The sequence below is a fragment of the Prenolepis imparis genome, unplaced genomic scaffold (assembly GCF_030444845.1).
Source record: "Prenolepis imparis isolate NDT839.2.m4 unplaced genomic scaffold, iyPreImpa1.0 SCAF_3, whole genome shotgun sequence".
NCBI lineage: Eukaryota > Metazoa > Arthropoda > Insecta > Hymenoptera > Formicidae > Prenolepis > Prenolepis imparis.
Genome location: NW_028141161.1, coordinates 6,108,871 through 6,252,851, shown reverse-complemented (window position 1 = coordinate 6,252,851; position 143,981 = coordinate 6,108,871). Strand labels below are relative to the sequence as shown.

Sequence of the window (143,981 nt, the reverse complement as noted above, 5' to 3'; positions counted from 1 at the left end):
TCCCTCTCCCTCTCCTTGCTCTTCTTATAATATTATATAATAATAAAATAACGTTTATATTTGATCCCCTTAGGGCTACAAAGGCGCTTTTTTACAAGGAGCATATCTGAGAATCTTTTACAATAACTCTAACTTCTTTTAACCTGGCCATAAGCGACTCTACAACTATAATTCCTTTTTCCTCCTCCCTTTTATTTCCCCCTTTTCCTCATCCTCTTCATCCTCCTTTCCTATCCTTAACCGCCTTCTCCGCCTACCACAATCCTTTTCTAAAAAACCTCTTATGAAGCATATGAGATATTTAGGATTGAACCTGGGACTTTTCGCCTAGCAGTCCGCGACTTTCCACACAAGGCCACATGTCCTCCCTCTCTCGCTTTTCTTTTTTTCTCTCTTTTATTTCCTCTCTCTTCTTCTCATTTCACTCTCTTTACTCTCCCTCTCTCTTCCTTTCGCTCTCTTCTCTCTTCTCTCTTTTTCTCTTCCATTAGCGGCCAATTTTTTCAGAAATTTGTAAACTTTTTTTCTTTTCTTTAGCAAAAGTATCTTATAAGAACAGAAGTTTACGGTCAATTGACGTGTTGGTACAACTGGTGCTTAAATAACAACAGAACTTATCACATTGAATCGGAATGAAAAAGAACTTAAACTTTGTTTTTCTTATTTATCAGCACGTACAAAAAAAAGCTGTTTAAGAATTTTTTATTGATTTTTTATTTTTAATCATAAATTTTTTCGAATTTTGCGATGCAGATACATTACAGCATTATTTCGAAATTCAAAGACTGACTTTTCAATTTTTCACGAAGTTTATACTTTCCTTGAAAAAGGATTTATATGTGGAAATATAATAACAAAACATAATTACTCTTATGCAAGATATCGAATTAAAATAGAAATACTCAAAAGAGCCAGATATAATTCTTCATGAAAAAGTTTCATATCGAGCAGTTTGCAGTAATATCAATCAATTTTCTTCTTTGCGCGTAAAAGAAGAATGTAATACGTAAAAGTAGGAATGTGCAATGAATAACTTTTACATTGGACTTTTATACATACGACAAGCGATTGTTATAAATTATATATGTACAATGTCGATTATAACAATAGATAGATTGAATCCAATAACGTGTTTGGATTCAGAAATATCCGAATCTTTGATACCTTTGTATGATTCTTGATTTCACAGATTTTAATTATATACGTATCCTCTTAACATTTAACGATTCGCGCGCGAATTGTATGAATTAACATTTTAAAAACTTTACAAGTATATATTTTAATACTAATAAATGATGAACACAATCGTAAATTACTGAAGAGCAAAAGGATATTAAGCGGAATGTTAATTTAATTGTTTGTTGAATTTACAGATTCTTACAAAAGTTTCTTCAAGTATTTTCCATATATTTAAAAAAATTTTATCGAAATATGTATATGTATGATTATTAATTCATTAGCGCTTAAAAAAATTTTAATTGTGTTTTCAGTAAATAATGATTTTATATTTTATTTATAAAAAAGATGATACCCGCATAGATATAAAAATAAAAAGAAGTAAACATGTATATTAATAGAAATAATGGTGGAAATTAAGGGATTAATAGTACTTTATATACAAGTACTATTTATTTATACATAATCGTTGAGGAAATGTGTGAGATTATTATTTCTGTCAAATAAATTTAATTTTAAGAAGATACATCAGTCAGAATTCTAAGGGCGGTGCCTGACCGAGATTAAACATATACTTGCAATGCGATATAAATAATCAACTATATTACAGTATAGATAATCCCCAATTGATCGATTGCATTATACAGTCATTATGCAATCAGTAATGAAATTTTAAAATAAAACTTCAACCTTATGTGCTACTATGCACAATATACGAATATAACCATTTTTGTTAATTATATGTATATATATGTATGTACATATATATACATACATATACACATATAAGTATATACATATATATAATTATTCTTTTTTTATCTCATCAAATGAGCATAATTTGACGTGTCATCAATTTAAAGATCTTTGCAGTCTTACCAGCGGATTCAAAGCATGTGCGCGAATATCTGGGTGCATATTTAAGAGACTATAAGCTGTATTATGTGTATAAATGTTAATAATTAATTAATAGAAATGTGTGGAATATCGAGACGTGTCGCGCGATCTACGTAGGACGGGATCCATCAATTTCCAAGCTATTATGATTCTAGAAATCAAGTCTAGAACCGATTTCTCGATATATACTTATCTAGGTAGATTGCTCGGTATATATCTAGATCAGCACAAGGCTGTGTACATATAATCTTTTTTCTGCATTAGAAGTTATTAAGATTATTAGTTTATAATGTTGAACTCTCTTTTTCTTCCTCTTACTCTCTCCCTTTCTCTTCTTTATATATATATAATTATATATAGTTATATATATGTATATAATTATATATAATTATCTTTATTAGTATTATTATCATCATTGTTATTATTATTATTATTATTATTATTATTATTATTATTATTATTATATGAATAATATAATGTTACTGTCTTAATCAAGCCGATAGTATCATCATGTCTCATGTATATCATATTAAACAAACATATTAATACTCGCGTGTTCGTACTGTATCCGAAATATTCAGTCCTTTCACGATCCATGCACTCTTCGCGCTTATTATTGTTAAATCGGACTTGTCAAAGATGAATTATTTGAAAGAGATTTACATATTCCTTCAAAGGAATATTTCTTACGAAAGAAATAAAAAACATTACAATACGATAAAACTAAATATTTTATCAATTTTTTTCTTGTATATCATTAAATCTTGTTATTGTGTTTTATAGATTTCACATTTCGATAATAGAATTTTATTTTATTGCCTGATGTGGACGAGTCGTTAAAACTACTAATCCTATATTGAATTATGACATCAGAAATAAGAAATCTTTCGTGAGTTTTTTATTTTTGCGAAATATTTTGAAATAAATAAGTTTTTTTAAATGATCTCTATCTCTCTCTCTCTCTCTCTCTCTCTCACTCATGCTCGATAATATAATAAATTAGTAAAACACGCTGAAAACTCTCTTTTTCATTTGTGAATTAATAAGTAGTTGTAAATCTTGATCAATCATTGTAAGGTCTATTTTCGTTGAAAATGTAGGACACATGCAGATGAATGCATGCATTTATTAATGTGGGATAAGAAAGGAATTTTCTCATACTTTACTAATCCATATTATTGAACATGAGTGATTGCATTAAAAAAAACTTATTTATTTTGATATATTTCGCAAGAATAAAACTCATACATGATTTCTCACTTCTAACATCATATTTAAATATGGTTGCAGTGAGAACACAGGAACCTTATTAATGCAATGCGATTTACATATTATAAATTTAAATTTTACATTTACACATTACGATTTACATTTACGAATTACATAAAATTATATAAACCCAGTATCAAGAATCGATTGTAAAAAAATCGTTTGTGGCATCTATTACATTAATTGATGAGAAAAGTGCGCAATATCAGTAATGATTTAATCATCATATCGATATTATCGTTAAGGCTGGATCTACAATGGTCTATCAAGCCGTGACGGATGTCGGAACGTAAGCGATGGTCCAATGAGAAAATTTCGAGAAATTTCCTCATTGGACCATCGCTTACGTTCCGACATCCGTCACGGCTTGATAGACCATTGTAGATCCAGCCTAAACGATGCTAAGTTATCTGCGCTTTGTCATTCAATTGCTAACAATTTGCAACAACGACGCAATGTTCGAAAATATGAGTGCTTTCCAGTAACAGAACACAATCATACACTGTATGACATAGACTCTGTATCATACAGTGTCGATTTGTGGCTGGAACGCTGCTTAGCTTTTTTACTTCATTATCAGAGTACAGGGCAGTCACTTTACACAACTTTTTCAAAGTTTTAAGTTCTTTTTAGTTTTTTAAAAATTTATTTCCTACCCAGACAGCACCAAAATCAAAACGTGTCCAAAATTGGGACATAAGACGTCTTTAAGATGTCTAAGGTATCTTTTAGATATCATATCATAAGATGTCTTAAAGATGTCTTAAAAATTTCTTCTTCTTCTTCAATGGTTAAATAGCCTTTGCTAATCACTAAAGGTCTATGCTTGCCGGTTAGAAATACTTTATTTGTCAGGTATCAAAAACCTGACCTGATCTCAAAAATAGGCTTCAAATAGAAAAATCATGCAAAAACTCTTAAAGACTTCTTAAAGATGTCTTATGTCCCAATTTTGGACTTAGTGCTCTGTCTGGGTACTTTTTACTTACCTTCGGAATATCACTCCAAAAAATCATACTAAATGTAAAAATGTATCCATGGAGTGACACAAAACGACGACACAGTCAAACACAGTATTTTTAACTGTGTTACACACTTACACAGTGTCGCCTGATGTGTACATTGCTAGAGAAACACCCTATATGTTTAACATATTGCTGATTATTATCATCATCATCATAATATTATTATTATTTGCGTGGACTTCAATATTGATCGAATTACTTTCTCATTATTGATTATCGATATCAAGAAACGCGATAGTATCTCGCATTAAGTATATCAATACAGCATTATATATTTAATTTTTAATAGAATGCATCAGATCGAAAATATAATTCAAATTTGTGCGGTGAATTTTAATCGGGCATTTTCTTTCTCTCTTTCTCTTTCTCTCTCCTTCCTTTCCCTTTATCAAACCTGGCGATATAAAGCCAGGCCGATAAAACGTTGAGTCCACAGTTTGCATAAATGCATATGCAGAAAGTAGGGCCATTCTGAATACTTGTTGCAAACGCATGCATATGCGATCAGCATACAGCATGCACCTATGTAATCTGCATATACCCATTGATAGTGCAAGATGACGAGTGAAAAAAATGGGACAAACGGATCTCCGAGCGTGCCACGCGCGGCGATGTATATTCATTAAAAGTTGTGCAGCCACAGAACTCGACTTCTCGGTCTTCCACGACTGACCCGAATTCGCGTCCGCCATGAAAAGATTGATATATACGCTGGAGAATCGTCAAAATTGCATGACAATGCGATTGCACCGCAACACGAATGTCAGGCAAAAGAGGGTTATAGAGGGCAACAAACGCACGTTTCTTTTTCCTCGTAGTATAAAAAAAAACAAATATTTCGTGCTAGTGTCGCGTTTTTTAATTTTTGCCATCTATAATCTATAACATGCGCGGTAAATAATTGAAACAATATTTAGAGCGATTCAATTTTCAGTTGTTTTTTCTTCTATGAAGAATTTGCAAGAAGAATTTGCAAATAAAACCATCGAATAATCTCAAGTGTTTCTTTTGCATTATATATGTATTATAACATGTATCTATATACATATCCCTGTCATTTCTTTTTTTCTAGTTTGATATAATTAATATTTTCTGTATAGTTTCTTATAGTTTGATATAATATTTTCTATAGCTACTTCATTCTATTTTGAGAAAAAAGATCGAAAACAGCTTTTACTCTAAAGGAGTAGAGCCTGTTTAATAGAATTTGAATGTTCAAACATACATATATAAAATTCAATTTGAGTTCTCGAGAAGCGAGCGACTCTCTCGATTTTAAAATACGATGGCAAACGGCGCGCAAACGAATAAACCCGCTTCGGGGCAACTCGACTCGGTTCGTGCTATTGGCCGGCTATACTGGCTACCGACCGGCCGGTCACAGAAATTCACAGTCTTCCGCTCTATACTCCTTTCTCCCGGTCATCTACACTTACACCGGCAATGAGCGGAGCAGCGAGCGAGCGAGATGGACGACGTTTCCTATGGGAAACCGACCGTTTATTCGGACTGGCCATCAGTTTGTCAGCGGTGCCGCTCTTGCGCGCATATGATCACTCATCGCGCCTTTTCTCTGTTTCGTGTGAATGCTATTTAACGCTGTTAGGTATCGCTATAGCGCTATAAACACACGGATATGTCGTATCCGTCCTTTTCGTAAAAGCCGGGTGGTCGGTGATGCTGAGAAAGCAGAGTGTGGAGGCAGCCAGAACGGAGCTAGAAGAGCCAAATCTGATTTGGTCGTGGTTTGAGTAACCACGACGCCGTTATTCGCGCGAGTGGTGCGCGTCCGACAATCAATTCGGAGAATAGGTATGTATATGCAACTTATGTGTACAGTCGCGGACTAAAAGGTTGTCCGATGAAATATGAATTTTAGCAATTTTATTATCATTTTATTTAATATATTAATATATTTGACACCTTATACATCTTGTACGTCTGCTCCGCTAAAATATGCCGTATACATTCGCGCTCATATACTTAAATAAGATCCATATTCCGAAACTTATCGTAGCAAAAGCAACCTTTTAGTCCGCGACTGTACAGTGCATTGCGTGTGCCTGGATCATTTTCGCCGAAAATAATAATGGTGAACGCTAATCGGAGTAGTGGTACCTTATTTGCTCCACATTTTGGTATTTCTTCAATATCTCACGTTTGTGTCACTTGTACACTTGCTTGAGTTTTCGAGAAAAAAAAACAAGTGAATATTATATGCATATTGAAAACAGAAAATACGAAATTGTATACTCTTCGAATGTATAATATTTCTGTATTTTTCTTATTAATATGAAGCAGGAAAAGCAGAGAAGAATAGAATTATATATGAATAGAATAGAAGAATAGAATTGAGAAGAATTAGATAGAATTAGATGTACTGATGATGAAGAACAGGACAAATCTTACAATAAAATGGAAAAAAGAAAAAAGAAGAATAAAATTAACGCGTATATTATAAAATTGTCTTTCTCGAATAAAATAAGCCATATATTTTGAGTGGTTTTATTATGATGTAAAAAATTATATACGTTTCTTTTTCATATCAAATATCCATGACTCTTCAAACTATTTTTATTATTCGTATATACGCACATTTGTGCCGCGCCGATTATTAAATACTGATTTTTGCATTGCGTAACCAATTGTCGCGAGCAAAGGAAATTCTTTTGTTATGCGGTGTTATTGCGCGAAAAGAATTACTGCTGATTTGTTTACGCAAGGATCGACGAGCAGGATACACATATATATTCAGGCCCTGCATCGGCGCCCGCTGGAATGTGTGCGATAACAGAACTTAAACAACAGAATTACATTGGTCAGCGCAATAAATTCAAATTAGATAATAAAGCTTTTTTTGTGAGAAATTATAAGAGTGATAATAAAGCACACACGTGCATATATACATACATACTATGCAGGGTGTCCCAAAATTAAACCGACAAACTTTAGGTGGTTATAAAGGATATCAAAACAAACCAATTTTGCCAATTAGCCCATATGTTGTCTAAGTTCTGTCCGCAAATGAACCATTTTGGCACTAAAGTGTTTTTGAAGTGAAGTATATTTTCTTTTCTTCCATTATATATACATCTAGCTTCCCCATAAATTAGATGCATATCGGTCATCAGTTCTTCATAAGAAAACTTATCCATTTCGAACATGAATTTCGATTAAATAATAATGAATACTAAGTGTAACGTTGAATGAATACTCAATGCTGTGATACTAAGCTTAGTCAATAATGTCTTATTTAAACACAATATATGTTAAACAATGTCAAACGCGTCTTATTCAATGTCAAACAATATCAAGCAATGTCTTATTGTCAGTCAAACAATGTTCTACATATATCAAACAATGTTTTAGTTTCTGATTTTCTAGTGCCATATAAATGTATATACGACATGTGCAAGAAGAGATCGCGCCAAAGTTCAAAATTAGATCAGCTAATAAGCGAAACAAGACATTGAAAGGAAAATTCAAATTGAATAGAAATAGCTTACAGTTGTCGGATTCGGACATAAAGACCAGAATATGAATATAGGGACAGGGGGATAGACGGTCTCTTATTCTATTTTCGAACTGGGTGATGAAAGTATATGGTTCGTGTTTTCTATATATATGTAGATAGATATGGACTGGGATTCTCATACATTATACAACTTTTTCCGTCGTATGCACGCTTGTCCGCGGTTGTTACTTATGTTAGCCCCGGAACAATCGTGATTGATGAAGCGGCCTGTTTCGGTTCATTCCGAAACAGCATAATAACCTAGTCATAATAATTAGAGACGCGTATCTTCTGTTTCTGTCGATGATCCTAGAGATAAGATTTCAAAGTATTTAAAATACAAAATGGCCTAGAGGAGTGGAAACTTTTATTACTTTAACTTTTATTAATTTTATGTACTTTATATGCATGGCACTTCATGCATTTTTCTGCACTCTGTGTACTTTGTACATTTAACATGCATTATAAAGATTTACTTATTATAAAGATTTATAACGTTAGTTCTTAAATTGATGTAAAGTCCTTTTACTTATAGCACAAGCTTTTGCAAAATAAAAACTTTAAGCAAATCGTCTTTTAAAAATTATTGATGTCAAATACAGCTTGTGTTTCGCTTTCGATATAATAGATTCATAAATTCAGAATATCAATTCACAAGCATAACCGAAGCTTATTCCGTCAGGAACGATTGATTCGATAAAAAATGCACGCGTACCACGTTATTTATTTACTGCCTGATGATTTAATCAAATTTTTTAAACACAATCCACAGTTTAATTTCAATTGTTTCATCGAAATGTATCGCAAAATATCTTATATTGTTATCTAACCCTCTTATCTAACAAGGTCATTACTTTTAGTTTTTTTTTAAATATCAGCAAATCTCTTTGAAATATTAATTTTAAAATAATATCTGAATAATAATATCTTTTTTAAAGAGAGATAATATTTGAACAATTGTTTGAGATAATTGTCCATAAAGAAGATCTATGAAATCCAAGATATACTTTGCGACTACATTTTAGACTACATTAGAGTTTACATAAATAAACGTGTCTCATATTATATAAATTTCAAGATCAGCAAAATATAATATAATCTATTCAAAATATAATATAATTTATATAAAATTTCATAATATAGATTCTTTGAAATCAGAGTTTTACATTGTGCTCAAAAGTTTCTATCTTGTTTAAAACAAAAGAAAGATTATTATTATAATTATTATCTTAGGTAGAGACTTTTTTGTAACCAAGTCTTATAAAATTGATTATCGTTTTTTAAACTCCTTATAATGATTGGCTTCTTTTAGAAAATTATTAGCAAGCTCTTAATATGTGGAATTCTTAATGTGAAACATCTGTACCGGTGCACGATTCTGTTTTATTTACGATGAAAAATGATTTATTACATTTGTTCACATTATTATCCCCCAATTCTGATCATGCGATACAAGGGACAAAGGAAATGAATATACATATTATACGACGAAGAATGTAGTATTTAATTTTGATATAATTCATATCTTTATTGAGGCGAACAAATTCCTTAAAGCTCATCGTCGTAATCTTGATAACTCGAAAATCTTCTAGCGCAGCTCGTGAAGAAAAGAGCTCCAGAAAAAGCTCCATTTTTTTCAAAAATTCTTCCTATCATCCCTGTTATTTCTCATTTAATCATCCCTTACGGAAAATATCGCGCAGCGATTATCAAAGAAAGACAGTTCGCGGCTTCGATTATCAGGTTATCGAAGTCACGAGACAATCTCGCATTCAATGAGCTTAATCGCACACGCGACGTCTCGTGACGATGAATCATCGTCGTGGCGTGCATTGAGCACCACGGAGGGACACCACGTCCTCGTTCCCCATACGGGATTTCGGCCGCTGATCAAATTGCATAATTTCGAAAGCGAAATAAAAGACTACGTAGTATTTAAAAGGAGTAACAATATTTTTAGACATATACTTTTTCGAAAAGATTTAAAAGATTAACTTTTTTCAGTAAAGAAGAAAAACTCATTTCTTTATTTTCTTTTGTTATATAGTTATAGATAATTATAGATAGTTCATAAAGTTTTGAGAGAATCAGTTGCGATCAATAATAAAACGGCAAATACGCGCATATAATACTCTTGGTGTCACGAATGCTTTCACACTTGAAGATAGCTGCATTAGACTTGAACGCTATTGTGTTCACTACATCATATTCGTACATCGTAACTATTGGTTCAATAATTTTGTAACGATTAGTTTGATTGACAGCTGTTCGATTTGTTAAATATAAGATTAACAGAATGTAATATAATTTCTTTCAGCTTCTATTTGGTGATAACATCGCTGATGCGTTCTAAATATGTTCGATCCGAAAGTACAGCTATTTTCAAACGTGAAGGCGTTTATGATGCCGAGTGTGTGCGTCAGAAATACTTTATTATATAAATTTGACCGCATATTGGGGCATATTTAGCACGCGTGCTTTGTCGCTATATATTTGTGTATGATGACTATTGGTTACTCGAGAAATGGTAATGCTATTTCAAGTTATTTTATTTTTAAAGAAATTCTTTAAACTCTTCATTCTTTTATTATTAATTTTTTATTAATAATTATTATTATAATATATTATATTTTGCTATGCCCCTTTAAGGGATCGAAGGATTTATTAAAAATAAAAAAAAGTTTAAATTGAAATTTATTTAATTACTTGATATTACATCAAGAAAAATATGTATCCTCTGCATAACGATTCAGTTTGAAAGAAAAATTAATGTTCTGTGAAACTGACGCACTACCCATCCGCGTCTGGATGTTACTAAGCCCAGGAAATTGAAATTTATGTTTCACCCGAGAGCCTTAATTAATAACGTTTATTTGATTCCCTTGGGGTTACAAATAAGGCGCTTTTTTGCAAGAAATGTTCCCGAACCTTTTACAATATCACTTCTTATAATCTGGCCATAAGCGATTTTAAAACTATAATCTCTTTTTCTTCCTCTCTCATCTCCTCCTTCTTCCTCTTTATCATCCCCTTTCGTCATCTTAATTGTTTCCTCCGTCTCTCTCTCTTTCTCTCTTCTTCTCCTTCCACAAATTCTTTTCTAAAAACCTCTTTATGAGCATATGGGGTGTTTAGGATCGAATCGGGTTCGAACCTGAGACCTTTCGCCTAGCAATCCGCGACTTTCCACGCGAGGCCACATGTTACCTCCTGAGAGTCTTAATTAATTTCATAATAAAATTATTACTCATTTTTTTAATAGCCAACAGTCCTTATGTGCGAATATTTAGAGACGAATCATGTACATCGAACATTCTCTGATATGCGTACAAATTACGTGTTAAGACATTACTGTGTGTTACATGTGTACATATTACATTATACATACTTATACATATATATACTTAACACCAAGAATGCCTTTTCCTGGTATGAGATTAGGCACATTTTTGGAACGCGAATCAAGTGCATTTTGTTTCCATGCCTAATTTTACACAAAAATTCTTAATTCTCAAAGTAATTGGTTGCATTAAAGTTGACGTTCCATTACACATGGCGGCTTCATCATTTATCATAACGTTTCAACGAGTGATTTATTATGCGCGACTTCCACGAAAGTCCATAAAGACTTATCGATTTACTTTACCACCATCATTATTGTTATCATCAATGAACTTAACGTATTTAATTTTATTATCTGCGTAATTTAACTTCTGCCAAGCAACAATCTCTTCCACAGAAATTCTGAGAGAGAGAGAGAGAGAGAGAGAGAGAGAGAGAGAGAGAGAGAGAGTATATATGTATAAATAACGTTATTCGATAAATTAACATTTAAAGGGATTTAAAGGAATATTTAAAGGAATTAACATATACATATAATCAAATGGTTTATGAGTGAAAAGTTAATTATATATAATATATTGCATACCTTCACTACAATTGATACTTTTTACAACCTTACAATATAATATTGTAATAAACATATTTGAGGATATATAAAAATACAATAGAGTAGCTTTTGTTTTTTTAACTTTTATTACATTCAAATAAACTTTTCTTTCTTGTATCAAAAAAACTGCACACATGTCATTCGTAGCTTTATTTAAAATTCCGTATATTGCACATTCGTCACACCTATTACATGCCTGGAATACAAAAGTAGTATTGACAAATAATAAAGTGCGAATGATAAAGAGTGTAAGTTTACCACTATGTTTATTACAATCAACATTCAAAAATTTTTTTTATTTTTTTATGTGTGGGTGTGAGTGAATTTTCTTAAATTTTATATATAAAAAAGAAAGTGTCTTTCATCTTCTGCTCTCTTCTTAGATTCGAATTATTCCCTTATTATTCTATACATGGAAACAAACAAAATGTGTAGCAAGAAATAAAAAAATAATTTATTTTCCTTAGATTTTAGATATAGGCGTAGTTAAACAACTCATTTCTATGGGTCACGCTTCTATTAATGGGCTTCACCGTACACATTCGTATATGTGCATATGAAGTGAGATATATACATATACCAGGAATGTAAAACCAGGTCGAAAACCTTCGCGATAGTCCCTCTCATTTATATAACCTTGTCCCACAAAAGTGACACCAAAACGTAAACACTCCTTTCTCTCACAAGAAGTCGTCTCGTCATTTTTGCAGGATCTCGAAAGATCTGACATCCATCCTGTCCATTTACCGACCTCAATTATAGGAGATATTCCTCGAATATCAAAGCGAATAGAGGAAGAAAAACAAAATAATCTCTTTTCTCTACATTATTAATTTTAAACATAACGCAAAAGTCAGTTAACATAAGAAAATATAGTATCTTATTCAGAATTGTCGAGTAAAATAAAAATTAATTCAATGGGCTTGTAATGGGCTTCACTTACTTGCTCTATTATTTTGCATTCTGGGACTCGCACTAAGTAAGCCGAGCCCCATATATTTGTTTAATAAAAAATTTGATCGATCGCTAAACGACCTCCGGACATATTATTCTTGCATTCGCTCGATAACTATAATAATTTAATGTCAATGTCGCTGAAAATTTGATAAAGCATATCTGCCAGGAATGTCGCGCATTTATATTTTGCATTATGTTGCGAGCTCATATAATAGCTCCGGTAAAGCTTGCGAAGACAGTGCAAAGTAAGAACATTATTCGACCTTGTGTATATATCGAATATATTTTTATGTTAGTGAAGAATATTAACATCTCTCTCATTGAAGATGACCAATTTTATTCACACGATTCGCTGCTCATATATTGAGCTCTTGTACGAGTGATGAGTAAAACTTAACGGGACACATAAACGGGAGTGTAAAAACAGGCGCCTCAAAAGAAGAAAACTTGACGTAACGTCGTAGCAGATGTTGCATTTACAAAGGATCCAGCTTTTCGTCGAACAAACAACAAACGACGACGAATAAAGCATCAGCCGGTTTTTCGCGTTACCAGATCTTCTTATTATGACATTGCAATAGAGGTTAGATTTAAGGTGCTTTCACGTCGAGTTATACGGAAGTATCGTCGGATATAAATATCATTCCTTTGAAGATTTTACACAGAAATATGAAGTCAAGTAAAACTAATACACTTATAAAGTCTAGTTTCATACATATAATATAATTAATCTTTCATTAATAAAAAATTACGAATGTAATATTGCATCGTTGTGAAAACATCTTTAGATCCATATATCTATATATTCGCACGTATATCTATGCAGTCTGTTGTGTAAATGAAACTGATCATCAAGTTTCTTGGATCATTGTTACACTATTCTTGTAGGAATACAGTAGAAGATATCCCGAAATTTTTCTATGCGAGGATGTGAAAGTGAAGCAAAAGGTAATATATGTTACAATACAAAGTGTATTTGCAAAAATGTCTGAAGACATGACGGAATGAAAGTGTCAAAGCTAAACGAAATAAGTATATACCATATAATGATTTGTAGATACAATATATATATATATGTCATGCAACAAAGAAGACAAATTTTGTATACCGAACGTTGATGTAATCGTCGTTATGCAATTATACGGCGGAACAAAAGATGGAAAATTACGTGTCAAGCCACACGACAGACTAAATTATGTTGATTGTCGATACGAACACATGTTTCAAGAAATGGAGAGAAAAATGTATGTGTGTGTGTGTGTCGTTACAGCGCATAATCGAAGACGAGCAAGAGAAGACTGATTGCACATTGACTCTATTCGCGATTGTCACCGCGTCGCGATAAATAATAATAATTAGTAAAAGATAATGAGGTAAGCGCTAACGAAACATATACAATGAATATTCGTTCACGGCACAATCTTTGGACTTAATTTTTAGAAAATATTTATATGTAACTTTGATTTCGATTTCAAAAACAACTACAACAAAATCAAAATAGAGATACCTTAGACATTTAGATTGCACTAAAGTATCAATGTGTTGACATTGGCCTTGTGCCCAAGGTATTTCTAACAATACGTAATGGCGGGAGAGAGTCATCAGTCACTTCCGATGAGGTATATCTCATTCTGAATGCTGGCCCGTATAGTTTGAGTTGCGATTTGGTTCGCGAACAAGTGTGTTCACGAGATCCCTATTATCAATATTATTTCTTCAAAAGGGTTCGTATCATCTTCTTTCTTCCTCGAAAAAACCCTGTCGTTTGATTTCTTCGCGTTTCTTCTTCGTTCATTCAATTATATTCGAAATGAATGACTTTGATCTCTTAATATTCTACAGTATTTCAGTTGTTAAAAATATTAAAAAATACCAAAATACACCGAGATGATTAGAATTGATTAGGACATATACGTGTAAAAGCATCAGTTCATCAGAGTCTGTCTAAACGGATCATTTCGTTGAATTTTTCTGGTAACTCACAACTTATAAGTGATTTTGTTTTGCTAAACGAACACATACAGATACTTCGCATGAGTGAATCTTGGAATGCATATCCCTAACAGCACACATGTTCGAAAGACGATGTTAACGAGGATGTTTAACATCCTCTGGATGTCCTCTGAATGTCTTTCGAACATATGTGCTGTTAGGGATATATCTTGTGTGTTAATCTTCTAAATAAATATAACTGATTTTATTTGTAAAGAGTGATAATGTACATATAGGGCAATGATAGAGTGGCTGCCTACTGAAAGAAAGAGATCCTAGAATTGAATCCCCAATAGGACCCCGATATTTTTTTTTAAAAAAAGCTACATATTCTTATTATAGAGCCATTCCATTCTCCAGAATTAATTGCAAGTGTCATTTGTGTTTCAGTAGCCGGCAGAACGGAGCTGTCATCACAGCGACTACTCCACATGTGGACATCGCCATCCCAACTTAGGATCGGCCGGGCACCCAGGAAAAAGACACAGCCTTAAGCTGATAGCTACGTCATCAGCTGCTGCGGCCGATGAAGGATGGAGAATACCGATGGATCTAGGAGAAAGCTCTCTTTCCTCGGCTTCGGCAAACGGGTAAATATAGTGTGACTTAACGCGATAACAATTAATATTAATACTAATAATTAATTAATATCCCAAAGATAAATCGAACGAGAAACATTCATGCTTGTTGCACGTTTAAGAGAATCATCGATTGGTGTCGGATGATTTAATAAAAAGCAATATGTCGATAAATGATATTCCATATCGGGATCGGTATGCGTTTGAATGCATACTGCAAATGTAATATCATGTTACTTGACTGCAATGATATAGTATCTCGTACATATAAGTATCATAGCTATCACGTTTTTTTTTTGTTTTAACAATAATACATACAGATGTAACTCTTCGATTTTAATGTTTGGATACGTTGTAGAGAGAACATTTTAAAATAAAAGACACTTATTTTTTATAAGATTACTCTTATACACACACAAACATTCATACACGTTTAAAAATTGAAAATTTTCTCGAAGATAATTCATAATATATATATATATGATTTTGAACGAATATTATTGAAACTATAAGATGTATAAAAAATATTTGAGATAAAAGTTTCATGGCTTTTAATGTACTCTTTACAAGTGTGGATTTCGATTTTTTGAAAATGTAATATTTTTAAAAATATATCTATCTCACATTTTAATAATTTAACAAATTTTGAATTTTATTTAAACATAAAGTTTAAAAGCACATCAACGTGTTACGTCATTTTAGGTATTTTTGCATATAGTGTGTAGTTGGAAATAGAATAACATTAGAAGATTTATAGCTGTGTCTTCTTTCTCTTCTAATTAGCATCTAATCAATAAATTTCTTTGTAATAACATTAAAAATCAATCATTACAAAATCATCGAGCAATTGTAAAAGATTTTATCCGATCGTTCCGATACTTTCTATCAGTTCTTGCCAAGAAGATAGCAGTTTTCTCTAGTATATATAGGTATGCTATTTGGTTTACCTATAAAAGGAGAAAGGAAAAAACCGAAAAAAGAATGCAAGCGTATAGTCTTCATTCATTTTTGTCGATTAAATAAACAAATTTAATCGCACACGTGCTATCGTTCGAATTGAACGTAAGCATATGAGGTAATTAGGTTCCGTAAATGTGAATCATAATGATCTTCATGTCACACATTTGTGCATGCAGAACGACTTGTATACACGAGGGAACGGAGATCTCCGTGTTAGGAAATGGCGTGTGGATTATCATTTTATCGCGATTGTCTCCTAACTCTGACATAGATTCGTAAAAGCGGGACGACCTCGAGTGGGACTGATTAACCTGATTGTTGACGGTCGCAGGTCAATAACCATTTGGTATCGTGTATATGCGCGCGATACAGGCAAAGACGCGAAAGTCGCGCGCAGGCGAGGCCGGGGCACGTGATTTCGATCGGAAGAAAAGCTGCCAGGATTACATGCCATGTAATTGCATACTTCCACATTGTTCATGCTATATTTGCTATACTATAGTTTCTTATAACGCACGTGAAGAGCGTGGAAGCTATATCCTGTCAATATTGCTGTAGTGAAGACATACACCTTTAAAACAGTTCTGTATAATCAAGTAGAAGCGTTTCAACTCTGATTATATATGTACAGGGGATATTTTGAATTGTCTACAATATTATTTCTGCAATCTTTTGATGCTGTATGAGATACTAGATATATACAATATATTCTACCTACACCTACCTACTTTAAAAAATACGTTCCCTGTTCGAAACAGGTCCAATAATCCTTAAAATGAACATTTTTCGACTGTCCAGAAAAGTAACACTCGACATTTTTAAAATGTCTTAAAAATGTCTAAGACTCTAATCTGAATGTTTTAAATACGTACAAAACGTCCAATATGTATATTTTTAATACGTTTTTAAAATTATTGTGCTGTCCGGGTAAGAGATTTGAGACAGTAATTACTTGTATTAAATCATGATATCAGCTTGGAAGGTAACATTATGCAAAAAATTATGAAGAACATATAATTATTTTAAAAAAGAAGTATTTTTGAAGGCTTTTTAGGCTTTAAAGCGATTAGGTTAGGTTAGATTAGGTTAGATTATAGTCTCATTTCTTCACTACAACGGGACACATTCAAAGCTTGTTTAGAAAAATTATTTCTATTGAATAAATCAATCTACTATATCAATTTCATTATTTTCTTTCTTATCTCTTACCGTACTCCGAGAACAAATAAAGGGACAAATTCCAGGAATATATATCCATCTTAATTCATAGTCTACTGTTACATTCTCATCATAGCATGAGTTTAAGGTGTTAACAAGTTTGCCGACGTTCAATTCAGTCAGGGTAGCACTTACGCAAGGTCGGAAGCCGCAAATTCGATTATCAAGAATGGCGTCAATCGTATCCGCACTATCGTATATGTCGATTGTCGCCGGCGTTGCCAGTGTATAGATGGGCCGCTTATCTTAGAGCATGTTGCTCCGCGTTGATCCGCGCGAGAAAAATCACTTCTATGTTTGCGACAATCTTAAAGGTAGGATTATCTATTCTATGAATGAGATTATATTCGTTATCGTAGGGTGCGCTGCCTGTTGACAAAAATTATTCGTTTACACAATGATTACGTATACAAAGTATATTTATTTATCGATTCGCTTTAAGAATTGAATAATAGCGAAGCTCTAAATTTAAGCTCTAAAAAGCGTCTAAATATAATTTATCGGAACATATATTTTTGCATTGAGATGATTTTTTGACTAATAAATTTTGAAACTTTTCGCTATATATATACATCACACATATGATTTACAATAGTTTGAATATCAAAAAATTATTTAGTTGCAAATATGGATGCAGTTTGTTGCTCTTCTATTTTTACATTGTAATTGCTAGTTTAATAATAATGGTGAAGAGAATAATAAAATATAGAAACATTTTTCAGGGAAAAGAAAAACTCATGTTGAATAATTTAAGATCTATACTTTACCTCCATCTTTTTTTTTATTTAATCATCTCTCTCTCTCTCTTTTTCTTTCCTTTTTTCCTTACTCATCTTCTAATTAAATTTAAGATCGGATATTTATGTAACTCTCTCATGCTGCCAAGCAAAATCGTGTGCTGAAATTAAATTAAATTAAATTAAATTAAAAGAAATCGATCGCGTTTAAGGTATGAGTTCAAAACTCTTTCGTGAAATCTAAACATCCTCTTTCTATATATTCTTCTGTTATTTTTTTAAGAATATTAAGTAAAAATATCGATAAAAATATTGTTACAAGAATGTCGAATATTGTCTCAATTACTCTTTTTTGCGTTGAGATGTAATCGCAAGATTCTTGGGTCACTTAATCGCGTGTACATTGGCTATTTGCGGAAATAATCCGCGAGAAACGATTATCAACAGGAAACGAAGCTTATCCTGGGTGGACTTCCGAATACGACCCACGCCCGATTGCTATGAATTTTTGTAGAAACATTGTAAATGATGTCAAATGAATGTCCTTAAGTGGATTTTCACCGATACAAACATTTAATGCTAAAAATATTAAAATAATGTTTTGTATAAATTATTGTCTATTTATGATTTACGAATTACGAAAGACAATATGGCTGATCATTTGTGTGAGTTTCTGTGGAGGCAAGATGTAAAAAAACATAAATTAGATCCATTTAAAAAATTAATTGAAGACATTAAAGATGTATATTCTGGCTAAAAAAAGAATAATATAAATTGTTTCTTGTTGACGTTTTCGTTCTGATATTCTATTTTTGTATTTCTTAGGATTCTTTATATATGTATATTGTATATCTTAGGACGCTTTATATATATTTGGTATTAAATGTGTTATGTTATTTGAATATATCTTTCTTGATTGTCTATTGGAATTCACTGTGTTTAGGCATATACTTTACAACGTGAAGCGAGGTCCACCCAGGCTACCGGCGAGGAGGGTGCGGGAGGGGGGCCGAAGGCCCCCTTGCACCCCCCCGTGTGTGTATGTGTGTGTACCCATGTGAAAAGGCCCTATTCTATATAATTACCGACAATAATTTATATAGAAAGTTATTTTAATATTTTTAGCATTAAATGTTTGTATCGGTGAAAATCCGCTTAAGGACAATCATTTGACATCATTTACAGTGTTTCTACAAAAATTTATGGCAATCGGGCGTGGGTCGTATTCGGAAGTTTATCCCTTATCCTTTGTCATTGGCTGACAAATTACTCTCTAAACGCTTCATCAATTTTTCTGTCGAAAGAAAAGGTTACCAACGATGTATTGGGGAATAAATCGGGAAGGCTGCGATTCAAGGTCGATTAGAGCAGAGAGCGACAAGCACATGTCGAGCGGGAAAACTTGGTCGATGATGAAACAGCTCGTTGTCGCTCTCTTCCTCTCGTACGATCATAGGTAATAGGTGTTGTTGCTAATAGAAATGAAAAGATTAGCAATCTGTCTCGCAGATTGATGAAACTGCTGATAAAGATCAAGGACAATGAACATCTATCATCTATAATATAGATAGCGAGTATTAAATGTGCAAGAAAAGCATTTCATATAAATCCTTAGATCTCTCTAAAAACCGTGAAATTTTTTTAGAGCAAATAGCCCTAGATTGTGTGGCTTTTGTTATCTAGAATCTAGAATCTAGGCAGAAGTATGAGATACACATTTGACAAAAAGTATGTTTACGAAATACTTGGACTTTCTCTAGGGCGTATTTCTCATCTCAAAATAAAGAAAATTTAATGTACTCAAGTAAAAAATAAATGGTTATGAAATTATAATAAAACAAAGTTTACAATGTCACACAATGTCTTATTGTTAATCTCAAACGATGTGCTACATATATCAAACAATATTTTTCTGATTCTCTAATACCAAAACGGCTTTATTAACAAAACTGGTTTGTTTTGATGTTCTTTATTATCACTTGAAAAGTTTGTCGGTCTAATTTTGGGATGGATACCCTGTATATAAGATATTTGATTGGAAAACAGTTTCTTATATATTATTCATTTTTTTCCACGTGCACACTTTTTTTTCCTTCAATGATCAATAATATCTCTATTACTTAAGCTGAAGTTGATCTAGTCAATGGGATTCTTGTCCCTTTATTGCTCCTACCACTTACCGCCCACTATTCAGCACCGTCAGCTTTCCCACCTGCGGTTGTAGAGATTACTCTCTCTACCACTAGCTTTCTCTTCCTTTGAGCTCTTTTACTCGAGTGTTTTTATTCCGGATTTCACGGCTGATTGACACTTGTTGCGCTTGCCAGTCTCCGCCAATCACTTGCCTGCGCATAATTCCTCGCTGACATATTATTTCAAATGCGCCAAGAGACTGGTAGTTATAATTTATCTTTTTAAAGAAAGATCACAGATCATAGATTTTGGCTACATATGAGAATGTATCAACCATTCATCAGTTTCAACTTTATACTCAATTCCAATTTCAAATCTCAATCTAACTAATCAATTGAGTTGCAGTGATATACATATAGAATCAGTGGCATATATGTATAATTAGCAAAATATCTGAGAAATTGCATTTCTTTTTTTTTTTATTTATTTCTCTTTCTCTCAGTCCGCCTTTAAAATAAAAGATTTGTAAAAAATCTGATAGAAAAACAAATCTTCTCCATTCATCTTCCACATTTTCCATTCATTTTATTTAAATATATTTTCTTCTTGTTAACCTAGTATTTAGAAGAATCTTCATTCATTTCTTTTACTTCTTCATATAAATGTCTATTCTTTTTAAGATGTAGCAAATCGGATAATCTTTTCTTCCTTTATATAAATGGATATCTGTTCACTTTTTTTTTTTTTTTTTTTTAATAAACAGCAACAGTATTTTCGAAAAAATTATCATTGTTCCAAATAAAAATGCACTACTTCTGCACAACGTTGTTCAATTCAAGCGATCGGATGAGAAGCGGTACACTCATAGTGTTACACGGTCGTTGGCCAGGAAATTGCCTTACGGGAAATTGAAAATTCCGAATGGGAATCCCGATATCGCCAGTGGCAGGCAAGAGGTGGAAAAATGAAAAGAACGAAGGGGTTACTCTTTGGATTGAGCATATGGGGTTAATATCGATCCGCGTGCGCGCGCCATCTCTTCCTCAGGACTGTTCATGCGTTTTCCCCACCACTCTTATTCCCTCTCTTTCTCCATTCTCCCGGTCCGGCAGCACCACCCTCCACCCTTATTTCGAGTCCTATCCTCCAGTTCTGAGCGTCAACCGGCCGGGTTGTCACTCTCCCCGGGATGCCATGCCCGAGGCTGCCGCCGGTTCCTCCAGGAAGTCATTTCTGGAGAGGGCGCGGGGCAAACTTCTCCGCTGGCTGCGACGCTCTCTGCGGACGACTCACCAGGTGAATAAACCCGGGCCATTTCGTCCCACGAAATGTTGTCCTTATCCTAATTGTCATTATCCTAATCGCAACTCGCGCGATTGAGTAGACAATTTTTCAGAGAAACAAGGGCTCTCCTTTTGTAGCTCTTGTTCTTACAATATTCTGTTTATTTGAGTTATTTAACGAAGTCGTTGTGTTATGTCATGCGAACTGCAAAAGGTCAGTGGAAGCTGCAATTCGTAGACTCAAAACATGAGATTTGAAATCTGTAAGATTTGATTTGAAATTTTCCTTGCTAGAAACACTCAGATCTTTAGAAATTATATAGAAGAATCAATGAGAGAGAAATATTTGAAACGTTAAAATTTCGCAGATTTTGAAATATTTCTCGTAATTTTATCTTTGAAGAGAGAGAGAGAGAGAGAGAGAGAGAGAGAGAGAGAGAAAGAAAGAGAAAAATTGTCATTATATATATACACTACCGTCAGAAAGTTTAAGACCAAAAAAATTTGTAAATTTAATTTATTATTTCTTCCCAAAAAATAATGCAAACTATTTTTACTTTTATGGTGTTATAACATGATCTTCTAGCTATTAATAAAAAAAAGAAGCAATCAGCGGAATGTCATATTTTAACGTGTAAAAATAAATTATTCTTTCGAGGATTTTTATTTATTACTTTGGTCTTAAACTTTCTGACGGTAGTGTATATATATATTCCTATAACATTCTTACAAACGAAATATAGTGGCAAATTATTCATTTATCCAAAATATACTGTCATGTAATGCACAAAAGATATAATCTCCAACATTATTTTATTTCTTTTTTATTTATAATTGTTCACAAGACCGTTAGATCTAATGTAAATTTAATTTTTTTAGTTATTAATTAAACAATTATATTTGACTTAATATTATACTTTCTTCTTTTTTATTGTAAAAAAGTGGATATTTTATATTGCTATATGCTGAAATTATATTGAAAGAAAATCTGCTTATAAATTTCCAATGTAATCTTGCCGCAAAATTAGAGAGAGAGAGAGAGAGCATTAGTTGATGAAACCGCGTGATGAAACGCGGCTATATTCTTAGTTTAGTTTTACCTTAGCTAGTTTAATTTTATCAAGTTCTTGGGCGCTGACAATTCGCAAGGGAGAACTTGGCCAAATGACGTTCGTTTTGATAGTCGTGCCGGATGACGGGCCAAATTAGTTCGATACTGTTTCGAGACTTGTTGGTGCAACAGAGAGAAGATTTGTTACATATATTTTTATTTTTTGCTTCTACTGTAATATTAAAACTGGATTGGATAAGTATTTTTTATTCAAACTTCAAATTTGTATCGAGAGAGAGAGAGAGAGAGAGAGAGAGAGAGCACATTGGCTTAATTTTTTTATTGTAAAATAATTCTATAATTCGGAGTCTTTTGTCGGAAAAAGCAAATATGTATATCTTTGTTGATCTGTCAAAGCCAGTTTTCTGATAACATCTAACGAAGTGCGAGATCGATTCTTTCACAATAGCTCTTTGGCTATTGTGAATAAACGTTATAACCCGGGCAAATAGAGAGACCGGCAATGTATTTTTAAACTTGCAGGAGAAAGAGTGAAACACACACACACACACGTCGAATGAAAAAAATGAATTTCAAAGTGAATTTCCGTTTTGGAACGAAATTGATAATAAAATTGCGTGATTAGCGTACAGTAAATTAATTACACGAGATGAACCGAAGTCTTTCTTTGGATTATCGAAGATAGAACAATATAATTTATAGACACGGATTTTTTAAATATAACGCAAACGAATAAATTGACATTTTATAACTGCGTTATGAAATGTTACTTGTAATTTTAACTCTTGAAATACCCTGAAACGTCTATTTCTCGCTCATAACACTTGTGGAAAAGTCAGAATGCATAACGTACTTAAAACATTACACTATGGTTTTTGATTCATTGTCTACAGATCTTCTAGAATAAGTAATGCATTTGTCTAAAAAAAAGTTGAACGATTATTTGCAAAGATAGCTATATCAATTCTTCCTAAATTTTATAGATGAAGTAAATGCTCTTAATTGCCTCTCTGTAAGATGTCCCGCAATTAGAATCCCTCCTCTTAAAAAGGAACATTTCAAAATCCGACAAAGAAAAAAGAATGGAGAGAGAACAATTTCTTTTCGTATAAACTTATATCTTTCTACAAACTTTTTTAGTGAAAATGCAATGCTTTTTGATAACGTTATCTAAAATTTAATAAGTTTTATATTATGTCAAAGGACGTTATACATCAGATGACTTTATGTAATAATAACTAGCAAATCACGTATAGAACACAAGACATAAAACTCTTCGTTCATATAGAGTTTGCTCATGCAATATTAATCCCGAAGAAACATTAGAAACTTTGTGGAATGAGTGAATGCGCTATAAATATTTTTTCCTTTTATAGAACGCGATTTTATTATAGTAGGAGTATAACATGTGCGAAAAAAATATTTTTATTCGAAAATCTCTTCTACAAAAAGGATTAACATTATTATTGAAGACATGATATTGAAGATATTGTTCTTTAAAACAAGTTGACTTTCTGTCAATGCATAATTTTTCATCTTTCCATCAATGTATGGGTACCCTAGTATCCAACTTCGTGATTTCGACATATTACGATTTTTTTATAGCAACTGTGGACGTCGAACATTCTTTCCTGTTATATTTTAGGAGGTTTCCGAATACAAAGTTCTTTATATTTTGTTTTAAGCAGAGAGAAGTTCCGACACATTTTTAGCATTTAAAGTTGCTTTGGATACCAGGGTACGCAAAGCTATTTATGGGTATTCGTTCACCCGTTAACAAAAGAATTAAGAATACATTTGCGACAAATGTCAATGTTTTACATCAGATATTAATTTATATATATATATATATATATATATATACAGGGTGTCCGGTGGTTCGCGTTTCACCTGTCGTGGGCAGATTCCTGGGATCATTTGGAGACGATTTTTCCTCAGCGAAAATGTCGAGGCATCAATAATTTTCGAGTTATAAGCGATTGAAAATAAAGGGTTTTTCACAAACTAAGCCTTGTGGAAATAAAATATTAACAAAATCACATTCTTCAGTTAATTTCAGATAGAGTTTACTTTAATAGAATTTTAATTTAAGGCTTAGTTACAAAGATACATGATGACAAAAATTGGGAACATGCAAAAAATGATGACCTCCCTCGACATTTTCGCTGAGGAAAAATCGTCTCTAAATGATCCCAGGAATCTGCCTACGACAGGTGAAACGCGAACCACCGAACACCCTGTATATATATATATATATATATAATTTTTATTAGTGATCCCGCAGGGGTTACACGGTGCTTTTTTCGGAAGAGCATACCCGAACCTCTTACAATACTCCACAGACTTCTATATAACCTAGACTGCTAACACCTGTACAAAATGACTCGAAAAAGTGATGCGAGGTGCAAATAGTGGTGGGGATGGCAGCCATATTTCGGGTGGGCAAATTATACTGGGTGTTCAGTTCTCATTAAACAAAATACGTATGTAAAAAACATTATAGACACAAAATACATTATAGACACCCTATATAATATGCCCATCCGAAATATGGCGTCGCGTGCACACCTGTGCATCATGTCCGCCTATATCTGTTAGCAGTCTAGGTTATATAGAAGTCTGTGCAATACTCTTATCCACCTCCTGAACTTTTTGTGACCTTACATATTTTATAACTCTATTTCCCCCCTTCCCCCCTTCTTCCCATCTCCTTTTCTTTATTCCTATACTTTTTCCTCTTCTCTTATTTTCCTCTCTTTTCTCCTCTTCACACTATCTTTCATCCACCTTTGCCTCTCTTTCTTTCTTTTTCCTCCTTTAACTAATCCTGCTTCCTTTCTTCTCCCATTCAAATCTTCCAAACCATTCTTTTCTTCCATCATCCTTTTCCAAGCAGGCGTATGGGGTGTTGGTTCGAACCGGATTCGAACCTGGGACTTTTCGCATCCTAGTTTAAAACTCTGCATGCGCGGCTACATGTCATCCCAAATGTCAATGTTTATATCTTTATTTGATATCATCAGGCCGATGGGCATGGCGCGGAGATGGGACCGGAGCTCGACGAGGAGATGGAAAAAGTCTTCGCGATGGACACCGCAGAAAAGTTCGATGTAGCCCGGCTCGGCTCACCCTCGGAATCAACTGGATCCGATCGTGATCGCGATCGCGGCCTACCGCGATATGGTGATCGCGATTTCAATCGTAAATTGCCTTCTATTTTTGACAATCTCTGGAGTCGTCTTCCATCTGGAATCGAGAACGACAAAACCAATTTTTTTTTTTCAGAACACAGGAAAAGAAGTTACCCTCATCCGCACATGCCCTTGAAAAGCTTGCATTCCAGGTCTATGCGACGACATTTTTCACCGTAAGTTACTATGTTGCGAATAAAAACGGACAAGACCCTATTCCTTTTCGAGACTATGAAATATCTTCCGACGTCGATGATAAAATTCTTGTGACGCTCTTTTCTAATAAACTTTAATATGATTTTATTACTATATCCTCGAGTTTAGCGACCAAAGTTCAATTGAATGCTCGCAAGAATTTTTTTGGTTGAATATTGACCTCAAAGTAAATAGATCTTATGTTTCCTCAATTGTCCTTAGTGAAGGATCAGCAGCGGAAATATCCGAAAAGGAGCACAGCAATGTCCAGACGGGGACTAATAATGAGACCCAGGAAGTCGATGGGACGAATCAAAACGGATTGCAATCAGTCGTCGCAGCCGAAACCGAAGTCGAGATCAATGAAGAAACAGCGAAGGAAACTGAACACATAAACAGTAGCGAGAATGAGGCACCGATCTCAGAGAGGGCAGCTTCCGGTTTTAGCGACAGCTCTACCGTCGGTAGTCCTAGAGTGCAGTTCGAGAATATCAAGGAAGAAGATGGACCGAGCGTACAAACAGATGCGGAAGTACCGACAGATGTTGCTTCAAGCGGCCTCCACGAAGAAGACCGGAAGTGCCGACGGCATCAGAAACACGAACATAAGTAAGTTGATTCGATGTGATATGGCTTGTGAAGTGCCAGAAAACGGAAGAAAAAATAAAGAAATAATCGCGTGATCTTGAATTAGCGTACTTAACGTCAAATAAGAGAAGATAGTATCTTGCTATTTAATAATAATGGAATAATAACTTGAAAAAGTGTGACAAAGTACACAGGTAAAAATAACTCCAGTTTAAATATTATTTGAATATCTGCAGATATTACATGCGCAAAAAATCGGATATCGTCTTCGATATTTAAGTGAAAATTAATATCCGACAATCGCATTTCAAGTCACAAATGGACTCATATATTTTTATACTGTATAAACCGCGCAATTATGAACACGAAACGGTCGACCCTTTTTTCGTATCATCCTGAGCAACGAGCTAGATTCGTGGCGCAACAACATTCCGGTACAAAGCAGTACCAAGCGGATATAGTTGATTAACGATTCACAGGGTGTATGTCCTAAAAAAATGTATATTAGTCATTGTTTAATTTAGATTGGACCAGGAACTCTTTCAGTGATTCTTTTTACTGATAAAAAAAAATCTTTCCGCGCAAATGAGAACTCTATAATTTACCTGTGGCACGAAACAAATTAAAGTTACACATTACAAAGAAATAAGGAACCAATCAAAAGCTTCTACATCATAATATATAAATGCATCTCTATCATTATTCTTATCTCAACAGGATCGATAAATCTTACCAATATTTGACAAATGCTTTCTTCTCTTTACTTAAATAAAATACTTCTTCTACAAAAATCGATTGATCAAACCTAACTTTTCCAGACGTCATCATCATAAGTCTCGCAAGTATTCCCTGCAGGAAGATCCGCAATGGCGGAAACGATCGGGGGCCGGTCTATCGGACATCTCGAGTCTATTGACTCGACGCGTCAGCGTACAACCGGAGGAGGCCAGCACCTTGCAAGAGCTTGATATCGACGACTTGGAATCTCATCGTAGCGATGATCCGCGCGGTATGCGTCGACATAAGGCCTTTACGGTTCAGATTGGCCGACGAAAGGAGGGCGGCATCCCTCACGATACCTTCAAGAAGATGTACGATCACTCGCCGCACGAGGTGTTCGTTCAGCTGGACGAGTTGCACGGTTTGGGCGAGGAACGCGAGTGGCGAGAGACCGCCAGGTGGATCAAATACGAGGAAGACGTCGAGGAGGGTGCCGACAGATGGGGCAGACCCCACGTGGCCTCTCTCAGCTTTCACTCGCTGCTGAATCTGCGCCGTTGCCTAGAGACTGGCGTGGTCCTCCTCGACCTGGAGGAAAAGGACTTGCCCGGATTGGTCTACAGAGTAGTGGAACAGATGGTCGTCGAGGAACTGATTCTGCCCGAGGACAGACCAGTCGTGATGAGGGCACTGTTGCTCAGGCACAGACATGTGCATGAACATGAACGCGGCTTCCGATTCGGCGGCAAAAGGAGTTACTCCAGTTACACCAGTCTTCAGGTAATTCAGCCGTAGGCGCCAATGTCTCATTTACCATGCGTGTGAAAGCGATTCCGATTAATCTTGATTAATCGTAAGATTCGCTTCGAAGTTACTTGGGTCAGAAAAGGGTAAATAAGTATATTGAGTATAAAAAGCGATGGGAAAGCGTGATGATCAATTACTCAACCAGGTAATAACCGTATTTACAGGCTTTAGGGTTGCAAATATAAGATTAGATTCGACGAGAGAGTTCCAGAATTCAATTTTCACTCAATTCCAGACTGATGCGGTGATCTTGGGTTTGCATGTCTCTAATTCCGTAAATCGAAAAAAAAATTCGGCAAATAATCGCGACGACCGTAATGAATGCCGATACATTTTGCGCGTTGAAATTTAGAGAGAAAAATGAATTTTATATATGTTTATTTCGCGGTCTACGAAAAATGTCGAAGACTACCTATGAGGACGATGTTATTGCACGGTCAGTAGTGAGTAGTCATAGCGGGCGGTAACCGTAGATAGGCTTGACTGATAGAGTGCTAATGTTATTTCCACAGTCCATCTGGCTGGAGGAAGAAGATGCTGCGCGGGAAGCCGCTGAGAACCATGTAACCCAACATGTAAATCTCTCGTTTCCCAAGAATCACACACAAACGCAGTCTTTTTTTTACATATATATTCTTATTATTCTATAGTTCTTTATCCTATTTGTTCGCTCTTTTCATACAAATATTTGTTAATGATTTACATTAGGACCGATCTCACAGATTTCAATGACCTTAATTTATATTATCAAAGACACGGCTCTGAGCGACTTTCAAAAGGTTTTAGCCATCGTCTTGATATATATACGGAATGATCCATTTTAATCTAAAAGTCAATATATCTTCCAAATAATTTTGAACTAAAAAAATTGACATATAGATGTTGAACAAGATTGAAGATTCTACTTTTATAACTTTTTATGCAGAATATTGCAAAGGATCAATTTATATATAAAAAAAATAATAAATATATTATATATATATATATATATATATAAATTATAATTCCATTTTTAAAAAATTAAGATAATCTTGAAATTTCCAAGACTCCTCCACCTATCGAGTTTTTTTTTGCGATATTCTAACGACCCCTCAATCTCGTTCAACATCTATGTGTGTTCAATTTTTTAAATTTATTAAAATTATTTGGAAGATATCGGCCCTAATGTAAATACCAAATATTTTTCTATTTAAAGTAAACTCTTCAATATATGTGTTTTCGGGGCAAATCGAATGTGTTACACTTATAGATTTCTTGCAATTCTTTTCTAAAAGCATAATTGCACAATGCAAAACAACAATTTGTTTGGATCAATATTTTTTTTTAATACTTTTAATTTTTTTTATTTGATTTAGTGCGTCTTCTGTGTGTTTTATGTACCAAATATCGACAATGTTAAAGCACAAAGTTTACATATCATCAATTTGTTAGCTCTAATAGACAAATAGATATATAACAACATAAAAAAACATTGATCAGGATGATAGTCATTGGCAATGTTATAATACTTAATGTATATGTATATATATACATATATATACACATATATAAAATTCATTTTAGTCACATAACCTTTTTTGCACAAATTTGTGTGCGATTAAAACTGACAAAAAAATTACTTATATCGATTCAAATTTTTTATTTCTTTAATTATTTTGATAATAAATGCCACGATTTTATTTTGTGGCGAAAAACAAGCCAATGAGTGATCGCAGCTCATTCTTACAGCTTACAGTTTTTCCATTGTTGCGTCTTCGTGAATGCCTTTTTATAGTGGCTTATTTAGTATCTGGATCCTAAAACCTGGATTCTAGAAATTTTTGTGTAGTGTGCTCTCGTCGATCAGTAGCGATCAACTTAAAATGCTTATAATCATGTTATGTACCCCGCTTCTCTTCTCATTAGGCTTTAAAAATTTTATATAATTCATTTATATTCTCTTTTCTACCTAATTTTCCGTATTGAAGCAAATCACGAAGATATGACATGTATATTTCTCTCCGTCATATATATATTAAATAGTTTGTACGAACTATTATTATCTTATACATCATGATCTCGGAGATCAATTTCTCAAAAAAAATTGAACGTATCTTCCTGTGTATTACTTTATTTTTCGTGTATATATATATAATTTATACTCATGAGTACGCTATGAGAGTTTTTCAGTTTTTAATTTCAAATCAATATTTCTCTCTAAAAGCGTGTTTTCTTATTGTGAAATATTTTGTCTACTTCTATACATCATGAAATGTTAGAAAGCAATCATGTTCTTTTTATTCTAGTATATTTTTATTCTTTTTGAATCTAAATTATTAAAAAATTCAATCTCAGCTTGTTCCTTCTTGTGAGAAATTTATCATTATTATTATTATTATTATTGTTATTGAACATTTTATTTTTCATAAATTATTAAACAATATCATGAAATTAGATATATTATTCTATAGTCTTAAAAAATTTCTACACTTTATACTTTAAAAAAAAAACGAGTCATATTTTTGTTAAGTAAAAGAGTTATTACTTCTCGATTTATTAATAGAGAAGATCTCTAGTAAATATTTATAAAAGATAACATCTCAAACATTTTACCTTCATTTTATAATATGTTTTGAAATTCTGGAATTCTGAGTGACTTGTACTTTGAATCACATGAGGAATCTGTTTGCTGGAATATATTACTTTTAATTACTTTTCTACCTTTTGCACTTAATTTGAAATAAGATTAAAGAATTTTTAAATGAATAAAATGATAATCATATAACATGTCAGTACAAAAATAAGAGTATATTATTTCTTTATTTTTTTATTAAATAAAAGCGAGTAATGCTTTTCCATAATATCAAAAAATGTTAAAAGCTGCTTCAAAACTGATTAAAATAGATCACATTTGTTATTGGCAATTAAAAACATTCTTTAAAAAACATAAATAAAATTAAAAAATAAATAAATTTTTTGGTTAAAATATAACTCAAAATATTCAAGAAATTATCTACTTTTTTAAGTGTAAAATATTTGGTGTTTTAGTCATTTTTAAGTCTATTAACATCTCTATCTATCTTTTTATACACAATAAATATGCAGATAGAGGAAAGATTCCATCCCTCTATTAAACTTTCTAATCCAATCTAATTTTATTTTAAATTATGTTTGAGTTTAATCTAAAGTTGCAATTAGATTGAGTTAAAAAATTTTTAGAATGTGAGGATACACAGATCGGAGTCTCTATATATTCACTTCTTACCTTTGATAAGTATTTTTAGTGTTACTCATGCGGTTTAAAATATAAATCACTCAAGATTCTATCCCGCAAAACATATCTCAAATGAGTTAGTAAGATATTACTTTTTATGAATATTTACTGATTTTTATATTAATTAATTAACAGAGATAATTTAAACTTATCGCTTTTATTCTTTTATTGATACCAAACTACTTAATGATATAGGTGTTACTCTAGTTTCAAGATATTAAAGCAATCGATATAGAATTCTCTTGCTGAGAAATCTATATAATTTCTTCGACAGAATCAAAGAGTTCTCAGACAGCTCTCTAAATAAAAATTTCGAAATACCCGACAGAATCTGCACGACACGAAGCCGAAGATTATAGCATCGAATCTGGCGCTCGACAATAATCACACCACGATCGACATAAAGGAGGAATTAACGTACACGAGCAGTAACGAGGACCTGAAAAAGAGTACCCACAATGATTACATTCTGAAGAGGATCCCGGCTGGTGCCGAGGCGACGGTTGTCCTGGTTGGCGCCGTCGATTTTCTGGACCAGCCGACAATAGCCTTCGTGCGATTGGCCGAGGGTGTGCTGATACCATCCATTACGGAGGTCACAATACCGGTCAGATTTATGTTTACTCTGCTGGGGCCAAGAAACGCGGATCTGGATTATCACGAGATCGGTCGATCGATCTCCACCCTGATGGCGAACACATCGTTTCACAAAATTGCTTATAAAGCGAACGAGAAACGAGAGCTATTATCGGCCATCAACGAGTTCTTGGATGATTCGATCGTATTGCCGCCCGGTGACTGGGAGAGACAGGCCTTATTACCGTTTAACGAGCTCAAGGCGAAAAGTGAAGCTATCAGAAAGAGGAAGGCGAAAGCGCTCGAGGAGAAGGGCAAGCCGGAACAAAGCGAGGCGACTGTGAAGAAAGGTAATTTCTCCAAGGACCAATTGTTTAAATTCTTTAAATATATTATATCTTCTCTCCTACGTTCTACACGCAACTAATCTCGTCAATGAATAGCTCTTTTAGCTGGCGAAGAGGAAAAAAAGCTTCCGGAAGATGACGATCCGTTGCGACGCACTAGACGACCATTCGGTGGCCTCATCAACGATATCAAGCGTCGCTATCCTCATTATCTGTCCGACTTTACAGACGGGTTGAGCTCTTCCTGCCTCGCAGCGGCCATCTTCATGTATTTCGCCGCGTTGTGCACCGCTATTACATTCGGCGGTTTAATGAGCGATAAGACGCAGAATGTGATCGGCATTTCTGAAACCTTAGTTTCCGGCTCATGGACGGGGATATTGATGGCTTTGTTTGCAACTCAACCATTAGTGATCATCGGCACGACCGGTCCGTTGTTGCTCTTCGATGAAAGCCTGTATAACTTTTGCTTGGCAAACGACCTCGAATTCCTTACCGTGCGGGTATACGTTGGCGCCTGGATGGGTATCATCGCCGTGGCAATCGCCTGCGTCGAAGGTTCGGTCCTTGTGCGACTCTTCACACGTTTTACCGAAGAGATTTTCACCGGCCTGATCTCCATTCTTTATATCGTTGAGACGTTCATCAAGCTCTACAATTACTTCGTGCGTAATCCACTCCTCTACGAGTACAGCTTCGGACCAGACGCCAATAACACCATCTATCCGCTCTATGTCGTCGGAATGCGGGTAACCAATTCACCTTGGAACGAGACCGAGGAGAGCCTACACTTGGAGAATCCCCGCGAACTGATACCGAGTCGTGACATCGCCGGATTATCGATTAATCAACCTAACACTGCTCTGATGTGTACTATTCTTTGCCTCGGTACCTTTCTGGGTGCCTACTACTTAAGAATCTTCCGCAACAGTCATTACTTGGGTCGTAGTGCTCGACGAGCCTTCGGAGACTTTGGCGTGCCCATAAGCATCATTGTCTTCGTTCTAATTGATTATCTGGCTATGGTAAAGACAGAGAAGTTGCTAGTTCCCGAAGGTCTCTCTCCGACTATACCTGGTAGAAATTGGTTCGTGTCTCCAGTCAGCTTTGAGAAACCTATTCCGCTCTGGATGGCTCTTGCTTGCATGGTGCCAGCTTTGCTAGTTTATATCCTGGTGTTTATGGAGACTCAAATATCAGAGTAAGTAAATTTAATTCATATGAGCGCAGTTATCAACTGTGTGTGTATCTGCTTTTGACTAATTACACATCATATTCGCAGATTAATCATCGATAAGAAAGAACGCAAGCTACGTAAGGGCAACGGCTACCACATGGATATTGTAGTGGTCTGTTTGATGAATGTGGGATGCGGTTTGATGGGTGCGCCCTGGTGCTGCGCCGCGTCAGTACGCTCCCTCACTCATGTATCCGCCGTGACCGTGATGTCACGCACCCACGCGCCCGGCGACAAGCCGCATATCGTCGAGGTGAAGGAACAGCGAGTGAGCGCCCTTCTGGTCGCAATACTGATAGGCGTAAGCGTGCTGATGGCGCCTCTATTACGCCGGGTGCCGATGTCCGTCCTGTTGGGTGTATTCCTGTACATGGGCATCTCGTCAACGAACGGCGTGCAGCTGTTCGATCGCATCAAGCTGTTTTTCATGCCGGTCAAGCACCACGGCACAGCAAATTACGTGCGGCGCGTGCAAACATACAAGATGCATGTCTTCACCCTTATACAGATCCTGTGCCTGATCGTACTGTGGATCGTCAAGAGTACAAGGGCAGCCCTGGCTCTACCCTTCTTCCTCATCCTGATGATGCCGTTGCGCGCTCAGATGAGCCACTTCTTCACCGCAGCGGAGCTACGCGCCCTTGACGGCAAAGGACCCGAGCACGAGGTCGAAGACGAGCTCGATTTTTACGAGGAGGCTCCGTTACCTGGTTAGACTGTGCCTTAATCGACATGTCTTTCTCTCTCTTTCTCATACTCTCTTCTAAACTCATTCTCTAAACTCTTTCGTCTATCTTTTCAAAACTATTTACTGGTATACCTGCCTCATATATCAGGGTCTCCTAAAACGTTTAGCATTAGTCAGAGAGTACAGAGTTCTATTTTCATCAGATTAAGATATATAATGTTCTAATGTTGGGTTTATGATATGAAGTGATGTCCAATATATTTTAGATAAATGATAGCGTAAAGAATATTGACAATTGATATCAGATATTGTCGGATTTTATTTGTGGATTCTCGCACAAATCTTTGATTCCGCAAATTCTTGTTTCTATTTCTTTGTTCTTGGAGATGCTTGCTTTTGCAGATTTTTAATTTCTCATATACATATATCTCCTTAATTATATATATTATATATATAAAACTAACATTCTATATGGGCTTCTAATGAATTCTTGTTTGCGTACATATAGCATCGTGAATCTTCAAACACTTATCAAATCCTTATATTTTATAGATTTCAATTCCAGAAAATACAGTATTTTTATTCCACAAATTTTCAAATTAGATTAGATAGCACGAATATTCAATTGTATTCTTTGATAACTGCTTTGAGTCTGGCTACATTTATTGCAATTGCTTTTTATCGTAAAGCTGCGTAAATAATTTCATTACTTTATAGTATACTTTAAAGTTTAAAGCGATTAAATTATTCGCGCATATACCAGATAATGGATATGCGGACAGACTGTATTTGCGTTTTCGAAATTAAATGGAAAGTGCCTCAAGTTTGATCACTCGACGATACAATGCTCAGGAAAAGTTAATGTAATGGCACATAGAAATAGTGCCAAAATCGAAATGCGTTACGAGAATATAACAGTTTGATTAGATGGTGTAATCGCCGAAAGATAATCATAATTCTTATAAATCTTTTCTTCCTCTTTCCCTTTTATAGATATGTTTCTTAAATCATTGAATTCTACAACAATTTACTTCTTCTTTTAATATCTCTAATTTTTAGAAGTTCCAATACATTTCTCAAGTTTTCCAGGGTTTCTTCTTCTTCACAATTACTTCGCAATGCATACGTCCTTCATTTATTGAATCGTGGATATTACGCATAGCCATTGAAAAACTTTCAATTCTATTATTAATCCTTGATTTTACAAAGATACGAGATTACATCTTCATTATTATTCATATTAAGATCTTAGATCTTCATAATCCGATTAATGCCATTGTTCCTGCAAATTTTTCCATTTGCATTCTTAAATCCACACATTTCGATTTCTGATTCCTATTTACATATATATATATATATATATATATGTACGCTATCTTTAAATTCACAAGTACTTACACATGTACCTGCATATTATTATGCATGCGCGTACACGAATATTTATACACTGTGGCGTATTTAGGATTTTGTTTTGGGAGATGCAAGGGGGAAAAAAGGGGACGAGTGATTCTTATAACATATATCAAAAAGAAGGAAAATTGAATACCGAGCCTGTGTCCAAAATCTGTACGAGAGAGAAAGATAGTGACTATCAATTGTCTACAATGCACATGCGCTGATATCCTTGTTGCCATGGTTTTTTCATGATCATCATTAGGGAAGGGTTGTTACTATACGTTCAGCAAAATAACTGCTGAGTTGTCATATCAATATCTACGTTGATTTATCTAAGGTATCTTGATTTATCTAAGGTCTATTTTACAATACGTCGCAAATGTCCTGTCGCCAATCGCAACTATACTAATTGTAAAGTATTATTTTCAGTTGATGTTTGGCAGTTGCAATTGCCAAGAGTTAAGTTAACTTTGAACTTTTTGAGCAATTATCATTGCCAAGCGCAATTGAAAATAGTAGTTATTAACTTAATTAATACTATAGTAGTTGCCATCTTTTGCAAGTGGGGCAAACCTTTGCGAACTCCTGCCTGATGTGAGATGTATAACCATCGATTATCATTGTAGAATGGCTTGCTGATGGCAGTGGAAGGAAAGTCGTACGAGTAAAGTGAGAGGCAGATAATATGAGATCATTTCCGTCTCTTTCTAATAAAGCCTGGCAAAAAAAATCGATATATTGCCAACCAATCAGGCTTTATTAGGAAGATCGATACTATTATGTAAAAGCATCTTTATCCTTCTTTTCTCTTGTCAAGTTAATATAGTATAGATAACCATGGCAACGATATCAGCGCATGCGCATTACAGGCGATTGGGAGTCATTACCTTTCTCTCTCACACCAATGTTGAACACACGCTCGGTCCACGAGAGGTATATGAGCAATTGCTCTCTCATGTATGTACTAAAAAGAGCGATTACATTAAACCAAATTCATACTTAACATGAACTGTACTTTAATTTACTTAATAAAACATAAGTGCTTTAAAGTGCGAAAATGCTAACAACTTATTGTTAGTCGGATTTCGATGGGTTGAAACCTCCGGTAACTCCCCTTCATGAAAAATATGCCACTGTATTGTATACATAAATATTGGGCATGTTCCGATATACACTGCCAGTACTGAAAATCTATATATAATATACATATCGTAAACTATAGATTTTCAGTACTGGCAACACGCAACTGATATATCTCATTGATTTGCACAGGTACTTATTTTTTTGCGGGAGAATACTTAAAGATAGATAATTTTTTACATATATACATATATATACATATATATTTTATTTCTATATATCTACACACGCATTTACACGTTCAGATTTTTAACTCCGTAAATCTTTGCACGAATGGCTCTGATCTTCCATTGAAATATCACTTACAAATTTATCAATGATTATTCGAATCCTGCAAATTGGTCAAAATTACAATGTTTTATTCTTTTATTTGACGTAATTTAGTATTAACGTGTTGCACACGAATCCTACCAAATATATGAAAATTCATAAAATACATAATTTATATATATTCATATTGCTTTAATCCAGTTTTACATGTTTGAAAATCCAAAAGAAGCATATGCGCTTCCAGCAACACTATAAGCAATCGATGATGCTACAATTGAGCGATTCGGAGCCTATAATAAAGAATAAGGCTGGTGAGAAAAGTAGAAGAAGGCTATATAGTTAATTGAATAAACTATTTTCAACTAAAATATATATATATATAAATGATATATTGTATTTTCATTCTCTTTTTAGAGTACGTTACTAAATCTATAAAGTCGCTTATATTACGGGATATATTGATTGTTAATTAATTAGTGTAGAATAGAGAGTTCCAAAGAGAAGGAAACAGGAATGATACTCTCTTAATCATTGTGATAGCAAGCAGAATTTGCTCTAAAACCAAGATGATATCTAGACGAACAGTTTAATGTTAATAACAGACAAATTTGTAATGCAGGTTTTAATTAATGACATTTAATTGGTCATCGTAAATATCTGCATAAGTTATTACATGATATTATGTTATAATGGCAAATTGTTGCAGAGCGATAGAACAATTGTAAATAATCTAATTAATGTACAATGTACAGTATTAAAAAAAAAAGAAGAAAGAAAATAAATAATAATTAGCAATAGGCTCTCAGTAGCTGATTTACCTCTTAAATTTTAGCGACTGAAGAAATAAAATCTATTTTAATTGCACTCTGTTGTTTGATGTTTTATTCCAATTTCCCATTATTACTTTTTAATAGAATTTTTTGAAAGGAGAATACAAATATTTCAAAATAATATAAATAATATAAATTCAAAATTATTCTTTTGCGCGCTATAGAGAGTATATCTAGACTATCTATATAATAATAAAGATGTTTTACTTATGTATATCGTCCTTCAACTCTGTATTTGCATACAGAGAGCAGAATCTTAACGGAGAAATCCTGTTTTTCCACATGAGTGTATTACGATGGAAAGTTAACAGTTTTCTATGCAGGAAGTATTTAAAAAATTCAATATATATTTTTCATTTCTATATTTTATGTATAGAAATTATTATGCACACAATAAAAATCAAAGATAAATAATGGCTTCGCCGCGAAGATTAGTATCCACGCTGAAACATCTGTCACCTCGGCCATTCGAAAATGTATCAAATATTAGGTGAGACTGAACATCTTTATTATTACCGAGCTAAATAATCATAAGTATAATAATTTAGTAGAACATCAAGTCCAAAAACTCCCAACGTTCTAAAAGTTGTGAAGAATGAAGAGCCGTCGTCGCCGTTCAATCTTGATACCCCTAATAGAATCAGATTATTAAAGAATGGTTTACCGAAGAAACATCGTCCTGTGTTAGGCACAGGTGCTTTCGGTACCGTCTACAAGGCGCTTTATAAAGGTATTTTAGAAAAAAGAAGAAAGAGCGCAATAACTTATATATTATAAAAGGTGTCCCAGAATTAGCGGATCACCTGTTAATGGCAGATTCCTGGGATTTGGAGATGATTTTTCCTCAACAAAAATGTCGAAACACCAATCATTTTCGAATTATAAGCGATTGAAAATAAAGGGTTTTTCGCAAACTAAATCTTTTGTGGAAATAAAATATTAACAAAACCACATTCTTCAATTAATTTCAAGTAGAGTTTATTTTAATAGAATTTTAATTTAAGGCTTAATAAAAAATAGTTACAAAGATACACGATGACAAAAATTGGGAACATGCAAAAAATGATGGCTTTCCTCTCTCGACATTTTTACTAAGGAAAAATCCATTTCCAAATGATCCCAGAGGAATCTGTTATTTACAGGTGATCCGCTCTGTGACATTCTGTATATTTTTCTTTATCTCTTTCTTTCTCTCTCTTAGGGGATCAAGTAGCAGCCAAGATAATTGAACGCAAACGAAACGACGACGAAATAATAAATTCAGAGAAACACGCAGCTACTCTGCGACATGCTAATATCGTGAAGATATTGAAGATAGAACAAGGCAGCAGCTTATCACTGATAACGATGGAATTGTGCGGCACGTCGTTGCAAGACAGACTGCAAGAATCGGTCCTCGAAAAAGAGAAGCGTGTTTCCATCTGGCGAGACATCGCCCGAGCGCTCCAATTTTGTCACAATTCCTCGGTGATACACGCAGATGTCAGCGCGACTAATATCCTAATGACTGCCAATGATCGAGCCAAACTTACCGATTTCGGTAGTTCTATCCTAATCGGCGAATCGCACGTTTCGATTAAACCACGAGTATGCGTGTACATTATTATTATATTATATTATATTTATTTTTAAAAAATTTGCTAACAGATTTGTAGTTGTGTGAAGATGAGAAAATCAACATTTTTTCTATAATTGTAAAGATATAGTGTCCCATTTAAAAAAATTAATATCTTAAATAATTAAGATACGTAGCGGTTTTTATAACAAAATTTATCAGGCAAAAGTTGCAGAGTTTCAAAGGGAATACAATATGATGGAATCATTGTAATTTTTTTATAAATCAATTTCCTCGCAATATTCGGCATAAAAAGTTATAAGGGTAGGATGGCCAAAAAGTGAACAGTTTAATTTTACGAGATATTTTATATTTTAATATACTTTTACATAAACTATGAAATATCTCTGTATTCATTTTACGATAATCTTACCTTAATACTTTTTATGCGTAAAATAATGAGAGGTATAAATTGGTGTAAAGGAAATATATACATATATGTATAGTTGTTTTTAAGGCTCCCCCACCCCGGGTCCTCGCCGCGGCCATGTTAGATTATGACGTCAGAGGCGAGAAAGTACACGCTGAAAATTCTTAATAAATGCCATTTTTTAATGAAAAGATATTTCGATGAAACACTACTTTAGATAGCTTTAGCACACTTTTAAAATACCTCTCGAAAACTATTCTTTTCCTTTGACAATCAATCAACAACCGTAAAATAATTGTAATATCAGACTTTGTCATGCGGAATGACTGCACATATACCAAGACCAGACGAACTGGGCCTCATATTACAATCATTTTACAACTGATGATTGATTATAAAAGGAAAAGAATAATTTTCGATGTAATTTAAGAGCGTGCTAAAGCCATCTGAAGTGCTGTTTCATCGAAATATCTTTTTATTTCGAAGAAAGAACATCTTGCATCTAAACATTTTTAGCGTGTTTTCTCACCTCTAACGTCACAATTCTAACATGGTTGGCGAGGAGCCAGGAATTAGCCTTAAGAAAAAATATGCAGCTGCTAGTTGCAAATTATATGCTTCTTCTCACTTTGAAAAACGCTATAAAAGGGTAATTTTATGTCACCATATTATGTTCCCTTCGAAACTCTACAACTTTTATCTGATACATTTTTTCTAAAACGCGATGTTTCTTAATATACCCTGTATATTTAGTAAAAAGATACATTTATTAAAAAAAGAAAAACTTGTATCTCTCCATCAGGGTACACCAGGTTACATGGCACCAGAAGTGCTCAGAGGAGATGTACCTACATTTGCCGCTGATATTTATTCGCTAGGAATCGTGGCTTGGCAAATGCTATCTCGAGAAGTACCCTTCCACGGACTGCATACTCACACTATTATATATATCTCTGTAAAAGGCACGCGTCCTGAAAGTGAAGCGCTCGACGATGAGTTTGGTGGAAGATACAAGGAAATGTTCAAAGCGGCATGGTCGCAGAATATCGCTGACAGACCAGAACTAAATGAAATAATCAGTAAACTCGATCTCTTAATAATCAATTGTTAATATTTATTCACCTATGGAAACAAGCTGTTAAGCATACAAAAGATCTTATTTGTGATACGTAGCTAAAAAAAATTACCATTTGTATCCTCTAATATAAATATATTAAAATAGAAATAAATCCTGAGAGAATGATACGCTTGGTATGACGTGTTAAAAATCAATTTTACGTATCTGGCATTTCACCACCAGGTACCAACTGAAATAAAAGAAATAAATAAATTATAAAAATCCTTGCCTTAATTTCTGTTTTGCCTCATGTGTCAGAAATATAATCTACTCTAAAAATCTTAATTCTTTTAAAATTTAATGAAATATTAGATAATAAAAAATTACCATAGTAATGTTGCTGCCATTGAGAAGAATTTGATCCAACTTCGTAACTCTACGACCTTCCGGAGTTGCCTCGCTTTCTGTTACATCCTCCAACAACATGTTGACGAAATCGTCGAAACCTTGCAAAGTTCCTACAATCTCCTTGTCGTTTTTCATAATGATATGTATTCGAGAACCAATACACTTATCGACTAGCTCTGCAAATAATAATGATCAATGGTGTGAATCAGCTGTTCATACGCACGCTTGAGAAAGATACATTAGGAGAAATACTATATAAATTTTAAAAAAGAAAATTTTAAAAAAAAAAGCGTGTTTACATATAAAATGATTATTTTACCTAACGGCAACAACGTAGATGGATTCGTGCTCACCGAAGTAGCCATGGTTGTATACCGGTATTATACTTGTATACCGGTAGACTAGAAATGTTTTGCTGTCTAGCATGAAGAATAGAGATAAGGAGGTCGAACTCATGGTATAAACACAGTATATACAGTAGCGCAACTCTCTCAATTTCTTGATACATAAAATGGAGTACGCATGCGCGAAATCAGCAAGTATATTCAGTTCCGCCATCTGAACTTTTCTCTCACTCTTTCTTTTGGTTTTCTCTCTCTGATTCATACTGAGGGATCGAGTAGCTGAGGTATGGTTAGGTGAGAGATTTGAAAGAGAAAAAATAATAATAAATAATTTGCGATATAAGTACATATGTATAATTTATTGTACATTATAGTACATTATAATTTCTTAAGATAAAATAAAACATAAATTATAATTACGCACTTTATAATTTTCCTATAAAATATTTGTTATAAAATATATATATAATATAGAATTATTTATTAATAAATATATTTAATAAATATCTTGGTTTTTTTATTCATTTATTTACTTTAATATATGGATTTTAATTAAACGCATATATTATCACATGTTATAAAAATTTTTTAAATATTTCTTTTAATTTTAAGCTTTCAATTGTGTTAAATATATATGTGTGCACATTAATATGTAAATATATGAATATTTGATGTGATTCTTTTGTTATCTGTTATGTCAAGTATAAATTATTATTTATTTTAATATTTAAATTATGTTATATAATATTTTATATTTTTTTATGTATTTATTTGTCTTATATATATTAGACATTATATTATTAACAATGTGTGATCTCTTATATACATAATTTTTATTAAAATTAATTTATTTTACATGTAGTAATGTGCTAAAAAGAGAGCGAAAATAAAGAGAAAATGAGATAAAAGTTTAGATGGCAGTACTGGTTATACTCGCTGATTTCACGCATGCGCGTTCCATTTTATGTTACACAAACATCAAAGGTCCCGACAGAGAGTTGCGCTACTGTATATACTGTGGTTATACCTTTTTGAATTCAAACCGTCAGTGCAAAAGTGGCGTCAGGGACTTGATTCTTGAATTCATTCGCAAGAGAAACGTATACGCAAATTCGGCTCTTACAGAAAAGTTGCAAGTTGATTGGTTAAAAGCCATGCGATAGCCAATCAACTTGCAACTTTTCTGTAAGAGCCGAATTTGCGTATACGTTTCTCTTGCGAATGAATTCAAGAATCGAGTCCCAGAAGCTGACACATCATCGATAAAAGAATATATAGATTGTAAACGCCACTCGTTTGACTGACCAATCAAGAAATAGAGATTTTTACTCTGACTGGTCAATTGGAGAAAAGAACTAGTGAGGATTAATGGAGAGAAAATGGCGAGACCAATCACAAGTCGCCGTTTTATGACTAAAGATCTCTAGTTTTTAGCCTAGAGAATGACTTGAGACTTGAACAGCTGACTTGAAATAGAAGGAAATGTAGAATAGAGAATATGATTGTATCCATGAAGAATAGAGATAAGGAGGCCGAACTAGCATTGAGGAATTATCGAAATGTGCGACCAAATGTCGAGTCTAATTGTAGTTTATTAATGCTCCGCAAGGTTGCGCTTTTGCCTCACGGGACTCACACGTACACGGTGGACTTTTGTGTTAGTCATTCTCTATCCTTCTTGCTCTACATCCTGCAATCTCTCCTCTTTCTCAAACTAACGAGCATCTTGTGATTGCAATGCCATCTATAGGTACCTATAGGTATTACTATCGGGCCTCGGTTTTGGTCGCACATCCCAAACACATAGTTCGGCCACAGTATAACTACATACAGTAGTGACAGTGCTAGAAAATCAGCGAGTAAATTTTTTTTACGCATGCGTTAGCTGTAAGGCTAAGAACATGGCGGACCGTCACGTGATCGACTCACGGCTACATCAAAGGAGCCGACAGCTACTGTCACTACTGTATGTATCACGTTTTATATACTGTTTTATAATTTTATTAATACATTTTTAAAATATACTAACATTAAAAACAGAAAATAATTTGCATTATTATCTTTATCTCATTAAAAAAGACTTTGCGTAAGACGTTATTGCGATTCTTAATGTTCAAATGAAGCGCCCGTAAGGCTTACAACATGGCTGACCGTCACGTAATCGACTCACGGCTACATCAAAGGAGCCGACAGCTACTGTCACTACTGTATGTAGTTATACTGTGGTTCGGCCTCCTTATCTCTATTCTTCCTGATTGTATCAGAGAGAAACCTGAGAGCAGCCACCGCGGTTCGGTGGACGCGTGTACTGATGCGCCCCCTGAGAAAGTGGACATGAACTACGTCGTTACGCTCGGTAAAAAACGTAGAAATGGTTCGAATCCGTGATATGGTTCATATCCGAACTACTCGGATAAGAACCGAGTTGAGAACTAAACAGATGAGAGCCAGTTTCACCAACATCGGTTAACTTTAATCAGATTATAAGTTAAATAAAAATTATATCCAGTTTCCTGAGTACATTAAAAAAATTGTTTTCTGAAAGTGCATATTAAAAAAAATTATTGAATTAATTTTGTTTTACATGAATAAATATTCTAATTTGCATAAATAATTAAAAAAAAGTGCGAGTGACGGGAATCGAACCCGACTCACAATCAGTAACGTGATAACCACGGACTTAAGTGTACGTACTACGAGTCGGGTTTAATTCCCGTCACTCGCACTTTTTTTTTATTATTTATGCAAATTAGAATATTTATTCATGTAAAACAAATTTAATTCAACAATTTTTTTAATTTGCGCTTTCAAAAAACAATTTTTTTAATTTACTCAGGAAACTGGATATAATTTTTATTCAACTTATAACCTAATTTTACACGTTATATTTAATATAAAATGAAACAAATAATAAAACGCTTTATTAAAAGTGTAAATTAAAAAAATTGTCGAATTAATTTTGTTTTGACGAATAAATATTCTAATTTGCATAAATAATAAAAAAAAAGTGCGAGTGACGGGAATTGAACCCGACTCGTAGTACGTACACTTAAGTCCGTGGTTATCACCTTACTGATTGTGAGACGGGTTCGATTCCCGTCACTCGCACTTTTTTTTTATTATTTATGCAAATTAGAATATTTTCGGGAATTAATTAGAAAATTAATTCAACAATTTTTTTTAATATGCACTTTCAGAAAACAATTTTTTTAATGTACTCAGGAAACTGGATGTAATTTTTATTTAACTTATAATCTGATTTTACACCTTATATTTAATATATTTAATTTTTTATATATTGCCCAAAGTTTAACGTCATAAAATTTTGTCCTTCTCGAATTACGTGGAACGCTACGCGCGAAAGGCGAAATCTCGTGCCTGCCGCCGCACGAGTCCACGAGACGCTCATCGTTGGTGAGACAAAGCCAGAGCGATGGATTGTTGGTCCTTGTCTGACTCATCTGTTTAGTTCTCAACTCGGTTCTTATCCGAATAATTCGGATATGAACCATATCACGGATTCGAACCATTTCTACGTTTTTTACCGAGCGTAACGACGTAGTTCATGTCCACTTTCTCAGGGGGCGCATCAGTACACGCGTCCACCATGGACATAGGAATAAAGGGACAGAGCAATAACTGCGGGGGGCGAAGCCGTCTCCGGGGAGCGGGGAACTACGGTCACGTGGTACTTTGGTGCCGCATTGGCGATTGGTTGTGATCGCGCAAGCGCAATCTTTCATCGAGAGTCAGAAGTGTCATGGAAGTGTCAGAACAGTTTTATTGAGTTATAATTCAAAGAAAAAATATACTGTTTTTACAATGCCACAGTGCATTGTAAAAAATTGTAAAAACCGTACAAGAAGTCGTCTCGTTTTGGGACAAATAAAAGAAAAAAATATAAATAATGTCTCATATCACCGGTAAGAAAAATCATATTTTATTAGCATATATGAAAATGATATTGTATTATCAAAATAAGAGAAATGATATAATATAAAGTAACACATTTATTTTTTAATAGATTTCCAAAGAATGAAAAAGCAAAATTGCTTTGGTTGAATATACTAGAGCTAAATGCGGAATTAGTTCCTATTGGAGCAAGAATTTGTTCCGCACATTTTGCAGAAGATGCCTTTAATTTTTTATATGGTACAAAGAGACTTCGACCAAATGCACTACCGTATATAGGTATCAAATAGTATTATTATTATCAGGATTGAGAAATAATACGTTATTTGTAATGCCATTATTATTATAATTTTTTTCTGTTTACAAGTTAGTAGTGGCATTATTTTTATCAAATAACTTTCCCAACTGTCTGATTTATTGTATGGCACAAGATTATGCAGTTTTATTTATATATTGCTTTGTATCTTATGTTTACTTGCTAGAACGTGTGATTGAGAATGCTCCAAATGATGGTATTATTGCATCAAGTTCTGTATGTAATACTTTAAAAATTGATAGAGCCACATCTCCTATCCCTGGATGCAGTCATTGTAAGAAATATTTCATCTTATTTAATATAATATGTGTAACAATTTTCTAAAAAATTAAAATTTGTTATACATTATATTTTTTAAATTTTTTAGTTGCGGATCAGTCAACAAATACATCACCAAAGAGAGACCATAACGCTCTTGAAAAGGAATACCTCCACAAAAAATTGCAAGACACAAAAACCTCTTTTTCAAAAAAGTTTAAACTTTTGCAACAGAAGGTTCGACGAAAGGAATCACGAATAATCTCTTTGGAGGCAATTCTTAATTCACTCAAGAAAAACAATATGTTAGGGACTGAAGAATTGCAGATATTACAAGACATAGGTGGGTCAAATTCTAAAATATTAGAAAGACAATTGCTTAAAAATAGAGGAAAACCTGTAAACAAACAATTTGATAGTCGACTTAGATCATTTGCTCTAACTTTACATTATTATTCGCCAATGAGTATGCGACATGTATTTAATAAGCTAATTTTATTTAAAGGTCAATAAATGTAATAAAATTGATAAAAAATAATTTTGTTATTAATAATACCATCCTAATCCCTTTATGCAATAAATATTGACAGTTGTACAATTTATTAAAGAATGAATTATTTATCAATATTTAGGTATTTACATTAACATTTTATAATAAAATTTTTAATATTTTATTATAAAACTGTAACCAATACTTACTTCCATGGGCAAGTTATATGCTGTTGCAAAATCCGTTAAATCACATTGTTAAATGCAGAAAAGTGAAAAATAATTTTCTAATCTTAAAAATCTTAATAATCATAAATATTCTTCTAGTTATTTCTATTTATAAATAGTTTTATTTTACTGAATTCATTGCAATTAATTGCAAAATTAAATACTAAAACAAAAACAATAAAGATTTTTCATATCTATAGATTCTAACTTTTTTTATCATTTAATTCTGACATCTCGATGACATGCATTAACACCATTAACATTTCAATATGCTGATTTATAAATAAAACACTTTATTTCTCTATTTTACTCAAAATATTCTATCACACATTTATAATTGTAAACAAACTAAATGTCTCATTTTCAAATTTCGCGCATTTATGCTAGAACCAATTACCAATGAGGCACCAAAGTACCACGTGACCGTGTTCCCCGCTCCCCGGAAGCGGCTTCACGTCCACTCACAAAAGTAGAGGTTTATACTCCGTCCCTTTATTCCTATGTCCATGGCGTCCACCGAACCGCGGTGGCCCATGGACGTAAGAATACCTGGGGCTCGATTCTTGAATTCATTCGCAAGAGAAACGTATGCGCAAATTCGGCTCTTACAGAAAAGTTGCAAGTTGATTGGCTAAAAGCCATGCGATAGCCAATCAACTTGCAACTTTTCTGTAAGAGCCGAATTTGCGTATACGTTTCTCTTGCGAATGAATTCAAGAATCGAGCCCCTGTGTGTTCGGGCTATGCGACCCAAACCGAGGTCCGGCAATAGTACCTGTAGATACCTAGATGGCATTGCAATCACAAGATGCTCGTTAGTTTGAGAAAGAGGAGAGATTGCAGGATGGGGAGCAAGAAGGATAGAGAATGACTAACACAAAAGTCCACCGTGTACGTGTGAGTCCCGTGAGGCAAAAGCGCAACCTTGCGGAGCATTAATAAACTACATTTAGGCTTGCCATTCTGTCGCACTTTTCGAAAATTCCTCCATGCTAGTTCGGCCTCCTTATCTCTATTCTTCATGCGTGTGCCGTAGGCTTTACTCGCAATTTCCGGCTTCACTCGCTGCCACAGCAAATGTATAGGAAAATGTTTAGATAACCAAAAAAAAGTGTAGAAAACAAAAAAAGTTAAAAAAAGCCGATAAGAAAATGTAATTTTTTAACTTTTTGGGTTTTTTTTACATAAAATTATAACGTCCGCATTTTGTCATTATACTTTAATTGTGGAAAAGGATTTTTCAATCTGTATTGGGGGTTTAAAAATTCGCGACACTAGTGGTGGTCGCGTGAACTATCATTAATGGCCGCCGCGAATGTACATCTAACATAAGAGTTATTTATCTGATATTTACTCTGAAAAAATTAATTCTAACGTCAAGACACTTGTTTGTAGACATAAGAAACATAAATGGAAATATTATATAAAATAAGCTTTTTTAAATTAAATAGTGCGCATAAATTTAAGATCCTCAGTATTTCCTTCGTTTTATTATGTCTGGTCGCCAATCAATGGGATGTGTCTTTTCAGTCTGAAAATAGATAATAGATAATATGATATACAATGTTAAAAAAGAATAATTAGATATCACCATAGATGATTATTAGATCGCAAGTGTACAATATAATTAATTATAAAGAAAATTCACACCGCAGTATCGTCTTCCTTATATACTTTTATAGTCTTATCAGCCTCCGTTGTAATCATGCGAGTGCTCGACATGTCAAACGTAATGCTGAATATTCCAGCCTCGCTGTCCATCGAGCCAGGTTGAACCGGTGCTTGGAGTCGCTGGAAATTGTATCCGGTTCTCCAGTCCCAAAGATGCATGGTGCCATTATCGGCGCCGGATACCAAGACCCCATCGGCATTTACAGCCAGACAATTGACTATAGCGTTGTGACCGGATAAGTTTCGAATGAACTTCCCCTCCGGACATTTCCACTGTTTGATATTGTCCGGTGATGCCGAGGCGAACATGTACAAAGACGGATGAAATGCCAGAGCTCGAACGCTCTTCTTGTGATTCGTCAGGGTCGCCCTGGACTTTCCGGCTGCCAAGTCCCATAAACGTATCGTACAGTCGTGGCTGCCGGTGACGATTTGCGGTTCAGCGGTTTGGCAGATCACACTGGCCACTGTGTTGGTATGCCCGACCAGCGTATGGACGTTCGCCTTCGTACGCATATCCCATACTCTTCCCGTAGAATCTTGTCCAGCTGTTACGAGAACGTCCACGGTGGGATGCAACGCCATGGAATATACGGCCGATAAATGCCCGTGATAATGTCTGATCGCTTTGTTGTACTCGAGATCCCAGCATTTAACTTGACGGTCCTCGCCGCACGAGAATAAGTAAGGATGCCTTACTTACTTAGAGAAGGCATCCTTATTTATTCTCTTGCGGCGAAGACCGCGTACACTGCTTATGTGACCGGTTAAGGAAACCTTCAGTTTTCCACTTGCAAGGTCCCATATCTAAAAAAAAAAGAAAAAAATTATTATTCTTGCAAATGTTCTATGTTCTGAGAAATGTAAATAAATTAGAATAAAATCAAAATAAAGTAAAAAATGGCCAGGCGCAGCAATTAAGGCGCGAAAATTTTATTGTAATTCTAAAATTATTGCAAATATAAAATTATCAATATGAATAATGTACCTTTTTTGAGCAATCTTGAATGCAATTAAAAATTAACAAATAATTTAATACAAGTAATCAAAAATTTAACAAATTAGAATAAATATTTTACCCACTTTGATTACTCTGTCAGCTGAACCAGTGGCAAAACATTCGTTTCCAGGTTCGATAGCGCAACTTCTCACCCATCCGAGATGACCGCTAATAACTCTGTACAATTTCCAAGGTGCGTGCCACTTGGGTTTGGCCATCGAAGGTGTTTTCTTTTGGGGCGCTGTTAGTGCACTGCTACCTGTATTACCTGATCCACCTGTTGCTGCCGCAACAATTGCTGTGTTTCCTTGCATTATATTATAAGGAACAACCGCCGAAGTTATGCTAGCTTCAAAAGTTTCATCTAAAAGTATATTTTTAAAAATGAGTATATAATCACATATATGTAATAAAAACATTTTTTTCGATTCTCCATTAAATCTATATTACCTCCTGGTGGTGGAGGATCTGCAGTGTTATTTTGTTGCTGCGCTTTGACTATATTATTTTGCTTAACACGTTCCAACACTGGGCCATAACTGTCTTTCACTTTTATAGCCTTCTTTATTTGTTGTCTGGAAAAAAATAATGCTTAATGTAAGCGGATTAATTAAACAATTTAAGAAATAATTTGTAGCAATTATGAAGTAACTTACAAAACAGGATCCACTGGTGGTAAAGTTCCTTGATTTAATAGAAACATATCATGAGTCCTTTTTAAAGAACGAAACACTAATGTATGTACAGAATGTCTCTGGACGTCCTGGAATAGAATAATAAATCAATATACGAAATTCATACAAACCTCTATTATATATATTTACATATGCACAATGTTTATATATATATTTATATGTAATATTTAAAATAATATTAAATATAATTCAATATACTTATTACCATCTTTTAACATCGGCTGAATATATGTGATCACAGAGAAAAATATTTGCTTATACAATCAGAGAGAAACCTGAGAGCGGCCACCGCATGGACATGGAAGAATACCTGGACGGAACGCAATACTGCGGGAGTGAAGCACAAAGGGTGAAGGGAACGAAATGTCTATTGACACGGATATGAGACATCTGAGATGGCGGCGGCGGATAATTTCACGGAATGTTATCGTTGGGAATGTACATAATGTCTCAACACAGATGTCTATACAAATCTGTGTGTCTCGATTAACGTCGTGCGACGTGAAAATAGACGCTAAATCTGAGGCATCTAAAATGGACGCAACCGTAGACCTCTCACCCCTCAAAAACTACTCCCCGCGTCTAAAAGGGTACTTTACGTTCCGTCCAGGGACTTGATTCTTGAATTCATTCGCAAGAGAAACGTATACGCAAATTCGGCTCTTACAGAAAAGTTGCAAGTTGATTGGCTATCGCATGGCTTTTAGCCAATCAACTTGCAACTTTTCTGTAAGAGCCGAATTTGCGCATACGTTTCTCTTGCGAATGAATTCAAGAATCGAGCCCCAGGTATTCTTAAGCCTAGTCTACAATAGAGTCGTAAGGTCGTAAACGTAAGAAATTGACCAATCACAGTCGATTATTCTCCTCGAATTCAACTGTGATTGGTCAATTTCTTACGTTTACGACCTTACGACTCTATTGTAGACCAGGCTTAACGCTGGGTCCACAATAGGTGATTTAACGCCCTTACGGGAGTCGGTCTTGAGCAAGCAAACTGAGTGCCACGGACAGATGATCAATTAGTATTATTTTTGACGAAGATTACTATTATAATCTCGATTTTTATGAATGAAGTTGTGCGTCCTTTGATGGAGTCTATTGTTCTTGGCGACGCGAGCTGAATTAGCTGTTTAGTGTGAATTAAAATTACATCGATAAAAGAGGATATTATATTGCCACGTGTTAAAATTTCGTGAGAGTGTCGGCCATTTTGCTTCGGTGTTCGTCGTGACTTGCATTTTTGGGGCCGATGCTGATTTCTTTTCCTTTTGTTTTCTTTTCTTTTCCTGTTTCTTTCTTTGCCATCTCTTTTCCTCTTTTTTACGATTTCTTTCCTTTATTATAAATTTTGTTTTTAATGATGAATAGGACTAGTGATAATAGTTGTATGACTAATTCTGATAATTTTCAGATGCGTAATGAATGCATGGACATTGACTCTGAACCTCAAGAGGTTTTAGATGCATTAAATTCTCTTTCTCAAGAAGCTGGAGGACCGATCTGTGTTGTACCTTTGAATGAGGCTGGTAAGGAGAGCTCTCTGGGGATCACATCATCTCGGCTTATTAAGACGAGGGGTTTAAAAAGAAATTTGATTGCGGGAAGGTCTGCTGAAACTCCTTCCATATCTAAGAAGGTGGCGTCGAACGAAGCTGGTAAGCTAGATTTATTGCAATCTTCTTCTAGTAGTCATGTTACTGGCTCCGTAATATCTTTGTCAAGTGAGATTTTGTCTGGTCGATATTCGATCAATAATCAGGGACCATTTTGTGTTCACATTCAGAGGATTTCAAATCCTAGATCTCTTTTGCATCCTATTTCTGTAGGAAAAGTAATCTTTAATTTTATGAAAGAGAGTATTTTGGAGGTTAAAAGGATTGGATTTTCTAAGGTTGCCGTTTTTTTGAAGGATAGGGAGGCGGCTAACAAATTAATTGAAAATCAGTATTTAAAGGATAAAGATCTCATTGCCTTTATTCCTCCTTTTTATGTCTCTCGTAAGGGTATTATAAGGGACGTTCCTTTTGATTTGTCAGAAGAAGATGTTATACAGGGCTCAGAAAGTCCTTTTAAAATAGTAGCTGTGAAGAGATTTTTTAGAAGGAATTCACTTGTAAATAGGGATAATAGCGATAAGAATAATAATGATAAGTCTAATATTGATGTTGGCAAGAAAGCTGAATTTATTCCTACTTTGACAATGGCAATAACTTTTGAAGGTCAGCGTCTTCCTAAATACATAACACTTTTTCATGTTTCTTATCCGATCTATCCATATGTTTCTAGAGTGTCTCAATGTTATTCTTGTTTTAGATTTGGACACGTGAGTGCGACATGTAAGGGGAAATCTCGATGTGTTTCGTGTGGTGATGAGAGACATGAGGAGGGGACTGTTTGTCCTCGCTCGGAACCTTTGTGTATAAACTGTAAGGGAAGCCATCCGGCGAATTCTCGTGAATGCCCGGAATTGATTTTGCAGAGGGAAATTCGTATGATTTCAGCATATAGAAATATTACTTTATCGGATGCGAGGGATATCGTGAAGGGTCTTTCTGGGTCTGAGGTGCCCTCTAATTCCTTGGAGGAGTTTCCTCTTATTAATGGTTCCCATTTGAATGGGAGGCGCTTGGATAATTCTCGCGATGCTTCTTATGCGGGAGTGGTTGCCGGTATGTCCTCTCCGCCTTCGTCGGCTCAGGCATTGTATATTCCTTCTTCTTCGTCCTCGTCGTCTTCGGCTTTGTCGGGGGGGGTTTGGATACCAAGAGTTAAGGCTTGGAGAAAGAGGAATAGCAAAAATAGAGCTCCGCCTAGTGTTTCTTTTTCTTCAGAAGAGTCTTTTAGTAAGAAAGATAGCAAAAATAGAGCTTCGCTTAGTGTGTCTTTTTCTTCAGAAGAGCCTTTTATTACTAATGATAAAGATAGTTTGTCTAATCGTAATGAAATTTATAAGGGTTTAGAGATCCAGAAGAGTAAAAATAATATTGCTATTATTAATTCAGATATTAATTCTAATTTAGCTGATACTGATAATGGGGAAATACTGAAGAAAATTTTATTTCATTATAACTCGCTAACTTTGCAGATCTCTAATTTACTGCAGAAGATGAATGTTTCTGCTGATGGATCCTCGCTTGCTGTGGCTACGGATGTGAATAATGGTTTGGCTGTGTCGGCCTTGCCTTCTTCTTTACTCTAATTATGAATCAGGACAGGACTATTGGACAGTTGAGGATTTTACAATGGAATTGCCATTCATTTTTGAACAAGAGGGACTCAATTGGTGACTTATTTGATGATTATGATGTTTTGGCCTTTTGTGAGACATGGTTGGATGATAGGCATACCATTTATCTTAAGAACTTTAATACTACTCGTGTTGATGGACCTTCTTCTAGATCGGGGGGTTTGATGATAGCTATCAAAAATTATATTCCCTTTTCATTAGTTGAGAATATTTTTGCATTGGAAAATCAACTAGAAACTTTGGCTATTAGAATTCCTATCTCTACGGGTTCTTTGATTATTGTCTCCATTTATAGACATCCGGGGGCTTTTCCTTCCGACGGCTGGGATAAGCTTATGTATTCTTGTAAAGACTATTCATCCTTATTGATTCTGGGGGACTTTAATGCTCATCATCCGGGGTGGGGGTCTTCCGTCACTGATTCATCGGGTTGCTCTCTTCATCGAGCTATGCTTCATAATTGTATGATCCCCCTAAATGATGGTTCACCTACGTTTATTTCTCGTCCTAATCAGTTAAATTCTGTTATAGATCTTGCTTTTGTCTCTGTCTCGTTGTACCCGGTTTGCGGTTGGAATCTGTTGGAGGATTCGTACGGTAGTGATCATTTGCCTATTGGCATTACTATTAATTCCACATGTAATATTATAAGTTTTTATTCACATAAATGTAATTATAAGAAAATGAATTGGAAGGAATTTATGCGTTCGTTATGTGTTTCTTTTTCTGAGCTAGAGGATAAACTTGGGGATCCACAGAGCACCTTTACTTCAAAATATAATATCTTTTTTGATCATTTGAGGGAAGTTATTCGGTCGGGTCTCCCTCCCGAGAGGGCTATTAATTTTCGTGCTAAGGGGGTTAGACGTGCTCCTCCTCCTTCACCTTGGTGGAATGGGGAGTGTTCTGAGGCGGTGGAGCATAGGAAGCGTGCTCTTAAGAACTATCGTAGACTTATGAATTATCCAAACTATCTTGAGTATAAGAGGCGGGAAGCTATGGCTAAAAAAGTTTTCAGAAAGGCTAAGCGCGAATCCTGGAGGGCTTATTGTGGGTCTCTTAATTTTAGGACTTCTATGACCTCAGTTTGGAATATGGTGAAGAGATTTAAGCATCGTTATCTTGGGTTGTCTGCTTCTTCGATTGCCTCTAATGTTGTTGTTCCTGATAAGTTATGTAATCAGATAGATGCTCTGTGCCCTCCTTATGTGGCTCCTGAGCCTTATAGTGCTTGTCGTATGTCGTCATCTGTTGTTCGATGTGATTTGTTTGACTCATTTTTTACAATGGAAGAATTTGATAGGATTTTTAGTATTCTTAAGCCTAGGAAGTCCCCGGGGCCTGATCAGATCGATCATTTGATCCTTCTCAAGCTTCCGTTGAAATATAGATCTGTTCTATTGAGGATTCTGAATGGTCTGTTTTTTGAGGGAGAGTTTCCTTCTGTATGGCACGAGTCTATTGTATATATGATACCCAAGGCATCTCCTGGGAAATATAGACCGATATCACTCACTTCCTCCGTTCTTAAATTACTTGAAAGGCTTGTCTATTTGAGGTTAAATTGGTGGCTGGAGTCCAACGGGTTTCTTCCTAATTCACAATATGGATTTCGTAATTTTAGGTCGTGCATTGATAATTTAGCCATTCTTACTTCTCAGATTAATATTAGCTTTGTAAGAGGGCATTGTACTGCTTGTTTGTTTTTGGATTTAACCAGTGCTTTTGATAATGTTTTGCCCCACATTCTTTTGTCTGATTTAGAAGCATTGGGTCTTCCATTTCATCTATGTAAATTCATATACAACATAGTACATTTTAGGAAACTTCAGATAGTATTTAATGGTAGGATTATCGATGCACGCCATACCTATAAAGGGGTCCCGCAGGGATCCATATTGGCTCCGCTTCTTTTCAATGTCTATTTAGCTGGGTTGAGGAATTGCATTCTTCCTGATTGCGAGATTCTTCAATTTGCGGATGATATTGTGTTGTTCTCCAGCTCTCAATCCTCGGATAAGGCGATAAAGTCCTTGGAAAAATCGGCTAATCGGTGTATTAGTTATTTGGATTCCAGAGGCCTTTCCACTTCTATTACTAAATCTGCATTTATGATTTTTTCAAGGAAAAGGATTTCTCCTACTTCTTATTCTGTTAAGCTAAATAATTGTGTAATCAATTCAGTTCATTCTCATAGATTCTTGGGTGTCATATTGGATTCTCGTTTGCGCGGCGAGGAGCATGTTAATTATGTCTCTGATAAGTGTAGGAAACTCAACAATGTTATTAGAGTCCTGAGAGGTACTTGGTGGGGGGCGGATCCTCGTACTTTGCTTCAAATTTATAGGGCTTTGATTAGGGGAACTATATATTATGGATGTTTTATCTATCCATTTAATAATGGTTCGATCTTTAAGAAGCTTGAGTTAGTTGTTTTTCAGTCTCTGCGTCTGTGCTTGGGTTTGCGACGGACTACTCCTACAAATGTTATTTTGGCGGAGTCGGGGGAAGGCTCTTTGTATCATAGGTTGCTTTATTTGACTTCTAAATACGTTTTGAAAGTGTTTTCTCAGGAGGATCATCCATTAATCGATAAGTTATTTTTGCTGCGTCATTTTTCTCGTTTTTCTCGTAAGGTTTGTCCTTCATTTTACTTTCTTTTGTTTAAGGCATTTGATAGTCTTTCTCGCTATAAATCAAAAATTGCGTCGTTTGATATTTTTCCTCTTTTCCGTACTAATTATTGGGCAATTGTAAATTCTCCTACGACAATAGTTACTTCAACTAATGCTGTGGAATCTATTAAGAGTGCTTCAATTCCGCAAGTTATTTTTATGGATTTATATAAGGATTTAATTAATAATTCAACTCTATTTTATACGGATGCTTCTAAGAAAAGTACTTCTGATTTTGTGGGTTTTGCTTTGTATTCTCCTTCTATTAATTTACAAATATTATATAGACTATCGTTTTCGTCTGTTTATACGGCCGAGGCCTTTGCTATTTTATATGCTCTTGAATTAATTTTACAAAAGTCTATCAATATTTCAGTTATATTTACAGATTCTCGTAGTGTTGTGGAAGCGATTTCTTCTCCTAATAGATTTAAATCTTCTAATTTTGTAATTTTGTCTATTCTCCAAGCTCTGTATAATATTAAGATGAAGGGATTTATTTGTACTATAGTTTGGATTCCCGCTCATTCGGGAATTTTGGGTAACGAGACAGCTGACTTTCTTGCTAATAGGGCGACTTCTCAGGGTAAACTAGTACCTGAGTATTTGCCGCATTCGGATTTTTATGAATTGGCCTTTCATAGATTCATTAGTGGATCTCAGAGAGCTCTCCTCGCGCAGGCCAATTTCAAAGGTAAGAATTACTTTAGTTTGCATGATTCTTTTGGCATTAAAACTTGGTTTCATAAAATTAATCTTAAAAGGAACTTTGTTACATCCTTGACGAGAATTAGAGTTAATCACTATGCTTTGAATGAGAGTCTTTTTAGATGTAATTTGGTTTCTAGTCCTGCTTGTCATTGTGGTTCTCCTTCCCAGTCCGTGGATCATTTGTTTTGGTCCTGTCCTGCTTTCTCCCTGCAGAGACGTGACTTGATTGATTCCCTTAAGAGACTTAAGTTTTTTCCTCCTTATGAAATTTCTTTGCTTTTGAAGGATCCTAAACCTAAAATTGTTAATCTAATTTGCTCTTTCCTTAAAGACTGTGCTGTGAACCTTTGATCCTGCCCCTTGAATTGGTGTCTCCCCTGTGATTGTAAGTCATGGACTGATGGACTGGAACTTCTGTGAAGACTTCTTTATTTTGGTTGTTGTGCCATTGGACTTATATATTTCTACCAGTTTATGGCTTGATGGGTGGATCATTTTGCCATCCTGTTGCCAATAATTTTTAAGAAGAAGAAGAAGAACGCCCTTACGCTGATCGATACGGGAATCGAACCCGACTCACAATCAGTAACGTGATAACCACAGACTTAAGTGTACGTACTACGAGTCGGGTTCGATTCCCGTCACTCGCACTTTTTTTTTATTATTTATGCAAATTAGAATATTTATTCATGTAAAACAAATTTAATTCAACAATTTTTTTAATTTGCGCTTTCAAAAAACAATTTTTTTAATTTACTCAGGAAACTGGATATAATTTTTATTTAACTTATAATCTGATTAAAGTTAACCGATGTTGGTGAAACTGGCTCTCATCTGTTTAGTTCTCAACTCGGTTCTTATCCGAGTAGTTCGGATATGAACCATATCACGGATTCGAACCATTTCTACGTTTTTTACCGAGCGTAACGACGTAGTTCATGTCCACTTTCTCAGGGGGCGCATCAGTACACGCGTCCACCGAACCGCGGTGGCCGCTCTCAGGTTTCTCTCTGATACAATCATATTCTCTATTCTACATTTCCTTCTATTTCAAGTCAGCTGTTCAAGTCTCAAGTCATTCTCTAGGCTAAAAACTAGAGATCTTTAGTCATAAAACGGCGACTTGTGATTGGTCTCGCCATTTTCTCTCCATTAATCCTCACTAGTTCTTTTCTCCAATTGACCAGTCAGAGTAAAAATCTCTATTTCTTGATTGGTCAGTCAAACGAGTGGCGTTTACAATCTATATATTCTTTTATCGATGATGCGTCAGCTTCTGACGCCACTTTTGCACTGACGGTTTGAATTCAAAAAGGTATAACCACAGTATATACAGTAGCGCAACTCTCTGTCGGCACCTTTGATGTTTGTGTAACATAAAATGGAACGCGCATGCGTGAAATCAGCGAGTATAACCAATACTGCCATCTAAACTTTTATCTCATTTTCTCTTTATTTTCGCTCTCTTTTTAGCACATTACTACATGTAAAATAAATTAATTTTAATAAAAATTATGTATATAAGAGATCACACATTGTTAATAATATAATGTCTAATATATATAAGACAAATAAATACATAAAAAAATATAAAATATTATATAACATAATTTAAATATTAAAATAAATAATAATTTATACTTGACATAACAGATAACAAAAGAATCACATCAAATATTCATATATTTACATATTAATGTGCACACATATATATTTAACACAATTAAAAGCTTAAAATTAAAAGAAATATTTAAAAAATTTTTATAACATATGATAATATATGCGTTTAATTAAAATCCATATATTAAAGTAAATAAATGAATAAAAAAACCAAGATATTTATTAAATATATTTATTAATAAATAATTCTATATTATATATATATTTTATAATAAATATTTTATAGGAAAATTATAAAGTGCGTAATTATAATTTATGTTTTATTTTATCTTAAGAAATTATAATGTACTATAATGTACAATAAATTATACATATGTACTTATATCGCAAATTATTTATTATTATTTTTTCTCTTTCAAATCTCTCACCTAACCATACCTCGGCTACTCGATCCCTCAGTATGAATCAGAGAGAGAAAACCAAAAGAAAGAGTGAGAGAAAAGTTCAGATGGCGGTACTGAATATACTCGCTGATTTCGCGCATGCGTACTCCATTTTATGTATCAAGAAATTGAGAGAGTTGCGCTACTGTATATACTGTGATATTACTCAGAGGGCGCTAGTACACAGCGCTCTGTGGCGACTTCTGCCACTCGACTCTAAGTCCCTAGCGTGCGAACCAATCGGCAAGCGATTGCCGATATTTGCGCGCGTCTCTCTATAACTCGTCGGCGCTTGCGCGCGTATATAACTCTCTCGCGGGTTTTCGCGTGCGGATCGTTTCCGCCTTCCAAGAGATTAGGTGTGCTTTGTCTCCCGCGTGCGAACCATTGTACTGGTCGGAAGTCTTAATAAGTTTTGTAAGTGCGTGCTTAGTCTCGGCTTAATTATTACATCCATGTGAACTGTTTCTGTCGTTAATACCGAGTTGCAGTCAGGACGGCGGTGCGATCGGTTGTGGTGAAAATTGACATCATTGCGCGATAGCTTCGTACGGGATTTCGTGTCCGGGTTTAGTGGTGGAGTCGGAGTGCGATTGTTCTTCCTTGATATTGTTCAATTTTATATAAACATTTCTTTAATTATATAATTATTCTTCTATTGACCACGGTTTACTCTACCGTTATGCATTGTTTGACCTATCGTGCTTTCGCCACGTAGCTTGCCACGTGTCGCAGTTGCCTTTTCGGCCATATTACTTTTCCCTTTGTTCTCTATCCTGTCCTTTGTTCTTTTCTGTGATAATTGACTGTGATCTAGATAGCAATATGGATTGTGAGCCTGTTCCTAATAAAAATAATTCTTCTACCATTTCGGAACAACCTAGATCTAATAATCCAACAAATTCTAATTCGCAGGCTTCAGTGGAGGAGGGAGTAAGACGTATCATCTACGGGAAAAAGAGACTTTCTGAGGTATCTCATTAGGAGACAATTGGTAAAAGGATATCTACGGATCCCCTGGATGCACCTGATTCGCGTCTTATAAATAAGTATTCTCTGGAGTCCAAGCCTCCTTTCCTCGTTCATATGGAACAGCTTCCTATCCGTGCTATATATCAGGTTAAGGCGCCTGATAAAGACTCTGCTATAGAAGGTAACGATAAGAATAATAATAATAATACTTTGAATAATCAGAAATCTAAGTCCGGATCTTATGGAATAATAGCTCTGGGTAAGAGAATATCAAAAAATATAAATTATTTTAACTCTGCTTTCGATTTGAAAACTATTGGTAGAAACAAATTTTCAGTTTCATTTAGTGATAGCAATTCTGCAAATAAATTTGTCGAGTATTTTAATAACATTGCTGCGCAAATTTTTCCGGGAGAAAGATGGATAGCTTATGTCCCTAATTTCAAGGTTATTAGGCAGTATATTATTCGCGGTATTGATGATGACGATACTCCACAGGAAATTATTGATAATCTTCGACCTCCTCCTGAGTGGAGTATTATGTGGACTCCTCCTTTTGAGGTCACGAGACTAAAAAGACCTATTCGTCAAAAACATAATGATAATTCTATTACTATTAATTATATTAACTCTGACTCATACATAGTACGCTTTAGATCTTCTGTAGTCCCCCCTAGTGTTATTTATATGGGGAAGAGATTAGTATTGCGTCCTTTTATACAGAGAGTTAAACGTTGTGACAAATGTCAACGATATGGTCACATTTCAAGGTTCTGTCGCGCTTCTGATAACAACGCTGTCTGTGCAAGATGTGGAAAAAATCCTTCGACTCATGGTGAAGGGTCGAAATGTTTAGCCGATAAGCCTTCGTGCATTAATTGTAGTAGACATAAGCTTAGTGATACTGAGCACGAAGCTTCTTCTAGCAAGTGTCCAGTTTTTATTCAGCAAAAGGAAATTAAAAAAATTATGGCATTTCAAAATGTTTCGCAATTCGAGGCTGAGGTTTTGATACGCAATAAGGAGAATAATATTGTAAAACCACCTAGTGTGGATTACGGAGTTCCACTCCCTACTTTTTACGATTTTCTTCCATCTAATTTAACTACTCCTTATAGATCGTCATCATCATCTGGTTTCAATACTTCGATGAGATCATTTTCTGATGTGACTAAGCCTAACCGGGCTGAGAACTCTTGCAGTCAGTCTCCAAAGGATGTTCCTTCGTCTAAAACGAAGTCTCCTCCCTCTACTTATAGAAGGGAAAAAAGAGACAATCATGGAATTGTTACCTCCATTAATAAAGGTATCCTCTCTAATCAGTCAATATCATCTAATACTACTTCTAATTTGACAAATTTAAATAAAAATAATAATAGTCTATCCTTTTCTCAGAATCTACCTAGTATATATTCTTCTCCATATTCTGCTATGCAAGTTTCGAGTCCATTAAATTCTAAGTTAAATATTGATTTTTGGAATAAATGGATAGCGGATTATCAGAATAAGCATCAAGCGTTGCAAAAGGTAGATAGGGATATTTTGACTGGAATGAGCCAGGCTCTTCTCAGTGGTATCCTTTTTACTTAAATTTCTATATATATTATATTTCTGTTTGTTTTGTTATGGCTTGTTTTTCTGTTAATGTTTTGCAGTGGAATTGTCGATCTTTGTTGAGAAGGATTCCTGATCTATTGTATATATTGGAAAAATATAAAATTGGTATAGCTGCTCTTTGTGAAACGAGATTGAGTGATGAGATTTCTCCTCCTTCTTTCGCGAACTATGAAGTTTTTTCACGTAATCGTAACAGACAGGGTGGTGGAGTGGCTATCCTGATCGATAGAAAATTTAGATTTTCATTGGTGAATGATGCGCGTTTGAATGATGTGTCTTCTAGAAATAAGATTGAGATCATTCTTGGTAGAGTGTGGCTTGGTACGGATAGGCACATCTTTATTTGCTCAGTTTATAGTCCTCCTCGTGGAAACAAGTACCCTTATACTAATTCGGGTGCTTGGCTTGAGATCTTTCAAATTTGTGAGGGTTATTCTCCTATTATTTTATGTGGTGACGTGAATGGTAAGAGTGCTCTTTGGTCCGATCAAGTTCTGGGGCCGGATACTGAGGGTGGGAAATTGGAGGCCGCAATCAATAGTGTGGACCTCTTTTGCCACAACAGGGGTGGTTCTACATGGGCCTCTGCCGATCTTTCGGTGACATCTGCTCTTGACATAACGTTGACTTCCAATTGTATTGCGCATGCTTGTGAGTGGAAGGTTTTGTCTTCCGGTTATGGTAGTGATCATTTTCCTATTATTACTTGGATCAATGACTTCATTTCCGGCTCTGATGTTGATTTTGGTAGGCCTTCCTTTTCTACTGTCGGTATCGATTGGCATGTATTCCAGGGAGAATGTATTAATTTCACTCAGACTTTTGTAATTAACCCTAGGGATCTCAATAGTACTTATAATAAATTGATTTCTGATCTATATCAAGCTTTATCTAAAGCTGGTGCTGTTCGTCATAACATCAACAATATACGGAAAAAAGCTCCTGCTCCATGGTGGGACGATGAATGTAAAGATATAATACACAATAAAAATCGAATCTTTAGAGAATTCAAGAGATGTCCATCTTTTTCGAATTTTCAAAAATACTCTGATATTTGTAAGGCGTCATCTAAAGCTTTTTCTAGGAAAAAGAGGGAATCTTTTAGGAATTTTTGTTCTTCTATTAACATTAATACACCTATTTCTAAAGTATGGTCATACATTAGGGCTTTCTCTAATAGGAAAAGCGGTAGGTCCAGTAGTATTGCGGTATCGGAGGTGGAGTTTGTGGCTGCATTTGATAGGTTGGTTCCTCCATTGAATCAACCCTTCTCACAGATGGATGAAGACACGCTTATTGACTTGCCTTTTAATGGCACAAGATCCAATGCATCTTTTATGTTGGTTCCCTTTTCTATCGTGGAATATGAAGAAGCTGTTTCTTCTCTAAAGGCTAAGTCATCACCAGGTCCAGATCTTATATCGAATAAGATTATAAAAAAGCTACCTTCGGATACTCATTTATTGATTTTGAAAATCTTCAACATGTTTTATAATAAAGGTATATACCCTAGGCAATGGAGTGAGTATTACACTATATTCATTCCTAAACCTGGGAATAAGGGTGCTCTAAGACCGATATCACTTGCTAATAATCTTCATAAATTATTTGAAAAACTTATTCATAAAAGACTTGAATGGTGGGCTGAGAATAACCACATAATACAGGAGTTTCAGTACGGATTCAGAAGAGGTCTGTCCTGTATGGATAACATATCAATTCTTATTACTGATATTCATCAGGCCAATCAACGAAAGGAACTTACAGGTGTAGTTTTTGTTGATTTGATTGGGGCTTTTGATAATGTTATTCCTGACGCTTTGTTCATCTTATTGAGGAAATTTGGTCTTCCTTGTAAGGTTCTGAAGTTTATTAAGGATACCATCTCTTGTCGTCATCTTATTGGATTTGCTAACGGTGTTGCATTACAGAGAAGACTGACATCGAGGGGTCTCCCTCAAGGATCTATTCTTAGCCCTATTCTATTTAATATGTACATATCTATTATTAATTCATGCTTGCCCAATTCAGTTAAAATTCTTTCTTATGCCGATGACATAGCTATTTATTGCTCGAATTCTGTGGTGGAAAACATTAGAGATCAACTGAATCTCGCTCTGGATAAACTGAATCCTCTTCTGAAAATGCTTGGACTGAGTGTGTCTCCTGCCAAATCTTGTTGTACGGTCTTTTCTACATTGAAATCTAGAAACACTCGTCTGTTGATCGGGCATGGTCGGTTTGACATCAGGATTGGGGGTGAGGTTGTTCCTTTTTCATGGGCTGTGCGATATTTGGGGGTTTATTTGGATCCTGAACTAAATTGGAGGGCTCACATTAGCCAATTGAGAAGTAGGGTTATTCCCAGAATTAACATCTTGTAAGCTATTTCTGGAATTAGATGGGGGGCTCATCCTGGTACTCTCCTTAATGTTTATAAGGGATTCATTCGTCCGGTCCTAGACTGGGGATGTCAGGCTTTTCATCCTATTGACTCGATAATATACACTAGAGCCTGTAGACTTCAATATGCCGCTTTAAGGGTTGTTTTGAGTATGATGTGTACTACTCCAACTAATGTTTTGCTGGACATTAATGGTGAGCACCCATTATCTTCAAGATGGCAATTTCTTACGAGAAAGCTTCTTTGCAAGATTATGGCTCGTGCATCTCACCCTTTAAAAAGAACCATAGAACGGATCTCTAATCTGCCTGAGGTTGACGGAGCTGTTTTTGGTCCTTTGGTGAGGACTTATCTCGAAAATATTCAGCTCTATTCTCAGATGGAGGAGTTCCATCTTCCGGGATATTTGAGTTTTTCTTACGATATTTGTCATTTTAAACCTAGCATTGATACTGAGCTCGGCTTTGAGCTTCACAGGGAATCAAGCATCCCGGACTCTTTTGAGAATTATTTGATGGGTAGTATGGGTGGAGTTTCCTTCTATACCGATGGTTCGAGAGAGGACTCTGTGAGTAGGGTTGGCTATGCTATCTTCTCCCCGGATATCGGATTGGAATGTAAAACCCGCATAAATGATTTCTGTTCTATATTCGAGGCGGAGGCTTATGCCATCCTTCATGCTATTAACATCATTATGGAACCAGATCATTGCATTGCTAAAGCAACAATTTTCTCGGATTCTTTAAGCGTTCTCTCTAGTTTGCGGAACCCTAGATTGGCGGGTAATACTCATACGATTATTATGAAAGTTAGAGATTTGTTATATAAATGTAAAGTAGATAACATTGATGTCAATATAATCTGGATACCCAGTCATAGGGGTATTGTTGGTAATGAACGGGCAGATCTGCTGGCTAAAGAGTCTTTGCACCTTCCTGATCCTCTCCTTATCTGTAGATGTCATTATACTAATTTGTACTCTAGATTCAAGTTTTTGGCTAAGGAGGATGCTGTTAGTGTTCTTTTGTCCCAAAGTCAATATAAAGGCGCTAGATATTTTAATTTAATCAAGTCGGTGCTTTCTCCTCCATGGTATAATTGTCTCAGTACTGATCTCATGCGCTCGACTATTGTTCTGATTTCCAGACTCAGATCACATCATGTTGCTATTAATGGTCATTTGTGGGAAAAGAATATTGTTGCCTCTCCTGAATGTCCTTGTGGACACCCTTTTCAAGATTTGAATCACGTCTTTTTTGACTGCCCTAATTATATTGAATTTTCCAACAGACTCATCTCCTCAATACGTCTTATAGAACCAATCATTGACCTGGATATTCCTGACTTGGCTTTTTCCAATAATCCAAGAATCTATAAAAGACTGCACTGGTTTGTCAAACAATCGAAGATCATTATATAAAGTACTACTGACTTCATATACTTTCTAATTGAATACCATGTCTTAAAATGGTGTATGAGCATAAATAGCTCAAGCAGCCAATACAGAAGAAGAAGAAGAAGAAGTGTCATTAATACCATTCACTCATGTCGTCAATTAACCTGCTCATGTCGTATCGAGCTTCTAGTAGTTCCTACAAACATTGTATCTCGGAAATTTGATATATTTGTGATTAATAATAAATTCTGTTATACGTTAACCAGTGTGACTCAATTTATTGCGCGTGGTCGTAAGAATAACCTTCGGTGTTGGCATTCTATTCTTCTTAGAATCGCTACATCGAAAATTGGTGACCCCGACGTGATATTAATCGCACGACCAGCGTGATAATTGCGCGACATCGTAATTACGGGCGTTAATTGACGTACATTTTTTTTTAACATTTTTCTTTCGCGGGTGATGAACATTCTCAAATGTCGGCGAGCCACGAAATTCTTGCGCGTGATCACGTGATCACAACCCTGTGTGACCGCTGAGTCAGCTGATCGTCACGTGTTTTGATCGTGCTGTGCCGCGGGAAAACACTCTTTTGCACAAGGACATCGGTATAAACAGACATCCGTTGCGAATTTGAACAGAATTATATTGTGTCGCTAGACTTTTCGCGAACGTTTCGTGACGCGTGAATATATCGGGTGATCTGAGTGTCGTGATAGAGAGTTATATACGCGCGCAAGCGCCGACGAGTTATAGAGAGACGCGCGCAAATATCGGCAATCGCTTGCCGATTGGTTCGCACGCTAGGGACTTAGAGTCGAGTGGCAGAAGTCGCCACAGCTCTTTTTCCAGTCACACTAACTCCCGTAAGACCACCGGTCTTTAATAGTACCTCGTCATTGACTATAGCGATACGGCACGGTTCACCGCATAACTTCGCCGGTTGTTCCTTATAATATAATGCAAGGAAACACAGCAATAGTTGCGGCAGCAACAGGTGGATCAGGTAATACAGGTAGCAGTGCACTAACAGTGCCCCAAAAGAAAACACCTTCGATGGCCAAACCCAAGTGGCACGCACCTTGGAAATTGTACAGAGTTATTAGCGGTCATCTCGGATGGGTGAGAAGTTGCGCTATCGAACCTGGAAACGAATGGTTTGCCACTGGTTCAGCTGACAGAGTAATCAAAGTGGGTAAAATATTTATTCTAATTTGTTAAATTTTTGATTACTTGTATTAAATTATTTGTTAATTTTTAATTGCATTCAAGATGGCTCAAAAAAGGTACATTATTCATATTGATAATTTTATATTTGCAATAATTTTAGAATTACAATAAAATTTTCGCGCCTTAATTGCTGCGCCTGGCCATTTTTTACTTTATTTTGATTTTATTCTAATTTATTTACATTTCTCAGAACATAGAACATTTGCAAGAATAATAATTTTTTTTTTTTTTTTTTTTTAGATATGGGACCTTGCAAGTGGAAAACTGAAGGTTTCCTTAACCGGTCACATAAGCAGTGTACGCGGTCTTCGCCGCAAGAGAACAAGTAAGGATGTCTTCTCTAAGTAAGTAAGGCATCCTTACTTGTTCTCCTGCGGCGAGGAGCGTCAAGTTAAATGCTGGGATCTCGAGTACAACAAAGTGATCAGACATTATCACGGGCATTTGTCGGCCGTATTCCATGGCGTTGCATCCCACCGTGGACGTTCTCGTAACAGCTGGACGAGATTCTACGGGAAGAGTATGGGATATGCGTACGAAGGCGAACGTCCATACGCTGGTGGGGCATACCAACACAGTGGCCAGTGTGATCTGCCAATCGTCATACGACGAAAATATCACATTTAAACAGATAAAAATATATTTTTCATGGAATGTGTAAAAGTACGAGTGTAAATGTACTAAGAGTCTACTAACCAATGTATAAGATAGTAGCTCTTCTTTTTGGTTGATTTGGAACAGATACTTCGCAGCGATCTCCAATTTTACATAAACTGGCTAAACGTTCCTCCGCTTCTTCTTCCTGTTTCTTTTCCTCTATTTTCTTCTTCATTTCTTCCTCATTATATTTCCCTAACTTATTCTTCTCCAGAAACGCCTTAACAGTATCTGTATTACATATTCAAGTATAAATAGGAGCTTATCATTTGTCACAATTTTGTATACAAAATAAGTTGCAAAAGTTTGTACCTGTCTTAGCATATTCTTCTTCAGATATCTCAAACTTCATTACATTATTCAAGTCTTTTGTAGTGGACGAGAAGTTATCGATGTGACCTGCAATATTATTATTCTTTGTAACTTTTTATTATTAAAAAAGTGCTTGAAGAACAAGATACTTTTTAAGAGAGACACAAACTCTCTTGTGTTATATCTTGCAAAATATCTGCAAGCTTACATGTATTCTCATGCCATTGTCAATTGGATAAGATCCCAAAAGACGGTGCCCTCCCTCCAACTTGCAAACCAACTTGTCATTCTTGTCGTAGACTTCGATAATCATTGTAGCTGGGCTGCCGCCCGTAAGAAGCTCCAATTTACCCTGTAATTTGTAAATTTTGTAAATCTATAACATTTTTCGTAACACATATATACATAAGAAAAAAGAAATCTCACCTTAAATTCATCGATAGTTATACTCTTCTGAAATCGACGCTCCACGACGCAACGGGATTCTTGCCCGGAATTTGTGATAGATACATTCACAAAATCAGACATGATTACGCTGTACGAACTCATTGTTTTACTTTACGTTGACGTATCAAATATAGGTTAGGAAATAGAGACTTCTCAAGGATTTACGAATTCCATTCGATGATGGCGAATTACGATTATACCGAATAATAAACGTGCGATTCTATAAAATAAACTCACATTCGTTTATGTATTTTAATATTAATTACAGAATATACATCGGCAAAATAAATTCCAACGCTTTGACAGAACTCTCAAAAGGTGCGTTCCGTTTCACACATTGCGCGCATTTTCTATAGTAAACGTAACGTGTACTATAGGTAAATGCGCGTATTGCGTGAAACGGAACGTACCCAAAGTGTCATCTGTCATGTCGCTATATGTCAAACGCGTGTGCGTGTATATCAGCTGAGAATGAGCGCATTTAGATTTATTCCCACTATAACTATTGTCAATTTACATGTACATCAATAAAAAAATATAAAATATAAAAAATTAAAAAAAAAATATTTTATATATAAAATAAAAAAATAAAAATATTTTAAATTACTTATTTTATTATTAGGTAAAACTGAATTTAAAGAAGGCTGGTGGATTGGCATTAAATATGATGAACCTCTGGGCAAGAATGATGGAAGGTAAATGTATAATTGAATACCACTCTCTTCATTGTGATATCAAAATAATAATTTTCTTATTGTGTCTTGCTTTTTATATTCTCGACAGTGTTGGTGGTAAAAGATATTTCGAATGTCCACCAAAATATGGAGGATTCGTGAAGCCGACGCACGTGAAGGTCGGAGATTTTCCCGAAGAAGATTTCGACTTGAATGAAGAGCTTTAAAACACCCAGCATTAATCCACTGAATATCTTTTGAATTCTCAAAATGGAAACAATTTTATATAAAATAAGCTTTTTTAAATTAAATAGTGCGCATAAATTTAAGATCCTCAGTATTTCCTTCGTTTTATTATGTCTGGTCGCCAATCAATGGGATGTGTCCTTTCAGTCTGAAAATAGATAATAGATAATATGATATACAATGTTAAAAAAGAATAATTAGATATCACCATAGATGATTATTAGATCGCAAGTGTACAATATAATTATTTATAAAGAAAATTCACACTTACCGCAGTATCGTCTTCCTTATATACTTTTATAGTCTTATCAGCCTCCGTTGTAATCATCCGAGTGCTCGACATGTCAAACGTAATGCTGAATATTCCAGCCTCGCTGTCCATCGAGCCAGGTTGAACCGGTGCTTGGAGTCGCTGGAAATTGTATCCGGTTCTCCAGTCCCAAAGATGCATGGTGCCATTATCGGCGCCGGATACCAAGACCCCATCGGCATTTACAGCCAGACAATTGACTATAGCGTTGTGACCGGATAAGTTTTGAATGAACTTCCCCTCCGGACATTTCCACTGTTTGATATTGTCCGGTGATGCCGAGGCGAACATGTACAAAGACGGATGAAATGCCAGAGCTCGAACGCTCTTCTTGTGATTCGTCAGGGTCGCCCTGGACTTTCCGGCCGCCAAGTCCCATAAACGTATCGTACAGTCGTGGCTGCCGGTGACGATTTGCGGTTCAGCGGTTTGGCAGATCACACTGGCCACTGTGTTGGTATGCCCGACCAGCGTATGGACGTTCGCCTTCGTACGCATATCCCATACTCTTCCCGTAGAATCTCGTCCAGCTGTTACGAGAACGTCCACGGTGGGATGCAACGCCATGGAATATACGGCCGACAAATGCCCGTGATAATGTCTGATCACTTTGTTGTACTCGAGATCCCAGCATTTAACTTGACGGTCCTCGCCGCACGAGAATAAATAAGGATGCCTTTGAGAGAAGGCAAGACCGCGTACACTGCTTATGTGACCGGTTAAGGAAACCTTCAGTTTTCCACTTGCAAGGTCCCATATCTAAAAAAAAAAAGAAAAAAATTATTATTCTTGCAAATGTTCTATGTTCTGAGAAATGTAAATAAATTAGAATAAAATCAAAATAAAGTAAAAAATGGCCAGGCGCAGCAATTAAGGCGTGAAAATTTTATTGTAATTCTAAAATTATTGCAAATATAAAATTATCAATATGAATAATGTACCTTTTTTGAGCCATCTTGAATGCAATTAAAAATTAACAAATAATTTAATACAAGTAATCAAAAATTTAACAAATTAGAATAAATATTTTACCCACTTTGATTACTCTGTCAGCTGAACCAGTGGCAAACCATTCGTTTCCAGGTTCGATAGCGCAACTTCTCACCCATCCGAGATGACCGCTAATAACTCTGTACAATTTCCAAGGTGCGTGCCACTTGGGTTTGGCCATCGAAGGTGTTTTCTTTTGGGGCGCTGTTAGTGCACTGCTACCTGTATTACCTGATCCACCTGTTGCTGCCGCAACAATTGCTGTGTTTCCTTGCATTATATTATAAGGAACAACCGCCGAAGTTATGCTAGCTTCAAAAGTTTCATCTAAAAGTATATTTTTAAAAATGAGTATATAATCACATATATGTAATAAAAACATTTTTTTCGATTCTCCATTAAATCTATATTACCTCCTGGTGGTGGAGGATCTGCAGTGTTATTTTGTTGCTGCGCTTTGACTATATTATTTTGCTTAACACGTTCCAACACTGGGCCATAACTGTCTTTCACTTTTATAGCCTTCTTTATTTGTTGTCTGGAAAAAAATAATGCTTAATGTAAGCGGATTAATTAAACAATTTAAGAAATAATTTGTAGCAATTATGAAGTAACTTACAAAACAGGATCCACTGGTGGTAAAGTTCCTTGATTTAATAGAAACATATCATGAGTCCTTTTTAAAGAACGAAACACTAATGTATGTACAGAATGTCTCTGGACGTCCTGGAATAGAATAATAAATCAATATACGAAATTCATACAAACCTCTATTATATATATTTACATATGCACAATGTTTATATATATATTTATATGTAATATTTAAAATAATATTAAATATAATTCAATATACTTATTACCATCTTTTAACATCGGCTGAATATATGTGATCACAGAGAAAAATATTTGCTTATACAATCAGAGAGAAACCTGAGAGCGGCCACCGCATGGACATGGAAGAATACCTGGACGGAACGCAATACTGCGGGAGTGAAGCACAAAGGGTGAAGGGAACGAAATGTCTATTGACACGGATATGAGACATCTGAGATGGCGGCGGCGGATAATTTCACGGAATGTTATCGTTGGGAATGTACATAATGTCTCAACACAGATGTCTATACAAATCTGTGTGTCTCGATTAACGTCGTGCGACGTGAAAATAGACGCTAAATCTGAGGCATCTAAAATGGACGCAACCGTAGACCTCTCACCCCTCAAAAACTACTCCCCGCGTCTAAAAGGGTACTTTACGTTCCGTCCAGGGACTTGATTCTTGAATTCATTCGCAAGAGAAACGTATACGCAAATTCGGCTCTTACAGAAAAGTTGCAAGTTGATTGGCTATCGCATGGCTTTTAGCCAATCAACTTGCAACTTTTCTGTAAGAGCCGAATTTGCGCATACGTTTCTCTTGCGAATGAATTCAAGAATCGAGCCCCAGGTATTCTTAAGCCTAGTCTACAATAGAGTCGTAAGGTCGTAAACGTAAGAAATTGACCAATCACAGTCGATTATTCTCCTCGAATTCAACTGTGATTGGTCAATTTCTTACGTTTACGACCTTACGACTCTATTGTAGACCAGGCTTAACGCTGGGTCCACAATAGGTGATTTAACGCCCTTACGCTGATCGATACGGGAATCGAACCCGACTCACAATCAGTAACGTGATAACCACAGACTTAAGTGTACGTACTACGAGTCGGGTTCGATTCCCGTCACTCGCACTTTTTTTTTATTATTTATGCAAATTAGAATATTTATTCATGTAAAACAAATTTAATTCAACAATTTTTTTAATTTGCGCTTTCAAAAAACAATTTTTTTAATTTACTCAGGAAACTGGATATAATTTTTATTTAACTTATAATCTGATTAAAGTTAACCGATGTTGGTGAAACTGGCTCTCATCTGTTTAGTTCTCAACTCGGTTCTTATCCGAGTAGTTCGGATATGAACCATATCACGGATTCGAACCATTTCTACGTTTTTTACCGAGCGTAACGACGTAGTTCATGTCCACTTTCTCAGGGGGCGCATCAGTACACGCGTCCACCGAACCGCGGTGGCCGCTCTCAGGTTTCTCTCTGATACAATCATATTCTCTATTCTACATTTCCTTCTATTTCAAGTCAGCTGTTCAAGTCTCAAGTCATTCTCTAGGCTAAAAACTAGAGATCTTTAGTCATAAAACGGCGACTTGTGATTGGTCTCGCCATTTTCTCTCCATTAATCCTCACTAGTTCTTTTCTCCAATTGACCAGTCAGAGTAAAAATCTCTATTTCTTGATTGGTCAGTCAAACGAGTGGCGTTTACAATCTATATATTCTTTTATCGATGATGCGTCAGCTTCTGACGCCACTTTTGCACTGACGGTTTGAATTCAAAAAGGTATAACCACAGTATATACAGTAGCGCAACTCTCTGTCGGCACCTTTGATGTTTGTGTAACATAAAATGGAACGCGCATGCGTGAAATCAGCGAGTATAACCAATACTGCCATCTAAACTTTTATCTCATTTTCTCTTTATTTTCGCTCTCTTTTTAGCACATTACTACATGTAAAATAAATTAATTTTAATAAAAATTATGTATATAAGAGATCACACATTGTTAATAATATAATGTCTAATATATATAAGACAAATAAATACATAAAAAAATATAAAATATTATATAACATAATTTAAATATTAAAATAAATAATAATTTATACTTGACATAACAGATAACAAAAGAATCACATCAAATATTCATATATTTACATATTAATGTGCACACATATATATTTAACACAATTAAAAGCTTAAAATTAAAAGAAATATTTAAAAAATTTTTATAACATATGATAATATATGCGTTTAATTAAAATCCATATATTAAAGTAAATAAATGAATAAAAAAACCAAGATATTTATTAAATATATTTATTAATAAATAATTCTATATTATATATATATTTTATAATAAATATTTTATAGGAAAATTATAAAGTGCGTAATTATAATTTATGTTTTATTTTATCTTAAGAAATTATAATGTACTATAATGTACAATAAATTATACATATGTACTTATATCGCAAATTATTTATTATTATTTTTTCTCTTTCAAATCTCTCACCTAACCATACCTCGGCTACTCGATCCCTCAGTATGAATCAGAGAGAGAAAACCAAAAGAAAGAGTGAGAGAAAAGTTCAGATGGCGGTACTGAATATACTCGCTGATTTCGCGCATGCGTACTCCATTTTATGTATCAAGAAATTGAGAGAGTTGCGCTACTGTATATACTGAAAAAATAATAATAAATAATTTGCGATATAAGTACATATGTATAATTTATTGTACATTATAGTACATTATAATTTCTTAAGATAAAATAAAACATAAATTATAATTACGCACTTTATAATTTTCCTATAAAATATTTGTTATAAAATATATATATAATATAGAATTATTTATTAATAAATATATTTAATAAATATTTTGGTTTTTTTATTCATTTATTTACTTTAATATACGGATTTTAATTAAACGCATATATTATCATGTTATAAAAATTTTTTAAATATTTCTTTTAATTTTAAGCTTTTAATTGTGTTAAATATATATGTGTGCACATTAATATGTAAATATATGAATATTTGATGTGATTCTTTTGTTATCTGTTATGTCAAGTATAAATTATTATTTATTTTAATATTTAAATTATGTTATATAATATTTTATATTTTTTTATGTATTTATTTGTCTTATATATATTAGACATTATATTATTAACAATGTGTGATCTCTTATATACATAATTTTTATTAAAATTAATTTATTTTACATGTAGTAATGTGCTAAAAAGAGAGCGAAAATAAAGAGAAAATGAGATAAAAGTTTAGATGGCAGTACTGGTTATACTCGCTGATTTCACGCATGCGCGTTCCATTTTATGTTACACAAACATCAAAGATGCCGACCAGTGAACTATAACCATACTGGAAGTACAACTGCCTTACCCCCTCCATGGGTACTAGCGGTCAGAGAGAGATAGTTAAACGGCGACCGTCTGTCTCCTTTTAACATGAACTATCTTAGCTGAAAACATTCGTCTCGATTCGTGTCATGCAAACATACAGTGCAAGTACATATACCTACAAGTAATGTGCAATTTTGGAAAAGAAGAATGGGAAGAAAGTGTTAATAAATGAAAAAAGGATGCGTGTGCGTGTACTTGAACCTTGGTACTTGGTATATAGAAAATGCATAAATATTTTTAGAGTGGATAGTATAGCGAGTCACGTGGTACGTGCAGTTAGTTAGACAAGAACAGACGGTCGCCATTCAACTATCTCTCTCTGACCGCTCGAGAACAAAGGAGTTGTACTTCCAGTATGGTTACGCTGGGTCCACAATAGGTGATTTAAGCCCTAAGCCTTAAGAAATTGATCAATCGCAGTCAAGTATGAGGAGAAAACTCGACTGTGATTGGTCAATTTCTTAAGGCTTAGGGCTTAAATCACCTATTGTGGACCCAGCGTTATAGTTCACTGGTGCCGACAGAGAGTTGCGCTACTGTATATAATGTGGTATAAATACAAGGATATGCTCTTGCGCACACTACCAATCAGAATTGTCAAAGTGTGACGTCACAGATAAGCGGTAAATTTAAAACTGTTGTTTCCAAATAGCTTATGTTAGCAGCATTCTCGTCAGATATATTATTTTGATTTCAAGTTTGCAGAAAAAAATTTGTTGTGAAGTAATAGTTTATGAATTAATAAATATAAATAAATAACATTAAAAACTCAATAAATATAGAAAAGTTTAAAAAACGAATATATAAAAATGTTAATATCGATCGTAAAATTTTTCGGAAACGAAAAATATTTTATACTGTTTCCCATCAAGCAATTTTGTCTTTCGATAATAATTGCCACAACCTTTCACAGAACAGGACATTGTAATATTCACAATCTTTCACAATCACGTTTCTCCGGATACAAACAGCACCGGGGGGCCGCCATGTTTAATTATAGTCCAATCAGAGTTACCCGAGTGTGACGTCACACTTTGACTGCGCATTGGGTGAACACGGAATGAGCATAACCTTGTACTTACAGTGGGTCCACAATAGGTGATTTAAGCCTTAAGAAATTGATCAATCGCAGTCAAGTATGACGAGAAAACTCGACTGTGATTGGTCAATTTCTTAAGGCTTAGGGCTTAAATCACCTATTGTGGACCCAGCGTTATACCATGGTCGAACTGTGTGTTCAGGCTATGCGACCCAAACCGAGGCCCGGCAATAGTACCTATAGATACCTATAGATGGCATTGCAATCACAAGATGCTCGTTAGTTTGAGAAAGAGGAGAGATTGCATCTTCTTCTTCTTCTTCTTTTATGGCTGCTTGAGCTTTAAGCCCCTTGCACAATGCTAAGCGATAGGAATAGCGATAACGATAGAAAAATATCTATTCTCTGTTCTTATTGGTGGAATAAAAAATATTTACCAATAGGAACAGAGGTTAGATATTATTCTATCGCTATCGCTATTCCTATCGCTATCGCTTAGCATTGTGCAAGGGGCTTTAGCCAAGAAGACTCTAGTCTTCTTTAACACCGACGAGATACTATTAAAGACCAATGGTCTTACGGGAGTTTGTGTCGCCCGAAAAAAATTGCTGCGCGCTAGCGCCATCTCACTAATATTGCGGTCGCAGTGAGAAACAGTAATTGAAAATAAGAGATTATATGATAACACGCGAAATGCAATTATTCGAAAAAAATATATTATATCGAGTACATACCACAGTATATTTACATAGTAGGGACAGTCCTTTGTTCTCAAATCAGCCGCGCAGATTTGCTTGCGCATCGTAAGCGACCATTTTTATAAGTCATGCCAATCCCGTTCAACATAAAGAACCCAATAACTCCATTACTGTGATTACATTTATAGTAAAATATAATCTGTAAAACTACAATACTATCATTTTGATTTCGCGTTTTATGCAATATTAAATTTTTATTCAGAAAAAATGACTATAAAATAATATATCGAAAATATTTCGCGCAAAATTGTTTTAATAGTAATGTACAACAAAAGGTATGTTACAACAAAAATGTAAGGTACAACATGTAAGGTACAACAAAAATATTGATACGGTGCTGCAACCTAAAGACATGGCGGACTGCTGAAAGGTCAGCTGAAAAAGATCAAAGGTTCCGACGCTGTGTGTCCCTACTGTATATAAGTATACTGTGGTACATACGAGATATTAATAATATATATATATATATATATATATATATATATATATATATATATAGGTATATACACATGTATGTGTATATACAATATATCTTTTTTTTTTTTAAACTACTACTTTGAATAAAAATATTATACATAAAAAATAAAGAATGCTTTTTTTTCAATTTTTGAAGAATTCTAGTATAATATTTCAAGAGTCCTCCGTTATAATATTTGGCAAATTTCGAAACATCGAGCAGTGTGTATAATTTCTCTCTCTCTTTCTCTCTTTCTCTCCTCTCTCCTTCTCTTTTCCTTTCTTCTTTTATCTCTTGTATGCAAGCATTGAATCTCTCTCGAGGCTTATTATTTTTTATTTTACTTTTCTAACTTGTTTTATTTATGTGACAAATGCGGCTTTTTCGCATTTTTTTATTTTTATTTTATATTTTTGAATGTAATTTTATTAGATTAATGAGATTTTTTACGATTAAAATGACACAAATCACAACATAAATCAGATAATTTTTTATTAGACAAGTAATTAAAATTGCATATTTTAACTAAAAATTATCCGATTTATGTCGTGTTTGCGGTGTCATTTTAATCGCTAAAATTTCATTAATCCATTAAAATTATTTTCAAACCGATAAAATGCAAATTAAAAGTTTTAGTTTTTATGTATAAGATGTTTACAATCGTGATTATTGTAGATAAGGAAAGATTCCCGATGTCGTCGAAGCGAGAGCGAGAACGAATAAAGAACAAGCGAGATGACGTATCATCAAAGATTTCCGAAGTCTCTCTCGCGAGGTTCCCTTTAAATATAATCTTTCATATCATATGTCATGTTACTATAGAAAATACAATTTTTGTATTTCGCATTTTATCGAGTTGAAAATTATTTTAATGAATTAATGAGGTTTTTGCGATTAAAATGACACCAAACACGACATAAATCGGATAATTTTTCATTAGTTAATAATTAAAATTTTAATTACATTTTTAATAAAATTCATCCAATTTATGTCATGTTTGGTGTCATTCTAATTAGAAAAATCTCATCAATTCATTAAAATTATTTTCGAACCAATAAAATGTAAAATAAAAGTTATAGTTTTTATTTCATAAGATGTTTATCTTCTCGACGTGCTAGAACAGCTCAGAAAGATAAACTGATTCGAAAATCGCGTCTTCCTGCGAAAGCAAGAGCGAGACCGTCAACGAAGAGCGAGCGCGAGAAGACCTATCATATATCAAAGAGTTCCGAAGTCGCTTACAATCGGCTTTCCCCATCTATAGCAATTCATGAATATAAACAGCTTATAAATAAAAACTTAAAACTTTTATTTTACATTATATCAGTTTAAAAGTAATTTTAATAAATTAATGAAATTTTTACGATTAAAATGATATCAAACACGACATAAATCGGGTAATTTTTAATTAAATATGTAATTTTAATTACTTGTTCAGTGAAGAATTATCCAATTTATGTTGTAATTGATGACATTTTAATCGCAAAAATCTCATTAATTTAATAAAATTATAGTATATTTAAAAATATGTAATATAAAATATAAAAAGTTTAGTGCAAGAAAACCATTTATTGTCACATAAATAAAACAAATAGAAAAATAAATAAAATAAAAAATAATGATAATAATGAGAGAGAGAGAGAGAGAGGGAGGGAGTGAGAGGGAGGGAGAGAGAGGGAGGGAGAGAAAAAGAGAGAGAAATATATTCTAAATAATATATATATATTATATAAATTTAAAAAAATATATATTAATAATAATAATCTCTAAACAATGTTTTAAAGAGATTACAATATTCAAAATATTCAAATACGATAATTATATATATATATATATGTATTTTTTAAATTTGTATAATATTTTAAATTTAATTTTTTAAATTTAATTTATTTATTAATAATTATTAATATTATTATTGTTTTATTATAATTATATTATTTTTATATATTATTTTTTTTATTTATATTAGTGTCATTATATAGTTTATATTCAACATAATTATAATAATTATATATTCATATATAAATAATGAGATAGGAATTTGGTAAAGGTAAAGTCAGTAAAATGTTCTTGTTAGTTATCCTCCGTACAGGTTAGAGAGAATAACTAATATAATCATTACCGACCGTATGACGGGCCCACCGAGCCCATTTGGTAGAGACAGAAATTTACCCAGGGCTGACCGTCTTTACTAGTACCTAGTCGGTGGCTTTAGGGATTACTCATACGCCATTAATTGACTATAACACAGTATAACTACATACAGTAGTGACAGTGCTAGAAAATCAGCGAGTAAATTTTCTTTTACGCATGCGTTAGCTGTAAGGCTAAGAACATGGCGGACCGGCACGTGATCGACTCACGGCTACATCAAAGGAGCCGACAGCTACTGTCACTACTGTATGTATCACGTTTTATAATTTTATTAATACATTTTTAAAATATACTAACATTAAAAACAGAAAATAATTTGCATTATTATCTTTATCTCATTAAAAAAGACTTTGCGTAAGACGTTATCGCGATTCTTAGGGTGCCGGCACATGCAGCGTAACTTGCGTAAGCGTAACCTGCGTATTCTAGTAATTTTACACTTCGGCGTAAAATATTACTAGGATACGCAGACTACGCTGTTTTATTACGCCGATTCAAGAAACTGACGGAAGTGTATCGTGGTGCAGAGAGAGAGTGCATTTATTCCACTAACAGTACCTCGTCAGTGATTATTCGCACAAAAAATTTGCAAATAAAAATGAATGAGAATCAAATCAGGGTAAGTTAAAAAGTAGCTTTATAGTCTGATTATACTTTATGTTCTTATTATTACAAAATAAAATAATACAAAACAATTGATTTTAGGAAATTACATGTTAGCTGGCTAAAAAATAAGCCAGAACGGATGCAAAAGTTTATCGTAATAGAGGGAGAGCCATTAATTCGTAATAATCTCTTTGCAATATTAACGTTATATAATTTTAGATTATCCATAGACATACTTTTAATTATTAATTATTTTATTTTAGCTTTTGTAAAGCAATGCTTATGTCAGAATACAGAAGAAGTATGCATCATTGAAAATGAAAATCATAAAAAAATTTCTGTCATCTACCACATTGATAAACAAATATATCTGTGTCTAATTTTACAACAGTTTGATACAAAATATGCAGGGATACTTGTAAACCAGGCAAGTAATTTTGTTCGCTATAATGTATATATTTTAATATATATTTTAATACTAAAGAATATGTATGTACATTTTTTACAGATATCTGACTTATTATTAAACACAGAGAGCACAATTTCAATAGTGTGCCGTCATGTATCACAGTTTCAGAGTACAAATATTCCAGAAACACCATCATTTTTAAGAATATTGACTACCAAAAATGCAAATGTTTCCAAGTATAAAATTGAACGATTAGAACAACCAAATATTGTATTTGGAGTTGGCGCAGGAGGTTGGTATTTATGTTAATACTTAAAATATTTCATGAGAATTAATGAAACTTATCTATTTGTTTCAGTTTTGTCTTATGCTGAACTTACAGGCATATCAGCCAAATTATACATGTTATATATTGACAATTTTGTACTGGATTCCGTGTATCGTGGTGCAGAGAGAGTGCATTATTCCACTAACCTCGTCAGTGATTATTCGCACAAAAAATTTGCAAATAAAAATGAATAAGAATCAAATCAGGGTAAGTTAAAAAGTAGCTTTATATCAAATTTATTTTATAATACATAGTTGTAATGATTCTGTTATATCTGATGTACTGCTCAAGAAATGTTGATGCAAAATTGTAAGGTTAAATAATTGTATATCTATATACATAATTGCTTGAATTTTTTACATGTAAAATCTTTGTTTTCTCTTTCTCCATTTCCTTCACTAGGTTGTCACTGGCGCCTTGTAATAATCTTTGTCTTTCTCTGAATATAGGACGCACCCACATACGACGAACTTCTTTCTTTTCAGATAGTATTTTCCAGATTGCAAACAGTTTTAATAAGTGATTTTTTCTAATTTTCCACTGTTGAACTGTTTGCTTCTTCTTCCATCTCTGCCACCGTTTCCAAATAATAAGTAATAATAAATCAGAATTTATGTATTCTGATCCCACAATCACCTATTAATATAAAAGATTCGTATTAGAATTTTAACTTTATATATTATTAATTATAACGTAATCAATATAAATATAAATTAGTTTTACCTTTTGTAATGACGAGTCTACCATGGTATCACCGATAATCTTTTTACATAGCCTCAAAAACACACGAGGTGTACTAAGTGCAGATATACTACAAATATTACGCTTCACACATGTCCGGGCTTCACATGACGCGTACCTTTTCAGATGCGTAAGTTACGAAAACCAATCACAAATTTGTTTTGCATTTCTGTTAGAATGTCTAACAGAAACTCTAATCTGTGATTGATTAAATTAGTTACGCTTTTTTCACATTTACGTAAAATACGCCCTATGTGAATCTCCCAAAATGGCGTAACTTCTGTTAAAATTACTAGAATACGCAGGTTACGCTTACGCAAGTTACGCTGCATGTGCCGGCACCCTTAATGTTCAAATGAAGCGCCCGTAAGGCTTACAACATGGCTGATCGTCACGTGATCGACTCACGGCTACATCAAAGGAGCCGACAGCTACTGTCACTACTGTATGTAGTTATACTGTGACTATAATGATTCAAACTGCTCTCAGATCGCAGATCTGAGGGTGAAAACCCATGGACTGATATTTTCCGCGTAACGCGTATCGCGTAACCAATCAGAACATTCAATTGCGCGTAAAGGAAACGTGGAACGGCTCTGATTGGTTACGCGGTACGCGTTACGCGGAAAATATCAGTCCATGGGTTTTCACCCTAAATACTTTCCAAAAAATATACTTTAAGGTGCCTTTTCATGCTGACGCTCGACGCTCATTTTTAGCGTCAAAAGACGTCACGTGACCAAAAATAAAGATACCAATTCGTTAATTTTGGTCACGTGACGTCTTTTACCGCTAAAAATGAGCGTCGAGCGTCAGCATGAAAAGGCACCTTTATGCGTAAAAACGCGACAAAACACGTCCGCACATGTCGAACGACGCCAACGGACCCAGGAGAGATTGCAGGATGGGGGGAGCAAGAAGGATAGAATAGAAAGAATGACTAAAGCTGAAAGCACATAAAATTGCAGAAACCATGGGCAGAAGCCATAGCGCATGCGCTATGGTCGCCGGTGATTCTGCCCATGGCTTCTGAATTTCCAATCTACATACATAATGCATAAGTCACAGGCATAAAGTTTTACTGTAAAAAGTTATAAAAAAAGTTATAAAATATTATAATATAAAACAAAATGTCTATGCAACTAAATACATACAGATTTGCTTACAATAGGCTTGTTTTCTATTCCTCTGCACTGATGAACTAATGCAATAAGTTAGAATGAGACAATAAAGTATATTTTGTCTTACTCTAACTTATTGCACCAGTGTGCACAGTTCAGCCAGTGCAGGAATAGAAAACAAGCCTCATATAGTATAACACAATATATTTATTCTATCATACATACAATATGTATAATATACATATGTATATATATATTTTTTTAAATCGGTATAATCACCGACGAGATACTATAATAGTATCTTTTTATTGATTATACCACAGACGAGATACTATAATAGTATCTCGTCTGTGGTATAATCAATAAAAAGATTAGTTGTCGAATCCAACTTCTCATTTTATCGGTAAAATAAAAAATGGCTTTAGGATCTCCTTAAGATTTCGAATTAGCAAAAAAAAAGATAGTGCCAACAGTACATGGTGTTCCCAAGCGGTCACCCATCTAAGTACTGACCATGCCCAATGTTGCTTAACTTCAGTGATCGGACGAGAACTGGTGCGTTACAACGTGGTATGACCGTTGACAATGGTAATACCTTTAATTGCTGAAAAAATAATAACTTGAAAATTCTAAGACGATTGTAAAAAAGTTTTTTTATCGTCATTAATTTTCCTATACATTTGAAACAAAAAATATATATCATTAATGACAATGGGTGCTTTCCAGCTACGGAACACAGTGTGACACTGTGTTACACAGTGTTACACAGTGTTACACAGTGTTACACAGTGTCGCCTTGTAGCTGGAATGCTATTTAGCTATTTCATTTCACCACCAGAGTACTTTACAATATTTGTCACTAAATTTACCGATGTATATGTACAATTATGTTTAACAATTTGTAATAATTAAAAATCGCAGTAGATATTTTCGCTGTAAAAATATTTTGTAACAACATTTTTTTATGAATAAATTTATTTATCAGATATATAGAAGAGACTAAAAAAACTGATAAAATTATGTAAATTAAATTGTTATAAAAAATTAATAAAATTAAGTTTTTTTCTATAATTATTCAAATTACATAATTAGTTTCGTGCAAAGAGCGATTAAAAGAAAAAAACGCGCGTAAGCATCCACTCAATTTAAGAATTTTTAACTAATATCTTCTAACTATATAGTCTATATTAATTTTCATTAATTATAAATAAAATAATTATTTCTTAAATTATATATAACATGAGACTATATTCTTAAACTTGCTTAAACAATTTTTCAACGATTGCAATATTAATTTTTTTTTAAATTATGCCTTCTAACTATGCTTAATTATTTTTTATTAATTATAAATAAAATAATTATTTTTTAAACTATAAGACTATATTCCTAAACTTGCCTAAATAAGTTTTTAATGATTGCAATATTAAAAGTTTGTTAATTATGTCTGCTAATTATACGCTTAATTAATTTTCTTAATTATAAATAAAATAATTTCTTAAACTATGAGACTATTACTACGTTTACGCGAGTGTTACTTCTGTAGTAACTTACTCAAATGTACAAGTTACGATAATTTTTGAGTAAGTTACTACAGAAGTAACACTCGCGTAAACGTAGTATATATTCCTAAACTTGCCCAAATAAATTTTCAACAATTGCAATATTAAAATTTTTAAAATTATATTTGCTAACTATACGCTCAATTAATTTAAATTAATTATAAATAAAATAATTAATAATTATTTCTTAAACTATATGAGACTATATTCCTAAACTTGCCCAAACAATTTTTTAACGATTGCATAATAAATAAAAATAAGAAATATTAAATTTGTCTGCTAAGTATATATACAGAGATCACCTACGGATCACCTACCAATCCATAGAAAATAAAATAATGATAACAAATGTAAAAATGTTGGTAACTATGGAGCGACGACACAGTCGTATACAGCATATTAGAGCTCCGTGAACTTGGCCCCCCAATTTTGACTTTTTGAGTTTTTTTTTTTTTATCGTTTGTAAGTCGTTTGTAGGTGATTGTTAGATTAATTAGAACGTTTGTTAGATTAGCCTCGCGCTGCAAAATAAAAAATAAAATTGACCGTGAAGTTAGTCCCCGGTTTTTTATTTTGATCCTAAAGGGGTAATACCACTGTAAATTTTTTCAAAAATCGAAAATTTTTTTTTTGGCTTAAAAAATACTTTAGACCCTCTAAAATGTGGGGCAAAAAGTCTCATACCGGAAAACATTTTTTTTCCTCGAAATTTCGACCTATTTTCCGAGCGCGTCGGGCTACTCCGAAACGACTATCTAAGTCGGATACATACTTGCTGGGAAGGTACAGCCTTATGCTTTACCTTTTGATTTCTAACTTCTCCCTAATAGATGTCGTTAGAAGGTGTTTGGGTTCAATCAGAAGCATTTCCAAACAAAAGTACGTTAGTATAGCATCAGTATCTGTAGAATCGTTGGTTTTTTTCTCGCTTGACATCAAAGTTTTTGTGTTTCGCACTAATTATTTCTACTAGTACTAGTTATTTTGTATTTCTGAGTGCTCTCGAAATAACAATGAGTAATAAAAGAGTGTATTTGGGCAAGAAAGGTACGAAAAAATCGTATCCAACGAGGCGTCGGAGTAATGTATCATCGAGACGACCGTTGAATAGATACGAGGCTGAGGGTAACACGGAAGGAGTCAGTGCCTCAGCGGAGAAATTAAAAGTGTCTTCCAACGATGTTGATGTGAATTATGGATTCGGTTATAGAATTATAAACTTTATTGCTGTTTTTTCAACAATTGCTCAACATGTAAAGTGCAAAACATATGATTCGAACATCTCGTTTCAAGAGAGAAGTCCTCGGGGCTTAGGCTTCAAAATAGTTATTGCTTGCCCGAATTGTCCAGATGTTGAAATTCCAAGTAGTAAATTCATACGAAATGCATATGAAATAAACCGTCGAATCGTGTTGGCAATGCGACTACTTGGAATAGTGCTAAATGGAATTATGAAATTTTGTGCGTTTATGGAATTGCCACGACCGATATTCCAATCTTTTTATGATAAAATAGTGAATATGATTTCGATCGCAACAAGGTCTGTACGAAACGCTAGCATAAAAAGAGCAGCACAAGAAGAAAAAAAGAAAAGTGAAGAAAATGGACAGTCTGAAGGGATAACTGTTTCCGGTGATGGTTCGTGGAGGAAACGTGGATTTTCGTCACTTTTCGGTATCACATCTTTGATTGGATGGTTCACAGGAAAGATCGTCGATGTTGAAGTTAAATCAAGGTATTGTAAGTCTTGCGAGCACTGGAAAAGTAAATCTGGAACATCTGAGTATGAGGAATGGCGCAGTAAACACGTCGATGAATGTCAGGCGAACCACGACGGTTCATCTGGTAAAATGGAAGTAAACGCTGTCATCGAGATGTTCTCACGCTCTGAAACTTTGCACGGCCTGAAATACGCAAATTACATCGGTGATGGTGATAGCAAAACCTTCAAAGGAATAAAAGATACTAATCCTTATGAAAATTTTGAAGTACAAAAGAAAGAATGTATCGATCACGTACAAAAAAGAATGGGTACTCGTCTAAGAAATCTGAAGAAAACAGTGAAAGGCCTCGGAGGAAAAGATAAATTAACGGCCAAATTAATCGATCAATTGACGATTTATTATGGATTGGCAATACGTCGGAATGCAAACTCCTTGGAGAATATGAAAAATGAAATCTGGGCAACCTTATTTCATAAATTATCAACCGACGAAAATCCGCAGCACCAGAAATGCTCAGACTCTTGGTGTAACTGGAAGAAGGCAGAGGCAGCCGATACCTTGGACACCTACCATCATAAGCCGGCACTTTCTAAAGTAGTTTTTGATGCCATCAAACCAATTTATGAGGATTTGAGTCGAGATGAGTTGTTAAATCGTTGCTTGGGAGGCTACACGCAGAATAGCAACGAAAGCTTCAATGCTACCGTTTGGAAACTGGCTCCAAAATCTTATTCGAGTGGCAAAACAATTTTGGATCTAGCAACGGATTTGGCTTTATGCAATTTTAATGATGGACTTACCAGTATTTTACAAATTATGAAGATTTTGGAAATGGATATCGGCATCCAGTCTTACAATTTCTGCTTGGAAGCCGATGCCAAGAGAATACAGCACGCCGAGCAGTCTTTGACGGACGAGGCAAAAGAGGCACTCTCTAGCATCAAATCCTCAAGGAAAGAAAACGAGGATGAATATTTGAATTTAGAAGGACAACTTTATGGTCCTGGGATTGCAAACTGATGGTAAAAAATTTTTATTGATAGAATTTTCCATATTTTCACGTCTAAAACTCATTTGTAAACTTTGAAAGCGTTTTTCTCGAAACACGATTTTTCAAAACGGCACGCAGCATAACTTAAACAATTTTCATCCTTTTCATTTCAAATTTTAACTACATCTTTAAAATTACATTTTAAAGAAAAGTACGTAGGGGATTTTCGATAAGTTTATTTAAACATTATTTATAAACAAATGAATGCCATTTTTTTCGCCGAAAAATGAACGACTTCATTCAAACACTCGCCAATCGCTCAAAAATCAATATTTCTAAAATCCCCTACGTAGTTCTCTAGCTATTATCATGAAGATTAAGTGGAATTTTTTTTTGTTCCAGGTTGAAATCTGCACAAGCTACACTGCGTGCCGCAGAGCGCCTCAAATTCAACGTGCCTCGGGCGAATGGCTCTAGTGTCGCCATTTTTATTCATATTTATATCATAATTTTTCTTTTTGTACTTAAATATAATGTTAATAACTCCACCAAATATTATTATTCTACTACCTTCCCTTCCTTGTCAAAAAAATTACCAAAAAACCCCTTTTTTCGGGCGTCTACAGTGGTGTTATCCCAGTTTTGCAGAGGCTCAATCGATGCGGAATCGTTTGTTGGAGCCGTAATAGAAAACGCGGAACGACTCTGGCCGGTATAGTCGGTTCTTATATTTAAGAATGTCTTAAGTACAATCTTAAGATGTGATTAACCAATCACAGAGTCGTATTTGCATCTTAAGACATTACTTATTAAGACGGTCTTGAAATAAGAACGGACTATGAATACCGGCCTCTGATTGGTTACGCGGTACGCGTTATGGCTCCGGCAGACCAGCGCGATTAGCGACACGCGAAATATCGTTTTTTGCTTTTATTTAAGAAACGACGATCTAACAAACGTTCTAATTAGCATATTCATGACCAACAAACGATTCCGCATCGATTGAGCCTCTGCAAAACTTAAATAATCTAAATTAAAAGCCGAGGGCTAACTTCATGGTTATTTCCCTAGAAAATTATCAAATATCGTTTTTTGCTTTTATTTAAGAAACGACGATCTAACAAACGTTCTAATTAGCAGATTCGTGACCAACAAACGATTCCGCATCGATTGAGCCTCTGCAAAACTTAAATAATCTAAATTAAAAGCCGAGGGCTAACTTCACGGTTATTATTTCCCTAGAAAATTATCAAATATCGTTTTTTGCTTTTATTTAAGAAACGACGATCTAACAAACGTTCTAATTAGCATATTCGTCCCCGATAAAAAAAATCGATAGAAAACAACAGAAAACGATTACATCGTTTTTAATCGTAGTTATGAATCGAAAGTTAAAGAAATAATATCGTAAATGTACGATTGATTCTCTAGCGTTTCCTTTCGTAAGTATCCTATTAATATGTTATCGTTTCTTATCATTTCTTTTCGCTAACCCATACAGCATTGAATGATTGTAGAAACATATTGCATAGATCTAACATTATAATATTGCATGTGAGTTGTGAAATATTCCTGCAATATTACTGCAAGAATGTGGCAACAGTAAAATTTCCGCTTTTAAAAAAATTACAATGTAATGCTATGGTATTATTACGGTGCAATATATTAAAAATAATATTAAATAAAACTTTTTATTTCGATATATACGCGCTTTCATCATTATGTTTACTTATAGTAATTTAATGTAGTAAAATATATATATTTCTATAATTATTAACTTTAAATTAAGTAAATTCTAGTTTATGCTGATGTTATAAAACATTATTAATGTTATAACATCAAGCGTTAAATCTAGCATTTACTCGACATTTTAAAGTTAAGAGACAATTGTACCTTTAGTCTTAGAGCTAATTTCATCAACTTTATATAATTCTCCTGACTAAAACTTAAGTACGAGATAGATAGTGAATCGCGCGTCGCATAGCGGTAAATGAAGGAACTAACGATTTGACTGAATACTATTTTTTTATAATATTTTTGGAATGTTGCTGTAAGATTTTTCATAAAATATTACAGTTATATGTTTCTATAATGTCCCTACAGTATTACAATGCAACTTGCAAGATTGTAATATTACTGCAATGTAATTGCAATGTACTGTTTTTGCAAATCGTATCGGTTCCTATTGTATTCTATCGATTTTTTATCGGGGATGTTTTCTGTTGTAACTTTACGATAATACATTTATAAAATACGTTTTCAATTGTTTATGGTTGATGCATGATTAAAAATTATAGGATTTTTTGTAATTGTATGTTAAAAAACTTAAAACTTTTTTTATTGTAAATATACAATTGATTACGAATAGATTTTCAATCATTTTTTCTTGATAAATTCCAATAAAACAATAAAAAACAATATATCACAATAAGAATTTTATCGTATTCTAACGACTGAATCCGCTTTTAACAGAGAATGAAAGAAAACGATAAAAAACGATAACATTTCTTTCGAAATCTAAAAGATAAAACAATAAGATACGATAAGAAACGATAAGATTTTCTACAGATCGTATCGGTTCCTATTGTTTTCTATCGATTTTTTTTATCAGGGGTGACCAACAAACGATTCTGCATCGATTGAGCCTCTGCAAAACTTAAATAATCTAAATTAAAACCCGAGGGCTAACTTCACGGTTATTTCCCTAGAAAATTATCAAATATCGTTTTTTGCTTTTATTTAAGAAACGACGATCTAACAAACGTTCTAATTAGCATATTCGTGACCATCATACAGCACCGAAAGGTTGCAGATATATTGCAGAATAATTTCATTGAAACTTTGCAATATTGCAAATTGGTTGCGAAATATTACTGCACCATTGCTGCAAGATTGCGGCAACGGCTAGATGTCCGCTTTTTGTTATATTGCAATGTAACGTTACAGCAACATTGCAATGTAATATATTTTGAAGAATGCAACGTTACTGCAACCATCCACTAATGTTACTTGTTTATTTATTTTGCTAGCAAAAATTCCGCTTTTGTAAATTTTCTTAAATATAAATTTATTTAGGTATAAATAAATATACAAACAATAAGAAATCATATTCTATCTACCAAAAGATTGTTTACAATTCGACTTTAACATTATAATTCCCTGTATTGGAATTGTATCAGAAAAATTAAACTTAATAAGAAATATTTATGACATCTTCAATCTTGATAGCCGCTTTCTGCAAGCTACATATAATTCTCATGACTGAAACTTAAATACGAGATAGATAGCGCATCGCGCGGCGCATAGCGGTAAATAAAAGAACTAGCGACTATTTAATGCTATTATATAAATTTTGGCATAAAAAAAACTCTTTAGCTTAGTAATAACATTTTCTTAATTATATTTTAGAATTTAATAAACATTTTAATAAAAATTTGAATTGTATATAAATTAAAAATATAGAATATATATCATACATCCACCATAAATGTCTAATGGACATCTATGATGGATTTATTTACTGTGGAGATAATATGGATTTCTGTTAGAGATCTATTCGACATCCACCATGGAGATAGATGTCATATGGAGCTATGGAGATTATATGGTCCAATGGTTCGATAACTTGCGTTCAGCAGAATAATTAATATATTAACTTGCCGTCTTATTCATCGATGATGATGCGTTAGATCCATAGACATAGAAATATAGATATTATATATAATTTATAAATAAATATATTTTATATATTTATAAATAAATTATTTTATAATAAATATATATAATATATATATATATATATATATATATATTATGTATAAAAATATATTTCCTATATATCTATGGTTGGATCTAAGATTCGTCATACGGTATAAATAAACAAATTTAGCGACTATAAATCAAAATTGAATATATATATATATATATATTGCTTTTGTAATGTTCTGGAATGTTGCTGTAACATTCTCATGAAATATTACAATTGTATGTTTCTGTAATGTCTCTACAACGTTACATTGCAACTTGCAAGATTGTAACATTGCCGCAATGTAACTGCAATGTTCTGTGCTGTATGGGCGCAACAAACGATTCCGGGGATCAAAATAAAAAACTGGGGGCTAACTTCACGGTCAATTTTATTTTTTATTTTGCAGCGCGAGGCTAATCTAACAAACGTTTTAATTAATCTAACAATCACCTACAAACGACTTACAAACGATTAAAAAAAAAAAAACTCAAAAAGTCAAAATTGGGGGGCCAAGTTCACGGAGCTGCATTTTAGCTGTGTACGCTTGTGTCGACTTGTGTCGTAGTTGGAAAGCACCGAGTCGTACACTGTGTTACACAGTGTCGCCTGTGTACATAGCTGGAAAGCACCCTATGTTTCCACTGAGGGTTCGAATCGGGAGTGGAATTACGTGCACAATCGAGTTGAATCGAATTCGATCAGTCGACTTCACAGACTTCTATATATACTAGACTGCTAACACCTGTACAAAATGACTCGAAAAAGTGATGCGAGGTCACGGTCTTGTATACAGGTCTGGGCACTTCGGCGAAAATATGTGAGCAGAAGTAACGCCAATATGGCGTCTACAGTTGGCCGATTACCAAGAGCGTAGACACGTTTTCGGCACTATGTTGTCTGACAAAACATGCCAACTGCGCTTGCGCGTCGGCCTATTATAGTCGCCATATTGGCGTCACTTCGCTCACACCGGTTTATATGAAAATAGTATAGGAGTGCCCAGACCTGTATACAAGACCGTATGCGAGGTGCAAATAGTGGTGGGGATGGCAGCCATATTTCGAGTGGGCAAATTATACTGGGTGTTCAGTTCTCATTAAACAAAATACGTACGTATATTGTCAAATGTCAATAGACGTGATAGCCTCAAAATACGTTGCATAAATAAATCTGTGATTGTGATAAATTTGTATACATATCATGCCTATGACATGTTGTGTACGCGAATGTCGAAACAGAGCTAGTAAAAAAGACAATATTCAATATTTTAAGTAAGTATATACTTTTTTATATGAATGTAGATTTATTTAAAAAAAAATATTATTTAAGACTATTTTGTTATATTTTAGATAAAATCAAAAAATAAATGCATTTATTGTTATATATATATAGTTTATATAAAATCTCTCAAAATATAATGCATTTCTTTTATAATGGTTTCAACTTTCCATTCAAAGATGAACGACGATTGATAGCATGGATAAATGCAATAAATAGACCACAGTGGACACCCAAAAAAAATAGTAGAATTTGTAGCCAACATTTTACTAAAAATGATTATTTAGATCGTCCAGGAGGATATGTAAAACATTTAAAACATAATGCTATACCATCTAATATTTATGTCATCATATGAGCTTCAGCAAGAAAAATTAAAGAAAAAAGAGACACAAGATATAAATAAAGAAAATGTGGACTCAAATATGGATATTGATCAAACTGTAGAAAGGGACAATATACAGATGAACATAAGCAACACAGACTGTTCATATACAGAATTATGTTCAGAAAAAAGTGTGACATCTCCAGAACCTTCATACATTGCATTTCCAGCTCAGGAATTCATTGATAATAATAATAACATAGATTCTGATAATAGTTCGGATGATAATGCAAGAATAAGTATTTCAAGCTCACATAAAGAATTTATGTTACGTCACAAAGTACGCATATTGCAGCAACAAGTTCGCAGAAAAAATAAAACGATTGATTCCTTGAAACAATTATTAGCAGATTTAAAAGCACAGGTACAGCTAAATTACATATATATGTACCTATATATTGTTTAGTTTTATATTTTTCCACTTATCTTTTATATCTATCTTATCTATACATATATAGAAAACTATGCTAAATCGTACCTCTTAACGTAAATATTAAAATTGCAATAAAACTATCAAAGAAATAAAAAAATTTTTTTATTTATTTATTTAAAATATAGTTTTTTGTCAACAATCACTAAACATTAACACAAAATCAATGTTTTATATTGTAAATTAAAAATTAAAATGTGGTATTTGGTACGATTTTACATCGGTTTGCTAATTGTATTTCTCCATTTAAGAAATACAGTAAAGGTACGATTTAATAAACGGTATGATTTAGCATATTTCCCCCCCCCCCCACACACACACACACACACACACATACACACAGACTTACTTTTAATTTATGCATGTTTATTGGTATATATAATGTAGGGGAAAATAGAAGACGATGTTTTGCATTTAGTCTCTAATGAATTTGATGGTGTGCCCTTCGAAATGTTTAAGAATCAATTAATAAACTGCAAGAAAACATCTTCTAAAGCTTATAGATATACAGATGCTATTAAACAATTTGCATTAACTTTGCATTTTCATTCTCCAAAAGCTTATCAGTATTGCCGGTTTGTCATAAATATATTATTTACTTATATTAAAACTTATTAATGTATATATTTTATTAATATTAACATATATGTTTATTATTTTTGTATATTTTTAATATATATATTATTATTTATATATGTATATCTATATACAATATTTACAACATTCACATATCTCCATTTATTTTAGAAATATAGGATTGTGTCTGCCTAATCCGTCGTCGTTGAGAAATTGGACAATGTCTGTTAATGCAGAACCCGGCTTTCAACGAGATGTGTTTTCTGCATTAAAACAGTTAAATGATGAAGACCGTGACTGCAATTTAGTGTTTGACTCTATGGCTATTCGTAAACAAGTAATGTGGGACAAGCAATGTCAAAAATATATTGGTTATTGCAATTATGGCAACGAACTGCATTTAGAAGAAAGTGACACTGTTGCAACTGAGGCTTTAGTTTTCATGCTTGTTGGGATAAATGGAAAATGGAAATGGCCGATTGGATATTTTTTTATCGACAAAATAAAAGCAGTAATACAAGCTGAACTAATAAAAATAGCTCTTATTCTAGCAGGCGATGCAGGTGTAAGAGTATGCGGTATTACTTGTGATGGTGCTGTTACAAACATTCGAACGTTAGAAATACTTGGCTGTAATATATATTCAACGCAAATTCATTTACAGATTACAGACACGAGTCAACTCGTGCGTCGGGCGCGTCCGCGTACGGTCGTGTGAACGTGCGATGGATGAGTGTGTGAGTAAGAGTGAGCCGCCTTTCGGAAATTCCTCACTATACTCGTCATTATAGTCCACTTTTGAGTACCTCATGACATATTATGTCACTTTGTCTATCTAATGGGATATCGATAAGGGGGGGCTCACGGCTTTTGTGCTACGTGCGGTAGTATGTAGATTCCCCATTATTATTTATTGTATTAAATTTACTGAAGAAGGTCCAAAGAAAGGACCGAAACGTTTAGATTCAATAAATTTGTTTTTCCAACAAGTTTGTTTTTAATATTTGCGTACCTACACCCTACGCGTGGCTCCATATAGCCTCCTTTTGAATTTGTAATTTATCAATGCAGGGAGCCTACATTGTTACTTAAAATTTTAATTAAAAATGCAATATCAACCTCAAGTGCAGCAAATTGTATTGCTCTTGACACGGATTTTATTGGATCACTTTTTGAATATAAATGGACGCGTAGAACCAATAAATTAATGGAAAATAGTGATACTTATCACACAGATATAAATATTGATTATTTACATGACATGTCAGCTCCACTTGACTCAAACATAAATGAATTAAAGAATAATATATATTATATTACATAGCCGGCTATATAGTGAAGAAATTATTAAAGTTATTAAAATGTGTTTCTTGTGCAAATAGTTTAATACAAATTATACAGAACATAAATATTGTCGTCAATCTATCTATTCAAAATTATTACAATTTAACAACAACGGTGGTTTAACTATTCCATCAATGTCTGTAACAATTGTAGCAGAAACAGAAAAACAAATATTAATTTGCACCAATAATTTAACCCAGACAGCACAGTGACGTTTTAAAAACGTATTAAAAATGTACATATTGGACGTTTTGTACGTATTTATAACATCCATATTAGAGCCTTCGACATCTTTAGGACATTTTAGAAATGTCCAGTGTTACTTTTCTGGACAACCGAAACATGTCCATTTTAAGGATTAAACGAACTAAAATTGGACCTGCTTCGAACATTGAACGTATATTTTATAGTAGATAGGTGTAGATATATATGTAAATTTATATGTTTAGAGTTTAGAGTACTGAATATACCTATTTTAGCATCAAAAAATTGCAGAAATCTTGTAAACATCCAAAAGAAACAAGAAAAAAAATTGTTGAAACTGTGCAAGTTCATTTTGTTTATCCGTAATACTTAGATATTCGCGTATTATATAATCTTAATATTCAATATTTGCAAGCTTTATATATAATTCTCATAACAAATCTTAAATACGGGAAAGATAGCGCCTCGTGCGTCACATAGCGGTAAATAAAAGAACTAATGATTAATGAATACTGTTTTTATAATATTTTTGGAATGTTACAGTAATATTTCGTTTAAAATATTACAGTTACATGTTCTTATAATGTCTCTCCAATATTACGTTGCAACTTGTAAGATTATAATATTGCTGCAATGTAAATGAAATGTTCTGTGCTGTACGTAAAATGAATGTTTTTAAAACGTCTAAATATAATATACTTTGAACGTCTAATAATGGATATTCTTAAAACATTCATATTATATCCATGGACATTTGGACTAAATAAAAACCAAAACTGGACGTCCATTGGATATTCTGTGCTGTCTGGGAAGCAATTTAACAGCGCATAATTTAGGAAGAACTATCATTTTAAATGTAAAACGTAGATTTGCATTAGATATAATCACATATTTTCTGAGATGAACTGTGAAAATTTAAATTATTTGGAGCGGCCACACAAATTAATTTTAATAAATATAAGATTATTTTCTCATAGAAATTTTGTAACAAGAGAAATATTATTACCTTGGAGAAAAGACATCAATTAACGAAACAAATTTTATTTGTGCTCGAGAATAAAGTATAATATAATAAACTTTTATCTAAATCTTTTTGATTGTTTTTTGTGAGTGTATAATATATATAATATAATCCTCTTACAATCATAAAATAACATTATAGGCCGGTATTCATAGTCCGATCTTATATTTAAGATCATCTTAAGTCTGGTCAGAGGTTGACTTAAGATCCCATTCAACCAATCAAATGGCTGCGTAGCATCTCAAGCTCGGACTTAAGACGATCTTAAATATAAGATCGGACTATGAATACCGGCCATAGACACCCTATATAATATGCCCACCCGAAATATGGCGTCGCGAGCACACCTGTGCATCATGTCCGCCTATATCTGTTAGCAGTCTAGCATATATAGAAGTCTGTGGTCGACTTCTAATTTATTAAACCGTAACCGAAACCGAACCCTAATTTTGTTTCGGTCTGGATGTATGATAGTAATAAATATATTGGATTTTTGACAAGAAAAATCCTATGATAAATAAGCATGAACTAAGAAAACTGTAGAGCAGAAACGCATTAGAAGTCGACTGATCGAATTCGATTCAACTCGATTGTGCACGTAATTCCAATCCCGATTCGAACCCTCGGTGGAAACATAGTCATTAATGATATATATTTTTTGTTTCAAATGTATAGGAAAATTATAATGACGATAAAAAAACTTTTTTACAATCGTCTTAGAATTTTCAAGTTATTATTTTTTCATCAATTAAAGGTATTACCATTGTCAACGGTCATACCACGTTGTAACGCACCAGTTCTCGTCCGATCACTGAAGTTAAGCAACATTGGGCATGGTCAGTACTTAGATGGGTGACCGCTTGGGAACACCATGTACTGTTGGCACCATCTTTTTTTTGCTAATTCAAAATCTTAAGGGGATCCTAAAGCCGTTTTTTATTTTACCGATAAAACGAGAAGTTGGATTCGACAACTAATCTTTTTATTGATTATACCGATTAAAAAATCCTTTTCCACAATTAAAGTACTAAAAAGGCCATCGCACACGAATTTCCGTAACCGTAAGCATAAGACGTAACGTAAGAATTATTTTATGTCTAAAATATGTGTATATATTTATATATATTACATAGGCCGGTATTCATAGTCCATTCTTATTTCAAGACCGTCTTAAGTAATGTCTTAAGATGCAAATACGGCTCTGTGATTGGTTAATCACATCTTAAGATTGTACTTAAGACATTCTTAAATATAAGAACCGACTATGAATACCGGCCATATTAATATTCTTTAAAATTATTAAATATCAAATCATACATAAATCAGATATATGTATACATATGTCTTCTTCTTATCTATATGGCTGGTTAGGCTTCCTAGGGAATTTGCCCATACGCCAAGTATACATATGGAGAAGCCTTCATTTGCGCACAGTACAATTGCACACGTTGCAATTGCACACCGTGCTATTAGACACATAAAGTTGCGCACAGTTCTTTTGCCCACAGTTCTTTTGCGCACAGGGGCTCGATTCTTGAATTCATTCGCAAGAGAAACGTATGCGCAAATTCGACTCTTACAGAAAAGTTGCAAGTTGATTGGCTAAAAGCCATGCGATAGCCAATCAACTTGCAACTTTTCTGTAAGAGTCGAATTTGCGCATACGTTTCTCTTGCGAATGAATTCAAGAATCGAGTCCCAGTTCTTTTGCGCACCGTTCGTTTGCACACCGTGCAATTGGACACGAAAATGCGCGATACATGCTCTATTCACACACTCACACACACGGGGGGTTGCAAGGGGGGCCTTCGGCCCCCCCTCCCGCACCCACCCACCGGTAGGGGTGCCTACCAGCACGGTGCGCAAAAGAACAGTGGGCAAAAGAACTGTGCGCAACTTTATGTGTCTAATAGCACGGTGTGCAATTGTACTGTGCGCAAGTGAGCTTCTCCCTAAACTTTTTCCGTAACCGTAAATTTAAGGATTCAACCAATCGCGTTGCTTGATTCGACAACGTGATTGGTTGAATCCTTAAATTTACGGTGACGGAAAAAGTTTACGGCCTCTATAAACCAGCCTAAAGGAGACCCTAGTGAGTTTTGCAAGCGACCCAATGGTTCGTGTCGGTTTTCGCGCTATCTATTATGAAAGATTGACTAGTAATACAAAAACACGTGTCCGTTGGGTTGGTGAATCCGGAGCATCGGTAGTCGCCGATTATATTATAGGTTAATCCGGAATCGCACGGAACGCATCAACCGAGCCGGAGCAAAGTCGCGGCGTTTGGTGGTGCTGGTGGTGAAAGAGACGAAAGAGACCATCGCCTTCGAAGGATATTCTCACGGACGCTTACGCGCGCCCGCGTTCGAAAGGAAAGCAAGTCGCGAGCGGCGCGGAGCGGGGCGGCCATTTTATGTGAGTATGACGTAGAGGCTGGGTGTAACTTGGCGCTTCTTATCGTTGTGCGCGAGAGAGGAAGATAATCGGTCCTCGCTGCGAGAAGCGACCGATGCTGTAGACTGACGGCGCGAAGTTGGCCGCGAGCGCATGTGGCACCGTGACGGTGACGTAAATCAGCTGGGTGATTGTGTTCTTCTTCGATAATCTCGTAATTCTCGGACCCCGCGGAAGTTAGCAGCGCTCGTGGACACAGGGGCCTCGGCGTGGTACGAAGAGGGGAGAAGAAAGTGTGCAAACGAGATAAACGAACGAACGACTCTCGACTATAACAGATCCTCAACTATACAATCCCACTATATAGTTCCCATTTTATAGTCCCCACTATATAATCTAGCTGGCAGAAAGTGTGTTCGCCACTACGGCAGCGTCCGTAGCAGCACGCGAAGTATGAGTGAGGAAAGTAATCCACGTACGTTGTACGTGGGCAACCTGGACGCTTCGGTGTCCGAGGACCTTCTGTGCGCACTCTTCTCCCAGATCGGAGCGGTCAAGGGATGCAAGATTATCCGGGAGCCCGGGAACGACCCGTACGCCTTCGTCGAGTTCACGAATCATCAGAGTGCGGCCACCGCACTGGCAGCCATGAACAAGCGCTCGTTTCTTGACAAGGAGATGAAGGTTAACTGGGCGACCAGTCCGGGCAATCAGCCCAAACTCGATACCAGCAATCATCATCACATATTTGTCGGCGACCTCTCGCCGGAGATCGAGACGCAGACGCTGAAGGAGGCGTTCGCGCCCTTCGGCGAAATCAGCAATTGCAGGATCGTGCGCGACCCGCAGACGCTGAAGAGCAAGGGCTACGCATTCGTCTCGTTTGTGAAGAAATCCGAGGCCGAGGCGGCGATTAACGCGATGAACGGTCAGTGGCTGGGCTCGCGCAGTATCAGGACGAATTGGTCCACCAGGAAGCCACCACCACCGAGATCAGAGCGACCGAGACACTCGAATAATAGTAAACCCAACTATGAGGAGGTATATTGCAGCGTGCTTTTCCAACGCAGTCATGTGACGCTGTGTGACGCAGTGTTACTTGCAGCTGAAACGTTGCTTAGTTTTTAGTTGCAGAGTGCAGGACAGTTACTTTACATAGCTTTTTCAAAGTTTACTTTTACCGGAATAGCACTCTGTTAAAAAGAAATGATACTAATGTAAAAATACTGGTGTTCATGAAGTAACACAAATGATGACACAGTCAAACAGCATTTCAGCCGTATAGTACAATTGTGTCAATTTATAATTAAAAAGCATTGAATCATACACTGCGTTACACGGTGTTGACAGTGTGTACATTGCTGCAAATCATTCTGAATGCTTTCTAGCGACACAACACAATTGTACACTATGTAACACAGTATTACACAGTGTCGACTTGTAATTGAAACCCTGCTTAGCTTTTTTTATTTCATTGAAGAAACTCTACAGAGTGCAGGGCAGTTGTTTTACATAGTTTTATGCACTTTTTCAAAGTTGCAATTATTTCTTTAAGATTTCTTAAAAGTTTATCTCCTACCAAAATACCATTCTGTAAAAAAAGAAATTATACTAATGCAAAAATATTGGTAAAGCACTAGATCACTGTGTCAACTTGTGGCTAAAAAGTGCTTAATTTTTTTACTTCACTACCAGAGCCCAGGGCAATATTGTTTCACTTTTTCAAAATTTTAAGTTTTTTTTTTAAATTTATCTCCATAGAAAAAAGAGACACTAATATAAAAATGTTAATATCCGTGCAGTGACAAACAATGACTGTGTTTGATTTGTACTAGATCGTACACTGCGTTACACAATATTACATGTGTATGTTGCTGGAAAGCACTCACAGCTAATCAGACAATTGTTCCTGGTTACAACTGTAGTTACAGTAGCTTCAATTAATATTTATAGTAAAATTTGCGAATATGTAGAGAATCTTTACAATTACTTGCAGTAATTTATTTACAATTTCTTCGCTTATAAATATAAAAAGCTCACACATAAAGACATATTTAAAAATCTAGCTGTTTTGGTTTGATAATTTTTATATTTATAATTAAAAAATTCAATTATAATGAAATTTGCAAATATATGATACATAGAATCTTTACAATTACTTGCATTGATTAACTAACAATTTCTTTGTTTATAGAAATAGCTTATATATAAAAACATTTAAAAATCTATCGTGTTTTAATAATTTTTATACTTATAATTAAAAAATGGGTTTTTATCATAGACTTGGAATAGATAGCTTCAATTTTGAGAAGAGAAGAAAATTAGATTTATTTGGTTGATCTTAATATTGATGCTAAGCGCTTTACACTGTTTAAACATTGATTGTTATTTTTGACAGGTATATAATCAAAGTAGTCCTACCAATTGCACTGTATATTGTGGTGGTTTCACGAATGGCATCACAGACGAGTTGATAAAGAAAACCTTTACCCCCTTCGGCACCATCCAAGACATAAGAGTATTCAAAGACAAGGGATACGCTTTTATTAAATTTACAACTAAGGAAGCCGCGACGCACGCCATTGAATCGACACATAATACAGAAATCAATGGTAGCATTGTGAAATGCTTTTGGGGAAAGGAAAACGGAGATCCAAACAGCGTCGGTCCAAATGCCAATCACCAAACTCAACAGGTTATTGTTTACATATCTATGATTTAGAAGTCGTTTCATCGGTCCGGTCATTATATACACCATGTACATTTATATGTATTTATTTCAGATTTATTAGCAAGCATATTGAGAGCATTCGCACCCCTCTTAGGCATATGTAAATTACTTTATTTATCTTTTGTATCCCGTATTAGCTAAAAATTTACATATATTATATAAATATATAAATATATATATATATGTTTTACATTTTTTATAATACACAATCGAATTGCACATGTAGCAAAAATAATCACGAACAATTTTCTTCTTTTCAACAACAGGTGACAGCCGGAGTAGGGCAGTACGCGTATGGTTACGGTCAGCAGATGGGTTATTGGTATCCGCAGGGCTATCCGCAGATGCAGGGACAGTTCCTGCAGCCTGCCCAATATTACGGTCAATATTACGGGCAACAGGCACAGTATATGAACAGCATGAGGATGCCTGCACCAAGCGCGGGTGCCTGGCAGCCTACACAAGCCACCGCCGCACCCCCGACAGCGAGTGCGCCCTTGCCACCAGGTCAGCAGCCCACCATGGTAACATATACCATGCCACACCAGTACCCCACACAATGAAATTCATCATTGACCAGCTAATTGTTACGTATGATATATATAGTTGCCTCGGGGCTACTGTGAAAACCGTTCTGTCATATACCTAGAGCAACATTTATATTTCAGTTTTTGGTTCTGCGACTAAAATAGATATATCTGATCCCAAGTAGCAAACTGATGTCATTTTGACGTCTAATGACGTCATTATGCTGTCTAATGACGTCATTTTGACGATTAATGCCGGCATTTTGACATTTAATGCCGTCATTCGCCGTCTAATGACGTCATTTTGACGTCTAATGACGTCATCGATATCAAGATGACGTACGCTTGCTACCCGAGATTTTCAAATCGCGAAAATTCCATTCGCAAAAAAAAAAGAAAAAACATGATATGATAGAAGAAAAAACGCTTATTTTCTTTTCTACGTTCCCTCCACGTCATAGAAAAAATGTGTGTAATATTGATTACATTACGAGATGTGTAACATTGTCGACGGCACACTTCTCGTAAGAATGTGTAATAATGAGGATTTAATAAGTTTCACGATTTTTTGTCGATGCCCCAATGTTGACCAGGTATATCTCCGAACTCTCTTCCTTTTTGCGGGCCCCTGAAAACTCAAATCTGAGCCCCGCACTCGTTTACGCCGCGCAGAGCGCTGACGTGCGGCAGTTTTGCGTTAATTTATTTATTTTTTTTCTTTCTTCATTTTGCCAACCGCGAGACGAGAAGAGACAGAGATTCTCCTTTGGAATTTTCCTTATTTTCAATTTTTCGGATCATCGACGACAGAAATATTCATTTGACAGTGAAAATAATGCGGATACAGTATCACAATGACTACCGAACATAGTTGATAAGATAGAGAAAAGCGTGGATTTAGCTAGACACGATGCCTGTGATGATGTTTATAGCTAGACTTGCGCGATAAGCTGGAGCGTGTGCGGGGCTTCTTATAACAAATAAATGAAACTGTGCTAGCGGGAGTCTACTAACGAGTTACAACTTGTCTCGTTATGTGATATTTATCGTCGGTGGTTGATGTATAAAACTTTGCTATAAGCGAACGAACGAACGAGAAAGCGAGCGAAAGAGAGAGAGAGAGAGAAAGAGATGATTTTGCTATAAACATTAGTGAATTGAGATTTCCTTGTGCGAATGCGAATTTAAGCACATTAATCGCTACAACGATGTGCATTAAATGGCGAGTGTCGACCAAAACGTATCTCTTTGTATGCCGCGTTGTTGCTTGCCTGTTTCTTTTTCCTGGACATTATTATGTTATCTGTTCATGTGGGGATGTTCGTAATTTATATGTTGTGCTTATTATATTTTTTATGAAAAAATACCTTGCCACGATTTTAAAAAGGAGAGAAAACAAATATATATAGATCCCTTTCAGGAGTGTATAACAGGAAGTAGACGAAGAGATTGGTCGGATATCGCCATCAAAACATATTCTATCATAGAATAAGTAATTTAGCGACTCCTCACCACGTTTATATAAACGACCTAGCCGATCGAAAAAAATAATAAAGATAAATGTAATTTAAGTAAGTTTAATGATAATAATAATGATAAACACACGCATACTTCCATCGGAAAAATATAATTCTCAGTCAGGGACGAGTCACACATTGATATCTTGGTCTCCGAATTACGATACGAAGAGCATTAAAAATTAAAAAGAAAAAAAACGTGTGTATGTATATGTGTACACTACCATGAACACATATGTGTGTGTGTGTGTGTGTGTGTGTATATTTCATGATAGTTAAGTATACAGATGTCGATAATTGATTTTTACACGGTGAAACGACTCTATTCTTTTTTTTGATTTGACAATCAGCCGTGAAATATGAAAACATCTACAAGTTTTCTTCAGAATTATCATAATCTGTATATGGCACGATTCGTGTCTTCCAAATTCACAACATCAATATCGTAACGAAAATTCACAGCGCAATTGTAAGTCGGTTTTATTTTCTTATTTCAATATCTTTATCAAAAAAAGTTCCTGTAATCCTTACTGCAGCTATATTGAATTATGGAATTGCGCCAGAAGAAGCGAGAAATCATGTAAATTTTTCTATCACAAAAAAAAAAGTAATTTTTTTTATACCACCACACTCTTGTATTCGATACTATGGAGTAAAATCCATCAACCAAATACTGTCTTTTTGATCAAATCCTATATATTAATATACAACTATATTTGCATGTATATCTTATATCTTCAGCGAAAGTAGAATCCCAGGTAGCAAGTGTATGTCATTTTGACATCGAATGACGTCATTAGACGTCGAATGACGTTAGACGTCAAATGACGTTAGACGTCAAATGACGTTAGACGTCAAATGACGTTAGACGTCAAATGACGTTAGACGTCAAATGACGTTAGACGTCAAAATGACGTCATTTTGACGTTTAGTGATGTCAGTTTGTTATTTGGGATCTTACGACAGATTTACAAGCTTATACAGTTATTTATCAATCAAATGAAAAATTTTCTGTATATTTTATCAATTTATATTACCAAATGTGATAATAATAGTATACAAAAAAGTTACAAGAGAAAATTTCATAAAGGAATTTCTCTGATATAATTCAATATGACATCAGTGGGAGACCAGGAGCTTTAAATTGGCTCAATTGGTTGGACTTTTTCAATATATAATTAAGAAAAATTTCACATATGATATGCATCGAGAGACTTATTGTGAAAAAACAATAATACCATCTTGCGAATGGACATGCACGCGTTTATTATTGCTCATTCATTTCGCGTTTGCTCGGAATTGTTCTTAAAGCGTGAAAGGACCCCGCACAATCCTTATGGAAATTGGATTTCAATGGAATTAGCTGGTTTTTTCATATGTTATAGCTTATGATCTGCTGAACAAAAAAACGGAATAGGTTCAAAGCTAAATAAAGTGTTGTGACTGGCTGCAACTCAGTAACTGTTCATTATTTATGGGTCTATTCTGTAAAAATGCTCTATAACGCTGTATCTCTATAAGCTATAAGCTATGTAGCACTGCATAAAACAAAAAAGAAAGAGTTACAGAGCTACAGAGCTTATAGAGCGAGAATTTTTTTACAGAATATGCCACTTATTAGCTTTGAAGCTATTACATCTTTTGTTCAGCAAGTCACAAGCTATAATATGAAAAAACCAGCTAATTCCACCAAAATCCAGTTTCCATAAGGATTGTGCAGAGTCCTTTTCAAGTATCCTGGTATAATTATAGTCTAAAATTATAAGATTATAATTATATTATTATATGATTGATGATTGATGATTATTATTACTGTACAATAATCTCTATCGGCTATCGGTGTCCCTCTTATATTATGTAGACACATGCGAATCCTGTTGATTGCATACAAATTGTTTTTCATGAAGCAATTTTTATCGGATCTCGATTTGTGTGTGTTTGCATTATTCTGAATACAGTTCAGGTATTTATTATTAGGGATTCGAGTTCTTTGAGGGAATGTGAAATAGATATCCCATTTGAAGGATGACAAAGCGCCATTTTTCATTTTGTATCATCAGAAAAGAGTATGTATACATAAATTAAAGGCATTATTTTCTTCTAACAAAACCGATCTCGAGGAAATTTTGCATAGATTTGTAAGACTATAAAGATTAAGAACAGCATGAAAATTCCACATTATTATTGATATGCAGTTCTTATTATATTCAATCTTATATTACTTCTTTGCCAAGTTTCAAGATCTTTTTTTTCTAAAGAAAATTAATGCCTCTTTTGCATACTCTTTTCTGAAAAAGAAAAAACAAGCGAATTAATTCCAACGATGTTTGACATGAGATAAACATTAGCATCTTAGTTCACCACCGACGGTAAAATGCCATGAAACTTTCAAAAACAATTTGTATAAAGTCAGTATATAAGCGAGCCGAGAAATAAAAATAAAAACGAGGGGAAAATCGAATAAAAGGTTAGCATATAGTAACGATTCGATTGCGATAAGTGATATCGGAAGGCTAATTTGAGGAGGAAAGAAAAGCGGACTCGTCTGCGGCGTAAAAAATCAGCGAGAAAGAAAAAAAAGATGTTATATAAAAAGTAATTTAGGTATGGCAGGACATGGAGCTCTCAAAGATGCTTAGGATAACGTTATAATAAAAAAACAAATTATCCTTTGAATGAAAAAAAGGAATAAATATTTAAAATACACAGTATCTTACATTATTTTCGCGAATCCTTCCCAACAAACTTCTTTCCCATTTATTTATTTTTTATCTATTCTTTTTTTTATAGCAGCTACAGCAAATGAGATTTATTATTAATCTTTCTCCTTATATATATAAGAATATGCCTTTATGAATGTTAATAAATTTAACGACAAATATATGGAAGGATTATTAACACAAAAATAATTAGTATTCTATATACTAATTCTATGCTATTTATAATGCAAAAAATATATACCAACAATTTCACAGAGAGAAATACAGAGGATATCGTATACAAAGTACCAAGAAATATTTGCGCTAAGGATTTATATTATTAAAAATTTAACATGTAATTTTCACAAAACATAGCTTACTGAAAATATTTTAAAACTACACTGTTTGTACATACATGCGCACGTACACATATATCTATATTCATAAAATCATACACCGTCTGTTTATAATTTAATTAAAATTTACAAATGAATGTATGTGTTAATTGTAACCAAAATTAATTATTTCTGTTACGAATAAAAGTGAATAATTTGTAAAGTATACCATAAAAGAGGGTATACAATAATAATTAATGTCATGGATTTTTTTAATCGTTAATACAAATCGCTGATAAAATTGTTGAAGATGATCAACACAACCACAGATGATAATGTTTCAAAAACGAAATTTCTTACAAATATTTTAACTTGCAACTCATGTGTTTATCATAAACAACATCAAGTATTCATCGTTCAACATAAAAAAAAACGATTACACTTAATTATCATCTTAATGAATTTATCATTAACGTTAATTATAAAAATAGCAAAGTAACTTAATTAAAGCTCTCAGAATATTTTACAATGAAAGGCCCCAACGAATCCTTGAATCCTGACTGGACTTCAAAACGATATTTGTTGTGCAAAATCACCAATAAAATCCCATTTAACGCAATTAATACATAATTCAATACTTTGCAATATTATAAAAACAGCATATACATATAACTCGACATATGCGTGTATTAGGCAGTGCAGAGATTATTATATAAGGAAACTAATATCACAAAGGTAAAACTCGAAAATAAAATTCGAGAGAGTCATCAACATCTTGATGATGATACCGAAAAAGCTCATCAGTTGTGCAAAGAAATCTAATTTTTTTCAAGGCATTATATGCATTACATCTTGAAGAGTCAAGTCACAAGAATTGAGATTTTGGAAAAATCCCAAAGAATATTTGTATACAGGGTGTTTCGGAAAAAGTGGGCAATCTCTCGTGGATATGTAGAATAGGTAAAAATAAGCCCATAAGTTCCTACAAATTTTTTTTCTATAACGCATCTTTAGAGATATTTGTCTTCAAAGTTAAAATTTGAAAAGTATTTTTCTTAAATAACTCTTATATCTCTCTGTAGATTTTAATAATTTGTAATAATAATTTTCATATTAAGTAAAGGTCCTTAAAATAGCGTGATAAAAATTTCTTATATAAAAAAAAAATTAATTAAAAATAAAAATTGTTTTTAATTTTATTTTTATTTCTTATAAAAATTTCTTTTTTTATAAGAGTTATTTAAGAAAAATACTCTGTAAAGAAGCGTTATAGAAAAAAAATGTATAGGAACTTAAGGGCTTTTTATTTATTCTACATGTCCACGAGAGATTGCCCACTTTTTCCGAAACAGCCTGTATATCATATTGTTCTTATTCACTCAAATACATATTAAAATGTCGCTCGTAAAGAATAAAAATACTGTACATAGATTTTAAAAATGTCAAAATTTGCGAAGCAAAAGCATGTTGGAATTATAAATCAATATTATGTTGACATATTGTATACTTATATCTCTTATGTTCTAATCAAATATCATGAATTATCGATTCTATCGTTTATTTAATAAATATAATGTATTTTTTCTACTCATGCATGTGAAGCACATAAGCAGTGTGTGCCTTAATAACTACATATTGGTTTTATTTATTAAGTAGTATTTTTTTCCATTCTTCTATCACACAAAGGAAGCATTATTACGCGAATTAAACTTTATTGGAAATGAAATATCGCTATCTTCAACATTCTTCTTATTCTATGAATCTATAGCCGGCATATCCTATATAATTAATACTTCGAACAATCGGAAGTAAATTATTTGCGTAATACCATAATTGTAGCACATATATATTTCACGCGCGCAAAAATCTCATGTTAAATACATATATATGTCATAATAATTATCCTACTTTTGAGCACCGGAAATAATAAAGTAAACAAAATTTCATTTCATTATTTTTCCATACAAAACACAGGGTGAGAATCATTTTAATCTTCCCAGGCAAATATCTGGAAATCATGAAATTAAAAAAAAATATATATAATAGGCAAAAAGTTGTGGAATTTTGAGGACATAATATCGTGACCTAGAATTGCCCTTGAGTGGCGTTTAAAGGTCAATCTGGTTTTTTTACTTTAATTTTTTTTATATGTAAACCACAATATTTAGTATAAAAAGTTAAAAGTAGGATGTCCAAAAAATGAATAGTTTAGAAAATATTTTATACTTTAATTTTAATTTGACATAATTTTTTTATTAATTCATTCATTTTTAAAATCCCATAGTTTCCAGATATTTGTTTGTTAGGATTAAAATAAATCACTCTGTATAAACACACACACACACACACATTTTTTTCCATTGTATAAGATAATAATTTCCGCATCGCTTATACATAAATCTCACAGCAAATACTTATGATGTTCATATACAGATTAAATTCTTCAGTTCGTTGTCTTATAGAATTTTGTATCAAAGCAGAATCTCAGGTTCTGTTTTTTTTATGCAATTTTTTTTCATGCAAATACGTATTGCTAAGCGATTTCTCACATATCACTATATGAGAAACGAATCCTAAGAAACAATATCAAACATAATAAGATTAATGCAACATTTGGAGATGCATCTATTACTGCGATACTTGTGTGTATATATATATGTATACATGGTTTGTCACAAAAATAATAAGACTAAATATGTTTATATGTTTAATACAATCCTTCCTCTAAAAGCATACAAAGTTTCGATTTGTTTGATTACATTTATGTGTCATTATAATATTTTTCATAAGTATGTATTAGTACATCCCATCGTTATCTTATTCGTGATCGTTATTTGTGAGCGACAAAATATTGAACAAAGATAAAAGTTAAGGCTCCTGGCTCCTCGCTGACCATGTTGGGGTTTTTCGGAGACAACAAATGTTTTCGTAAGAGACTGCAAAACTTGAAGATGAATCGTGCGCTGATAAAATCTAAACATGATTACCAAATGATTTTTAAAAATTTTTTATAACAATTTGTGGCGTTCTCTTATATAATTTAACGTAAAACTTAATCACATATCTTCTTTGTTCAATATTTTATCGCCTTATAACGAAAACGGTGACGAGATCTAATACACACTTATGAAAAATATTATGACATATGAAGGCAATCGAAGAAATTGAAATTTGATGTGCTTTTAGAGAAAGGATTGTAATATATATTATAATTAGAATTTTTCAATACTGTGCCATATTATGCGCTACATATTTAATTACTCATTATTTTTGTGACAGACCATACATGTATATACACTTATATTAAATTCCTCAACTATGTTTTTCTTTTTTTGTACGTCTTCAATACCTTCTTTTATTATCTGATTGGACGTGCACCGTTTCATTTGCAAATGAAATCTTTGTATATACTGTCATGATAATGAAATCGGGTCATGTCATGATATTAAATTCCTCGCTCGCGTCAATTTGACTAAATAATCGAATATTTCTAATTTTGTAAATTCTCATTACATTGTGCACGACTGTGTGCTCTCAATCACATTTTTTTCTTTTAAGTATCTAAAGTTAACTATAATAATACTTAACATTCTGATATTAAATGCAGTTATCACATAACAAACAAATATCATATGTATTTCAAATACTAGTTAAGAAAGTGAAAGAATTATGAAGATAATAAATGTATAGATAAATAAATATAAATAACGAAAATGATATTATTATAATATTGGAATGATAAATGTTAAAGCTAATATCCTGAATTGTATAAATACAAATATCTGAGCATTAACCAAAAATGGAACGTAGTGTTATATCTCGTAAAATCAATGTGTGAAACATTGATATATTTTTCCGAGATACATTTTACTTTAATTACTACCAAAATGTAGTTTCACTTGTCACAAGAGATTGCTCTAATAACGTAAAAACAAAACAATTACATTTACAACGTTAAATACAATAACAATATACATGCACACACGTGAGTCGATCGTATAACTTTTTTTAACTTATTAAGACGAAAGTATCTTAGGAATTGAAGAAAAATTGTCTTCCTTACCTTCCCGCAGCCCGTCCTCTTTATAAACAGCGATATTTGGTTTATTAATACTGAGTAAAAGTGCAAAAATTGTTTTTGTGTCGAGATTATACTCTATTTTCGTTTTACTTTTCGAAGCACACGTTTGTAATTCCGTTTTCTTTTCGGAATTATATCTAATTCAAACGCGATCATTCCTAGAGTCCATACGACTCATCTTAAATCAAAGACTCACATCTCCGTATTCGAAGTTCCATTTCTCATAAGTAGTCAAACTTGCCGGTGAAACGGATCTGCGAATTCTCCTTAGGGAATCACGGAAATCTTGCATTGTAATATTACGAACAGAATTGAGATCCAATTCTTTCACCTGATCTGGATTCAGTTCTGAGAACAATACAAGATAGTTGTGTGATGTTAAAGACCTCATAGATCTTTTCTAAAAACAAATTGTAAAATGTAACATAATATAGTAATATAATAATAATAGTAATAATAACAGTAATAATAATATAATATATAGTAATATAATATAGTAATATATACATAATATAGTAATATAGTATATAGTATAGTATAGTAATACTATATAATATATGGTTATATAGTAATATACAATGTAGTAATATAGCATATAATATTATAGTATATAGTATATACTAGTCTATAGTGTATATAGTATATATGTATAGTATATAGTAATATACTATATTATATTACTATAGTAATATATAATATAAAAGTAGTAATATAAAAATTTAATAATTTTTTTTATACGTTTGTCAGATTTTAAAATAACCTTTGGATAAATACAATAAAATTTCAATACAATAAAATTTCCAAACAGGATTTTATGTGTTAAACATGAAATTATTATTGAAGAATTTGTGGTATATTTTGAACTGATTATTTCTAATGTCGGGAATATAAGGAAACTATGCATTAAATTGAATAACCAAATGGATATTTTCATTCATAATGTAAACTTCTCATTAACAAACACTTGTAAGAAATATTACTTATTTAATCCACTGATTAAGATTGTAATAAACATATATAATAAAAATAATATATAATAATGTAAACTTAGAAACAAATATAGAGAAACCCAAGAATAATGATTGATTTAATATTACCTCTGATAGGCCCAAGTGCTGCATCCTTAGCTAAACCAGTCAAATCACTTCCCGAGTATCCCTCTGTCAGAACTGCCATATCGTTCAATTCTTCGGACGTTAATGGATCATTGTGCTTGGCCAGGAGTCTCTGAATTAATATAATTCTCGTCTGCAGATTCGGCAACGTGACATATACGCGTTTCGTGAATCTCCTCAAAGCAGCTTCATCCAATTCTTGCGGTCTATTTGTAGCAGCCATAACGAGAACTCTCTCCTCGGGATTGCAAGGCAAACCATCGAATTCAACTAAGAATTCTGTTTTTAATCTCCTAAAAAATTTAATTGATCGATAAATGTCCTCTATATAGTTGTCCTCGATATATTTATTTACAGAAAAAAGCGTACAAAATAAAGATTAAAGTATATATATACAAAAAGAGAGCAAATGATGAAAAAAGTCCCTATCAATATAGGTGTTTTGATTTTATTTGGTTTTTATTTGACATCGTCCTGTCAATCAAAACAAAATTTTTCAAAAAGTACAATTTGGTGTTAACTGCTGTAATAGAGAATTACACTAATGAAGAAATGGTAGATGTATTTAATGTATAGTCTTGTAAATTGTAATAGGGCTCGAGCAAGAAGACTTTATTCCTCACCTCATCAAAGTGTTGGGATATGATAAGTCTGTTTAATTTTGGAATCTATAGTAATAATATCCATAATTCAGTAGGAGGTCATTTGCGAACCTATGTTAATAGGAACTTTCTTCATCATTTTAATTTGTTGACTACCCAGTTTTAAAGTAGCAGTTTCACTTTTCTTGTTACACCCTGTATATATATATATATATATATATATATATATATATATATATATATATATATATATATATATGTATATTACCTGGAAGCTTCGTGTTCGTTGTCCTTTCGCTCGCTTAACAGCGAATCCACCTCGTCGATGAAGATAACGGATGGCTGCAATTCCCGTGCAATCGAGAACAAAGCCCTTACTAATTTCTCACCCTCACCGACGTACTTGGACATCAGACTAGCGGCGGAGATTGAGAAGAACGTAGCGTTGCATTGAGTCGCGACTGCACGCGCCAGCAACGTCTTCCCGTTCCCTGGCGGTCCAAATAGCAACAGTCCTCTCGCAGGTGTTCGCAAACCGGTGAATAATTCAGGTCGTAGCGACGGTAGAATCACCATCTCTTGTAAAGCTTGCTTCGCAGTCTGAAAATCATCGATAATTCCAAAATAATTAATAGAAGCAATAATACTGGTCACTGATTTTATTGCCAATTATATTAGATCGATTTTAGGATAACTTTGTGTCGCTGATTCCAAATATGGCATTGGTTTTCCTAGATTGGCTCTAATTTTTAAGATAACACTGGTCAACACTGATTTTATTGTCAATTATATTAGAACGATTTTAGGGTAACTTTGTGTCGCTGATTCCGAATCGAATATGGCATTGGTTTTCCTAGATTGGCTAGAAAGCCAATCCTAGAATCTCCGATGTCACAATTCCAATATGATCGGCGAGGAGCCAGGAGCCTTAATTAGGAAGAAGAAAAAAAGAGAAATGTATACCTCTTGGCCAGCAATGTCTTCCCACTGAACAGGCGCTCCTCCTTCTAGAATCTCATCGAGAATCACTTGTGTAAGTTTTGGATCCACGCCTTTCATAGCAGGCACTTTCCTAGTTGGCGTGCTTCTATTACTATTCGAGGTAGTAGTAGGTGTCCCTGGGCGTCTTATAGGTGAACCATTGCTCGGTACGGATAGCTGTCTTTTGACAGAGGGTGGCGTGGACGATGGTTTGATAGGCATGGTTCTATGGCAAGGTTGGATGGGCATCGATCTGCCCATGCTTCTTGGCAAGGTTTGACTCTTGCTCAAAGGTGTTCCCGTTATTCGTTTGCCAGGCACTGACAACTTCCTGCCGGATGCTGAAATAATGTCTGTATTTGCAAATAAAGTTCAAAAATAGTAATATATAATTTTGATAACGTAAAAGAATCTCAATGTATATGTATGTTTATGAATGTGTGTATACATATATGTAAAACTACTCTATATTTTTTATCATAAATAAGCTTTTTTGATAAAATTTCTGAAAATGTATCATTTTAAAAGGTATCTAATTTTTTTAAGCATGCCAATACAATTATGCATAGAATAATTCGTCTAATTATTCTATGCATAAAAGTATATATTAAGATAAGATTGTCGAAAACTAAATATTTTACGAAATATTTTGTATTTTATATCAAAACATGTCAGATTAAGATATAAAATATCTCATAAACTGTTCAATTTTTGATTATTTTACTCTTATAATTTTTTATGCAGAATGTTACAAGAAATCTACATTACATAAAACACTTAAGGCAATTCCATTTAACAAAATCAAGTTGACTTTGAAAACCGTCACCTACAAACATTTCTATAACATCAATTTATGTCCCCCTTGAAATACTGCAACTTTTATTTGAAATACTTTTCTCTAGAAACATATATTTTTTGAAATAAAGTTTGTAACGCTTTATTTTTTTAAAACACCCGGTATATTTATGTTTGCAAAATTATCAGAGAAATTTAAAAAAATTTTTTTTTTAATTCCGACAACATTCCATGAGAATATTCTGATTTTTCTTAAGTAAAAAAGAAATTCCTCAGAATTTCAAATTTCCTACATTTTTCCAGAAAATAGATACTCTATATATTTGAAACAATGATATATCTCTTATTAATATTTGTGATAAATATTAAAAACATATCAGAAATACGAATTTTTTTACATATACATATACACATACAATAGCAAAGATTTCTATACTATGTAATAAGACTAATAAGATCATTAACTAAAATTGTTGTATCATAAAAAATAAATTATTTGTTTTATAATCAAGTTGCAAATGTATTGTGTGTTATTACAATCAGAAGCAGAATATTATCTATCTAATAAACTTCATTTTGATGCAATAAAACATATCAACTGCGATATTTATGAAAAAAATTAATTAACAAAGAATATGCAGTGTTTCACAAGTTGAGATAACCAAATATCAAAAAATTACGCAAAATTCGAAATAATGTATTAAACAAAAATTGTTTGCTTTTTCCTCGCAATATTTGGCATAAAAATTTATAAAGATATAATAACGAAAAATTGAATGGTTTTTTTATTTTGAAGATATTTTATACTTTAATCTTGACATAAAATATGAAATATAATCATTCAATTTTTTTGGCTATTTTACCTTTATAATTTTTTACGCCAAATATTGCAAGAAATCAATTTGTGTAAAAAAAAAAAAATTAAGTCCATTTAATCCATTTAAAAAAAAAAATAATGTTAAAATCTCAGAAAAATGCCTTCACCTGGAATAAAATCATGCTCACCACAAAACATTCCTCTAAAAATCAAACGACTTTTACCTAGTATATTTTTTTTAAATTTTTTAATTTTTAAAATTTTACTTTTTTAGATATTTAGGTCTTTCAATTTAAATAAAACACCTTGTACATAAATTTAAACTCAGTTTGTATTAAAGATCAAATTAGTAAATAAATATTAAATTATTTTATAAATTTTAAATTATTTAATAAATAATAGAGTATATGTAGAATTTTTAACTTCAAATCTCGACCAAAAAAAACATATCTCATTGTCATTCTAAGAATATTAAATATTCAGTAAAAAATTATATACCTTTTTGATTACAATTGTGCTTATATGTACTAAAGTGTTTAAGAAAACTTTATCTTGTCGATATTCTATAAATAATATGTTAACGATCTATTTGGAGACTATAATGGAAAATTTAGAAATTACATATAGAAATCTAGCAACTTCTACAGCAAGACAAAGAAACAATGATGAAAAAATATACATGTATAGCGTATCAATGCATGCACAACAATTATTACAACCTTACATTTGTCTAGCTAGTCTTCTATGCGAAACGTACAATGTGCATTATTATGCTAGGACTAGGATAAACCAAATATTTTTTTGCCAAGTATGAGTAATAATATGAATCAAGGGAGGGAGAGGAGCGTTATATTATTTACATTCGACTTTTATGTTTAAGCACAGAATCTCAGACGAACAATACCTTCAGTAGTATGACAGTTTTTTGGCGAGCGTGGCTTTAGCTTGGGAATTTGGGTACATATAGTCTGCCCGCAATTATTAACTGTCACGTTCATATTGTTCGTGTTCTTAGTATGACTAGCATTAAATGAAGTTTGATTGGTTTGAAAAGTATGTATATTGTGGCGAGCCCTCAGATGCCTTCCCGAATGTTTGCCGTCCGTTTTATTTCCAGGAGGGCGATACGGATTGTTGATACCCAGCTTTCTCAGCTCACACACACTCGCTACAAAAGAAGGAAAAAACATTCTCTGCCATGCTGCATGTAGGCTGAAGAGAAAAATCAGGCTGATCTCTTCCACAAATATAGCGAAAGAGTACCGATGTATTAAATATCAACGCTATCATTATGATGATTATATTTCAATTTGAAAAATATATATTCAATTGCTATCAAAATTCTGCTATATATGAGATTGGACTATTAATTTATAGATAAATTTGGGACATTATTTTTCGCGCCCGTAAAAGAAATGCAAAATGAAGATTGATTTGTGCACAAGTACTTAAAAAAATTATTAAGATTCCTGACTCCTCGCCGACCATGTTGGAATTGTGACATCAGAGGTGAGAAAGCACACGCTGAAAATTCTTAGAAGCCATTTTTAAATGAAAAGATATTTCGACGAAACATTACTTCAGATGGCTTTAGCACACTTAAAATATCTCGAAAACTATCCTTTTCCCTTTGTAATCAATCAACAGCTGTAAATTGACTGTAATATGAAACCTAGTCCGTCTGGTCTTTGCGCATGCGCAGTCATTCCGCACGACAAAGTCTGATATCACGATCATTTTACGATTGTTGATTGACTGTCGAGAGAAAAGAATAGTTTTCGAGGTATTTTAAAAGTGTGCTAAAACTATCTGAAGTAATGTTTCATCTAAATATCTTTTCATTTAAAAATGGCATCTGAGTGAAAATTTTCAACGTGTGCTTTCTCGCCTCTGACGTCACAATCTAACATGGCCGCAGTAAGGATCCAGGAGCCTTAAATAACGCGGCATGCATATACACATACGTACACTCTCGTACATGTGGAAGAAAATAAAATAAATTGCACACGATAAATTGCATGCCAAATACATCGATATTCCTTTTTTTGCCATTGCCAAAATTTACCTGTGGACACTTTTTGTTTCGCAAATAGAGCCGGCTCGAGTACATAATATTGCGTCAACAATATTTTATGATATTCACATGAGTAATGAAAGTTTGCACCATAGGTAAACAAGCGTGGAGTAGCTTAAAAAAAAGTCGATGTACAGATGACAATGATAATGAGCACACTAACCCAAGAAGTCAAGTCTGTCTTTCGCCATCGCCAAGTTTGTACACATTTTGTCGTGAAGTCTTTGCGCATGCTCCCATACTTCACCGTGTCCACCGGTACACTCCACGGCTATTCCCTTTTCAAGTTCTCCAATTCCTTTCTTGTATAACTCGATTGCCATTTCTTTCTGTCCTGTAGATAAAAATTTATCAAATAAATATTGAGATAATTATACTATATTAATTCTATAAAATATAAATATTTAATTAAAACTCCGTATTAGCTCTATTTAATAGTAATTAATAGTAATTTAATAGTATTTAATAACAAATTAATTTTTATATTAGCTATATTTCAATTACTTATTATGTGTCTTTAATCTTTAAAATTGCGCTAAAATTAAAAACAGTATACCTTCATTATCCTCATCGATCTTGAGCGCTTTGCTGATAAACTCAAATGCTCTGCGATGATGATGCTTTTGCTTAGCAAGCAACGGATCACCGGGACCTGGTCCGATCGGACGCCTAGGCACTTGCGACATGATCTCACCCTCCACCTGACCGCTGTTGGTCAAACGACCATCTGTTGGCTTTTGCCCAACAACAATCTCCAACTGGCAGACCTGTTTGGACGCCTGTCTACGCTGGATCAGTTGCGACGTCGAGGTATACAGATACTTGAACACCATAAACAACTGATATAGAAGAGTCCTTAACACATTGAACAGCAGTATCAGTGGGAAGGAGACAACGTAGAGATTACGCTTATGCACGGACGGCTGAGAGCCGTCCAGGAAACGATGATGACTGTGATGATAGTGATGATTGTGATGATGACCACCGCAGTTTATCGTCGTTGTGGTCTTGTCGCCGTTCTCGCTCTTGGTCACGCACAGCTTCTTCGGCGACTTCGTGCCGAATTTTCGTATTGGTCGCGCGCCATCGCTGTAAGACATCTCCTAAGGATACGAACGGCTCTCCTTTCTACTACTGCTACGTCTACGGAAGTCTGCTGCTTGATGTGATGATCGTCGACGATGGTGGCAGTCGCGGATGCTCGCGCAAACATCCCCAATGGAATAATCGGGGAACGGATCTGCTGGAAGAGAATACTGGCATCAAAATAATACATTGAAATAGACTCTGATATATAAATATAAAATTATTAAAAGGCTAATATATGGGAGAGCCAGGCGTAGATATTAAACACAACAAAATGGTTTTTAAAATAATTAATAACAAAATAATTAGAAGAATTTTGCATTGTATCTAATACCCCAGATAGCAAGCATGTCATTTTGACGTTTAATGACATCAGTGTGCTACTTGAGAAGTATTATATTCAAAATTTCTCTTTAATTATTTTGAAAATAATTAATAACAAAATAATAAATAAGATAAATAAAATAAAAATTTTGTAAACAATTTGGCGCAACAAATTGTTTTTAAAATTCCTCTTTAATTTTGAAAATAATTAATAACAAAATAATAAATCGTAATAAAATAACCGAAAATAACAAATAACAAAATTAAAGAAGAATTTTGAAAACAATTAGATGCAACAAAATTGTTTTCAAAATTCCTCTTTAATTATTTTAAAAATAATTAATAACAAAATAATTAATAATAACAAGATAATTAAAGAGGAATTTTGAAAACAATTAAGAGCTACAAAATTATTTTTAAAATTCCTCTTTAATTATTTTAAAAATAATTAATAACAAAATAATAAATATAATAATTAAAGAGAAATTTTAAAAACAATTTTATTGCGCCTGGATATTTTATCAACCCTTTTCATACCTGATTTTATAATATTTACATCGTTCCCGTGGATTAGATGTCCGCGCGATAGTAGAAATGAAGATGCCACCGAGAATCGCGAAATTACGAGAAATTTACGAAAATGATAACAGGACGACGACGAGCCGTGAATCGACTTCTCGTTCTCGTGTTTCTTTCTTGCGTTCCTCTCTCTCACGAAACGGCAATTAACGAAAGAATGCGAACCTTCACCCTTGAGCATCGCTTGTTTTCATCCGCTCCCCCGATGATATCCCTCTGGCAGTTCACGGAGATTTACTTCAGCCATAGCATATAAAATACATAGATGGTATCTTTTCTGAAAGAAAAATTTGCGATGAAAAAAAAGATTTGTTCTTTTTAGGGGAATTTTTGCACTAGTGTAGAGCCCTCTAGAGATAGACACAATGTGACGCGATTGGTTTCGAATAGGGAATTTTTCAAGTCCCTAAAATTTTTCTATTTAAAATTGACGAATTGGTATCTTTATTTTTGGTCACGTGACGTCTTTTGACGCTAAAAATGAGCGTCGAGCGTCAGCATGAAAAGGCACCTTTAAAGGCTCATTCAGACAGGACGCGTCAAGCGTCAAGCAGCGAGCAGCAACCATTCAACAACCAATAAGCGAAGTAATATTAGCAATGGCGTAAAAAATATTGCCTCGCTTATTGGTTGCTGCTCGCTGCTTGACGCTTGACGCGTCCTGTCTGAATGAGCCTTTAGACGAGCGGCAAATTTAGTCACGTGACTATATTTGCCGCTGGGTTGTAGCGTCAATGAAATGGAAGCTTATGGCTTCTGCAGACCAACGCGATTTCACGACACGCGACGCGCGATATCCAATGAGCGTACAGCTTTCTCGAAAAAGCTGTACGCTCATTGGATATCGCGCGTCGCGTGTCGCGAAATCGCTCTGGCTGCAGAAGCCATAAAGCCTCATTCAGACAGGACGCGTCAAGCGTCAAGCAGCGAGCAGCAACCAATAAGCGAGGCAATATTTTTTACGCCATTGCTAATATTACCTCGCTTATTGGTTGTTGAATGATTGCTGCTCGCTGCTTGACGCTTGACGCGTCCTGTCTGAATGAGCCTTAACGCGTCAACGCGTCCTGTGTGCAGTAGCCCTATATTTATGCTATCTACGGCACAGTATATACAGTAGCGCAACTCTCTCGATTTTGTGTTGGCCAAAATGGAGTGCGCATGCGCGAAGTAAGCGAGTTGCCCAGTAGTGCCATCTGAACTTCTCTCTCACTCACTCTTACTTGTTTCGGTCTCTCTCAGTCTCATTTTTTATAAAAACATTATTTATAGATTATTACTGTATGTATTTTTACTATATTATATGTATTATAATATTATTAATTATTATATAAAGTCTCTTTTGCTCTTCTGAGGTTCTTTCTTGTTTGTATCGAGGTGGATCGAGTAGCTGTGGTACAGACAGGTAAAGAATTTGGAAGAAAAAAATAGAGATATTAGGTATATATATATATGTATATGCATATTTATAAAAATATTTTTTAAACATTTCTTTGTTTATCATAAATATATAATATGTAATGTAATTTTTAGAATATCTACATTAAATCAACATGTTATTTTTAGGAAAACTAAAATACTTTTAATTTTATTTATTAATAAAATTTGTAATAAATATTTTATATGTGATTTGTAATAAATATTTTATATGTGATTATATTTTTGTTTCATAAATTTTATTTATATACTTCATATTAACATTATTATACAAAAATATATATTTAATAAATATAATTTTTTTATTTTATAAAAATATTGCATTTTATTATTTCTCTTTGTCACTTATTTATAGCGTGCAATTAAATTTTTGTATAATATATAATTTTATTATTTTGATTATTTACATATAATTAATAATACTATGATTTTTTTTATAACAATGTATATAGTTAATAATTTTTATATATTATATATTTTTTTTTTGCCTTTGTCTATTTTAACATTACACACGTCTCATATTATTTATTAATGATACGCTTTAGAAATTTTTATTTATTTTTTACATATTATTATAATAATTTTTATTTCTTTCTATTTTGTATTATTTTTGTTAAATTATATTATTCTGATATGTTAGTAATGACTGAGTTAGAAAGAGAATGAGTTGGAGAGAGAACAAACAAGAGTGAGCGAGAGAGAAGTTTAGATGGCATTACTGGGCAACTCGCTTATTTCGCACATGCGCACTCCATTTTGGCCAACACTAACTTCAAAGGCGCCGACAGAGAGTTGCGCTACTGTATATACTGTGTCTACGGTCTAGTTTCTAGCGAATTCACAAGTCCGTTGGCGTCCTTCGACGTGTACGGACGTGTTTCATCGCGTTTTTACGCATAAAGTATATTTTTTGGAAAGTATCCTCAGATCTGTGATCTGAGAGCAGTTTGAATTATTTCAGTCAATTAATGGCGTATGAGTAATCCCTAAAGCTCAAGCAGCCATAAAAGAAGAAGAAGTACCGAATTCACATCTAGTGCGAATTCGGTATTTATTTATATCTATATTTATTTATATTTATTCGGTATTTATTTATCTTTATGTATATTTCTTATATATATAGTTAATTTGTATAAAAATATACAAATATTTTTAATATTTTTTTATTTAATGGCGCCAATAATTTATCATATCAATTTCAGATTTCCGATTGTCAAATTTTTTATTTATGTTTCTTGTAATAAATCATCATAAATTGGTATATTGACTGACGTTAGAATTATTTAACTCATATTCGTTCATATCTTCTACAATTGGCGCATAATTGAGTCAACAATTAATTTTTATTCATATTTTATAATATATAATCTTTATTCACTTCTGATTCATTATTAATGAAGTTTGCTAATGTGTTCTTGTCTTGAAATAATATATACTTATTATATCATAATATATATTGTAAAAAAATTATTAAACATTTAATTCACATATCTCTGATGTACATTGACCTTGTACTATTGGCTTTGAAAAGTCACTTTGCCATCTTTATTTATTAACGTCTTATTCAGTAGTTTATCTAATGTCAGCACTTTTCCACACATTTCCTTCTTAGCAGATTCCAAGGATTCTTGTACTTATGTTTGAGCAAACATTTCAACTAATAACCAGAAAATTCTTGTTAAAATTGCTATCACTGAATACAATTTTTGTAAAATTTATGGTTTATTTTACTCTCACACATACATACGCACACATTTATACACAATATATATGCTCCGATATAAAAAGTTATATACAATATATAAATTTATATATATATATATATAATTTTTTTAACATTATATATTTTTTTAAAATTAATATTAATCATACTTGAATATTTCATGCAAACAACTCCAGGAATTTTCCTCGTTTCCTTAATCTCAGTGAGTATATCTTAATATCATAACGTATATCTGCAGGTGATGCTTTAAATTCTTCACTACTGATTACGTCAACACTACGTATGTTTCCTATTCATTTGGATTTCTTTCATGGACTTAGCTCAACAGAAGTGTTAGACAATCATGTTTATTATCACCGATATAAGTCTGTACATTGGTATACTAGACGTATCAGGTAAAGTAAATATATCTTCCTTAGAATGTAGTTAGTTTGCATATTTATCATTTTTTCCATTGCTCCATTACTTTGATCCATCTTAGAATCTTTTTTAAGCACAGTTTTCACAACATTGTGCTTTATCAAGTTGTTTATCAAATCTGCCTTCATCTTTTGCGCCTTACTTGTGGCAATAAATTTCTGCTTCCTGCGCAAGGCCTGTGGAACAAAAGAATGAGAAGGCTCTTTTCTCACTACCTGGTTCCCACACTGAGAGCTAATTACGTACGAACAATATTATAATCAAGATAAAAGAACAGTTTTGTTTGTGCATAAATACGTAGTATGTTTAAAATTTATACATACTGTATCTTCTATCGTGAAGTGCACAATATTAAAAAAAAAAAAGAAAATTTTATTTGTTAATTAGAAAGAAGATTTATAAAATAGATGTTAAATATTAAAAATTAAAAATTATATTTTTCATATATTAAACTTGTGATAAAATTCATATTCATTATATGAATATCAATGCTTATATCAATTGCAAAGACTTTACCCTTAAGACTTTTACCTTATTTTATAAGGCTTTTTAAGGGCGTATCGACTTTTCGGATCAGCAATTCGACCAATTTCCATAGATCACTCTTGTACATTTCATTATTTAAACCACTTTACATGTGTGATTCCAAAAAGATAGATACATATCGCATAAAAATTATCCTACAAAACATCGAAATCAAAATTAAAAAAGAAACAGGTACATATTTTGAGTGGTCCCTCTGTCTCTTTTTTTACATTTACTGTCTGAGCTAAAAACATTTCTCATTAAATATTTAGCAATAAAAACGATACAGCAATATAATACCGCTTCTAGGAGATATATTTTGATTTTATTCATCAATTTGATATAATAATCATCATAATTTATCATTAACAGAGTAAAATTGAAAATAGTTCTGAATTATTTATTTTTCTTTTAATTATTTCGTAAAATACATAATATATATACACGTATATCAATAATGTTTTTGACTATGATATTAAATAATATTCACCAGCAGTATTATAATAATGTTAACTATTATAATAATATTAATTCCAGATAGAAAAACATGCAAAAAAATTTTAGTATTATTTTAATTTTAAAATGTAATGTATAATATATTGTGTTATCTCATTTTAAATTTAATTTTTGAAGTTGATTCTAAATTTTATTATTATAATATGTAGCAATCTTTATAAAATTGATACTTAAAATAAATGCTAACATAACTGTAGTATTAGTGAGGAATCATTTTAGCACAATTATTGCTGGAATACATTTTAGAAATTATTTTTGTAATTATAAAAACCATTACAGTATACAATTATATAATTATTATTCAAAAATTTCAAAATAAATTTAAAATAAAATTTTTAAAAAATTTAAGATAAAATACATCAAACATGCATAAAACATGCAACATAACTTACAATTACAAAATTCTATTTTAGCAAAAGATGTATGTTTTGCAGAATCATCTTAACACAATTATTGCAAAAGTGTCCTATCTGGGATCAGCGAATTTCTAACAAAAATAGCAATTCATATATATATATATATATATATATATATATATATGCTTTTTCATGAATTGAATCATTCTTTCATCATCTTTGAAGATTTATATTTCAGTATGTTAATTGTAATTCAGTATGTAAATTCTTAATCATTGAACTCTATAGTTTATTAGAGCAAGCCTTCCATAATACTATCTTATAAAAAATCGGAGTCAGATTTATAGGAAAGGATACGATGAACCATTGACGGACTCTTTGTCTCTTTTTACATTAATACTATTTGACTAAATAAAACATTTCTCATAAGATATTTAGCAATAAAAAGCGATATAGCGGTACGCAGCTTCCAGAAAATGTTTTGGTTTTATTTATGTATTTAAACAGTGAAATTGTGGAACTGGTTGTAAATTATATTTATTTTTCAGTTCATAAAATACACATGAAGTCAATGTTTTTAACTATAATATTAGAATGGGATCAACCAATTAGCGAATCTCTGACAAAGATCCCTCTTTGGGGAAGTCTACCAAACTTTTTTTATTTTCTTTTTTAAAAATTTAGTCATTCTCACTCTTGAATTTATATTTTAAATTATTTAAAATAATGCCGCATTGCTATTTTTCGAAAACAAAGGCTTTCATCGAAAAATGTTTCATACAAAAATTGTAAAATTTAGAGAAAAACGTCTTGTAATAAGTATATATAAGGCGCTTTCCATTTACATCAAAGCTCAGATAAATCTCACTTTTGTCTTTCTTTAACATGGATGTTGAAGAAAGACAGAAGTGAGATTTATCTGAGTTTTGATGTAAATGGAAAGCAACTATAGTCTTATTCCAAATGAAGACAGTTTTGAGATTTCGAGATTATATTATTTTTTTAAATGAAACCACCATAATTTTTTTACATAAATCGATTTCGCAATATTTGGCATAAAAAAGTATTAAAATGGAACAGTCGAAAATGAATAGTTTACAAGATATTTTATAGAAACAAATGAAATTATTCGACCAAACTGGCAAATAAATATTTTTTATTTAATTGAAAATCACAACGTTTTGACCACATGATTGTGGTCCTTATCAAGTGATATAAACTGAAATAATATGTGTGTGTGAGTAATGAATAGCGCTTAACAGTTTGAAGTAATATAAACAAAAATAAGCGAGTAACATTTAGAAATTACATACTTGCGGTGGGTAAATTATTAACAATTCAGAATCCATGCATATTCGAGATCAAACGATTAAAGATTGAATTTATCAAATTGAAAGAGAGAAAACGTTGTGTCAATATGCCACTTCGTCAAAAACTGTCTATAGTAAACTAAAAAAGACTAGACGACTTTTATTATTTTGTCATAAATATTATTTAATAACATAAATTCTCTTTGTCCTTTTGTAAGTTGATTGTATTGTTAAATTTTTTAATGAAAAACATTTCCGCAATTTCTCTCTTTCTCACATATGTTTCTCATTGTGCAAAATAATAGGTGTTGACCAGTCAAATTCGTGTCCAAATTCTAATTTATGTTTGCTAATGACGGAATGATTAGATGTGTGCGATTTTATATTATTATGTTCTTTCAGACGAATCCCTAAATGTCTTTTCGTTTGGCCAATATAGAAAGCAGTACATCTATTTGCCAGTTTGGTCGAATAATTTCATTTGTTTCTTTAATTTATCTACTGGCGACTTAAAGAATTCAAAAATTATTAAGATATTTTACGTTTCATTCATATTTTGGCAAAATATTAAATATCTCGTAATATACTCATTTTTCGATAATCTTAATAATTTTCTGCACAGAATAATGAGATAAATCAATTGATGTAAAAAAAACATATAATTTTTAAAAAAGTATGCAGTTGTATATTATATGTGTGTATATATATATATATGTATGTATGTATGTATATTGTCTATATAAGCAATCGTATCAATTTTAGTCAGCGACAGATTGATTAAATTCTTTCTATATCTATCATATATCGTATGCGTTTATACGAGATAATTAATCATTAATGCCTTAAGGCCGGTTTCTCAACATCGGTTAATTTTAACCTCCGGTTAAACTATATCTTTGTCTCTTTTTAAGAACGTATCTGAAAAGAGACAAAGATATATAGTTTAACTGGAAGTTAAAGTTAACTGACGTTGGTAGAAACGGGGCTAATACATGAATTTAGGTGCATGTTGAGACATATTAGGAAATACACATATGTTCCAATATGCGCAAATATACGTGCGCATATATTCAAAGTATTAATAATGGATTTTTTATACGTGACAGTCGATCGTTAATTGTAAAATTGTATAATCGAAAGTGCGTTCTGTTTAAGTTTACGGTAATATATACCTATACACTACCGTTTAAAAGTTTGGAAACAATCATATTTTTTGAGCAAACGAAAAGTTATTTATTAATATGCTCAAATTAATCACCTGTAATAAAAGTTTACCATAATTCTAGAAATTCTTAGTTTTATCGAAATTTCGCTTATGCACGTATTTTGTTATTTTTGTATTTATTAGATAAAAACAAAGTAGTTTTGGATGGCTTTGGTATAAAATCAGTATCTTCATATTTGCTATTGTATCATTTGTAAAAAGTAAAACATTCAAAAACGAGAATTGTGATTTCTGGATTTAGAGTGTGATTAAAAATTTTCCATTTTATTTCTTAACATTTTATTTTCCAAAATGGCAAAACGGATGTTTTTAAGTTGGTTTTGTCATATATAATTCTTTTGATTATAATAAAAAAATCTAACTTGACTTTTGATGATTTTAGCTAATAATTCTTAATAATTTCAAAATTTTTAAATGGTAGTACACGCGCGCGCACGTACTATTTCTTTTATTCTTTTCCAAATATTTGAAAGATACCGCATTAGAGTCTTCGAAAAAGTACATAAAAATAACAATTGATTGCAGAAAATTAAAAACAGAACGCGTACACTGATGAATCAGTAACGAAATCATTTTGCGAATGCTATTAAACCGAATCAAAAGTCGCTCTTTCAAAGGATAGCAAACGTTTTTCAAAATGTTTCGAGTAAAATATTTTAGCTAGCGAAAAACATTATAGAGCACACCATCAGATTCTGTGGCCAATATATGGAAACGATTTTTCCTCAGCGAAAATGTCGAAGGAGATAATTTTTTGCATGTTTCCAATTTTTGCCATCTTGTATCTTTGTAACTATAAGCCTTAAATTAAAATTCTATTAAAGTAAAATCTACCTGAAATTAACTAAAGACTGTAGTTTTGTTAATATTTTAACTCGACAAAGTTTAGTTAGTGAGAAGCTCTTCTTTTTCAATCACTGATAACTTGAAAATTATTGGTGCCCTAACATTTTCACTGAGGAAAAATCGTCTCCAAATTGGTCAGAGAATTTGATGGTGTGCTCCGTATATATTTGTTCAGTTACAGCCTATATATATATATATATAAAGTGGCTCACCGAAAACGAAACAGACATATTTTTAGGGTGAAATTTTTAGGGTAAAATTAACCCCTTTTTAGGGGTTGAAGTTAGGTGAACGAAAATAGCCAATTAATATGTCCCTCTTGACAACAAAGTTGACCTGTCCGAGCGTTTTTTGACCAAATAGTTAAATGCCAAAAAAATATGTCTGTTTCGTTTTCGGTGGGCCAGTCTGTATATACAGGCTGTAACTGAATATATATATACAGAGTGGCCCACCGAAAACGAACAAACATGTTTTTAGGGTGAAATTTTTAGGGTGAAACAAACCCCTTTTTTGGGGTTGAAGTTAGGTGAACGAAAATAGCCAATTAATATGTCCCCCTTGAAAACAAAGTTGACCTGTTCGAGCGTTTTTTGAACAAATAGTTAAATGCCAAAAATATGTCTGTTACGTTTTCGGTGGGCCAGTATATATATATATATATATATATATATATATATATATATATATATCATATCTATCTCTCTCTCTATCATATCTATCTTCCTCTCTCATATCCATCTCTCTCTTGCTGTTCTCACACACGCACACGCAGATATACTATGGACATTATTACGCAGTATCGGTTGGCTACACGTCTCGCGGATCACGCGAGGAAATTATATGAATGTGCCACTCTATATATATATAGGAGCACGATTGTGTGATACGTATATTATGTATATACATATTATACATATGCACAATTCCTATATATATTCATATACACACATACACGAGGATCTGTGCGCGCGTGTGCACCCACACGTACATTTCTAGATACATATACATATATATATATATGTATATATATATCGTATCGTCATCATCGCAGAAGTGGAGTGAGGTAGAGGCCACCCACTCTTTCCCACAGCAGGTTTTTCCCACGCCCCCCAGGGTAACCCCAACATCCTTTTGCGGCAGCAATTCCACGGCCCATGGGGACGCCATCGGGGAGGGGGAATGGCAACCGCAGGAACGGGGAGGGTGGGGGTGAAGAGGGGTGAGCGCGAGCGGCACACATCATCAGGAAGGGAGGCAAGAAACTGGAGGCGCTCGGGTCGACCGGGCCATTGTACAACAGTAAAACAATAGAATCTGCAACACCAGTGACGTATCCGCGTGCGCAAGCGCCGTGTCATCGCGAAAAGTCGCGAATAATAAAAAAAAAAGTGTCATTGCAAATAAAGAGAGAGAGAAAGAGAGTGCTTGATCTACTTGATCTACTTCTCTCTAATACACAATGTACAGTCTTGAAAGTGCACTTGATATATTCAACTCGCTCGTCATTGATTCGCGTTCGATGATGTGATGTGTGTGATTATTTAAATAATTTATTTTTTAATTTCTGTGTTACGTAGAGAATGGACTATAATCTGGAAAAAGGGCTATGAGAGAGAGAGATCAGAGGGAATCAGGATTAATATCAATATTGTGAAAAAAAAAACGGAAGGTAGAATAACTCGCATAAATTAAAAAAACCAAATCTTTTTTGCGCGTTTTCGAGTGTGCATCTAATAAATGGCACTTTGTATAAAGGGTCACGAGAGAATAATATTAACTTTTAATATATATGCGAGGCAATAAAAGAGATCGAGTCTCTCGAATTTAAAAAAAAAAATTATATGCACCACAAATGCACTACGGATGCAATTCGACGTTGGTTGGAGGTTGACAATTTCATCAAACAGTTTCAAATGCCACTGACGTTTCGCGCGCAATTTTCACACATTGACGTGAAGTTCGACGCGTATCGAGGACGCAGCAGGGTCTCAACCCCATTGGGAGAGCGCGTACTTATTACGAGAGCTCACGTGCGGGACTCCCCACTCTACTTTTGCCACGTTTATGGTGCACTTTACTTGTACGTTGTACGCAATATGGCAGCAATAACTCCACATACATTGTTACTACAAACTTAGTCATCCGTCGGCCGTTGGCCGTGTGGGTAGGCCCTTATACCGCCAACTCTGTACCAGTATATCCAATCAGGAAGAGGGATTCGTCTGTTATATATATTTACTTCAAAAGTTCCGATTTGTCCTTGGACAAGTGCGGACGCATTTTTTGCGCATCTTCTTCGTGAAGCTTATTTTTGAGAACCAAGAACATATATTTTTCTTTTTACTTGTGAATCAATTGGACTTGTTATTCTCTTTTAACCAGTTGATGGCCGAAAGTCGTATAGGCGACTGGGTCACAAACGATATACCATATTTACTTCAACACCTTCTGCGCAAGATTGTCAACGATTCGGTCTTCATGTCATCGATGTCTTCACTCGAAGAAGATATTTGTTTTTTCAATTCGCGTTAAGTTCTCTATATTATCTATAATCGACCTGTAAAGACATTCTCAAAGTGACACCCAAAGTCGGGAAATTCTCTCGCACGAACTTGTCTTCAAATCTTGAAATTTAAATTCTCGCGCGCGATTGTCGTTTGTCGGTTGGCAGGGCAGGTTGGCAGGACTGTTCGGAAAATTCGGAAAGTGAACAGGTGTTTTTTGAACCGGATTAGGGAGAGTATAGGCGAGAGAGAGGACGCGATGTTTCGCGGATGGTGAACAATCGTCGTCGGGCATTTGCCGGCCGTTTCGGATGATCGATCGCCCCGGAGGATGATGCACCAGGGTACGCGGTTGCTCTTGGAGTCCAGGCGAAAATGAGGAGGTGAGTCTGACTTTTTTTTTCTCGACTGCCGGATAAATGTGTGCGCCGCTGGTAACCTCTCATTTGCGTCGAAAACGTAAATAAACAAATGACTGAAATGCGACTCGATTGTTTCTCTGCTGGGTGTCAAGCAAGTGCACTTTTCTTCTATTTTTTGTTGCGATCAAAGTTTTTCATCTCTTCCCTCTTCAGTGATATCAGAATTCGAAGGGAAATTTTGATGTCTACAAAAAAAGAACTTTTCATGGAGTTCTTATTTTCGCTTCTGTAATTCGAGCTTTTCATTCTGTATACGAATTTGTATGGAATTTATATGAAATAATAGATTTGAAGTTTTCAGGGTGACAGATTGAACATCTTTGCATTGAGCCATATATGTTACTCAATATATGGAATAATATATTAATTTAATTATCATTTATTATTTATACTTTTGCAAAACTTATATTATATTTGATAAATAAAGAGAGATTCGAATTACAAGGCTAGAATGTACATTAGCGCATGTTTTATATTCTATTATTCATTGTATCGTTACATCACACTCAGTCTATCCAATATTTTGCTTGTTATTTAAAACTTAAATTTCATGCCTGATGCTAGATTCTAGGCTAGATTCAAACATCTAGACATCTATAACAAGAGTGAGGAGATACAATGTATCGTCATGATCTAAGTGTCACCAGAGATTGTATTTACGCTTATTTCTACTATTAATTATCACCACTACTACTAATAATAATAAATTTACATTTCTTCTTATTCCTGGTGGATATTTAACACATAATCACACATTCAATCATGTGTTATTGGGCAAATAGCGAATGATAGTTTAGGATTACACAAATTAATCTGAGCATGTGACGTATGAGCACGACAATTACTTTTCTCTTTCTCTCCTGCACCTCTTGAAATTATTGCTATCAACAATTTTGTTATAATATTAGTTTACTAATTTGTGTTTTTTTTTATCTAGTTATTGTGTAATTGCTGGAGATAGTCCAAAAGAGACCGAAAAGTATGATTTGGATAATTAAAGAATCTGGTTTGAAGAAAATTGACTGCACTTGACTCTTATTAGCCTATTTTTTACCAGTTTTTGTAATTTGTGTTGTTATATTACTTTCTTATGATGTTTTTTTGATATAGCATTATGCTATAAAATCAGAATTATTGTGACATTATGGAATATAATAAGAAAAGCAAATTATGAAATTGAAGAAACTCTATGTATATAACGCATCACTTGATATATTTAATAAATAAAATTTTAAAATATTACAAAATTATTTAATATGATTTAAATTTGATTCCCACAAAGAAAAAAGTTGATTTATAAAAAAAAATATTCTTTTACTACTTCCCAAAATAAAATATTCGTTAAATTGAGTGCTTTTGTAAGATTTAATTTCCTATTTTCCGAAAGAAAGTATATATATATAAAAAAACAGAGTCACATATTTCAGTAAAGTAAGTTAAAATTATGAATATAAATTTGAATTTAAAGGCTTAAAATTATAAAAATTTATTACACAAATGCTCGATCTATAGTTAATTTTGTATAATTAATGTAACATTTATTTAACATGCCAAATATTATATTTAATACGCTATTAATTTTTTTTTATTATATATAAACATATAAAATCTACCTGTGTAATGGACAAGAGTGCTTTAATTCATGCAAGAAAAATGAGTCCAGCTTGGTTCTCACGGTATCCCGCGTATGTATGTACATGTATATATTGTTTCCTCTTTCCTGTACTAAGACTAGCAATTCTTAGTGGTTTATTCAAAGAAAGATATCTCGAGTTAATTATACTTCCCCTTCCCTCATCCCGCCCCCTCCTGTCCGTAAAAAGCAAAAATTTTTCTCACGCTGAAGTTTTAAATGAGCGGACATTTGTATGCAGTTTGGTACGCTTAATCGCGTTAATAGTGACGTTATTGCATATTATGCGAATATATTATCACTCGCGGAATAAAGTCGCGATACACATTCACTTCCAAGTATATATTGTACAATTATTTTATAATTATACATATATTACACACGGATTATCTACTCAATGTATGTACATAGATACATAACATTATTGTTAGACATTTATTAAGAGAAAAAAAGCATTATTAAAAACCATGTACTGCTTATTTGTTAATTGCGTTTTTAGAACTGTTATATGTATATATATATATTGTTTTTTGCTCTTTATTAATATTGCAATTTGTGTTTTGTCCGCGCATTTACATTCCCAGGTAGGACACTTTTGCAATAATTTTGTTAAGATGATTCTGCAAAACACATCTTTTGCTAAAATAGAATTTTGTTATGTTGAATTATAAGTTATGTTGCATGTTTCATGCATATTTGATGTATGTTATCTTAAATTTTTTAAAAATTTTATTTTAAATTTATCTTGAAATTTTAGATTTAAGAATATATTTGAATAATAATTATATAATTTTATACTGTAATGGTTTTCATAATAATTACAAAATTAATTTCTAAAATGTATTCAGCAATAATTGTGCTAAAATAATTCCTCACTAATACTACAGTTATGTTAGCATTTATTTTAAGTGTCAATTTTATAAAAATTGCTACATATTATAATAATTAAATTTATAATCAATAACTTCAAAATTTAAATTTGGAATAATAACACAATATATTATACATTACATTTTAAGGCTCCTGGGTCCTCGCCGCGGCCATGTTAGATTGTGACGTCAGAGGCGAGAAACCACACAAAAATTTTTAGATACCATTTTTAAATGAAAAGATATTTCAATGAAACACTACTTCAGATGGCTTTAGCACACTTTTAAAATACCTCAAAAACTATTCTTTTCCCTTAACAACCGTAAAATAATCGTAATGTCAGACTTTGTCTCATGCGGAATGACTGCGCATGTGCAAAGACTAGACACACTGGGCCTCATATTAGTCATTTTACAACTGTTGATTGATTATAAAAGGAAAAGAATAGTTTTCGAGATATTTTAAGAGTGTGCTAAAGCCATCTAAAGTGCTGTTTTATCGAAATATATTTTTATTTCGAAACGGCATCTAAAAATTTTTAGCGTGTTTTTTGTGTTTTCTCGCCTCTGACGTCACAATTCCAACATGGTCGGTAAGGAGCTTTAAAATTAAAATAATGCTAACATTTTTCTGCATACTTTCTTATCTGAATTTGTTATATGATTTTAATTAATAACTATTTTCATGGTGTATGTCTAATTTTTCTTCAATTCTATATCTAGTACGCACAATGCTATTCCCTATTGCACTCTTTCTACGAGATAATGGTAATTATACAATTATTTAATAATTATTTATCGATAAAGTTATACTTGAATTTTTTTCAATTATTAAACTTATATCTATACATTTATTTGAATTTATGCTATAGGTAGAAAATCAGAAAGTCTTCTTGGAGAAGATGACGATATAACGGCGCCAACGGCGGCAGCTTCATTATCCTCCCGTTCGCACACCAAGGCCTGAACTTTTAAATATGCCACATCAGTTTGGACTGCCAACAATGGCGCACAGTATGCAGTCCCCGCCTTCACCGACCTCGGTCATGTCCGTTTATCCTCGATTCGGCACTGGCATCTACAGGCCCGATCAGCAGGACCAGCGACTGACCCGTGAGGCGATGGAACGCTACTTGCGCGACCGTAGTGACATGATGATCGTGATCCTACATGCTAAGGTCGCACAAAAGTCGTATGGCAACGAGAAGCGGTTTTTCTGCCCGCCACCGTGTATCTATCTCTTCGGCGACGGCTGGAGAATGCGCCAGGAACAAATGCTGCGCGAGGGCGAGAGCGAACAGAATGCCCAGCTGTGCGCCTTCATCGGCATCGGCAACTCGGAGCAGGACATGCAGCAACTGGACTTGAATAACGGCAAGCAGTACTGCGCGGCGAAGACTCTCTACATCTCCGACTCGGACAAGCGCAAGCATTTTATGCTCTCCGTCAAGATGTTCTACGGCAGCGGCCACGACATCGGCGTGTTCCTGAGCAAGCGTATCAAGGTGATCTCGAAGCCGTCCAAGAAGAAGCAGTCGTTGAAGAACGCGGACCTGTGCATCGCCAGTGGCACAAAAGTAGCGCTCTTCAATCGATTGCGCTCGCAGACGGTCAGCACGCGTTATCTTCACGTGGAGAACGGTAACTTCCATGCGAGTTCGACACAGTGGGGCGCGTTCACCATTCACCTCCTGGACGACAATGAGAGCGAGTCGGAGGAATTTCAAGTACGGGACGGTTACGTGCACTACGGCAGCACCGTGAAGCTGGTATGCTCCGTTACGGGAATGGCACTGCCACGACTGGTGATTCGCAAAGTGGACAAACAGATGGCAAGCTTGGAAGCCGACGATCCCGTCTCGCAGTTGCATAAATGCGCCTTCTACATGAAGGACACGGATCACATGTACCTGTGCCTGTCCCAAGATCGTATAATACAATTCCAGGCTACGCCCTGCCCGAAAGAAGCGAACAAGGAGATGATCAACGACGGTGCCTGCTGGACGATCATCAGCACGGACAAGGCGGAGTATCAGTTCTTCGAGGGCATGGGTCCGGTACGGTCGCCGGTGACGCCGGTACCGCTGGTCCATAGTCTCCATCTCAATGGCGGCGGTGACGTGGCGATGCTCGAGCTCACGGGCGACAACTTCACGCCGAACCTGCAGGTCTGGTTCGGCGACGTCGAGGCCGAGACCATGTACAGATGTCAGGAGAGTATGCTCTGCGTCGTGCCTGACATCTCGCTATTTCGCGGCGAGTGGCTGTGGGTGCGCCAGCCGACGCAGGTGCCGGTGTCCCTCGTACGCAACGACGGCATTATCTACGCCACCGGTTTGACTTTTACATACACACCCGAACCCGGACCGCGCCCGCACTGTCCACCCGCCGACGAGATCATGCGAGCGCCACGTGCCATGCACAACCAGGCTAGTATACCAGCCGCCGCGATGTCCGCGGCTGATGTACCTTGGAACACCCACGGACAACCACCGCAGTCGGGTCTCTGATACCTTCTTGATACTCGTCATAACGCAAACCAAAATTTATTACGATGTAGCAGTGATATGGGCGGTGCGACACCACGCGTGGTACCATCTCCCGATGATGATGACAATGAGGATGATGATGATGATGACGATGATGGAAATCGGAGTGACGGTGACGAGTGCTCGTATCTTGCGAAAGATTTGTTACTCGAGATTGATAGTGTGGCGCAACACGGCGCAAACTTGGACAATACGAAGACGTAGCGTTTTGCTCAATGCACTCTACGTGTTGCACATCCGACTCTGCGCCCTAAGATTGTCCCTTAGGCTAAACTCGTAATTTGTTAATAAAGATTTACAGAGATAATAATTTATATAGCGATTTTTTATTTAACAGTTTACGCGAGTGTGTATTGATGACCGAGTATATGGAATCTAACGAAAAAATTTTTAAGAGTGAAGTGAATGGAACTATATAAGACTCTTGATTCGATCAAGCTGGCGAGAAATCCAGTTTTTGTCGATACATCCGGAACACTTCCCTCGGAACTTTATTGTTGACGTCTCGTCTAGTATTTTATGAAGAAAAAAAAGAAACTATCAGAGAAGCATAGTCAGTAACGAATGTAATACAATCTTAGTCTATATATTTACATATTGGTCACCGAACGGTTGTGCTTTTAACACTATATCTGTTACGAGAGGAGCTATCACGCTCGGAAATCGGTATAGCAAGTCTCGTAATTATAAAAGCTATTTTGCGCTCTCTTTTATATACAGGATGTCCCAAAATTAGACCGACAAACTTCAAGTGATTATAAAGAACGTCAAAACAAACTAATTTTGTCAATAAACCCATATCCGCAAATGAGCCGTTTTGGCATTAGAGAATCAAAAACTAAAATATTGTTTGATATGTAATATAGAACATTGTTTGACTAACAATAAGACATTGTTTGACATTGTTTGAATAAAACATTGTTACCTAAGCTCAGTATCACAGCATTGAATATTCATTCAACGTTACATTCAGTATTCATTGTTTTTAGTCGAAATTCATGTTCGAAGTAGACAAGTTTTCTTCTTATGAAGAACTGGCCGATATGCATCTGATTTATGGGGAAGCTAGATATAATGGAAGAGAAGAAAATATACTTCACTTCAAAAACCACTCATTGTCAGTGCCAAAACGGTTCATTTGCGAATAAGGGTTTATAGACAAAATTGGCTTGTTTTGATGTCCTTTATAACCACCAGAAGTTTGTCGGTCTAATTTTGGCACACCCTGGGTATGTCATCACTAGATCGTAAAACAAATTCTAATTTATTGGGATTGCCAGTATTGGCGATTTGTTATTCCACCACGTGGAAGTGACGTAAAGAAGCAAAATGTACGGGAAAAAAAATCGAGAAAAACTATATGGAAGTCTGAGCGTTGCCTCGCATGAATCGTCTATCATGTACAAAGTAGTATAGAGGATGGGGTGTATTTTTGAACCCGCGCTCCCGATTGTGTACTCGACATTTGGTACATTTGTAAATTCGTGCACGCACACATACAGCGACAATAGACTTCTTCATTATTTATTAAAAAAATGCACATACTCTTTTTAGCGAGTGAATGTATGGTATCACATGAATTGGTACTAATTGTAAAAACGGCTAGAGATTGATCAATCGAGTCAAGTAGAGAATTCGTATGCATTTTTTTTCTTTCTTTTATATCTCGGAGAAATAATCATCCAGTTTTTTTTTAATCGGCACATAGATTATCTCCTGATATGACGCGAGTATGTGTTATTTTGTGTATATAGTAATTCAAACGTATACGTACAGCACTTATTTTGAGTGATTACGTGGATCCCAGTGTGTATAATAATTACGTTAAATATATACCTTATCGAGATATTCCCGTGAGATTAATTTTTGATTAATCATTCTTTTGTAATCTTCGTAAAGTATACAAATTTATTATATTATTATATTGTAATGTTTTTCATTAAATTTATTATGTTTTTATTTTTTTTATTTTTATTAGTGAAAGAGATGAAGAGATATATGGACACTGTGTCGCGAACGAACAGAGAACTACTTTTAAACTATATTATACATTTAGGAGGATTTATGTGCTATGACACTTGACTTTTTTTTCAAATGAAGGATTTTCTGTATTATAATCTATCTGCGTAGAGCGTTTTTCTCTGAGTAAATCTCTTTGATTTGAAAAAATTCATTGAAAATTATATATTTATATGCTTTATTGTAATTATACTAATAAGTATAATGAAGACACATATAAATATGAATTTTTATCTTCTACATGATTTAGAATAAAACAAAAGTTTGTACTACACAATTTTTATTCGATATTTAATCGACATCAGTTCCTGATTTATCCCCGATCCTAGATCCGTGGAAATTCCATAATATATAAAATAAAAATCGATAATCTCGTAAATCACAGATTGTTCGATGAATTAGGAATTGATTTTAGCGAAAGTTTTTAGTGAGAAAGAGTCGAGTCAAAATATCTATAATACTACTTCTTATTTTAATAATTCTTAGACAACTTTAGCGAATAAATATATATATATATATATATATATATATATATATATATATATAATAGATAAGTAATGTGTTTAAAAAATTGACGATTTCTTTCAAGCGAATAATTTACGATTTCTTTGATGCAATGCTTTCAATCATTAACGCTCGGATCCTTCTTTTTTTTCTTTTTTTTATAAGAGGTAATCAAAACACCGTCATCTCCGAGAGGAAATAGATAGCATCGCTTGGGAATCTGTTCGCAAAGAGATCTGTGCTGGAAAGGGGGAACAGTGGTATACATTCCATGGGAATTTACCCACGATTAACGTTTGCACTTTGCGTGCAGAGAACATGGTCGTTTTTATTCGCAATTATAAAAGCGAATTAATTACATTCTTATATGAGGCTTCTTTATTTCGAAAAAAAATACTCCATATATAGACAAAGCGATATATTTGAGATATTTCTTATTATAAATCGCAATTTATATTTCTATATATTCTCTCTGTAAATCTATAAATTCGTGAGATTTTCTGAAATTTGATCCACGTCATTTACGAAATAGCATATATGTATATTCATTGGACAGATATTTCCAGATTTCGTATATATTCTGATTATTTTCATTATCCTGTATATAGATGCGCAAAGTTTTACAATCTTGCATTCTCAAATAAAAATTATACTTATAACCGCTATTATTATGCCCGTGTTATATTAAAAATAATGCACGAAAGTGCTTTAAAATAATATGAGTTTGAACACAAGGTTCACTAATAATAATTAAAATATATATATCTATATATATATATATATGTATATATATAGAAATAATATTTTATACAAAATATTATGAAATTTTTAACTGTAAATAAATCATGTACAAATTGTTCGGCTAACACAACTTGTGTACATATATAGTCTGTATATTTCTTTTATTACAAATCATAATATTTAAATTTCTCTTATGAAATTGACAGGTAAATATAAAATCATGTGTGTACGATTTCTATATTTTATATAAATTATAGCATATTATAAATGATACTTGCATAGAACTTTTACGTTGTATATGATAAAATGTAACATGAACAGTGAACGAATATCTTATAAATACGTGAAAGATAAGTTTAAATAATTTCTCGTTTTTTCAATCAAATGGAAGTAAAATTGATGAGACAATATTGGATAGTTCTGTGTGTGTATGTACGTCTGTAATACAGAATTATTCTCGAATTGATGTAAAACATGCTCATAAAAAAATTAATCTAAAAATGATCGAGAAACGAAAAATATTATTGAAATTACTTTCGTATTTATTTGATTCGTATCGTGCGTTGCTTATTCATGTTTGTGAGCATTAGCGAGATATAGGAAGTCAAAAGATCGTCCATTTTATAACCCAGCGAGGTTTCGCATAAGAGTTTCGAGCCTCGCACGAGGTTTCCTATCGTCATGTGGAAGTAGGTGTTGCCGGACGACCAATTGGAGATTCTCGTAAAGGGATGTGTAATCAATATGTCCTAGAAATATTAGCACAATAGAATTATCTCCATACCTAAATTACTACGATAATAAAAATAGATCGCATATAATTCGTCATTTTATGTAGTTAAGGCTCCTGGCTCCTCGCCGGCCATGTTGGAATTGTGACGTCAGAGGCGAGAAAACACGCTAAAAATTCTTAGATGCCATTTCGAAATAAAAAGATATTTCGATGAAACAACACTTCAGATGACTTTAGCACAGTCTTAAAATACCTCGAAAATTATCCTTTTTTCCCCTTTATAATCAATCAACAGCTGTAAAATGAGGCCCAGTCCGTCTAGTTTTTGCACATGCGCAGTCATTCCGCATGATATAAAGTCTGATATCATGATCATTTTACGGTTGTTGATTGACTATCAAGAGAAAAGAATAGTTTTCGAGGTATTTTAAAAGTGTGCTAAAGCCATCTGAAGTAGTGTTTCATCGAAACATCTTTTTTATTTAAAAATGGCATCTAAAAATTTTCAGCGTGCTTTCTCGCCTCTGACGTCACAATCTAACATGGTCGCGGTGAGAATCCAGGAGCCTTAAAGTAATACATTTTTCATCAAGAGAGAGGGAAAACAGAAAAAAAAGGAGGGAGGGAAAAAGAGCAGAAAGAAGAAAGAGAAGGAAAAAAGAGAAAAGGAAGAGAGAGAGAAAAGAGAAAACGGAAGGAGTGAAGTTATCTTTATTACCTTTGATTGAGGATGTATTAGACTAACACCGTGTTTGTTGATGGCGATTAATAGCAATTCAGGATAGTTTGGTTCCGTGCTTTGTTTCACTTCGAAAAACGCGGAACCGAACGTTGGCCATCGATAAACGATTTTTAAGAATGTGATTTTTGCATCCTCCGGACTCATGCCTATACAATGAAAAAGTAGTCTTGATGAAAAAATCCAATCTTTTTTACATTCTTTAGCACACAGCCTCTGTCGAGTTATCCTTAAGCTTTTTTACTTACCAGCGTCTTGATTATAAGCCGCGATTATCGATCTCTTCCAATCGTTAAAACTCTGTATCTTGATCAAATCGTTCGGTACGAGTTCTCTTAACATTTGCCTGAAATTAAAATAGTCAATATTTTTCTTCCATGTTTTTTTTTTTCAGAAATTTTAGGTCTTTTTTGCTCCACATTGGAAGCAAAGAGATAAATCCTGAACTAGTGCAGCCAGTTCAGCTGAAAAGAACAGACCTTATGTAATAATTCAACATCGAGAAATACTTACGGGATTGCTTGTAACTCTTGTTTGCTTTCGCCGAATCGTACTCTGTACACCAGAGCTGCTAATCTCGAGGCTTCTTCCTTCATACATTTATGATAGCCTATACATTTAGCGACAAAAATGCGAAATATAATTTATAATTTTATATAACGCGCGCGTTGGGATATACAACTAAATATCAGCTTATTACTTTACCTCTAAGCAACTTGGGAAGTTCTTGATGGAAGTGGAAAATTAAATCGGCATTTCTATCTTTACCGGGAACTGTATTTGTCCAAAGCTTCTTCATAAAGAAGACTTGATATGTGAATTGCGGCATAACTCCTTTGAATAATCGATTAATTAATATAAAAAAAAATATATGTACTATGCAAAGTGCGAAGAATATGTATACATGTATATAAAAATAATAAGAATTTCTATTAAAAGTTGTAAAGGTGCATACCGTCTCGCGACGGTCTGGCTTTCCTGATCCAATCAGTCAAATGTCGTACGAAATCAAAGAAGAAATCTCCTTCTGGAACGGAAATGACTTTATCGGCAATCTTAACAAACAAGCTAAAACCTTCGGCCGATCGCAGGTTGAGTCTCTGTGCGATGTTTTGGCAAAAGTCTTTCGCTCTAGTAGACGAGTCAACCTCGAACGCCTATAAATAAAAGTGTAACGGTTAAATTGTCAAAAAAACAAAACTGTTAAGATATTGCTTATATTTTTCAAGTTCAAGTAAGATCAAATAATAAGATAATACGTGCCTCATCTGTATCGTCTGGAAAATAGACCTTGTGAAATATTTGCGTGGTTTTGTGCTGGATAGCTTCCACTTCTACTTGATGCGGCGGATATTTCCGTTGACCATTGCGCAAGGTTTTCTGCAGTCTTTGTAAAGAGTCTTGAGATATAGGATGGCGTCTTGTACGTAGAAACAGAGTTAATTCCTGAAATAAAAGTAGGAATGTATTATCGAATTTTCATCAAACAGGTCATTGACAACCTTCTATGAAGAAGTTTAATGATCAGCGATAGCTACATATGTATATCGTACTTTCATGAGGCTTTGACTGCAAATAAACAGTCCAGTGGCGAGCCACATTAATTCCCATCCCCGCTCTTCGCTCAATCTGTTGCGATTATCGGTGAGTTGCTTCATGATCTGGCAGTAAATTTCATCTCGTAAAATCTCATTCTTCAACGGTCCATCGAAGATCAGATCTGTGTACTCGTTGCCAATACGCGGCCGTTTTGTCGGTAGATCCCCCATATACTTCAAAATGGCATTGAAAGCAAAGCATGCTTCTTCGGTCAATTCTTCCTTGGACACGAGTTTCTTCAGAAGCGGTTGCTTCAGCGGGTCTCTGGAGTGATGCCATAACTCGTCCGTGTGACCACGTCGCGCGGATGTTAAAGTTAGCGTCTTGGACATCGTTCTCTTTGGCGGTGTTCTAAGATAAAAGCAATCGGACAATTATTATGGGTCTTATTCGAGAATATAAAATGCGATAGTGTTTTTTGTGTAATATTTCCACTTACCGGAAATGATCGATTGCGTATTCTAGAAGAGTGTGAGGCTTATCACGCGAATCCACACCGTTTATCTGTTGTGGATAGAGTCTGCGGGTATTCTCCGTGCCTTCAATGCTGAATAAAGCCTGAAAATTATCGTCAATCAAATTAGAAGCGAAGAGTTTCTGCGTTACGCGGCAGAAGAAAATTAGAGATATAGAAAGTATATAAGGGTATATAAAAATATATAATGTAATAATATATATAATAATGTAAAGTGACTGCCCTGCACTCTGGCGGTGAAATAAGAAAGTTAAGCAATGTTCCAGCTACAAATCGACACTACTTAAAACTGTCACACAGTGTATGACTGTGTTATTCTGTTGTTGAAAGTACCCAGTAAAATATAATATTGATGAATAAATTATTTGGATTTTTTCTCGAAAAAAATTATTAAAAATCTATAATCTTGATGTACAATGAAAATTATACATACATCAACTTACCAATATATCATTGGGTGGTTTCGTTAAGGAAGGCAATACATAGACCGTTTCAGCTGGAAAGTCACCCTTTTCGCCAGTCCTCTCGCAGGCCCCGATACACCATCCTGAGTTAAGTACCGTCTCGCCGGTGCTCTCATCTTCAAGAACGATGAGGTCGCCCTTTTGAAAGTTCAGGAACGACGAGGCCTCACTCGGCGGTTTGTAATCCTGTAGAGCTATGACGAACTTGCTGCGCTTCTTCAGTCCCTCCAGGAAATACACCACTAAATCGCGAATGTCTTCCGCGTTCGGACTTTGAAATGTGAACTCTTCTCCTCGTACCGTTGACAAATTGAATGTTTGTGTAAACATCTTGTTTGTTCTGCGAAAGCATCAATCAAGTTTAGAGTGTGTTTTATGATTTTAATCTCAATTTTAGCCGTACTACGCGATTATATACTTTTGACTAGATACGGTGGTAATCTCAGGGAAGGATAACTCCAGGAGCACTTGCTCCTGATCGTCGACGACGTATACTCCGGTCCAGTTGACGGCTATAATAACGTCATTCTTCGGTAGATTCGGTCCGGAATTTCTATAAGCTTCGTAAAAACGAGAAAACAACAAAGGCCACTTGAACTTCGCGTAGCTGACTATATCCTCTTTAACGCGTAACGTTGGTACCTTCTCTTTCAAATAATAACTCTGAAATATCAAAAATATCGACAAATTGACGGATGTGACGTGTCTATCCATTATTAGTATTTGAAAATTTAAGATTTACCTTCTTGTACGCCTGCAAGACGAGGTGTCCCCATCGATCGATCGCTTTGTCAATTCCCGTTAGACAGTAGTCCGGTATGTAATTGGGCAGAAGGGTATACAATCGGTCGACATTCATATCGGTGTGATACTCTATGTAATATTGCTGCGCCGCGATCATCGCTAAATCCTCCTCTTTGTCGCAGCGATATTCGCCGAACTTGACGCCGCGCACTACTTGCTGATAAATCAAATTCGTGGCCACTTGATCCTCGGTCGGCTCGTGCCAAGGTGCGAAAATTTCCTTCCTGAAGAATAATCTCCACGGAGCGTTTCGCTCCTGAGCACCCTGCTCCTTCGCGTACTGTTCGCACTGAGAAATCGCATCCATCACATGATCGCCGCCGCTGCCTAAGGACGACACCTTGTCAAACAGGGCGATGTACAAGGAGAAGCCGAATTGGTCCCTCAACGAGATCTTATCGGAGAGTTGGTTGCACAATTCCCTAGCGGTGGTGGCTGAATCGGCCAGCAGTGTCTTTGTGTTACCATCCATGAAAGTGATAGGCAACATGATCGGCTTCTTCGACTTCGTGGCTTGAAGTTCCAGCCAGCTTGGCGGCTGATTGCGCGTGCCGTTGTTAAAAGTTCTCTTCAATCTGTCTTCACAGTAGGGCGCGTAACCGGGTGGTCCCTCTCTGATGAAAGCTCGCAAGTAATTGACAAATTTCTCTGAAGGCGCGAAACAACCGACGCAGAGGGACAGCAAAATCCAGCCTCGTGCATGTGACGATTTGGATGGATTGTTGGTCAATTGTTTGCAGATTTGGCAGTATATTTCGTCCCGCAATTCGGCACGCAATATACCATGGCCGATGATGAAGTGCAGCTTCTCGAGGTTCGACGTAGGTCTGGCTTCTAACCAGGATTGATAGCTGTCGGCAGTATATTCATCCTCCTGCAATCTTCTTCGCACGTCCTCGCCCAGCTTGTTCTTTCGCTTCAAAGTCAGCGACACGAGCTTGTGCCTGATGGAGCGTGGTTTTTGTTTGAGGAACGTTTCCTGTGAAAGATACAGATTTGACTATAAAGTATATAGGGATCTCTTCAATATAATCGATATAAATTTAATATCAATTATTAAAGGAAGAGACTTTCACGTGTACATACAGGGTCCATGCCCATCATCTGAGCCTCCTGAAACTCTTTGCTCCTTATAAAATTCCGTCCAAGCGTTGCCGTCACTTTCGACATTACCGAGGTTGTATCTCTGTCCATAGTATGAAATCGTGGCTCAGGTAAATCGCCTGTAAATCGAAGTATAGTTATCCACAGAGCCTGAGCAGCCAATTGGTCACCTTGCGTGTGCAACGGTAATAATGGATGTTTAAGCGGCTTTCTCGAGTACTGGTGCGTGATATTGCCCTGAAAATATGTGGCCGCGAATTTTTGGAATTTAAATTCAGATAGATCCTCCTCATCCTCCGAGGTTATCTGAATCGGACTGATTATCTCCTGCTGATCGGCTTTTGGTGCAGGAAGATCCTGTAACAAAGTAATACGAGATTGTATCTTCTGATGTGCATTGAAAAAAAATCTCTACTACATTGAATAAATATAAATTTCCTTTATTAAATTTCGATTATTGGATATAGATCGGAACTTTAGATATGAGATTGGATATGGATCAAACTGATTACTTTTTATAAAAACATTACGACTTACGTTAAATACAGACGTTTCTCTTGCCGGAGTCGGAGCTTCG

At 34.1% G+C, this 143,981-nt stretch overlaps 12 protein-coding genes, 2 long non-coding RNA genes, 2 other non-coding genes and 1 pseudogene across 33 annotated transcripts in view; 8 read left to right on the top strand and 9 right to left on the bottom strand.

Moving 5' to 3' along the window:
* Positions 1 to 5,797: 5,797 nt before the first annotated feature.
* On the top strand, positions 5,798 to 37,999 carry Ae2 (anion exchange protein Ae2). Of its 9 annotated transcripts, none has more exons than XM_083035063.1 (10): positions 5,798 to 6,179; positions 15,173 to 15,369; positions 25,784 to 25,961; positions 26,046 to 26,127; positions 26,369 to 26,755; positions 27,553 to 28,234; positions 28,774 to 28,836; positions 31,843 to 32,440; positions 32,534 to 33,638; positions 33,720 to 37,999. In XM_083035063.1, the coding sequence occupies exons 2-10, from the start codon at positions 15,313 to 15,315 to the stop codon at positions 34,387 to 34,389; spliced, it is 3,822 nt and encodes a 1,273-aa protein (XP_082891189.1). In that variant the 5' UTR covers positions 5,798 to 6,179; positions 15,173 to 15,312; the 3' UTR covers positions 34,390 to 37,999. The 9 variants fall into 9 exon arrangements, with proteins under 9 accessions (XP_082891189.1, XP_082891186.1, XP_082891188.1 ...); XM_083035060.1 differs by having other exon boundaries at positions 15,170 to 15,369; XM_083035062.1 differs by lacking the exon at positions 5,798 to 6,179 and adding an exon at positions 13,612 to 13,735 and having other exon boundaries at positions 15,170 to 15,369.
* LOC145934549 (uncharacterized) lies at positions 17,242 to 21,104 on the bottom strand. The gene is made up of 3 exons (XR_014425058.1): positions 20,453 to 21,104; positions 18,303 to 18,433; positions 17,242 to 17,904 (listed from the first exon to the last, which is right to left on the bottom strand). It is a non-coding gene; the product is annotated as an uncharacterized LOC145934549 (long non-coding RNA).
* A 386-nt stretch (positions 38,000 to 38,385) lies between the features above and the next one.
* On the top strand, positions 38,386 to 41,108 carry Mos (proto-oncogene serine/threonine-protein kinase mos). Its single transcript, XM_083033123.1, has 4 exons — positions 38,386 to 38,487; positions 38,546 to 38,727; positions 39,199 to 39,584; positions 40,785 to 41,108. The coding sequence occupies exons 1-4, from the start codon at positions 38,411 to 38,413 to the stop codon at positions 41,091 to 41,093; spliced, it is 954 nt and encodes a 317-aa protein (XP_082889249.1). The 5' UTR covers positions 38,386 to 38,410; the 3' UTR covers positions 41,094 to 41,108.
* LOC145933437 (U6 snRNA-associated Sm-like protein LSm5) lies at positions 41,076 to 41,919 on the bottom strand. Its single transcript, XM_083033122.1, has 3 exons — positions 41,767 to 41,919; positions 41,427 to 41,623; positions 41,076 to 41,289 (listed from the first exon to the last, which is right to left on the bottom strand). Exons 1-3 carry the CDS (start codon positions 41,810 to 41,812, stop codon positions 41,257 to 41,259), a joined length of 276 nt encoding a protein of 91 aa, XP_082889248.1. The 5' UTR covers positions 41,813 to 41,919; the 3' UTR covers positions 41,076 to 41,256.
* Positions 41,920 to 45,447: 3,528 nt separating this feature from the next.
* LOC145933576 (THAP domain-containing protein 2-like) lies at positions 45,448 to 46,805 on the top strand. Its single transcript, XM_083033398.1, has 4 exons — positions 45,448 to 45,714; positions 45,816 to 45,982; positions 46,186 to 46,293; positions 46,387 to 46,805. Exons 1-4 carry the CDS (start codon positions 45,614 to 45,616, stop codon positions 46,788 to 46,790), a joined length of 780 nt encoding a protein of 259 aa, XP_082889524.1. The 5' UTR covers positions 45,448 to 45,613; the 3' UTR covers positions 46,791 to 46,805.
* A 1,383-nt stretch (positions 46,806 to 48,188) lies between these two features.
* Positions 48,189 to 50,924, bottom strand: LOC145933748 (pleiotropic regulator 1-like; annotated as a pseudogene). The gene is made up of 6 exons (XR_014424924.1): positions 50,566 to 50,924; positions 50,322 to 50,428; positions 50,116 to 50,240; positions 49,749 to 50,029; positions 48,645 to 49,472; positions 48,189 to 48,525 (listed from the first exon to the last, which is right to left on the bottom strand). The product of XR_014424924.1 is annotated as a pleiotropic regulator 1-like (transcript).
* A 16,445-nt stretch (positions 50,925 to 67,369) lies between these two features.
* LOC145933270 (tubulin-folding cofactor B-like) lies at positions 67,370 to 68,205 on the bottom strand. Its single transcript, XM_083032826.1, has 4 exons — positions 68,074 to 68,205; positions 67,852 to 67,999; positions 67,648 to 67,734; positions 67,370 to 67,566 (listed from the first exon to the last, which is right to left on the bottom strand). The coding sequence occupies exons 1-4, from the start codon at positions 68,194 to 68,196 to the stop codon at positions 67,370 to 67,372; spliced, it is 555 nt and encodes a 184-aa protein (XP_082888952.1). The 5' UTR covers positions 68,197 to 68,205.
* A 611-nt stretch (positions 68,206 to 68,816) lies between these two features.
* Positions 68,817 to 71,527, bottom strand: LOC145933269 (pleiotropic regulator 1-like). The gene is made up of 6 exons (XM_083032825.1): positions 71,178 to 71,527; positions 70,934 to 71,040; positions 70,728 to 70,852; positions 70,361 to 70,641; positions 69,286 to 70,083; positions 68,817 to 69,162 (listed from the first exon to the last, which is right to left on the bottom strand). The coding sequence occupies exons 1-6, from the start codon at positions 71,178 to 71,180 to the stop codon at positions 69,103 to 69,105; spliced, it is 1,374 nt and encodes a 457-aa protein (XP_082888951.1). The 5' UTR covers positions 71,181 to 71,527; the 3' UTR covers positions 68,817 to 69,102.
* A 7,622-nt stretch (positions 71,528 to 79,149) lies between these two features.
* LOC145933938 (uncharacterized) lies at positions 79,150 to 80,888 on the top strand. The gene is made up of 5 exons (XM_083034007.1): positions 79,150 to 79,381; positions 79,468 to 79,547; positions 79,632 to 79,795; positions 79,877 to 80,069; positions 80,136 to 80,888. Exons 1-5 carry the CDS (start codon positions 79,365 to 79,367, stop codon positions 80,297 to 80,299), a joined length of 618 nt encoding a protein of 205 aa, XP_082890133.1. The 5' UTR covers positions 79,150 to 79,364; the 3' UTR covers positions 80,300 to 80,888.
* On the bottom strand, positions 80,098 to 81,097 carry LOC145933939 (uncharacterized). The gene is made up of 2 exons (XR_014424953.1): positions 80,829 to 81,097; positions 80,098 to 80,741 (listed from the first exon to the last, which is right to left on the bottom strand). It is a non-coding gene; the product is annotated as an uncharacterized LOC145933939 (long non-coding RNA).
* Positions 81,098 to 82,431: 1,334 nt separating this feature from the next.
* Positions 82,432 to 82,551, bottom strand: LOC145934604 (5S ribosomal RNA). Its single transcript, XR_014425070.1, has one exon. It is a non-coding gene; the product is annotated as a 5S ribosomal RNA (ribosomal RNA).
* Positions 82,552 to 84,539: 1,988 nt separating this feature from the next.
* On the top strand, positions 84,540 to 86,270 carry LOC145933677 (uncharacterized). The gene has a single exon (XM_083033643.1). The coding sequence runs from the start codon at positions 84,540 to 84,542 to the stop codon at positions 86,268 to 86,270; it is 1,731 nt and encodes a 576-aa protein (XP_082889769.1).
* Positions 86,271 to 95,992: 9,722 nt separating this feature from the next.
* On the top strand, positions 95,993 to 96,112 carry LOC145934602 (5S ribosomal RNA). Its single transcript, XR_014425069.1, has one exon. It is a non-coding gene; the product is annotated as a 5S ribosomal RNA (ribosomal RNA).
* A 1,267-nt stretch (positions 96,113 to 97,379) lies between these two features.
* Positions 97,380 to 105,102, top strand: Rox8 (TIA1 cytotoxic granule associated RNA binding protein Rox8). Its single transcript, XM_083032849.1, has 3 exons — positions 97,380 to 98,662; positions 100,020 to 100,316; positions 100,619 to 105,102. The coding sequence occupies exons 1-3, from the start codon at positions 98,075 to 98,077 to the stop codon at positions 100,913 to 100,915; spliced, it is 1,182 nt and encodes a 393-aa protein (XP_082888975.1). The 5' UTR covers positions 97,380 to 98,074; the 3' UTR covers positions 100,916 to 105,102.
* A 297-nt stretch (positions 105,103 to 105,399) lies between these two features.
* On the bottom strand, positions 105,400 to 118,167 carry Spas (spastin). 7 transcript variants are annotated; one of them, XM_083032842.1, is made up of 8 exons: positions 117,843 to 118,167; positions 116,452 to 117,138; positions 116,059 to 116,229; positions 114,726 to 114,989; positions 112,192 to 112,550; positions 111,497 to 111,828; positions 110,609 to 110,919; positions 105,401 to 109,859 (listed from the first exon to the last, which is right to left on the bottom strand). In XM_083032842.1, exons 2-8 carry the CDS (start codon positions 116,993 to 116,995, stop codon positions 109,696 to 109,698), a joined length of 2,145 nt encoding a protein of 714 aa, XP_082888968.1. In that variant the 5' UTR covers positions 116,996 to 117,138; positions 117,843 to 118,167; the 3' UTR covers positions 105,401 to 109,695. The 7 variants fall into 7 exon arrangements, with proteins under 7 accessions (XP_082888973.1, XP_082888968.1, XP_082888967.1 ...); XM_083032841.1 differs by having other exon boundaries at positions 116,452 to 117,135; XM_083032843.1 differs by having other exon boundaries at positions 116,452 to 117,135; positions 117,862 to 118,167.
* Positions 118,168 to 128,739: 10,572 nt separating this feature from the next.
* Positions 128,740 to 134,183, top strand: Su(h) (recombining binding protein suppressor of hairless). 3 transcript variants are annotated; one of them, XM_083034542.1, is made up of 3 exons: positions 128,740 to 129,132; positions 132,397 to 132,441; positions 132,546 to 134,183. In XM_083034542.1, exon 3 carries the CDS (start codon positions 132,651 to 132,653, stop codon positions 134,181 to 134,183), a length of 1,533 nt encoding a protein of 510 aa, XP_082890668.1. In that variant the 5' UTR covers positions 128,740 to 129,132; positions 132,397 to 132,441; positions 132,546 to 132,650. The 3 variants fall into 3 exon arrangements, 2 of the variants coding, with proteins under 2 accessions (XP_082890668.1, XP_082890667.1); XR_014425005.1 differs by lacking the exons at positions 132,397 to 132,441; positions 132,546 to 134,183 and adding an exon at positions 130,109 to 130,421; XM_083034541.1 differs by lacking the exon at positions 132,397 to 132,441.
* A 3,414-nt stretch (positions 134,184 to 137,597) lies between these two features.
* The window catches only part of Ck (unconventional myosin-VIIa ck), a 24,143-nt gene continuing 17,759 nt past the window's right edge, over positions 137,598 to 143,981 (bottom strand). The window contains exons 14-27 of the mRNA XM_083034540.1: positions 143,942 to 143,981; positions 143,387 to 143,761; positions 142,239 to 143,279; positions 141,915 to 142,159; positions 141,476 to 141,836; positions 140,997 to 141,115; positions 140,512 to 140,908; positions 140,222 to 140,404; positions 139,914 to 140,115; positions 139,664 to 139,792; positions 139,472 to 139,568; positions 139,207 to 139,304; positions 138,938 to 139,107; positions 137,598 to 138,235 (exon numbers count right to left, since the gene is read on the bottom strand). The exon at positions 143,942 to 143,981 is cut by the window's right edge and continues 170 nt beyond it. Of these exons, the coding sequence (XP_082890666.1) occupies positions 138,029 to 138,235; positions 138,938 to 139,107; positions 139,207 to 139,304; positions 139,472 to 139,568; positions 139,664 to 139,792; positions 139,914 to 140,115; positions 140,222 to 140,404; positions 140,512 to 140,908; positions 140,997 to 141,115; positions 141,476 to 141,836; positions 141,915 to 142,159; positions 142,239 to 143,279; positions 143,387 to 143,761; positions 143,942 to 143,981 (3,664 nt within the window). The 3' untranslated portion in view covers positions 137,598 to 138,028. The remainder of the gene's footprint in view (positions 138,236 to 138,937; positions 139,108 to 139,206; positions 139,305 to 139,471; positions 139,569 to 139,663; positions 139,793 to 139,913; positions 140,116 to 140,221; positions 140,405 to 140,511; positions 140,909 to 140,996; positions 141,116 to 141,475; positions 141,837 to 141,914; positions 142,160 to 142,238; positions 143,280 to 143,386; positions 143,762 to 143,941) is intronic.

What these genes read in the sequence shown, in the direction of transcription:
- Ae2 (XM_083035057.1), top strand. Translation starts at nt 21,327, where the DNA reads ATGGGAATCCCGATATCGCCAGTGGCAGGCAAGAGGTGGAAAAATGAA. An exon ending in GGGAAGCCGCTGAGAACCAT is followed by an intron (nt 28,825 to 31,842) that starts GTAACCCAACAT and finishes AATACCCGACAG; the next exon opens with AATCTGCACGACACGAAGCC. An exon ending in ATGGAGACTCAAATATCAGA is followed by an intron (nt 33,639 to 33,719) that starts GTAAGTAAATTT and finishes TCATATTCGCAG; the next exon opens with ATTAATCATCGATAAGAAAG.
- Mos (XM_083033123.1), top strand. Translation starts at nt 38,411, where the DNA reads ATGGCTTCGCCGCGAAGATTAGTATCCACGCTGAAACATCTGTCACCT. An exon ending in GAAAATGTATCAAATATTAG is followed by an intron (nt 38,488 to 38,545) that starts GTGAGACTGAAC and finishes ATAATAATTTAG; the next exon opens with TAGAACATCAAGTCCAAAAA. An exon ending in ACGTTTCGATTAAACCACGA is followed by an intron (nt 39,585 to 40,784) that starts GTATGCGTGTAC and finishes TCTCTCCATCAG; the next exon opens with GGTACACCAGGTTACATGGC.
- LOC145933437 (XM_083033122.1), bottom strand. Translation starts at nt 41,812, where the DNA reads ATGGCTACTTCGGTGAGCACGAATCCATCTACGTTGTTGCCGTTAG. An exon ending in ATCTACGTTGTTGCCGTTAG is followed by an intron (nt 41,624 to 41,766) that starts GTAAAATAATCA and finishes TATTATTTGCAG; the next exon opens with AGCTAGTCGATAAGTGTATT. An exon ending in ATGGCAGCAACATTACTATG is followed by an intron (nt 41,290 to 41,426) that starts GTAATTTTTTAT and finishes CTTTTATTTCAG; the next exon opens with TTGGTACCTGGTGGTGAAAT.
- LOC145933576 (XM_083033398.1), top strand. Translation starts at nt 45,614, where the DNA reads ATGCCACAGTGCATTGTAAAAAATTGTAAAAACCGTACAAGAAGTCGT. An exon ending in AATAATGTCTCATATCACCG is followed by an intron (nt 45,715 to 45,815) that starts GTAAGAAAAATC and finishes ATTTTTTAATAG; the next exon opens with ATTTCCAAAGAATGAAAAAG. An exon ending in TATCCCTGGATGCAGTCATT is followed by an intron (nt 46,294 to 46,386) that starts GTAAGAAATATT and finishes TAAATTTTTTAG; the next exon opens with TTGCGGATCAGTCAACAAAT.
- LOC145933270 (XM_083032826.1), bottom strand. Translation starts at nt 68,196, where the DNA reads ATGAGTTCGTACAGCGTAATCATGTCTGATTTTGTGAATGTATCTATC. An exon ending in TGGCATGAGAATACATGTAA is followed by an intron (nt 67,735 to 67,851) that starts GCTTGCAGATAT and finishes ATAATATTGCAG; the next exon opens with GTCACATCGATAACTTCTCG. An exon ending in AGAAGAATATGCTAAGACAG is followed by an intron (nt 67,567 to 67,647) that starts GTACAAACTTTT and finishes TATGTAATACAG; the next exon opens with ATACTGTTAAGGCGTTTCTG.
- LOC145933269 (XM_083032825.1), bottom strand. An exon ending in CAGCTGACAGAGTAATCAAA is followed by an intron (nt 70,084 to 70,360) that starts GTGGGTAAAATA and finishes TTTTTTTTTTAG; the next exon opens with ATATGGGACCTTGCAAGTGG. An exon ending in ATAAGGAAGACGATACTGCG is followed by an intron (nt 69,163 to 69,285) that starts GTAAGTGTGAAT and finishes ATCTATTTTCAG; the next exon opens with ACTGAAAGGACACATCCCAT.
- LOC145933938 (XM_083034007.1), top strand. An exon ending in CAGGGATACTTGTAAACCAG is followed by an intron (nt 79,796 to 79,876) that starts GCAAGTAATTTT and finishes CATTTTTTACAG; the next exon opens with ATATCTGACTTATTATTAAA. An exon ending in ATTTGGAGTTGGCGCAGGAG is followed by an intron (nt 80,070 to 80,135) that starts GTTGGTATTTAT and finishes TATTTGTTTCAG; the next exon opens with TTTTGTCTTATGCTGAACTT.
- LOC145933677 (XM_083033643.1), top strand. Translation starts at nt 84,540, where the DNA reads ATGAGTAATAAAAGAGTGTATTTGGGCAAGAAAGGTACGAAAAAATCG.
- Rox8 (XM_083032849.1), top strand. Translation starts at nt 98,075, where the DNA reads ATGAGTGAGGAAAGTAATCCACGTACGTTGTACGTGGGCAACCTGGAC. An exon ending in GTAAACCCAACTATGAGGAG is followed by an intron (nt 98,663 to 100,019) that starts GTATATTGCAGC and finishes TATTTTTGACAG; the next exon opens with GTATATAATCAAAGTAGTCC. An exon ending in CCAATCACCAAACTCAACAG is followed by an intron (nt 100,317 to 100,618) that starts GTTATTGTTTAC and finishes TTTCAACAACAG; the next exon opens with GTGACAGCCGGAGTAGGGCA.
- Spas (XM_083032842.1), bottom strand. Translation starts at nt 116,995, where the DNA reads ATGTCTTACAGCGATGGCGCGCGACCAATACGAAAATTCGGCACGAAG. An exon ending in AAACTGTCATACTACTGAAG is followed by an intron (nt 112,551 to 114,725) that starts GTATTGTTCGTC and finishes ACATTATTTCAG; the next exon opens with CATCCGGCAGGAAGTTGTCA. An exon ending in AACGAACACGAAGCTTCCAG is followed by an intron (nt 110,920 to 111,496) that starts GTAATATACATA and finishes TAAATTTTTTAG; the next exon opens with GAGATTAAAAACAGAATTCT.